This window comes from Neopelma chrysocephalum, unplaced genomic scaffold (genome assembly GCF_003984885.1).
Source record: "Neopelma chrysocephalum unplaced genomic scaffold, ASM398488v2 Primary Assembly neopelma1_94, whole genome shotgun sequence".
Classification (NCBI taxonomy): domain Eukaryota; kingdom Metazoa; phylum Chordata; class Aves; order Passeriformes; family Pipridae; genus Neopelma; species Neopelma chrysocephalum.
Window position 1 is genome coordinate 3797614 of NW_020897756.1, and position 121454 is coordinate 3919067.

At 49.4% G+C, this 121454-nt stretch overlaps 3 protein-coding genes across 6 annotated transcripts; 1 reads left to right on the forward strand and 2 right to left on the reverse strand.

Moving 5' to 3' along the window:
- The first annotated feature begins 8658 nt into the window (after positions 1-8658).
- On the forward strand, positions 8659-36959 carry MYH7B (myosin heavy chain 7B). Of its 4 annotated transcripts, XM_027693943.1 has the most exons (42): positions 8659-9028; positions 9741-9844; positions 11523-11666; positions 11765-11921; positions 12023-12050; positions 13118-13214; positions 15546-15560; positions 16107-16199; positions 16951-17014; positions 17136-17234; positions 18221-18324; positions 19185-19323; positions 20427-20545; positions 21324-21473; positions 21770-21940; positions 22623-22802; positions 22889-23021; positions 23490-23566; positions 25170-25257; positions 25705-25822; positions 26431-26554; positions 26809-26945; positions 27361-27616; positions 28129-28371; positions 28728-28904; positions 29253-29398; positions 29932-30022; positions 30631-31020; positions 31892-32018; positions 32290-32408; positions 32661-32857; positions 33016-33365; positions 33843-33967; positions 34235-34350; positions 34479-34671; positions 34746-34949; positions 35059-35184; positions 35320-35490; positions 35763-35867; positions 36260-36355; positions 36496-36633; positions 36841-36959. In XM_027693943.1, the coding sequence occupies exons 1-42, from the start codon at positions 8932-8934 to the stop codon at positions 36844-36846; spliced, it is 5814 nt and encodes a 1937-aa protein (XP_027549744.1). In that variant the 5' UTR covers positions 8659-8931; the 3' UTR covers positions 36847-36959. The 4 variants fall into 4 exon arrangements, with proteins under 4 accessions (XP_027549744.1, XP_027549742.1, XP_027549741.1 ...); XM_027693941.1 differs by lacking the exons at positions 8659-9028; positions 9741-9844; positions 11523-11666; positions 13118-13214; positions 15546-15560 and having other exon boundaries at positions 11862-11921; XM_027693940.1 differs by lacking the exons at positions 8659-9028; positions 9741-9844; positions 11523-11666; ... (1 more) ...; positions 13118-13214; positions 15546-15560 and having other exon boundaries at positions 11938-12050.
- A 372-nt stretch (positions 36960-37331) lies between these two features.
- On the reverse strand, positions 37332-73454 carry TRPC4AP (transient receptor potential cation channel subfamily C member 4 associated protein). Its single transcript, XM_027693944.1, has 19 exons — positions 73320-73454; positions 63350-63478; positions 62981-63097; positions 60008-60065; positions 58756-58811; positions 57088-57216; positions 55778-55979; positions 53869-54057; positions 52757-52899; positions 48372-48503; positions 47666-47724; positions 45548-45649; positions 44097-44180; positions 43711-43801; positions 43246-43386; positions 41949-42057; positions 41620-41732; positions 41195-41401; positions 37332-39949 (listed from the first exon to the last, which is right to left on the reverse strand). Exons 1-19 carry the CDS (start codon positions 73437-73439, stop codon positions 39812-39814), a joined length of 2319 nt encoding a protein of 772 aa, XP_027549745.1. The 5' UTR covers positions 73440-73454; the 3' UTR covers positions 37332-39811.
- Positions 73455-77258: 3804 nt separating this feature from the next.
- Positions 77259-86105, reverse strand: LOC113972647 (ER degradation-enhancing alpha-mannosidase-like protein 2). Its single transcript, XM_027693945.1, has 11 exons — positions 85956-86105; positions 85776-85886; positions 85646-85685; positions 85027-85132; positions 83601-83726; positions 82476-82687; positions 81320-81461; positions 80948-81072; positions 80126-80270; positions 78861-78982; positions 77259-77901 (listed from the first exon to the last, which is right to left on the reverse strand). Exons 1-11 carry the CDS (start codon positions 86072-86074, stop codon positions 77416-77418), a joined length of 1734 nt encoding a protein of 577 aa, XP_027549746.1. The 5' UTR covers positions 86075-86105; the 3' UTR covers positions 77259-77415.
- Positions 86106-121454: the final 35349 nt, after the last annotated feature.

Genomic DNA, 121454 nt, shown 5'->3' on the forward strand with positions numbered 1-121454 from the left:
GAGGGTGCCAGGCTCACCCATCCATGCTGTGCTCACATGTGGGCTGCTCATGCCCTCACCCACACCAACACCCTGGGGCAGCAAGGGAAAGCCCCAGGAGGGCACCTTGCAGTGGGACACACACAGAGGAGGCTGCAAAGGCAGCTCTGCCCCTGGAATGTGCCTGTTCACGGTGGAGAAGTTTCTCCAGCAAGTTGGGCAATACCTGTTGTCACACTTGGTCACACTCCTTAGAGAGTTCATCAGTAGTGGCTTGGACAGGCTGGGACATGACTGGTTCTTTATCCTGTTACCAGTGCCAGGAGTTGTCCAGGTCTTTGCGAGGCTCTTAGCTCTGCTCTTAGGGATCTATCACCAAAATGAAGCTCTGAAGTTACAGCTCTCATGGACCTGTTGGAGCGAGGCAAAACCCCTCTGCTCTGGAGCCGGGCTGGGAGAGCTGGGGGTGTTCACCTGGAGAAAAGAAGGCTCCAGCGAGACCTTCCAGTGCCTAAAGGGACTCCGAGAGAGTTGGAGAGGGACTTGGGACAAGGGCCTGGAGTGACAGGACAGGGGGGAATAGCTTCACACTGGCAGAGGATAGGATTAGATGGGATATTGGGAAGGAATTCTTCCTTGTGAGGGTAGTGAGGCCCTGGCACTTCCCCAGAGAAGCTGTGGCTGCCCCATTCCTGGAAGTGTTCCAGGTTGAATGGGGCTTGGAGCAACCCAGGATAGTGGAAGGTGACTCTGCCCATGGCAGAGGGTGGAACTGGATGAGCTTCCAACCCAAACCATCCTGTGATTCTGTAATATACCCATCTTGTTTCTTTTCTGGACTCAGGAGTCCTGCTCTTTCTTTTTCTTCTCTGCCACTGCTTTGGTCAGTAACTGTGGATTCACACCTTAATACATATCCAGGCTGTGAATTTGGAAGTGGACTGGTGATCCAGTCTTATGTTACTGGAAAAATGCCCTGTGCCAGGAGCCAGCTCAGACTCCACCATGGGGCAAGGGCTGTTTGCCCACGTGCTGGTCAAGGGATGGAAAGGAGCAACAAAGTCTTAGAGTTTTAACAGTGATGCAGAAGGACAGAGTTTACTCAAGCAGAAGCATCTCCCTTCACAACCCTCAATCCTGGCAGGGTCCTGAGTCCCCTCTCCTTGCTGTCTGCTCTCTTAGTCTGAGAAAAGGCATAAGAAACTTCAGTTTCTAAGCAAAACATTGCAAAAATGGTCCAGGTTCGTTGCAAAAAGCTGGAAAAAAAACTGCCCTGTCCTTGTGAGTTCCTAGAAGGAATGTACCTTGCTCAGACTGAGAGAAGGCTGTGACTTGCCTTTTCTATCTTTCACAAATTCAGTCTGGAGAATGAGGTTTCTTCAAAGTAATCCAGTAGCCTGGGGAGGATTTGTACATGCACATAGCCCATAATCTCTGGTACAGGGTAAGAGAGCTGCAGTGAAGCTCAGAGGAGGTTAAATCACAAAAAAATATGGCAGACATGGTAAGTATTTGGCATGTTACATGCAACAAAAGATGAACAACAGCAACTGGGCCATTATCTTTATTTGCTAAAAATAGAGTCCCACAAAGTTTAAAGAAAAGCGCTTCATATTTGTAAACCTCTCCCCTGGCTGCTAAAGAGCCTTCAAAGATGGGCTTTGTGGCTTTGGGCTGTCGCATCCCCTTTCAAAGGCTGCCCAGCGCTCAGACAATTGAAACTCAATACAACATCAGCCACAGTGGGGTGGAGGAATAAATAGTTCTGACATGACCCTGCTCTCCTCACTCGTCAGAGAAGACACGTGAATGGGAGCTGTGCAGCGGGTACGGCCCCCACGCAGCCCCATCCACTCACGGCACAGCCCACGGCACAGCCCAGGTGCCCCAGCCCTGCAGGCACCGAGGGCACTGCAGAGCCACCGACAGGCAGCAGCTCGGTTTGCCCACAGCGCTGCTGAGCTTCGCACAGTCATCCGATACCCTGCAGCTGATGGGTGGGTGCAGAGCTGGGTGCTGCCTGCCCCTCCTCACCTCCAAAGAGCTGCTCATCACTCGTGCTCGCTGCCCTGGCACCCTAAAGTGGGGCTAAAACCCCCAAATCTCCAGTTCTCCTTTGCTTCTCCATCTGCAAAGAAACCAGCTTAGCCCAGTCTGAGGTTTTGGCCAGCTCTGTTGTAGCTCAGGATATTTGGGCACTAATGAAGAAACTGGTGTTTGCAATAGGGCAGGACCAAAGCCATACTTGACCACAAGAGGAGGGGATGATGTGATGTGCAGCACCAGCCAAACACAGAGAGAACAATAGGGCTATTTGCATGGAAGAGAGTTCAGAGGGCTCCTTGGGGGAGTCAAACCTCTTGCTGGCCCATCATCCACAAGAAAAACAAGACAGGGCTCTGGAACCCTGGCTTTCCTATAGTTTAAACATCAGCTTCAGCCAGAGCGTGAAAGAAATCTATTGTCTCTAAAGCTGTACTTCGATGTAAAATGCTCTGGTAAGGCCAGAAACCCTCCCCCCCTAACGTGTGCCTATTGTTTGAAGTGCAGAACAATTGAAGGGTGCTCTCATGGGCTAAAGATAGCACGGCAGCTGGTGCTGTCCTTTTCCCTGTAACTGAGAATAAAACAATGCCCGAGTATTGTCTGCATTGCTGGAGCGATGACATTGGACTCTCTGCCAAGAGAGCATCTAAAAGATCAATGAAACCCGGGGTTATTTATAAACGGGTAGTGTCATTTCTTCCCCAAAGTAATTTCACTTCCTTAGCTTTTCCACCAGACCTTTCTGCACCGTGAAGTGGCCGTGGAGTGAGGTATAAATAGCACTGAGCCTGGATGTGAGAGGGGCAGCAGGACCTGCTGGTGGAAAACGGAGCTGCTGCACTGAACCTGAGCTGGGCTGCACCTCTGTGTCCCTGAGCTGTGCCCGAACCTCTGCAGCACCAGCCACAGATGCTGATCCCCTTCTGCTGGCAGGGAGCAGATCCCTGCAGGCACAGCCCCTGCACTGGATGTGCAGGAACACAGCAGCTGCTCCTCCAGGGCCAGAGCCCACCAGCACCAGGACCTGCTTCCTGGGGGAGCTTTTAGAATCCCAGAATCACAGAATATCCCAAGTTGGAAGGGACACACAAGGATCATCAAACTCCTGGCCCTGCACAGGCACCCCGACAATCCCACCCTGTCCCTGAGAGCGTTGCCCACATGCTCCTTGAGCTCTGGCAGCCTTGGGGCTGTGCCCACTGCCCTGGGGAGCCTGGTCAGTGCCAACCACCCTCTGGGGGAAGAACCTTTTCCTGAGATCCGGCTTAAAACTTCCTCTGACACCGCTCCAGCCATTCCCTTGAATCCTGTCACTGGTCACAGAGAGCAGAGATTGGTGCTGCTCCTCCACTGCCCCTTCTTTGGAAGTTACAGACTTTTATAGGTTTATTTTACCTACCAGCCAACAAGCAGGTGGGAGCATGGGCTGTGTGTGTGTGTCCAGCTCACCTGCTGTGCTGGGATGCTCAGGAAACCCTTGAGCCCAAACACCATGGGACAGAGCCTTGTTTAGGGACAGGGGACAGCTGCTCTCTGCAAGACGTCATCCCACCAGGGCATATCCAGACTAGAGACCAGATACCTGGAGTCAGGCATTCGCTGCAGTTTTGAGACAGAAAAGCCCATCTTGTCTGCTGGGAGGTGAGGTCTCATGTCCTGATGTGAGGACATGCAGGAATGTTGCTCCCTCAAGCTGACAGCCAGTATTGAGAAAGGTCCAAGCCTATTGCACCCCATGGAGAGCTCCCATGTCTGTTGCCTCTCCATCTTGAACAGTTGTCCTCTGCCATAAGATGGGCTGAGCTCGATCCCTTGATGACCCAGAGCAGTGAGAGGACAAGCCCAGCAGTGTCTGAGCCCGTGGTGAGCAGAATGCTGGGTCAGTGGGCCAGGAGAGCAGAGCCATGGCCTTCATCAGGCCAAGGAAACAGTTAAAGCCAAGCAGGTCCCAGCCTAGTGCAGCCACTTCCATTGGGTTATGACCTCAATACCACCTTAATCTAGTTTCCCATGGAGCAAAGGAGAAGGTGCATGAGGGCTGGAGAGAGCAGGGGGCTGTGATGAGATCATCCCAGGGACTGATGCTCTCTGGGCAGCTGATTGTGTGGGCTTGGTGCACATGTGCAGGACAACACCCACCCAACCTCCTGCTCCCAAATCTCACAGTAGATGAAAACTGATGTGAAAGCAGAGCAGCTGGGGCGCTGCAGGGCAGATCCTGCTCACAGAGTGTCAGAACCACAGCCCAGCTCTGGTTCTGCTCAGGCTCTGCACCTCCCTTGCAGCCTCCAAGGCAGCTCCTGGTCATGACTTCATACAGCTGCAATGTTCCAAGGTCTGTCCTGGCAGGCAAGGTGTAATTAAGGTGCTATTAAGTATATGAATGAACAGGGCAAAATTCTGTTTTCTCTCATTGTTTTGAAATGCATTGCCAAAACCTCAAGCATCTTCAGCAAAGGCTTACACATTCCTGCAATTTTTGCAGTGTTCAGTGCAACCTTCATTCCCAAACAGATGCTTTATGATTGTAATACCCAGAAGAAAACTCCTTGAAGCTCACAGCTGGTAAATTCAAAGCAAACAATTAAAAGCTCTCTGATTTTCCCAGTCTCCAGGTGACCTCGCTGTCTCCAACCTGCATGTGACCTTGCTTGCTGACTCTGGACACTAATTTCTCATGCCATGTCTCTTCCAGGCACTTTCTCATTCCTGATACTGACTTTGGAGGCTTCCTACGTGGAGGGTCATCCACCAGTGTCCTCGTGCTCCCCAAGCAAGGTGTGAACCACTGCACGAAGGTGCTCGTGGCAGAAGCAGCTTTGTGTGTGTTCATGAAGGGTTTTAGAGGCAGCACTTCACCCCCAGCCAAAGGACAGCGAGCTCTGGACAGGGGTCCAGCACTGTCCCCAGGGTGGGACATGCTGGGAAGTGCCCAGGGAGATATGAGATGAGGGCATCCAGTGCTAACCCCATCCTGAATCCCACAGGAGCACCTTCCCTTTGGGGTCCCTGCAGCAGCATCTTCTGCTCACATGGAAGGGGCATGGAAAGCTGTGCTGGGGTGCTGTCCCTGTCACCCTGGTGGGACAGGGCTGGGGGGGCTTGGGGCTTTGCTTTGAAGGGGGCCTTGCATGGCCAGGCTGAGCCAGAGGGACGTGGCCAGGCTGGCAGTGCTGGCCTGTCACCTCCTGTCCCGCTGCAAGCAGACATTCCCACTGGATGGAAATATGCCTGAAATAGCCCCTCTGCAGATTGTCTTTATCTAATCAGCCTCCTTTGCACCCCCCTCCAGTGCATTTCAGGGAGCTGATAGCAGTGATATGTTAAGTGTGGAAACCTCTAGCAAACTGCCCAACACGTAGAGTAATTCTCCTTCCTGCCACTTATCAGAGCCTGCTAATGGGAAACATTCCTCCTGGGGGTCGGGGAGCAGCCGGAGGATTTCTCTGGAGAGGATGGCTGAGCCTCTGGCACCCTCCTGGCTCTCCAGGGCTGGGTAGTAGCTGATCTGACCACCAAAAACTCACTGGAGGGGCAGCTCTGCAGCCTGGTGCTGGTGGTGTCCTGTCCCATGGGGAGAGGCTTGTCCAGCCCTTGGGGCTCAGCTGAGGAGCCCCATCCTTTTCCATTGTATCGTGGGACACCAACACAAGCACAGAGCTATGGAGGGAAGAATAGGAGTCTCAATGGTCAGGGGACATGGTCCCACTGCTGAGGATGGTTGTGCAGGGCTGGTGGGACATTCAGGAAGGCTGCTTTGGGTAAGACACACCGAAAGCAAAGTCCCCTCTGCTCAGGCCAAAGCCATGGGCTTCTCACTGTGCCTATGGCATTTTGTGGGAGGTCCACAGGAGGCCTCTGTGACCATTACCCCACTGGGAATGCCCTGCCAGCTCAGGCCTTGCCAGCAATACAAGGATGAGCTTCCCACCACCCTGAAAACCACATCACAAACACCAAAAAAGCCCAAACCCATCGGAAGTGCCCTTCAGCAGCTGCTGGAGCCACCGCTCCACATCCCCCCTTCTACAGATCTGCTCGGCCTTTGATGGACCCTGCTGGAACCTCTTCAAAGAGGGAGAGAAACCAGGGTGAACAGAAGGAACTGCAGGAAGAATCTCCGAAAATAAAATCCCTTTAAAGATAAGGCAGGGGAGGGGGTGAGCAGAGAGCGGGGCGGGTACATGCCCTGAGAAGAATGTGTGAGGCTGGACCAGCTGGTGGGTCTGGGCCAACACCTCGTCCCACTGCTGGGGCTCTTGTGGCAAAGGTACTTGGCACCAGACCCACCAAAGGCCTCGGGTCCTTCCAGGGAGTGGGTGGAAACCTGACTCTGAGCCCAGGACAGAGAGGCAGAAGACCACCAGAGTAACCTCAGAGGGACCTGTGGTCCACCAGAGCCCGTGGCTTTTTAGGATGTTGGAACTCTGCCATCTTGGCAAGATGGAGCACCTCTCATGCCATGGTCAAGAGGGACCTCAGGAATGGTATCCCCATGGTCCCCCCAGGGGATTTGCAGCAGGCACATCAGTGGAGTCCAGCGCTGCACCAGCTGCTGCCAAATCCTGATCTGTGCTTCTGAACACCAGCCTGGTGAGGAGAGCCTACATGGGAAATGGGGACCTGCAGCCCACTTCATCCTGATGTGCTCAAAGTCCTTGTTCATGCTACAGACTCTGCTCCATGGGAGTATTTGAATTAATGGGGAAGTCTGGCACCGTGCAAGGCCCTGACATTGCACTGTGCAGCCAGTGAAGGCAACATCAACCTGCCCCTCAGCCCAGCATCCTCCCTGCTGGGGCTCAAGCCACAGGGGACATGTCTGGAATCCTCCTCCATCCCATGAATCCCCCAGAGTTCACTCCAAAGCAGGGTGGGAGGGCAGGGACCCATCTGTCAGGGGGGTGCAGAGGAGATGGCATTGGGCACCCAGATAGTGCAGCAGCAAACCATGTGTGTGTGCTGGAAGGACTGACCACGCCTGGGCCTTCAGCAGAAAGCCCCTCCAGTGCCTGGCTGGGATTCAGGGCAGGTGCTGGGGCTGCAAAAATCTCTGCAACCTGGGCTGTGTGCCCAGGCTGAAGCCACATGCCCAAAGCAGCCTCCGGTGCTGCTATTCTGGCCGTGGCAGAGGCCACACCACATCCAGCCTGGGCACAGCACTGCACAGATAATCCTTAACCACTCCCTGCCTCAGTTTCCCCCCCTCTCAGGAGAATACAACAACGCCAAGTTACTTTGGGGTGTGAGGGGTACTGAGTGGGGAATATCAAACCCATGCCCTGGTTCTCTGGGGTAGAAACCTCACTGCACTTTGGATGCCAGCAGATAAGTGGCTTTTCCTTGAGCCCGGCACAGAAATCCCTGTGGCACAGCTGTGGGTCTGGCTGGCCCCCACTGTGTCCTGTTCCCATCTTGGGCAGCCCATGGTGGTTGTGCCAGGATGGAGATGTGCTCCAGGCTGCAATCACTGTGTTCTTCACAGAGCCTTTGGGTGCTGCCTGGTAAAATGGTGTGCAGGAAACCCAGAAACTTATCTGATGAGAGATTATGAACCTGGCCTAGTCACAAACCAAGCTCCCATGCCAAGGTGAGGAGCTCTGGGAGCACAACCTGGCGTTCCAAGCCCCAAAGTCCTTCCCCTTCTGAGCAGACTGTCCAGGAGAGGCTTAACCAGAGCTCAGTGATTGTTTGGGATGCTCCAGCTGGGAAAGCAGGGACCACACAGATCCCACCAAGCAGCAGCTCTCCTGGCAGGGTGCAGGGAAGGAGCAGGAGGACCGAGAGCTCAGGTGCAGAAGGAACCAGCTGAGCTCTCATTCCTCAGCTCCCCACTGGAACCAGCAGTGCAGGCAGGCTGGGAGAGCTGCTCTGCCTTCCCAGGCTGGAGTCTCTCACCCTGCCTTTGTAGTCGCCTGACAATACAGGAATAAAAATAACCAGGCTGCATTTGCAGAGAGATAAAAGTGAAGTTTGCCTTTTGTGTCTGTCCGGGCAGTGGGACAGCAGCACCAATGGAGCTGTGTGGACATGACACATGGGAATTTCTGACATATCTTTTCCCACTCTGACCTTGAGAGACACAATAAAAAGGGGCTTTGCAGCACTCACACAGCCACTCAGTCCTAGCACCAAGGTTAGTAATACAGAGCATGTCTGTGTGCACGTGTGTCCCTGCTACTAACCCGCTTCACCTCTACAGGGTGGATGTTCCCAGAGGACAGGGGAGGGTGGGACAGACCTGGACCAAGAGCATTTTTGCTGAGGACTGTGTGTTTTGCCACGCTGTGGCTCCATTCGTGGTGGCTGTGGCATTGCAGAGCTCTGCCGTGTGCTACCACATTAGATGGATATTAGAAAGCACAATCATACAAGTGCTTTTTCCAAGCAGCTGCCACAGTGGCCTTCTAGAAGGGTCTTCCCAGGGATAATACATCCAGCCTTGCTTTTATCCTTCTGCAATATCACTCTGCAGAACAGACATGGGTCGTTGCAGAGGGTTTGTGCAGGACACCAGGGCTCCAACAGGAGCTGGGATGGATTTTAGCTGAGTTTATCAAGAAAATGGGTGTCGTTGACAATCTCACCTAAAGTGCAAATGTGGATTTTGACACCAAAGCAATGCCAGCTCACCCAGCTGGGGCTTCCAGTGCAGGGTTGATAGCAGCAGAAGGGAAAGTGTTCTGGAATTGCCTGGTTGTTATAATTTTTATTAGCTAGTATTGTGGTTGCTGTCTTCTCTCACTCTCTAAAATTAAAAGCATGTTTGGCTGTGTTGCTCTTGGTTCTCAACCCATCAGTGGGTGCTTGACCATGCACTGACTCTTTGTCCCTTCCCTCCTTTCAGTATTCAGGTGTCTTTCACTCTTCCTTCAGTGCTGCCAAGTGTTTCTCCAGCCGGACAAGATGTCTATGCTGGACATGAGTGAGTTTGGGGAGGCTGCTCCGTACCTCCGGAAAAGCTACACGGAGCAGCTGAAGCTCCAGACAATCCCCTTCGATGGTAAGAGCCCAAAGCAGCTCAGCACAGCCTATGTGAGTGCCCCGAGGCAGCACCTTGGAGCTCTCCTGGGAGTCCATCCCTGTCCCTTTCCCAGTGCTGCTCTTCAAGCAGGGACTCCAGGCTTCCCCCCAGCACCTGGGAAGGAGAATTCCCTCAAAAGTGGGAAAAGCGGGTTTTTGACTTTCCCCTTGTTTGCTGAGGTGTGGGTGGAGGTGGCCCTTCATCTCCGCTGACACTGAGGGGCAGGAGGGCTGAGGGATTTGTGTCAAAGCCTTCTCCAGCTCCATTTCATTTGGGAGGTGTCCTCTCTGTCCCAGCCACTCTGCTTTTCCTTGGTTTGCCGTGCTTGGGTTCCAGGGCCCAACTTTGCTCCTCTCAGCTGGGCAAACCAGGAGTGTGTTGCTTGCTCACATTGTCCTTTCTTATGATGGTTCAAGTGCAGGCACACATGAAGGAGAAGATTTCAGGATAGAATTCAACCCCAGCTGAGTAAACAGCTTCCAAATACAAAGAAGGTGAAATAATCCTGGCTCCTATGACCAAAAACATAGAAAGGAATAATCACTCTCCTTCCATGTTATCAGACTGCATTTATGTGGCTTTCAGTTGACAATTTTGAATGGTTTCCTACATTTCAACCTGTATTATGTCTCCTTTTCTTTCCTTTTTCCTTTCCTTTTCCCTTTCCTTTCCTTTCCTTCCCCTCCTCCAGGAAAGAAGCGAGCTTGGATCCCAGATGAGAAAGAAGCCTACATAGAAGTGGAAATCAAAGAAAGCTCTGGTGGCAAAGTCACTGTGGAAACCAAAGATAAGGAAGTAAGCAAAATACCTTTCCTTTTCCAAGGGAGAGCAAGTGTGTGCGGAGGGGGGATACGTGTGACAAGATCACGTCTGAAATGAGGAGCTCTGGCTGATAACCCTGCCCCGCTCGCTGATCGGTCATGCCCCGGGGGGACACACACAGCACTGTCAGGACACGTAGGCCACTTAGTTGCCAAGAGTGGCCGCGGTTCAGCATCCCCCCATCGAGTGTTTGCTGTCAAACGCGGGTTATCGTGACAGGCAGAGCGAGGGGACAGTCGGGCTGGCCCCGCGCAGCCTCTGGATGCCCAGAGGCAGCGCCGGCTCCATCACAGCCCCGTGTGATGCTGAACCGCTGCCCGGCTCATCCCGAAGGCTGAAACAAGAGGTAAGGGGCCGATTGGCCAATTCCTGCTCGTTTTAGCCTGGATTTGCAGCAGGAGAACAGGCGCTGGGCACAGGGGTTGGACAGGCTGTCTGGTGGTGAGGCTTCAGCTTTCCAGCAGCGGTAGGGAGGCAAAGCAAACAAGGACCAGCTGGTATTTGTCAAGATAATATCCAGCACAATTAGCTGCAAAAGAGCTTAATTAATATTCCTTTCTTGGCTGTGGGAGTGTCATGGCCTCGCAACTTCATTGCAGAGCAGAGACTCACCCTGGTGTGAAACTGGGAAAAAGAACAAGGACCTGACCAGGCAGCAAATAGATTTTAGTATTTCTATCTCTCTGCTAGACAGAATGGCACTGAGAAGTGCTCATGTCTGCCAAATTTAAAAGAAATATATACAATCATCTTTGAAAAGTGTTAAGGCTTGGAAATATTTTTGTCTGACACTGGGAAAACAAGTAAAGAGATTTGTCCCAAATTATTGAGGAGGGGGTATAAATTTTAAAAGTTTATTCTGCTGTCGAGAACGCCTTCAGCTTCTGAGAGCAAAGTAATTTCCAAATCTTTTTAGCTGTTCCGTCTTGAAACTGCCTTTTTAAACAATTTGTCATGGATTTACAAAATCAGAAACTATATCAGCTTTCCCTGGGTCAGGGTTTCCAGCAGAAACAGATTCAAGAAAGGCATAAGCCCACCCTTATCCTTCTGTCTACCCTCCTGCTTTTAACACCAAACACCTTTTAACACCACACACTTCATCTTCACCCATAAAAAAAACCTCTGAAAGGTTTCATTTCATCTTTATTAACAAGACCAATTGCTAAATCCAGCTTGTCCCATCCAGGCCAGATACGTAACGCGATAGTTTCCCCGTGCTTGGCTTCATGGGATTAAATAAATCCAGTTTTAAGTGAAGGGGTACAGGCTTCAGCTGTTTGCACAGGGATTGTGCTGCCACAGGCTTTTAGGCTGTGAAGAAGAGCACAGGATGGGGGTGTCAAACACATTGTGGGGGGACATACTGGTACTCCCTGGCTTGGACCCCTTCTGTCAGGCTCCGCCACAGCCCATCTACCTGAGCAGGCAGCAAGTCTGGGGCTCGCTTATCCCAGCTGGGCTTTGTGTCTGGGTGCTGGTGGGGCTCCCCTAGCCCTGTCACCCCAAAATGAGGGTGACAGCAGACATAGGGCCAGGGCTGTACCCAACATGGGACTATCGGGATGTCCACCAACTCGTCAGACTTTGGGGTAGGGGGTGTTTGGGGGGGGTCTGGAGTCCATCTGATGTGTCCCCCCTCCTCTGGCAGACGCGGGTGGTGAAGGAGGACGACGTGCAGCCCATGAACCCCCCCAAGTTCGACATGATTGAGGACATGGCCATGCTGACACACCTCAACGAGGCTTCCGTCCTCCACAACCTGAAGCGCCGCTACTCCCACTGGATGATCTACGTAAGGCCACAGCACCCGGGGGGTCACCCCGTGGGCTGGGGAGGTGAAAGGGTGCTGGGACACCCCCATCCCTCACCCGCCCCTTTTCCCCCCTGCAGACCTACTCGGGGCTCTTCTGTGTCACCATCAACCCCTACAAGTGGCTGCCCGTCTACACAGCGCCCGTGGTGGCCGCCTACAAGGGCAAGCGGCGCACGGAGGCCCCCCCGCACATCTACTCCATCGCTGACAACGCCTACAACGACATGCTGCGCAGTAAGCCCTGCCCTGGGGACCCCCATCCCAGGGGATGCTGTGCCCCCCGGGGCAGGGGTGAGGCGGGCAGCGCTGCCCTAACGCCGGCTCCTCTCTTCCAGACCGCGAGAACCAGTCCATGCTCATCACGTAAGTGCCCAGTGTGAGCAGTGAGACCCCCTGTGCTGCGCTGCGCTGCCAGGGGAGCCCTGCATGGGCACCCTGTGCCCGGTAGGGCCCCCCCAGGCCATGTCCCCCCCACCCACCCTGGCAGCTGTCACCCTTCCCGCCCAGGCTGCCGCCGTGCCAGGTGACAAAGCCGGGCGGGAAGGCTCCCCCGCACCCCGACAGCTGCGGGAGCTGCCGTGGGGCTGCCAACATCCTCCCGGGAGCCACGGGAAAGGAGAGATGGAGGCCAAGGCCGCAGGGAGATGGCGGCCAGAGGGGCAGCAGCGGGGGAGGAGGGTGACGTGGGAGGGTGTAGGCCAGGTTGATTTCAAGTGACATATAGATAAGGGCTATATAAAGGACTCTAAAGGACCCTTCGCCGCTGCCAGGAGCCACGGACATTTTTAGCCTCGGCCATGGCCTAATTAGGAAAGGCAGGGGCTGTGGAGAGATGCTTGGCGCGTGTCCGGTGGCGGCTCCGCTGCCCGCTCCCCCCGGCTCTTTGTGATCTGGGATTACAATGGGAGAGCAGCTAACTATAGGGATGAGCTCAGCAGGGCCTGCTGGCCACCCACACCCCACACCGGGCACGGCGGCGCCCACGCTCGCCCGGGCAGGAGCCACCCGGCACCATGGCCCTGCCATCTCCAAGACACCCCAACAAAGCAGGGCGTGCTGAAACCACCAGCGAGGCCGGTTCCCGGCTGATCCCAGACAGCTGAAGCCCCGGGGCCAGGGCTGTCCAGCCTTGGTGGGCGCCGGCACCTCCTGCCATGTCTGCGGAGGGCAGCTGAGCCCCCGCGGCACCTCCGAGGAGTCGGACACAGCCAAGAGGACACGGGGAGGATGGAGCTGAGTTCCTCTCCAAAGGCAATTCCCAAAGACAAGCACACTCCCAGGCTGGAGGGATCCACAGCTCCAGCCTCCCCATCCCTCCGACCCTTGGCTTGTCCCTCCTCGGTGCGTGGGTGCAGGTGGCAGGGTCTCTGTGTGAGTTGTGCCTGTTCTTTGCCTCATGCCCTTGATCTGTGTATTTCTGTTGCTCTAAGCGGAGAATCTGGTGCTGGTAAGACTGTAAACACCAAGCGGGTCATTCAGTACTTTGCCATTGTCGCAGCCTTGGGCGACACACCGGGCAAGAAATTAGTAAGACCCTCTTTTGAAACAAGTTCTTGCTGTTTTCTTCCTTGTTTTTTATTTTTTTTCTTTATTTTTTTTTTCCCTTCCCTCCTCCTTTCTTCTTTTTACTGTTTCTTCCCTTGACTTTTTGCAGTTGGAAGTGTGTTTTGGTCTGACCCACCCAGGGCTTGGCTTTTCCCTGACTTTTGAACAAGCAAGGCTTGAAATTATTCTGCTCAAGGGGAAATGGATTTTTTTTTTTTTATGTGGCTGCTCAATCTGTGCAGTCTGGAAGAGGGACTTTAGACATTCTTTTCTCTTCCTCCTTCAACAACCCACCAATCTTCTTAAGGAGAATTAACAGGATGGAATAAACCTTCCATTTCCCACCTTGCCTCTTTTAAGCCTTGCTTTTCAGCCTTTTCTCCTTTTTTTTCCCTCCTCTTGTTCATTTTGACCCTTTTCTACCTTGTGCTTTTCTTGCTCTTGTTTTGATTCTTGCATTTCTTTGGTGCTGGTTATTTTTGAGCTGCCCTTGCAATTGCTTATTTCTTCTGGATACATTGAGGCTCCAGCCTGCTTTTCCCTCTTGGAAGCAAACTGGCTGCTTTAGGTATCAAACAAGCAATACTTCAGCATTGTTTTATTTCCTCTTCTTTGGGTTTGGATTTAACTGTTCTTGCTTTTTGACGCATTTCTTTATTTTCTTGAGCTAATCTATTTAACAACTTTTTGGCATTTCTTACAAAGTTTAATCCTCCTGTTTTTTGGGTTTTTTTCTTGGACTTCTTTTGGCACTAAATGGTCATGCCCTGCTTTTCTGACCATGCTTCTTGTGGCTCTTGCCTGGCTTTCTTGGATTTCTAAAGACAATTTTCTTTCCTTTCTCTAGGCAGCTCTTGCCACTAAAACTGGGGTAAGTGTTGTGGACTCTTTAATGCTGAGGACAGAGTTCTGCTGCACCACAGATCTATCATGGGGTGATGTGTGGGGCCTCTGCCTTAGGTCTGGGTCCAAGGGCTGCCCCAGCAGCAGGGCAGTGTTTAGTTCTCCACTTGGCTTTGTATCACCCACCTTCCCACAGCTGGAAGCTTTGGTGTTTCATCTCTCAGTGACTTTCTGTCTTCCTGACTCCAGCCTCTCCTCCAAGGCACCGTTACTCTTGGAACAGTGGTTTCTAACCAGCACAGTGTTTGTCTGGGGGTGAATGACGTGGGCTCCTCTAAAAATGAGATGAAGCCTCCACTCTCTGCAGACATTAGTGTGTCTCCCAGCCTCGAAGTCCAGCTGAGGTTGGTGGTGCTGAGGGGCAGGGGAAGACCCACTTTGCTCTGGCTGCAGAGCAGTGCCCTGCTGATGCCTGGACATGCCACCTCCTGCAAAGCCCTGAACTGGCCCAGCCCACCACACTGCAGCTGATGTCCTTCTCTGGGGTACATTGTTGAGGTGCTTGCTGAGCTCCAAGGAAACCCAGCAAAGGCTCAGTCCCTGGTGCTCCCAGCACCCCAAGGGCTCAGCCCTTCCAGCAGCTCAGTCAAACATCCTCAGGCCTTGTTTTCTCTGAGCCTTTAGCTGATACACACCCTGTGTTGGGGGATGTTCGTTACCACATGGGTCTCAGAGCACTTGGGCAAACTTAGGGTGAGACATCTGAATGGGGGGCTGAATCTGTGGGTCCCAGGGTGCCCCCATTGAATCTCACAGTCCAGGCAATTTTAGGTCAGGCTGAATTTAAAGATAGCAGATCCCAGGATATCCAGGTAACAAGATACAGTTTGTTAATAAAAGTGATTCAGAGCTACTCCCTCTGCCTTTTGCCCCTCCCATGCCTGGAGCTGCAGAGGTGGAGCAGTGCTGGGTCCAGCATTGGAAAGAGAGGGTGAACAGAGCCCAGAGCTGGTGCTCCTCTCCTAAGGAAAGCCCTGTGAACTGTAATTTGTCAGAGAATGGGCAAAAGCTCTCATGAAAAATCCTGCAGGTCCCTGTGCCACCAAGCTCTTGCTGTTGTCAAACCCCACTGTCCTTCCTGTGGATTGGCACCAGCCTCTTGCTTCTCTCCTCAAATTCCTGCTTTACCTGCATTAGGCATTTGCTGCCTCTTTACCTTTGAACTGGGCACGTGAAACACGAATGGAAAAACAAGGTTAGGGGAAGATTAATCTCTGGGTTTGCTCAGGAAAGCTCCAGTGTGTCCAGCAGGTCACGCCAGCTGGGACCTGTGGTGTGTTCCCACCACACCAGGACCCTGCTGTGCAAGTTGTAGATATAAAGAGTTGTTGATTCAGCCTGTTTTATAGATCTCTTCTTTTGCAATGTGCTGTGATGTGAATTGTCCAAAACTTTGCTTTGCTGGAAGAGGAATTGCCTGGCAGAGTCAGAGTCCCTGAAATGACTCAGACTGTTTTGGTGACATCGTGTGCTTGCTCCTGGTTTGCATAATGAAGCTCCAAAGAAAGGGGCTGAGGGCTGCTGTGTGCAGAGGGCACAGAAGCCTGGGTCTCCAGGGGGACCAGTTCAGGCAAGGAGAAGCCCACAGAGAGCACTGCTGCAAACCCCAGCTCTGCTGACCCCTAAACTCAGCATGTGCAGGCTGGAGATTTACTCACTTTGGGGTAGGGGAAGTGTCCTGCAGCCTGCTCTGAGCTCCTTCAGCCTCCCTGGTGAGATGACCTGTTTCAGGTGAGCATGGAAACAGCTGCAACAGCTCACTGAGGGCCCTGGTGTAGACCTATCCTGGATGTGATCCCCAGAACAGCCCCATTGCCTCCTGAGACAAGGAGGTGCCTCAGGAGCAGCAAGTTCTCAAAAACGCCTAATGAGGGTAGCAAGGAGCCACTCCCTCTGCTCTGTGTTGTTGGTTACTGATCCGCTCTGGCTCGGTGGAGCTGACACACCTTTTGTTTTTGTTTTTTTTTACAGGGCACCCTCGAGGATCAAATCATCGAGGCTAACCCAGCTATGGAAGCTTTTGGCAACGCCAAAACCATAAGGAATGACAACTCCTCGCGTTTTGTGAGTGCCTTAGCAGGACAGGGAGCTGGGAATGTCTCTGCAGGCTGGATGCATGGTATTGTGGGTTTGTACAGTGTGAGCTCAAGGCACTCAGCAGGGAGCTGGACCTGCTTCCTGGTGGGATTGGACTGCCAGGGCCAAGTTTTCCTGGTTACATCAGCGCAGCAAATAGCGGCCAGCACGAATGGCCCTGGTGCCACAGCCTGTGGGAGTGGTAGTCAGTGGTAGATCCTGGAGAGATGTCCCTTCCAGGATCAGAGTTGAGGGACACTAAGCACAGCCTGGAGTGCTGGGGCTGGGACAGACAAGTGTGTCCCTTCCAGGAAGCACCCCTGTTCTTGCTAAGCCCAGCCTGGCTCTGCTCTGGGCTGCAGAGCTGCCGTGCCCTGCAGGGGAAGGAGGCACTGCTGGGGGAGACCCTCAGCACAGCACAGAGCAGGGGGCTGTGGGCAGGCTCAGTATCACACCACCCCACAGGAGTGCTTAGAGTTAAGAACAGGCCTAAGCACAGGGATTTATCTGCTCTCAGTGAAATTTCTGCCAGCCTGGTATTTAAAGCCCTGGGCAATGCTGTCTGAGCCTCTGCACGTTACAAACCAGGGAACTTCACCCCTCTACGGCTCACAGAGCCCAGAAACTTGCCTGGTCAGCGGAAGCCCAAGAAGTGGGATGTTAATTCAGTTTCTAGGGGGTGTTCAGAATCATATCTGTGCAGCCAAGCCCAGAACTTACCTCCTGCACGTGTTTTCAGGGCAAGTTCATCCGGATCCACTTTGGTCCCTCCGGGAAGTTGGCCTCGGCAGACATTGACATCTGTGAGTAGACATGTGCCAGCTGCAGGGGGGAGGGAATCCATCCCACTCTTTGTGCTGATGCTGGGACAGCTCTGGGAAAGAAGCAGCCTTCCTCTAACCCCTCTGCCCTATTTCATTGTAGATCTTCTGGAAAAATCCAGAGTGATTTTCCAGCAGCCCAAAGAGCGAAGCTACCACATCTACTACCAGATCCTCTCTGGGAAGAAACCAGAGCTGCAAGGTAAGGCAGCCAAAGATGCAGCACAGCCCTTACAGCATGATGGCCTGAAAATAGCCACAGACAGCTCTGCTGTCAGCTTTGAGGTTCACAGGAATGAGCAAATCCAGCTCACCATGCAGGTACTGCCCTCCAATGCTTTGTAGCTGTGCAGGATCATAGGATTGGTGGATAATTCAGGGTGGAAGGGATTTCAAGAGGTCATCCAGTCCAGTTTCCTTTATCCCCACAGGCTGAGGAGCCAGACTAAAGCCCTTTCTGCCACTGTCTAGGAGCAGAGGTCACTCAGGGTCTATCTGCAGGGTGGGAGTGCACTTGGCAAAGCTGCCTTGCACAAAGGCCTTGTTGTGTGGTGGGTACAGCACTGACCTCAACCAGCATGTGCAGGTTGGAGATTTACTCATTTTGGGGTGGGGGAAGTGTTCTGCAGCCTACTCTGAGCTCCTTCAGCCTCCCTGGTGAGATGACCTGTTTCAGGTGAGTGTGGAAACAGCTGCAACAGCTCACTGAGGGCCCTGGTGAAAACCCATCCTGGATGTGTCCTCCAAGCAGCTCTGCCCTCCAGGGGCCACATCCCACAGAGTGCTCAGGAAACCTTTCCCCACGCAGAAGGAAGGCTGGCACAGGCCCCTGGGGTGGTCAGCTTTTAGCTGTGGGTTCCTGAGCTTGGTGCTGAGCAGCACCTTATTAGGCAGCTCTGGAGAGTGGCACAGAGCAGTAATCTTATCTGGTGTCACAAGGGCATGGTGGCCACTTCTAAATCAGTCTGCAGCCAAGCCATATCCCAAGATAGCAAGCTGGAGGCGATCAGAGGAGAGGTGGACCCGTGTGTGGACCTGCCTGGGCTGGAAGAGGCTGTTCCTCCACCAGCTGGTGCCCTCTAGTTGAGGCTGGTGAAGTCTTCCCTCTGCATCCACGGCCAATGCTGCCTCTCTGCCCAGCTCTCTCTGTCAGATTGACCTCACCCTCTGCATGTCTTCCCCCAACAGATATGCTGCTGCTCTCCCTCAACCCCTATGACTACCACTTCTGCTCCCAGGGTGTCACAACTGTGGACAACCTGGATGACGGCGAGGAGCTCATGGCGACAGATGTACGTGTACAACCCGAGCCAGGGAGGGCACAGCCTCCTTCTGGGCAGCTCTGGGGTCCTGTCCTGCCTTCTCGTGTGTCCCCCCCCCTCTAAATTAGCTGGGAGTTCCCTCTGGTTTATTGGCAGTTTCTCTGCACTTGCTGTGAGCCTACAAGGGAGACCAGAGTGACTGATCTCCATCAACTGCCTCATCCAGACAGGGAAGGGAGAGTAATTCCCTGCATTAGGAAGGGCTTGTAGCACTTTCCATAATGCCCATGAGAAGGAAGGTTGTAAAATCATAGAATCATTGAATCATTGAGGTTGGAAAAGACCTCAAAGGTCACTGAGTCCAACCTGTGCCCAATCCCCACCTTGTCCCCCAGCCCAGAGCACTGAGTGCCACATCCAGTCCTTCCTTGGACACCTCCAGGGATGGGGACTCCAGCATCTCCCTAGGCAGCTCCTTCCAGTGCCTGACCACCCTTTCCAGGAAGAAATTCTTCCTTATGTCCAACCTAAACCTCCCCTGGCACAGCTTGAGGCCATTTCCTCTTGTCCTATCCCTTGTTCCCTGGAAGCAGAGCTCCCACCTGCCTCCCCCCTCCTGTCAGGGAGTTGTAGAGAGTGAGAAGGTCTCCTGAGACTTCAGCTTGGAAAACCTCCTTCTTGTGGATGCTAAGCTAATCCTTTTGGTTTTGAATGGGTCTTGTGGGAGCTGGGCTCACTTTCAAAGTCCCATGGACAGGTTTCCTTGGTTAGGTGCCCACTCTGCCCAGAGCCCCAGGACAGGGAGAGCACCTTAGGAGATGGTGGGAGGATGGACCAACCCTCACCTCAGAGTGATTTTGTTCTCTCTGTGCTGCTTTGTCTCTCCTCAGCATGCCATGGACATCCTGGGCTTCAGCAACGATGAGAAATACGGCTCCTATAAAATAGTGGGGGCCATCATGCACTTTGGCAACATGAAGTTCAAGCAGAAGCAGCGAGAAGAGCAGGCAGAGGCTGATGGCACTGAAAGTGAGTTGGGCTCTGTGCTCCAGACCTGTCCAGCCTGGTCTGGGCAAAGTTCCCCCAAGGGCAGGCTGGGATAACTCCCCATGCCTGGCCTGTGAAGGTCAGAAACTGTGATCCCAAGCACCCACACCAGGCCCTGCTATAGATGCACAAAGGGGCAGGAGTATTGAGGGCAGTCTTTCTGCAAGCTCTAGGTGGTCTCATCTGCATCAGACTTGCCTCAGCAGCACCACAGGGTGTCACACCCCAGCTGTGCTTCATCTCGTTCAGTCTTCCCCTGCTTCTCATCTCTTGCACTTCATTAGACAGCATTCCAGAGCAGGGCATCCAGAGGGTGAGCCGGGCCAGGATCAGCACTGCAAGGACCTGCTCAGGTCACAGCCTCCCAGAGAGCAGTTAGAGCAGGGTACAGTCACTGTCTGTCACTTTTCCTGGTTTATGGCTTAGGAAAATCCAATGCAAATCATAGATCTAGGAATAGTCAGGCTGCAGAGCAAACCTGGAGGGAGAGGGTGACTTTCCAGCGTGTGGAAGGATGGGAAGGGGGAGCCCCAGCACTTCCCTAGAAGGTTTAATCAGGGATCCAGCAGAAATGACTACCTGGATCAGACTTTGTCATGCTATCATTCATGAGGGAAGAGTTCTCCTTGCCTGAGGAATGTCAACACAGGCTTTAGCTGGTAATTAATGAAGATTTTGATCTGGCAGCAATTTCCCTACAGAGGTGATTTTCTGGCTACAATCTGCTACTAGGAGTCTTTGAATGATAAACAAGAAAATCACCTCTCTTCTGGTCACTTCGAATTCTCTGCATGGAAATCTAAACTTCCACTGGAAAATGCATAGAAGTTCCCAGATAAAATGTGATAAGCACCTGATAAGATGCTATAGCTATTGTATCCAAACACCAACTCCTCAGGAAGGAGGGCCAGATTTTAAAAGCATCACACAATATCCGAGATGGGAAATCACATGAGACACTGGAGGACACTCTGGAGCAGATAGTTAGCACTGATCATCATAAGAGCTGGTCATTTTTTTTGCTTCCTTTTTTCCCTTCCCAGAGCTTCCTTGCTGGCTCCTCATGCCTTTGTCCTGCTTTCCAGGTGCTGACAAGGCTGCCTACCTGATGGGAATCAGCTCAGCTGACCTCATCAAGGGGCTGCTCCATCCTCGTGTCAAAGTGGGCAATGAGTACGTGACCAAAGGTCAGAATGTGGAGCAGGTGAGTGGGACAGGACAGGGGCTCCCTGCTCATGCTGCTGAGTGACTCCTCTTGCAGCCAGGCCTGATGTGCTCTGCACAGGGGGAGTGGGGCTTCAGTTCACTCCCTCGGGTTTAGGAGGAGACTCCAGAGAAGAAGGAGAAGATGTATCCACAGTTAGTGGCTTTTAGCAGCTGGGAAAGTTGGTGGCAGAGCTGGCAGAGAGCTTTGCACATGAACCATGGCTGGAGGTTCAATGCACTGTCTTTGAAATGTGGGTTGGATCACAGCCAGAGGAGGTCCAGGTTCTATGGATCTGCTTCAGAGACAGTCACACTCCTGTGGAGAGTCCAGCCCTGAAAAGTAGAAAACTCATCTAAACACTCATCCAAACTGATCTTGTGGGAGATTCAAATGCAGCAAAAATGTGTCTTGTCAGATTCTGGCCACATCTCAGTTCAGAACCCAAACCTGGCCTGAATAGTGCAAGCCACTCCTTAAATACACTTTGAGAGGATCTTAGGAGCTGGTGTCTTATCCAAAGTGAGCTGCAGGCTCTTGACAGGGCACAAGGCTTCTGAAAATATCACTTTAGACCTTGGGAGCAAGACTAGACCAGGGACATGAGAACACACCTGTGAGCAAAGTGAAACCTAATTTTGGAGCATATACTGTACCCACAAACTCCCTGGATCAGCCTGTCCATCCTCTGTGGGCTGAGAGGAGCTCTCTTCATCCCCCTCTGGCTCCTGCAAAAGCAGGGAGCAGCTCATGGCCTGCCCTGTGCCTTGCCTTGCAGGTGCTCTATGCTGTGGGAGCTCTGGCCAAAGCCACCTACGACCGCATGTTCAAGTGGCTGGTGACAAGGATCAACAAGACCCTGGACACCAAGCTGGCCAGGCAGTTCTTCATCGGAGTGCTGGACATTGCAGGCTTCGAGATCTTTGATGTGAGTTCTGCAGGCCCCTGCAAAGGATTTGGGGGGAAGTTGTGAGGGTGGCTCTGTCTCCTCCAGGGAACTCCTGGCCTTGATGGGGAACAGCTCTGGAGCAAACAGGCAGCTCACAAGGGCTGATTTAACACTGCTGTGGGCACATCTCCAAGGATTCCTGGCTACCTACTCTTGAAACAATGCAGCTGGGCGTGCCAGAGATCACCCCCCCCCCCACCCAGACAGAGCAGAAGGGTGAAGCCCTTCACTGCCGGAGCTCCTCCTTCTGACTCAAATCTGTTTTGTTCTTGCAGTTCAACAGCTTTGAGCAGCTGTGCATCAACTTCACCAATGAGAAACTGCAACAGTTCTTCAACCACCACATGTTTGTCCTGGAGCAGGAAGAATACAAGAAGGAGGGCATCGAATGGGTCTTCATTGACTTTGGCCTGGACCTGCAGGCCTGCATCGACCTGATTGAGAAGGTAAAACATGACTCAGGGCACAGGAATTGTACTGCTGGTAGATGTTTTGTTTGCAAACACTGGAACAGTGAGAGGTTCTCTGCTACCAAAATTAAATTATTCCTTCCCCAGTCAGTGGCAAGTGCCCAATTTTATTTTCCCCACACTTACAGCTCAGAGTCTCCAGCCCACAGAGACCTTTTTGGCAGAAATTCTGACTTTATGAACCCGTGGAAATTATGTTCCTATGCACTGGTGAGCCACAAAACCTGGTGCAGCCTTTTCCTCCAGAGAACTGCCCTTTTTTCCTCCCCATTTGCTGCCTCTTGGTGCCTCTTACTTGATTCAGAGCATCTTGTAGAAAAGATCTCCATGCATGGAGGAAACTCAGATTTTTGACTGGGAAAGGAGAAAATCTGTCAGGATACTAGGGAGGATCTCCCCTTCCCAACAATCTAAAGGAACTGGACAAGCTCCCATGTCTTGCAGGCCTGGCCAGTCCCACTCAGACTGGCTGGAGGTCAGATGCAGCCTGGAATATGCCAGTGATAACTTGGCCCCTGGCCAATGTCTTTCACCTGAACCCTTGTTCAGGTCTCCCAACTCCAGCCTTGCCTCACCTTGCTCAGTGGCACATCCCTGTTCTGGGATGGGACTTGGCAGCGCTGGGCTCAGTCTTGTTCATACCCCCTTCTCCCTGCAGCCAATGGGAATCCTGTCCATCCTCGAAGAGGAGTGCATGTTCCCAAAAGCTTCTGACATGACCTTCAAATCTAAGCTCTACGACAACCACATTGGGAAGTCTCCCAACTTCCAGAAGCCCCGTCCGGATAAGAAGCGGAAATACGAGGCCCACTTTGAGGTGGTGCACTATGCGGGTGTGGTACGTCCCTGTCAGCTCTTCCACAGCATTCCCACCTTCCCCTGGCAGGGACAGGGATGTCCTCACCTGTGCCTCTCCTGTGACAGGTGCCCTACAACATCATTGGGTGGCTGGACAAGAACAAGGACCCCCTGAATGAGACAGTGGTGTCCATCTTCCAGAAATCCCAAAACAAGCTCCTGGCTTGTCTCTATGAGAACTACGTGGGCTCTGCTTCAGGTGAGGAGCACCCCCACCCCTTTTTTGACCTTGGTCTCTCCCTCCCTTTGCAGCAAAACCTTCTCACCCCCATGCCCTGCTGTTGGTGCAGCCTGGGCAAAGGGAAGACCCACATTGGTCCCTAAAATCCTCCCTGGCCTGGATAGGTGGGTGCTGGCCTAAGGGCTGTAGGTGTGTGGTCAGGACCAGGCTGAGCTGGTGTGGGGCTGTAGGGCTGTCCTGGTGGCCCTGTGACTTTGGGGTGTGTGAAGGGGTCTCTTGTTAGCAGGAGCTGAGGAGCAACACCCAGAATTGGGCTCTGTGGAAGATGTTTTTGGTGTCTTTGGCTTTGTTCTGCAGCAGGGCACAACCACCTCTGCTTTACAGAGAGTGGGGGCTGTGGGCATTTCAGGGGTGTTTGGGGGTGCTCCTGAGTCCTCCAAGCTGAGGAGATGTTTTGCTGATGTAATCAATGTTTCAACCCAACAGAGGAGCCTCACAAGCCGGGGACCAAGGAGAAACGTAAAAAGGCAGCTTCTTTCCAGACAGTGTCACAGCTGCACAAGGTAAGAGCCAGCCCCTCATCCAAGGCGTTGAGGGAAACGTGCTCAGAGGGTCCCATGGCAGTCCCACTTCCCTGCCAAGACTCTTGACATCTTGCACATGAGCTTCTGTGGCCTGAAGGACCCCCAGAGCTCCTCAAGGACCCCCAGAACTCCTCAAGGACCACCTCTAGGCAAAAACTCCCAACACCCTCTCATCCCTGAGCAAAGGGTCTGTGCCTGGCAGAGTCCCAGCCCTGTCCCCGTGCTCCTAGGGCAGGACATGAGGTGGTGGCTCCCTTGGAGCTGGGGCTTGTGCTGCCTCTGCCCACGTGATGCTTGTGCTGCTCGGCAGCTCCTTCGCCTTTGAGAGAGCGGCAGTTAAGACTTGTAGTGATGTTTAGATAATGTATTACATGAACATCACTTTAAGTCTGTGCTACTTCTCTCCTCACTCTTACCAGCGGGAAGGACAACCTCTGGGCAGAAGAAAATGGAGGAGGATCTTGCAGGTCTCTGTCCTGGGAGGTGGCCTGGGCTATTTTACAGCTCAGGATAACACACATCCCCATTCCATGCTCACCATAGGAGTTACTAGTCCAAGCCAGAGCTTAACAAACTGGAAAACAGACCAGAGGGGTTTGTGGACCCATGTCCTGCCATGACAGCCTCGTGGTGACAGGGCAGTGGTCACAGCACCAAGGCTGACAGAGCTCAAGGAGTGTTTGAACAACACTCTCAGGCACATCATGGGATTGTTGGGTGTCCTGTGCAGGACCAAGAGTTGGACTTGGATGATCCTTGTGGGTCCCTTCCAACTAGAAATATTCCATGATTCTGTGACAGGGTGCTCAAAGAGGCAGAGCCCCTGTTCAGGGAGAAGTGTCACTTTTTTTCTCCTGGACAAGTCACAGACCTTGGGGAAAGGTGTCTGTGGTGAGAAGTTGCCCCATGGTGACGTGGAGCTGTGGGAAGGTGTTCCCTTCCCTGAGCTGGTCCTGAACAGGCTGAGCCTCTATGAGCAGGGGAAGGAAAGATTAAGGGTGCAGATGCTTTTCCCACAAGCAAAGTCAGGGCTATGTCTTGCCTTGAGCCCTGCCTGGGAGAGAAAGGAGGTGCAGTCTGGATTGGCAGGACCCTCTGTCACAGCTGTAGGGGGTGAAGCACTGTGGAGGTGCAGGGAACTCCTGATGAGCAAAGGATTACAACCATTGTGGACCCCAGCACTGGAACTGCAGAGTGCTGAGCTCAGGGCTGATGGGCACCAGCAGAGATCTGTACCAGGAATATGCTCAGTCCTGTCTTCCTGGCTCTCCCCCGCAGCAAAACTTTACCTACAAATACTTGGGAAGCATCTGGTTCCTCTCTGGCACAGCAAAACCTGCAGGTGCCACTTGGCTTGTCTGCCAGCCCAGTCCCCTCTGCCTGGCTCCCATCCTGGCAGGAAGCAGTGGTTCTGCCCCGGCGTGGGATGTCCCACTGACAGGATAGCAGGAGGGAATTCCCCATTTCTCATGGCAAAAGGGGCTCTCAGGGTCTGCTCTCTTCCTGCCTGTGAGGGGAAGGGGCTGGAGAGAAGTGTTGTAGGGGAGCAGAGCTGTCACCTCACCCCGTGTTTGCCCTGCAGGAGAATCTGAACAAGCTGATGACCAACCTGCGCTCCACCCAGCCCCACTTCGTCCGCTGCATCATCCCCAACGAGACAAAGACCCCAGGTATGGGTGGGCTGAGGGAGCAGCCTGGCAGTGCCCCTGGGGACACCCACATGTGGGAGCTGGCAGGGATTCTTGCACCCACCTTCTCCCCAACCCTTTTAATGCTGCCACTGAGCCCTGATCTCATCTCAGTGTTGACTCTCTGTGACCCAAGTCAGTCTCCTCTGCTGGGGAGAAGGAACTTTGACAGGCTCCTGTTTTGGCTGTGCCTTGATGGTTGGGCTGCTTTGCACTTGTATATAACAGCAGGCACAGATGAGTCTGTGAGAGTGATTCCCTCCATGTGAGGCCCAGGCTGCAGCCCTGGTGCTCAGCATGGACCTGCAGGATGGGTCAACACCCATGTTGAAACCATGGGATGTTTCCAGAGTTCAGGCCCAGGCTGCAGCTCTGTTTGCTTTGTCTTCTTGGGCTGAGCACCTGCTCCAGCTCTGTTCTCACCCACAGGAGCCATGGATTCCTTCCTGGTGCTGCACCAGCTGCGGTGTAACGGTGTCCTCGAGGGCATCCGCATCTGCCGGAAGGGATTCCCCAACAGGATCCTCTACGCAGACTTCAAGCAGCGGTAACTCCCTCTTCTTCCTCACCCAGCAACCCACACATGTTCTGGGGGGAGACAAGACTTGTCCTGGCTCTGATCTGCTCCCCAGCTTGTGCAGGGCTGGTCTGAACCCCCACATACCCCCAGTGTGTGTACAGTTTGGGATAGCTCTGCTGCTGGCTCTGGGGTGCCAGACCTGGATAGGCTGGTGCCAAACGGGATGAGATCTGGTGAATGTCTGAGATGCTGAGTGCAGGGCTGGTGCAGGGGGATGGTGGCAAGGCTTAGGTCCTCTGATCCTGGCTCAGGTTTCTCTCTGCCCTTGGGATGGATCCTTACCATTCTCCAGCTGGCCCCATCCACGCTGCTTGGCCTGGGCCTGACCAGGCGTGGTAAGGCCAGTGACTCCTCCATGCACAGTCTCCCCGATGTTGAGGGACTGGGATCTGTCAAGGTTCCCTGGTGCCTGTTCTGTAGAAGAGCCAGGATTGGAGCAGCTGGTTCATATATTGCTCCAGCCTGTGCTGCAGCAACATGACTCTGGTGGGAACTGGCATGACCGGGATTCAGGGATGATGATGGAGCTGTGCTGCAGTTCTCCTACATGTCCTCCCTCTGCTCTGTCCCTGCAGTTACCGTATCCTGAATCCAACAGCCATTCCAGAAGACAAGTTTGTGGACAGCAGGAAGGCCACGGAGAAGCTGCTGAGCTCCCTGGAACTGGACCATGCACAGTACAAGTTTGGTCACACCAAGGTGAGACCTGGCAGCTGGTCCTTGGGAGGGAGACATCGCCCCTCCTGTCTCTCTCTGTTCCCATTGCCCACATACTCCAGGCAGGAGATCAGGTGCCTGTGCCACATGTGGGTGCACCTCCAGCCAGGGCAGGATATGGTGTGTGTGCCCATGCAGGCACTCAGTCCCTGCTCCATGTGTCTGCACACAGCCCAGGTCGTGTTCCCCCTGAGCCCTCTCTGCTGGGGACTCCATTCCCACTCTCTTCCCCACAGGTGTTTTTCAAGGCTGGTTTGCTGGGCTTGCTGGAGGAGATGCGAGATGAGCGTCTGGCCAAGATCCTGACCATGCTGCAGGCCAGGATCCGCGGGTTCCTCATGCGCCTGGAGTACCAGAAGATCATCAGCAGGAGGTAGAGTTGGAGGGGGGAAGAGACAGAGCTTTGTGTGTCTCCTTGTTCCTTCTGCACGTGTCAGTGGGTTTGCCCTGTGGGGCTTCCCTGTGTCTGGCAGTGGTTGGTGAAGCTCCTGTCCTGAGGGATGGAGGCAGACCTGGGAGAGGTCTGGCATGGCTCTGGTAGGGAGGATCTGGGGTGGGGGGCCTCTGGTTTCCACTGGAAGATTCAGAGGGAGGCACAGTGAAGGGACCTGAAAGCCAGGCCACACCACCCATCCCACCAGGGCCAGTCCAGTGTGCAGACAATGATTCATCCACCATTCTGCCATTTATCCAGCTGGTGGAGAATGGAGCCGTGTCTGGGCCTGCAGAGGCCAGGATGGGACATGGGAAATCTACACCCCGATGATGCTGTACTTGTATTCCCCCAGGGAAGCCCTCTATACCATCCAGTGGAACATCCGGGCCTTCAACGCTGTCAAGAACTGGTCCTGGATGAAGCTGTTCTTCAAAATCAAGCCTTTACTCAAGTCTGCTCAGACTGAGAAGGAAATGTCCAACCTGAAGGAGGAGTTCCAGAAGCTGAAGGAGGCTCTGGAAAAGTCTGAGGCTAAGAGGAAGGAGCTGGAAGAGAAGCAGGTCTCCATGATCCAGGAGAAGAACGACCTGACTCTCCAGCTTCAGGCAGTGAGTGCCTCGCCCTCTCTCTGGAAGTGCAAAGACAGTGCAGGGTCCACAGGTAGAGGAAGGAGCAGAGTGTGGTAGATCCCTCCTCCAGCCTCTTGCAGTTCTGAGGCTCCCTCGTGGCCACAATCTGTTGGGAATGAAATGTAAGAGTGTGCAGACTGGAAGCAACCTCTCACCTCAGGGATGTCCCCTGGCTCTGGAAAGGGAGGAATGGCAAGGTTTGCCCACCAAACTGTGGCTCATCTGTGCCATTTCTGTGCCAAGAATTGTCAATCCAGTGTTTCCTTCCTCTGGAAAGATTTAGTTGCTTTTTGGCCCAGGGTTTAATGTTAGTGGTTGTCCCTTGAACCTTGAAAATGGGCAGTGGCTGTATTTTTTGTACACCTGAGCACCTTGGGCTTGCTCTGCCCATTGCACACGGAGAACTTCAGCTCCGGGCCAGGACACCAGGACTCAGAGCTGGTGTGCTCTGGGACAGTGGATGAGCTCTGGCTCTCCTGTTCCTCTCCCAGGAGCAAGACAACCTGGCAGATGCCGAGGAACGCTGTGACCTGCTGATCAAGTCCAAGATCCAGCTGGAGGCCAAGGTGAAGGAGCTGATGGAGCGTGTGGAGGACGAGGAGGAGATGAACTCGGAGCTCACCGCCAAGAAACGCAAGCTGGAGGATGAGTGTGCAGAGCTGAAGAAGGACATCGATGACCTAGAGATCACTCTGGCCAAGGTGGAGAAGGAGAAACATGCCACAGAGAACAAGGTAAGAGACCTCCCTGGAGCCTCAGTGCTTGTGGGGACACCAGAGGCACATTGTGTGGGGGAGCTGGGGTAGGGCAGAGTGAAAAGGGATGTGGGAGAGGGAACCCCTCCCAGGGTCCTGTCTCCTTGCCCAGGGGGGTGTGGGCAAATGGTTCTGTGCTGTGGGCAAGTGATTTGGGGCACTGACAAACCCCCTGGTGGGACCAGCATGGCCAAGGGAGAAGGGCTGGCTGCTGTTGGTGTGCTGAGCTGCTGTTGGCCATGGACCTTCTGCCTTTCAAGGGTCAGGCTGCTGAAGCAGCTCTGCACCCCCTCTCTCTGAGAACATGGACTCAGTTTTTGACTGCACTTGTTTAGGTTAAAAACCTGATTGAGGAGATGGCTTCTCTGGATGAGATCATTGCCAAGCTGACAAAGGAGAAGAAAGCCCTGCAGGAGGCCCATCAGCAGGCCCTGGATGACCTGCAGGCTGAGGAAGACAAGGTCAACACGCTGACTAAAGCCAAGGTCAAACTGGAGCAGCAAGTGGATGATGTGAGTATAGACCAGTGGCAGTGAAGCGAGAGAGGTTTGAGTCACACCTCCAGGAGAGCCCAAAGATTGTCCCTCAGTGGGATCTGGAGAGTGGGGACATGAGCAGATTCCCATTTAATATGGCCAGTTGAGTAATAACCCCATTAGCAAACTGCCCCTGAACCAAGAGGTGTTCTAGAGCACTTCAGGGAAAGCAGTCCTGGCCTGAGGGAATGGGACTGGAGACCAGCTGGGAAACACCTCTGCTGTCTCTTGGGGATGGGTGAACTTCCCACAACAATGGACACAGGAAGGGTGGGGCTGCAGAGGGTCCTTTCCCTCCCTATCCCATCTCCCTTCATTCTCCAGCTGGAAAGCTCTCTTGAACAAGAAAAGAAGATCCGCATGGACCTGGAAAGAGCTAAGAGGAAGCTTGAGGGAGACCTGAAGCTGACACAGGAGTCTATAATGGATCTGGAGAATGACAAACAGCAGCTGGAGGAGAGGCTCAAGAAGTGAGTGTGTGACATGTGCCTGGGCTCTGGGTTTGCTGTGCTCCTCTAAATGGAGCCTCTGTGTGGCCTCTGCAGGGATGTGGCTTCTGGGCACTGCTGGTGTGACCAGTCCAGACAAAATGAGGGCCGAGTTATCCTGGGCACTTTGCAGGGTTGCCGAGGAGCTTGTGAGCTACACAGACTCATAGATGGGCACTACAGACCTTGGGGTACATTGGGTTGGAGAGGAGGGACCTGCCTGGCAGGACCCAAACAGAGCTGGGACCTCAGCTACAAGTACAGACTTCATCAGTCATGTCCCATTTATGCTGGGGAGATGAAGAATACCTTGGAACCTCAGAGGGAAACCTTCAGAGCCAGTTGTCTGCAAGTTTGGCCACTCCAGCCCTCCCTGAGAGCCTTCCATGAGCTGCTTCTTACCCCTGCAGTCCCTTTCCTGTGTGGGTTTGTTTGTCCTCTAAGCCTGGGTGTTACAGGGAACTTCAGGAGCCAGAAGGATGTGTCAGGACAGTGTTTGTCTTCTTTCTGTGCAGGAAAGACTTTGAACTCAGTCAGCTGAATTCAAGGATTGAAGATGGGCAAGTGACTGAGGGCCAGCTGCAGAAGAAGATCAAGGAGGTCCAGGTACGGTGGGAAGAGCTGTTCTTGCAGCCCAGGAGTCGGAAATTCCCATCAGATGTAATGTTCTGGGGAATCTGCATGGGCCAGTCCCTCTCTGAGCACAGAGCCATCTCCTTGGAAAAGCAGTGATGGACAAAGCTGGCCTGGTTAGCAGAAGCAAAGCCCTCTGCCAAAACGTGGTGGGCTGAAAATTAAAGAATGAACTGTTGAGGTGAGCTCTAGCACCAGCCTGAGGGACAGCTTCTAGAATGTAGCTCTCTGTCCAAAATAAAGGCTTTGATCCAGCGTCCAAACTCTGAAAATCCAAGCCTGGTGTGCTGGGCTTCTTCCTATTGGAGACAGGTCCCCGCATTCATGGAAGTTCCCATGACAAGCAGCTAATACCAGCCTGGATCCTGATGGCAGGGCACAGAGGAGAACAGGAGGTGCACAAAACACACTTCCAAGGAGCACCAGGAATGCCTGTCTCCCAAAACAGCCCGAGCATCTGCTCCAGACTTGTGTCTTGTTGCTCCCCGTCATCTCTGGAGACACCTTGCTCCATTGATGAGAGCAAAGATGCCAGAGCTCCACCCAGAGCTTGGAGCATCTGCCTCGTTCTGTCCCTGCAGGCCCGTGTGGAGGAGCTGGAGGAGGAGCTGGAGGCCGAGCGTGCGGCCAGAGCCAAGGTGGAGAAGCAGCGGGCGGAGGTGTCCCGGGAGCTGGAGGAGCTCAGCGAGAGGCTGGAGGAGGCCGGCGGGACCACGGCCACGCAGCTGGAGCTGAACAAGAAGCGGGAGGCGGAATTCCTGAAGCTGAGGCGGGACCTGGAGGAGGCCACGCTGCAGCACGAGGCCACGGCGGCCGCACTGCGCAAGAAGCACGCGGACAGCGTGGCCGAGCTGAGCGAACAGATCGACAACCTGCAGCGCGTCAAGCAGAAGCTGGAGAAGGAGAAGAGCGAGATGAAGATGGAGGTGGATGACCTGTCCTCCAACGTTGAGTACATCACCAAGAACAAGGTGGGTGCTGGTCCTGCAGGGGGCTGGTTTGTCTTGCCTGCGAACATGAGGGCAACTGGCGGCGGCGTGTCCGTGGGGGGGTGTCCCAGGGAGCTCTTTCACTAAATCACAGAATCAACCAGGTTGGAAAAGACCTGTGAGATCATCAAGTCCAACTTTTGACCCATTACCACCTTGACTACTAAACCATGGCACTGATGCCACATCCAGTCTCTTCTTAAACATCTCCAGGGACAGTGGATCCACCCCCTCCCTGGGCAGCCCATTCCAATGTCTGATCATTCTCTCTGTAAAGAATTTCTTCCTAATGTCCAACCTAAACCTCCCCTGGCACAGCTTCAGACCGTGCCCTCTTGTCCTACTGCTGGTTACCAGCAGTAGAAGAGCCCGACCCCCACCTGGCTACACCCTCCTGTCAGGGAGTCACAGAGAGTGAGGAGGTCTCCCCTGAGCCTCCTCTTCTCCAGGCTGAACAACTCCAGCTCCCTCAGCCTCTCCTCATAGGAATTGTGCTCCAGTCTGTTCAGCAGCCTCGTTGCCCTTCTTTGGACATGCTCCAGCCCCTCAATGTTCTTCCTGAACTGAGGGGCCCAGAACTGGACACAGTTTGCCATGGCTGAGTGCCTGTTTTTCCCCCCTTGTCACTATGGCAGTCCTAGCTGAGTCCGGAGGCTCTGGGAAGGCATTTCCTGAGAGCCAGAGTTCAGAGAGCCACTGTCACCTTAGCAGAGACAGGAGATCCCTGGCAGGCTCCTGCTCCCTGCCCCGTGTGCCCGTGGGATCCACTGAGCAGGGCAGCGAGCCCCAGGCTGGGAGGACGGTGCTGCCAAGCCTGAGCTGGGCTCACAGGGGCTGTGCTTGGTGCCCGCAGGCCAACGCTGAGAAGCTGTGCCGCACCTACGAGGACCAGCTGAACGAGGCCAAGTCCAAAGTGGATGAGCTGCAGCGGCAGCTGACGGACGTGAGCGCGCAGCGGGGCAGGCTGCAGACCGAGAACGGTGTGTGGGGCAGAGTGAGGGGCACACGGCTGCCTCGGGGCTGCTCAGGGCACAGCCAGACAGGCTGTCCTCCCTCCCCCAAAAACCCTCGTTGTGCATCATTAGGAGGAGTTCCTTTGCCTTTAGCTGCTTGCACCTCTGCCCGTGGCCCAGCTTGCCCATGCTGGATACAGCTGGGCCTGCTGAAGGCAGAGACCCTGGGGAGTGCAGGGGAGTGCAGATTGCAGCCCTTCAGCCCCAAAGTAGCTGATTTTGCTCTGTTTGAACCCAGGGGAGCTTAGTCGGCTGCTGGAGGAGAAGGAATCCTTCATCAACCAGCTGAGCCGTGGCAAGATCTCATTCACACAGAGCATCGAGGAGCTCAAGAGGCAGCTGGAGGAAGAGACCAAGGTGAGGCTTCTAGGGCATGGCTGATCTCGGAGTGACAAGGATCACAGGGAATGGGGCATGTGTCATGTTGTGGCAGTGGCTCAGGCTCTCGGACTGGGGAGGTGCGACACACCCTGCACATGGGGCAGCTCTGAACCTGGGAAGAACCTGGGAAGAACAGAAGTTGCCTCCTGCTGCTCCCAGTGCCACAGCCAATGTCCTGGAGCTTGGGGCCAGCTGCTGCTCTCACAAGGGCTGCTCTCCCTCCCTCAGAGCAAGAACGCCCTGGCCCATGCCCTGCAAGCCTCCCGGCACGACTGTGACCTGCTGCGGGAGCAGTACGAGGAGGAGGTGGAGGCCAAGAGCGAGCTCCAGAGGAACCTGTCCAAGGCCAACGCCGAGGTGGCCCAGTGGAGAACCAAGTACGAGACTGATGCCATCCAGAGGACTGAGGAGCTGGAGGAAGCCAAGTAAGTCCCATGGCATGAGTCGGGTGGCAAGTTTCCGTTCACCAGCGGGGCTGTCCTAAACCCCAGGGCGACCCTTCCACAGGGATTTAAGGCTGCTCAGAGCAGTGGGGTGGGGTGACACTCGGGCAGGGGACGCTCACCCTGGCTGCCATGGGCAGGAAGAAGCTGGCCACCCGGCTGCAGGAGGCGGAGGAGGCCGTGGAGGCCGCCCATGCCAAGTGCTCCTCGCTGGAGAAGACCAAGCACCGGCTGCAGACGGAGATCGAGGACCTCTCGGTGGACCTGGAACGCGCCAACTCCGCCTGTGCCGCCCTGGACAAGAAGCAGCGCAACTTCGACAGGATCCTGGCCGAGTGGAAGCAGAAGTACGAGGAGACCCAGGTGGAGCTGGAGGCGTCGCAGAAGGAGTCGCGCAGCCTGAGCACGGAGCTCTTCAAGCTCAAGAACGCCTACGAGGAGTCCCTGGACCACCTGGAGACCCTCAAGAGGGAGAACAAGAACCTGCAGGGTAGGACTGGGCTCAAGCTCTCCCCTCGGGCTCTGCCCAGGCTCCTGCTCCCTGTCCTCAGGCCAGGGGGGGATTGGGTCCCTTCTTGGCAGAGAGAAGACCTTGCTGCTCAGCCCATCCCTTGGAGGGATACAGCAGGATGCTAAAATGTGTCCTGCCCTCTTGCTGGGACCCTCTGGGAGGTCAGGCAGAGCCACTTGGCTCCTCTTTCGACATGGTGCCAAGTGCCACGGCTGTGGCATGACACTGCCCTGGGGGTGTTGCTCTTGGACAAACAGGTCTCCCCAGGTACTTAATGCCTCTCCCATTCCCTCTCCTTCACCCAGACTTCAGAAATGTCCCCAAGCACAACCTCAGCTGCCCTCCAAGGGGCTGGGGGGACATCAGCTGAGCCTGGGGCAGTGGGATGGGGACATCACCTTTGCAGGACTGGTCCCATAAACTCCTTCCTGACAAAATGCCTTCTGTCCCTGCCAGAGGAAATTGCTGATCTGACTGACCAGATCAGTCTGGGTGGCAAAACCATCCATGAGCTGGAGAAGGTGAAGAAAGCCCTGGAGAGTGAGAAGAGCGATATCCAGGCAGCTCTGGAGGAGGCTGAGGTGGGTCCTTGTTTTCCACATGTTCCTGCTGCCCCCAGAAGCCCCTGGCCCACGCTGCAGCTCTGGTCAGGTGCTGCTGGAGGGTGACAGTCCTGAGCCAGGCTCTAACCCCTGGGAGGTTATTCATGGAAATCCTGCAACCACTGCAGGCACTGGGGTGGTTCCACCTGCCTTGTTCCCCATAATGCTGGGCCAGGGGGCAAGGCCAGACTGGAGTGGGTGACATTCCCCTCAGGAACCACTTTCCCATGGCTGAGGTGTTTCTAGGGAGCCCTGGAGCATGAGGAGAGCAAGACTCTGCGCATCCAGCTGGAGCTGAACCAGATCAAGGCTGACATGGACAGGAAGCTGGCGGAGAAGGACGAGGAGTTTGAGAACCTGAGGTGTGTGGGGTGAGGGGACAAGGCTGGGCAGTGGCTGTGGGGGCAGAGCTGGCACCGTGGCCCTGGCAGGGCTGCTCCAGGCTGGGTGTCCCCAGGGGGCCGTGGCTGACTCACCGTCTCCCCCGCAGGCGCAACCACCAGCGGGCCATGGAGTCCATGCAGGCCTCGCTGGACGCGGAGGCCCGGGCCAAGAACGAGGCCGTCCGGCTGAGGAAGAAGATGGAGGGAGACCTGAACGAGATGGAGATCCAGCTGAACCACGCCAACCGCCAGGCTGCCGAGTTCCAGAAGCTGGGCCGCCAGCTCCAGGCCCAGATCAAGGTCGGGCGGTCGCGGTGGGACAGGTTGGGTGCTGTCCCTGCCCGGCCCCCTCCTGACCCCGCGCTGCCCCACAGGACCTGCAGATCGAGCTGGATGACACCCAGCGCCAGAACGACGACCTGAAGGAGCAGGTGGGGGCCCTGGAGCGCCGCAACAACCTGCTGCTGGCAGAGGTGGAGGAGCTGCGCGCCATGCTGGAGCAGGCAGAGAGGAGCAGGAAGCTGGCGGAGCAGGAGCTGCTGGAGGCCTCTGAGAGGGTCACCCTGCTCCACTCCCAGGTGAGGCACTGCCACGTCCCACATCTCTGCCGGGAGGAGAGTCAGGAGCCTCTCCACTGGCCACGGTGAAGGGCCAGCCCTGGTCACACTGAACCTGCTCTGTGTGCAGAACACGGGCCTGATCAACCAGAAGAAGAAGCTGGAGGCAGACGTCTCCCAGCTGAGCGGTGAGGTGGAGGACGCGGTGCAGGAGTGTCGCAACGCCGAGGAGAAGGCGAAGAAGGCCATCACTGATGTAAGAGCGTGGTGGGCACTGTACTGGGTGCTTTCAGGGGGGGTGGGAGGAGAAGGGAGGGTCTCAGAACTTCCCCCTGTGTCTGGCAGGGCTGCCTGGCCTTGTGGTGATGCCCCCTTGCTCTTGGCCTGGCAGGCTGCCATGATGGCAGAGGAGCTGAAGAAGGAGCAGGACACGAGCGCGCACCTGGAGCGGATGAAGAAGAACATGGAGCAGACTGTCAAGGACCTGCAGATGCGCCTGGATGAGGCGGAGCAGATCGCTCTCAAGGGGGGCAAGAAGCAGATCCAGAAGCTGGAGGCCAGGGTGAGAAGGCAGGGGCAGATCCCTGTTTTTGTCCCCCAGAAGCCAGCTCCTGGTGCTGCCCTGGCCCCTGTCCCACCCCATCCCTGGGGGGCCAGGTGGTGCCTTGGGGGGACCAGGGGACAGTCCCCAAGGACCTGCGAGCCTGGGCCCGGCTCCCAGCCTGTGCTCAGGGTGGTTTAGGCTTCTCTGAGCTGGGAAGGTGACTTGGCCTCAGCTGGGCTGGCGCTGGTGCCCAGGAGCAGGGTGCTGAGCCGGGCTGTGCCCACCTGCAGGTGCGGGAGCTGGAGGGAGAGCTGGACACGGAGCAGAAGAAGATGGCTGAAGCCCAGAAGGGCATCCGCAAGTACGAGAGGAGGATCAAGGAGATGAGCTACCAGGTACAGCAGCACCAGGCACAGCCCCAGCACAGCAGGGCTTGGCACAACTCCCTCTGCCCATCCTCTTGTGTTTAACAATAACCCACCCACCGAGCCCAGCCCAGCCTGGGCTCGTTCTGGGCTCTGTGCAGGGTGGGACAGGTTTGTCTCTGCCACAACATGCACATCCTGCTCTGTGTCCTTCTGCCCATTTCCCAGCAGCTCCTGAGCTGGGTGATGGGACACAGGGAGGGAACCAGGGGGCAGATGCTGTGACAGGGGGCTGGGTTGGCCTTTGTGTGTGTGTGTGTAGGGCCCTGGCACCACTGGGACTCTCTGAGAAAGGTGGGGGGCAGGTGGACCCCAAGTGGGGAGGCTGCTGGGGTCCTGCTAACAGAGCTGGGGCATTGCAGGCTGAGGAAGATCGGAAGAACCTGGCTCGGATGCAGGACCTGATTGACAAGCTGCAGAGCAAGGTCAAGAGCTACAAGCGCCAGTTCGAGGAGGCCGTAAGTGCCCAGCACTGCTCTCCTGGGATGGGGGACGGGGCTGTCCCTCCCTGGTACCGCCTGGCAGGGCTGCAAGGGGGCTTGAGGGCGATGTGGGGAGCTGTGCCCCGCACACCCACCCTTCCCCTCACCCCCTCCAGGAGCAGCAGGCCAACTCCAACCTGGTGAAGTACCGCAAGGTGCAGCACGAGCTGGACGACGCCGAGGAACGCGCCGACATCGCCGAGACGCAGGTGAACAAGCTGCGCGCCCGCACCAGGGACGTCGTCCTCTCCAAGGTGAGCACACCTGGACTGGGGCAGTGGGGAGGAGGGCAGGGGCTCCTGCCAGCCCTGGAGCCAGGACAGTGACCACACAGCCCACGGCCACATCCTGCCCTGGCACTGCTGCCCTCACCTCCCACTGTTGCCGGGACCTGAAGGGTGGCACAGTGCTCTGTCCCCCAGGTCCCAGCTCTCACCAAAGCCCTTTTGGGTTTTTTCCAGCATTAGGAGCCTGGGTGCCCACCCTGCCCTGTCCCAGCTGCTGCTGTAGGTTGGAGGCAAGTGGCTGCAACAGCCACCGCCAGCTTTGCACCGTGTGAATAAATGTAGCTCTGCCAGGACTTGCTCTGTTGTGTCTGTCACAGGGTAACCTTGGCCTCTGCTGCTGGGATGTGGTGCCAGCTGGGGTCTTTGGGGACATCTTTTCACAGCCAGGTAGGGGCAGAGGAGAGGTCCAGGCCTCGTTCTTCCAGCTCTACAGCCCTGGCTTGGGATGGGTTTTGGGAAAAGAGCCCTATCCTCATCCCTCCCCACCAAAACACGTCTCTCAGCTTCAGGGGACCAGAGCTGAGGGGTGAGGCAGGACAGGGGGGCAGAACAGACCTCACCCACTACTCCTGAGAACATAAAACCCCCAACTACAGCCCTGCAGGGCACATGGAGGGTTGTTACAGCTTTGGCAAAGTCACTGCAAAGAAAGACACCTCCGCTCATTTCTTTAAAATAGATTTCTTTAATAGTTTCCATTTAATATGTTTATTTGCAGTTAGTAAATTGGCATTAATCAGGGCAGCACGAACCTCAGCAAACCACGGGGACAGTGCAGACTTCCCGAGGTATTTGTTAAGTGACAGGGGTCCCACTTCCTCCCTGTCCCAGCTCCCAACCTGCTGCCACCTCTGTGGAGCCAGTGGGCTGTCCCAGCACCACCTGCCCCTGCTCTCCATAAATAACACACAAGGATGAAGGACAGAGGGGGTCTGGTCCCTCTCAAAATGAGATTCTTGAAGCATCTGGCACAGACAGACGAGCCCACAGGAATGTAGCCCCAGTCAGGATGTATCTGTGACCCTCTGCACTGGGGCAGAGCCTCTCCCTGGAGCCCAGCTCCGTCCTTGGAGGAGCTGCCATGGGTTTCTCCCCTCTGCCTTTCTCTGCCCCTCCTGCCTCAGCCCCAAAGCAAAGCCAAGACACCTCAAACAGGTGAAGACCCAAACATGCCTGTGCTCCCAGGCCTGGGAGCAGATGGGGTGGTGTGGGCTCAGCTCAGCCTCCCAGGGGCTGCTCAGCCCCAAACGGACCTTAAAACACAGAGAGGGGGTGAGAGGGGGCAGGGTCAGAGCAGCATTCAGTGGATGCACCAATCAACTACACTATGGAAAAGGCATCCCTTAACTTAAAAGCCTTTTAATTTGAAGCATTTATTTGAAGTGTACATCTATTACAGTTAAGAAGAAGCAAAGATACACCAAAAACACAAATACCCAAGAACAAAAAAGTACAGATGAGAAAGAAATTAGCTGAGGGGAGGGAGGGGCAGGGCAGGGGTGACCTGGTGAAGAACAGAGTTGCAGCTGCTGTAGGGAGGAGCTCCCCAGGGTGATCCCACTGGAGCAGCCCCAAGGGAGGGCCACCAGGATCCCCAGGAGCTCCTGCAAGGCTCCAGGTTTATGCACAAGCTCAGCAGCTCTGACCACCCTGCACGTCCATAGCAGGACACCGAGGGGTGAGAGAAGCAAGAGGAGAAGGGAGATGTTCAGAGACAGGTCCTGCCCTCGGGACTGCAGCCTTGTTCACTCCTCCACCCCCAGCACTGGGAGCCTCAGAGTGGGATTCATTCTGCTGGAAACAATGAGACACAAAATGCTGCAGGCTCTGGGACATCCTCACCCCTCTGGAGCCTGGACAGAGCTGAAGTCAAGTCCTCTCATAAAATAAATTAGAAAATGTAAAAAAAAAATAATCAGATGCATGTTTCAAAACTGGTTTCTTTTAGTTGGAACTGTAAGACACTTTTTTGACTTAAATGTAGTGGCTGTATCTCATTCCTGGGAATCTGACTGTCTTGGATAACACAGTGTTGGTGAGCAGGCAGGGCACGTGCAGGTTTGGCAATGAAGACTGCCAAAACCCAATTCCCCCTTTCCCAACATATCCTACAAAGTTACTTTCAGGAACAGGAGTGTTTATTCCCAGCATTTAACACATTCTGATTAAAACAGATGCAGGAAATACGGACATCTCCAGTAAATATTGCACTTCAAGATTAATGTGTGTGTTGATATTAAGGACTGAAAGCAAGAGACTGACATAAGACTTCCAGGCATAGCAGGTTAACATCAAGAGCAATGGTCCTGAAAAGGATTTTAAAACCAGATTAGTTACCCAAGAGAAGGGACAAGCCGCAAGTTTAAAAAATTAGTACATTTTAATGCTAGTGCTCCGTGAAAAAGCCAACCCCTGTTGCAATTCCACCACTGCTCAAATGTCTCTGTTCTCTGCAGCTTTGTAAAACGCCTCCAGGTGGAAAGGATCTGCAGGAAAGACAGCAGGAGCAGAGGTTCTCTCCTAATGCACAGATTTAGTACCAAATGATCCAAAAGGAGATGGTGAAGAGGTGACTGGAGCTAGGGCTCTCAGGAATTAAAAGCACACACACACACATACACTCATGCTCTACCCAACCCTAAACCCCTGATTCCAAACCCCAGCAGAAGGGTTACACCTGAAGGGGGTCCCCATGGGGGCTCTGCACGTGGCTGGTGTTGGGTCCTGGTCAGACTGGCTCCTTGGACCTCACATTTGGAGGGCAATTGCTGTGCTTTTGACTTGCCATGAGAGAGCCACAACTCAACTGGCACATACAGAGTATCCTCACTGTCAGCAAAACCATCTCTGACCAACCCCACTGGACCGGGAGAGAGAGAGAGAGAAAAAATTAACAGAGGCTGGTTTTTGCAGGTGGTTATTTTTATCCCAGAACAACTGGAAGATACATCCCTGAATGTGTTGCCCAGAGAGCTGCCCAAAGTCTCATCGGTCAGAGATCAGAGCTGGGGACCGGGAGGGGCTGGGGTTTGACAGTGCTCCTCACACTCACACTCACACACACACACTACGCAGCGTATCCCTGAAAATCCACGGGCTGCAAGGGACCCTCCAAGCGCTGTCCATCGGAAGCTGGAGCCCAGGGTTACTCCTCCACAAAGTCTCTGTCAATGTCCATGTACGCCTCGTCGATGTAGCTCACTATGGCACAGGGGGACGTCCGGTCCGGACTGAGCAGTATAGATACAGTCTCTTTCCAGTAGGTAAAACTAATACAGGAGCTCTGTGGGGAGAGAGAAAAGGATGCTTGGAGTGGCCCACAGAACCAACATGCAGCACGAGACTCATCCCAAAGGCACTCAGCAGAGGGAACTGGAAACTGCTTCCTGCTCATCCCGAGCTCTCCCCAGCCCGACCGTGTAACCAACGCTCTGGATTCACCACCCAGCCCTCCCTCCCTGGGGCCTGGAGCAGAAGGGCTGGATGAACCAACCACACCCTCCACCACCAGCCTCCCACTACCCAGTACATATAGAGATACAGATATGGACACGTGTGCCTCCATACAGGGACTGCCAGCACCTCTGCCTGGGCCAATACACCCACACCACCCCAAACTTCCCCTCTGCTGTCCAGTCTGAGCACACTCTGGGTCCCTGCAATGCTGCAGGTACTGGCAATACCTCCCAGCCCTGGGAAGACACAAAGGCAACACCCCCTCCCTGCTCACATCCCTCCTGCACCATTCCCTGGCAGCCCAACACACATGATGTGTTACCCACACCCTTTACACACTGGACTAGTTATTCCCATCCATCATCCTCCTCCATCACACTCCTCCTGTCTGGGAACTCCTTATTTTCTCTACTTCCAAAGCCCTAATACTGCTCCACCTCAGGTACCTCATCCATAGGAGCTTTCTGAACTGAAGGGGTTTTTCCTTGAACTCATTAAAAATCTGTTAAAGCTGCCACCCAATCACTGAAAAAATCACTGAAGAAACCTGTACAACCTCACTTCACCTTGCAGAGTGCATACAAGGAAGTTGCCTTCTCATCACAGGTCATTTCTACCCCAGTGCCCAACACAGAACAGCTCTGGAGCAGAAGCCTGCAGGCTGCTTTCCACAGGGCAGCTCCTTGTCTTCCAGCAGCTGCACCAGAGAATTTCCTGCACTGTTTGCCACTCCAGGAAGAGGGAACAGCCTGGTTAAGGCGCTAACTAGTCTGGGAGCTGGATTTTGTCCTGCCTCCACATCCCTGCCCGTCCTGCCAGCCCTGTCTCTCACCCCACTCAGCAACTCTGTGTGCCAGAGCCAAGAGCTCAGGTTTTGTTTGCAGGGAAACCCAGCAGCTGCCTTGTGGCAGCCTGACTGTGTGAGATGGTGTTAAAAACACTGCAGGAGTTACACTGGGGGCAGAACTTCCTCCCTTCTTTCCCTTCACAACCTCCCACTTCCCATTCCTGTGGTGACTGGCAGGCAGGTATTGCTGTGGTCGAGCCCTGCTGTGGTCAGAGGGTCACATACATTTTCTAAGCAGGTGCTGTCTTTATCCTTGTTGAGGTAATGCTGCTGCCAGAATCGCAGGAGGCTGTGGAAGTTGTTCAGGATGAATCCAGGGTACTTTTCCGTGTATTCCATCTGTTGCAAGGTGCGCAGGTAAAAGGGGAGCTTTTCTTTCCTTCGGGCCAGCATTAGGATAACTAAACTTGTGTTCAAACAACTGACGTTTTCCTGAGTGTAAAAATGACACAGCAAACAAAAAAATATCAAGATGTTGGTTGTAAACACATCCTTACAAAATATGCTTGTGGAAAGCAGGCACGGGAGGTTCTCCTGCACACAGCAAGGAGGAAGGGTCGTGGATCTCCACAAGAGGCTCCTCCCTGCTCCCAGCTCTGCTCATCACTCCAGTACCAGCAAGGTAACTAAAGTTACTGTCAGCTCTTTACCTGTGTGAGTGTCTGTACATGGATAATATTGATGAGACGGAAAAGGAAGGACATTCTCATGGACATCTGGGACATGTAGGACAAGAGGCGGCACTCGGACAGGACCTCTGCCACTGCAGCGAGAGGAGAAACACAGTCAGCAGGTGCTGCAGGGTCAGACACGCTGGTCCAAGCACCAGGGCAGCAAGAACTGGTGCTCAGACTGCAGAAACAAACTTTCAGGGTGGCATTTCCCTCTGTCTGCACCCCGAATTTTCAGAAGCCCAGACTTCAGGTATTCCCAACGTTATCACCACCAAACAGAGCCCACCCCACTCCTCCCTGTTCACCTTTAGCATCAGACTGGTTCTCAAACCGGTCCAGGGACAGCGTGATGCAGCGAACCAGCATGTTTGAGTCAACCAAGGAACTGTTGATCTGGTTTAAAAATATCTGGAACTGAAGAGAAACCCTTTTTAGTGTCAAATTAAAATAATTAAATATATTAACACTCAGGGCCATGACCTTTTTGTTATCTCTAACAAAATATATCTGCCTCATCCAGCCCAACACTGGCTGACCAAAGGATCCCTATAGCAAGTGCCTTAAAATCACTGTGGAACAGAAAAATGCCAGAGTCCTGGCAACCCTAAAATATTTTGTGAAGTCCTACTCCAACGAGAGCAAGATTTCATACACTCTTTGTTTTGAAAGAGGGAGACTGGACAGCATTGGTTGCTGGCCTCTAATTCCTCCAGCTCCATGTTTTCCTACACTTACTTTACACAGGCAGTCCTAGGGAGGAATAAATACAATGAGGGAGTCACACAGAATGAGAACTAAACCCAGTTATAGATCAATAAATAGGAAGCACATATGAAGTCTAAAGACATTCTGTAGAATGTGGGAGTTCATTTACTAGACAAAAAACCCAAATTAAATATAACTTTCTTTTAAATACATTTATACTTCCCATTCTCCAAGGTCTGCCAGACCTAAGAGCAATGAGGGAAAAATTACAGTAACAAAAGCAAGAGTATGAGGCCATTCAGAACCTACCCAACAGCTAATGTTATATGTACAAAGTGCACAAGAGCATGAAACCACTTTGCACAGAGCTGCCCATCCTTGATTTACATGTGCAACTCAGTTTTATAGGTAATTACATCAGCCACGACTTCTTAAAATGGCTGTAAGTTCAAATAACATCAAAGATATGACATCTCTTTGCAGCATCAAATATTAATATTTGAATCCACGTCCATAAGAGCTGCAAGCTCCAGTAAAAGACTTTTTGGAGCTGTCTCAATGTCCAGAACTATCAGCTTAACTCAAAATTCAGCGGCTTCCCAGGAAATGCTCTGCCATCCTTGAGCCCTGACCTTAGACCTGCCTGATCATGTAACAGGGCAGCGTTTTCTGAACAGCTCAGCACTTGCTGACTCAGGACAGCAGGAGCACTGCTGAGAACTGTCTGCAGCAACTCATCTGCCTGTGGAGAGACTTTGGCAGCTCACCCCTAAATGTTTATTGTGCCCCAAGCTCATCAATCACACCAAAACCAAATGAATCTGAGTTTTAGTGCTACCTCTGGCTATACAAGTTTGTAATTTGACCCTCGGGGGGACAGCTTTTACAAATATTTACCTTCTCATCTGTGTTGATGTACTTGTTGAACCTCTTGAATGCATCAATATTGAATTTCATCAGTTCTCCCAGAAGGTCAAAGTAACTCTGGAGCACATCCCGTGATTTGCACTCACTGTCAACGATGCAGTACAGAATATGCTGGCAGAGGAGGAAAACATGTTACTGCCACAGCTCAGGCCAAGCCAGCAGCACAACACAGATCTGGTTTAACCACTATTTAGAGCACTCATCTGCAGGTTCAGTTCTTGGATGACTGAACTAAAGACAACAATCCAGATGAGTCTCCTGTTAAAATAACTTCCCATTGATGCAGGTTATACAACTGGCCACCACAAGTACAATTCACAGGTGCTTTCCAAAAGTATTCCCAGTGAATGTTTAATATTTTAACTCACTTATGAATTCACTGCAGATAAATCCCTGTTGATCACTATGGAGGATGCTTGACATAGAGTTCCTTACCTCCAGGAGTCCTCTCTTGAGCAGGAACATCTGGTCTGCATAGGAAGTGGTGCCTCGAAGGAAACTTTCAACCGCCCTTGCCTGCCAAAACCTGAGAAGTAGAAGAAATGAGGTGTGAATTTTGGAGCAAGGGGAGTACTTTATGACATCTGTAATTTCAACCCAGTTTCCTGATCTGTCTCATGACAGTGGAGTGAGACCTGTCCCTGGCCACACTGGTAGGAGTGCAGGGCAAGCTCTGGTGTTCTCCCTCACCTGCAATGCCACCACACACAGCAAAGCCAGGCTTTTGATTCTCAAGCATTCCCAGCTGAAATAAGCTGCATGAAACCAAAGCTACATCCCAGGGATCTCAAACAGCACATCAGAGTGCAGAGTGAACCCACCTGAAGGAGGACTCAGCCGGTTCCTTCTTCATGACCTGAAGCAGTCTGGTCAACAAACCTCTCTTCCCATCACAGACAAGACTCCTGGAGCAGGTGAAGGAATGACAACATGAGTGGAAGGGCTGGCAAATGCTGTACCTTACAAAATACTGAATCCAGCCTCTGCTCCAGAGCTTCTGGTGATCAAAATCTCAGTATTAAGTATATGGTACAACTACTGTGCCAGTTCTACCAGAAGGGTTCTCCTCACTGCCTTTGGTAAATGTCTGCAACACAACTTCCAAATAAATCCTAAAGAAAAATTATTCATTTTCTCTCAAATTGTTAATATTTTTCAGAAATAGCAATTCACAGCTTGCAGAAATGAAAATATTAGGAAAAAAAATACCACATTTGATCTTAGGAATGAAAAACACACACCTTGCTCAACGAGGAAGCTCTAAATTCCACTTAGGAGGCAGAGCAGAGTATGGAAACCTGGATGCTACACAAGATAACCTTGTTCTGTATGGTGTAGTAAAAGTATAGAGGCTGTACAACTGCAATACTAATTGTATTAAACATCTTCAGTGGAGATTCCACCTTGTGCAGAAGCAATGCCTTGACCTCACATTTCAAGAAAAGCAACATGGAAACTAAATGCTAAAGCTGTAAAAACCCTCAAGTTCTTCCCAATTAGACACAGTATTATGATAATAAATATAATCTGGAAATCCTCTTAGAGGATTCCCTTTCGGAGCGAGGTAAATCTGCTCTGTGCAGCCCAAGCCCCTGCTGAAACTCTGGGAATATTCTGACAACTCAATTCTGCAAACTGTGTTCCACCTGGTGAGGTTTGTACACCAGAACTGTCTGTTAAAGAGCTTATTGAATCAAAACAGTCAATCTAACAGATACTCCAATGTAACACCAGAGATTCTGTAAGTGGTTTAACGTGTTAATCTAATTTAGCTTATTCTGTTTATTAGGTGCTCTTAAAATACTCTGAGCAGACACCTGGATCTGTTCAAACAGCCTGGAAATGGACATTATGTGTGCACAGACTGCTCCTGAATCTCAAACCTAAGATTTATTAGCAGGAGCAATTAATGGATTTGAGGGATCAGGGTTTACTTTCCAGTTCTGTCTGCAATGCCTGCTGTACAAGGCCAGACAAACAGTCTAGAATAACATAATAAAATCTGGGCCATAAACTCAACCACCTCCCATTTTGGGCTTTCCTTAAGGTTGCTTTTGTTTTTAAAACACCTTACTCTGAGCATGAGCACACTTTAGATTTGCTAATAACCATCAATATCACACAAACCTGGACACTTCCTGCTGAAATGCATCACTGAAATTAAACTGTGGTAGACAGATGGACCTCAAACAGAACAGGTGACACCAAACCTCCAACAGAGATGCTTCAAAAACTCCTAAATTGCTGCCCAAAGCCCTCTATCCCCTCTCACCTGTCAGTGTTGACAACTGCATCAACCTCAGGGATGTTGGCTTTGTGGGAGATTGCACTCAGCTCATTCAGTTCTTGGCTGTTTAGGAGGAGATACTTGTTCCTAAAGCAAGACAGCGGGGGAGAAAACCAGGATGAATTCCAGAGGCAAACATGCAATTCCATGAGAAGTAAAGCCACAGGGCTGCAGGGCTGGGTAATCCTCTCTCACCTGGCTGCTCTTCACAGCATTCCCACCCTGCTCCCTCCCCCAGGCCAGACAGCTGCTGTTTGCTGAACCTCCTCCAAAATTCACCAAATTCCAGTTTTAGCACTGACCAGCTTTAAGATGATGGTTCTCTGCTGACTTGTTCAAAATCTTATGGTTTGTAATTATTTTCTTCACGTTTTTTAAAATCTCAACAACATTCTGCTGAATTTCAGAAGACTTAAATAGCAAACTTTTTCACACCTTCCCCCAGTTTTTCTCTGCTTTATCATACTGCTCTTTATCAGTAATCAGTCTCAGAAAGCAGAAGCTGCAAAAAAGTACTCAATCATCCTTGTATTTTATTGCTCTCAGCAAACTTCACTCTGGCAATATTTAAAAACATCACGAAATGTAAAGATCAGAACAGTAATGGATATAAACCCCAGGAATTTGCAGGAAATTCTTTATCAAATACTGAATTTTGCATAACGAAAATGAATTATTTCATCTGTAAAGTAAATTAAATGCAGAACAAGTCTGACAAGAGTAGAAATGTAGTCCAGGGGCTCCCTTTGCCACACTCCCTGCCCAATGCCAGCATCTTCCTACTTCAAAGTGCTCAGAATCAGACTGCACAGATTTATTTTCAGGAAACCTCAGGGAGCACAGGATGCAGTGATGAGTGAGCAAAAAGAAACTACTCATCAAACCAGCAACTACATGGAAGAAAAATTATTAGACCCAAGGGGACTGAGTGTCTCCTTGTTTCAAACACCATCAGCCAGATTAGTGCCCACTGAGGTTCTCATGTAAAGCTTCCTTTGATGTGGATTAACAGGTTTCTGCAAGGAGAACACAGCCCTTCTCTCCCTGCAACAAACAGTTCTGCAAGTCTGGTTTAGACACAATTTTACTGAAATTAATATTAGTGTACAAGTACTTGCTCTCATCTTGTCCTCAGCTAATCTGTGATTTCATAGAAAGTTCATTTGTTTAAAACCCTTAACCAGATTCCACACATTCCACCTGCTCTAATGTTACAGCTGGGAGCTCTTTTCTGTTTAAACAAGCCTGAGATCTTTCTAGCAGCCACTTAAGTAGGAATATCATCTAAAGAGATTTTATTGGAAAACCTGGAGTGATTCCTGGGCAAACAATGTCTTGCCTGGAGGATTTACAATAGGTCAGCCTTCCCCTTATGTCTGTCCAGCAGCTTCCCATTCTCAAAGCTAAAACTCCACAATCAAAAAGGCTGATCCTTCCAATATATCCAACAGTATTAGATAAAACCTGCACAAAAATATCATCCTGGTTGTGGATATGACCAGCACCTCAAGTACAACATGCCTCAAACACAGAGGTTTGTAAGCAGTGGACACCATCTCACAGGACTGAATTAGAGCAACGGGACACTGATGGAATGAAAGATGTAATTCCATGAGTCAGAATAGAGCAAGAATTACATCTGTACCAGCAGCACAGCATTAAAAAAACCCCAAGCAAACCCCTCAAAATACTCCAGAAGCCTCAAGTTTCCTAAGGATGCCTTTGGAAGGCAGACAGAAGCTTTCTCCCTATTCCCACTGGCTCACTACCAGCACTTGGGGAGAAGGCAGATAAACAACATCATGAAAGCTGCCTCCTTATTTCCTCAGCCAGAAAGTGTTAACTCATCACAGACATGTCCCAGCACATTTCAACATGAAGCAAAATGGGCTGGTTTCAAGTATCAACAGGCACATTAAGACATGCCCACTGGAGAGCAGAGCCTTAGGCTGCTCACAGCAGGAGCCGAAAAGCACCTGAAATCTGAATTAAGGACAGGACAACATTCCCTTCACATGGAGCCTGCCCTGTGCTCAGGACACCTGGAATTGCAACCAGGCAAACACCACTGAGCCATAACCCACCACAGCTTCTCATACTCACTCATGGTGATCACTGAAGCTCTGAAGAAGCCTCAAGAATTGTATCTTTAAAGTAATGTCCTAAAAAGAGACAAGAAAAGTAAAAAAAAAAATAAATGCTTTAGGGTTTCTGGATATCATTAGTTATCAAGCTGAATAAAAAAACCTTTCCAAATCAAAGCCCTCTGGTCAGCAGAGCAAGTGACTTGCATAAAGGGGAAGGCTGCACTTTGCAGGCTTCCCAAAATAGAATTGAAGTGGAGACTGCTCCAAGCCTATAAAATTACTAATTTCTTCTCACTGCTAAGGCAGAAAAGCTCATCACTGTATTGATCAATTCAGAACATCTACAACTGGAGGGAAAAAAAAAAAGTAAAAGAATCCAATAAAAAACTCAACCCCCCTAAACCTGACTGTGCCCCAATTTATTCTGTGCCCCTCCTAGTTATCATTTCCTTTAAGTTTTGGTTATCTTCTGCCTCTGGCTTCCAGGGTCCACCAATTTACCCCCTTTCCCAGTTCCCAAACTAGGAGAGAGGAGAGGCTAAATTGTCCCTGCTAAATTGATGGCACAAGCCAAAGACTTCAGTGAAAACAATAATTGCCAAGAAACCGAATGCTGCCACATCTCAAGTTGTGGATTATACAAGCACCCAGTTCCTCAGCACAACTCCTGAGGATTGTATGACAGGATAACCACCCAACACAGAATTTCAGGAGTTACTCACCGGGCTGCAATCACAATTTTGGTTGTGTCCATGCAGAACCAGGGCTGATGCTGAATGCTTTCTCCAGATCAGTTTGTCAAACAAGTTATTGAGGCCAGGAATGAGCCTGAACTCTGCAATCATTTTATGAACCTGGGAAAAAAGAGAGGTACAAAGTCATTTGCTGCAGCCTCAAACACAGATGTAACGTGGTCTGGAAACAGATGGGCACAATTCTGTCATTCTCTACCAACAGAAGGAGAATTCTTGTATCAAACAGCAAGAGTGTGAGTTAACACTCACACTCACCATGGTGTATTGTTACAGTACCTTCCATTTGGTGGACAGGCAGAGAGAACAGACATTTTGGGAGCTGTTTGCCAGTGCTTGTTAACCAGTGTTCCTCTGGAAGCAGCTTTGGGCAGGGGGAGATCACTTACAGCACACTGAAAATGCATCTGTGCCTAACAATGATGTATTACACAGCTGAGCTGTCCATGTTCTGCTGCAAGTCACCCATGGAGTGTCCTTGTCTTTCCCTTTCCACTCACACAGCTGAAGCTCAGGAAGGCCTCTGAAGACAACACAAACTATCAACATGGGTGTTGCTCAACTGACCTGGGCAGGAGCTCTGAGCAAAGCTGGATCCAGCAGTAACACAACCACATTGCACTGCTCCTTCAGGTTAAGGAGAAGTTGAATTCTTTAGAGAATGATCAGGAGAGAAGAAAATGCTAAAATACTTGGGTTTATTTATCAGTCTGCCTGCCAAGCTGGGTCACAGCACATCCTGACGTGTTTGAAACAGAGTTACTCATGTAAAAAAAGCACCTAATGTTGGTGTGAGCAGCTGTTAAAACACCTTCAGTCCAAGCTGTGAGACTTTTGATGTAAGCAATTTGGAAGATGAGGAATAAGGGAAATACAAAGTGGGACTCTCATCAACTGTAGGCCTAGGATAAGCAGTATTCCTTGAGATGTGGTTGCAAATGAAAACCACATGACTGGGAAGCCCAACATGCTGCAAAAATTAAGTGCCCAAAGTAGTAATGGACCTATTCCTTAAAATCAACAAACAAAATCACTGAACAATAACCCAGGTTGTCCCCAGGATGCAGCATTATAACCAGCAGCATTTCCAGCAGGTCACTCAAATTTGTTCTATCTACTCAAATATCTGAATGAATCCAAAAGAGTTAAACCTGATGCTGTTTTACAGGTTTTCATTTTCTCAGTCTTACTTGCATCATAGCTGATGGCCTTTCTGCATTCCTCCTGGCTGTAGCCACCAGCTGCCCCGTCTCCATGGAAATCACATTCCTGCTGCTGGACATCCCAAGTATCACACCTGAGGAAGCATCCAGCTCCTTCCCACCTCACCCATCCTACCTGAGAGATTGCAAAGCTTGGAGTCCTCTAGTGCTCCAGTATTTTAAAATGCTATTGGACACAAGCCTCCAACAAAACCAGCTCTGAGGAATCTCTCCAAACAAAGAGCTCCCTGTATTCTCCCTGTCCCTCCAAGGCCAGCGTGGCACAGGCACAACAGGAGGAAGCCAAGTGGGTGAGCTGCCTGCAGCTGCCTCAGCCCTCACCACAGGAAAAGCTCTCCATGTTCCTAGTTTTAATTCCTGAGTCTGCTCCCTCTAAATGACTCATCCCTAATTTCAAATGTGTCTCGTTCACTTTTAGTTTGCTCAGCTCTAAAGCTCTCACCTTACAGGAGCTGCATGACAGTCACTGCCTTTGTATCACACTCTCTCCCAGACCTCAAACTCATTACAACTACCTGGGGATGCCAAGGCAATCCCTGCTCTGTATTTATCCTTCAAACTCCTTGGATTTTTTCCTGCTGCTGCCCACCTTCACATGAATTGGCCTGGTGCTTTCTCACCACTAAAACACGAGTTTCTGCTGTGTGCATTGTGGCTCCTTACAACAGGAGCAAGCAAATCACCTGATGGCTTTTCACCCCAACACAGACATGCAGGACAGCCCAGAAATACATAAAAGGAGAGTAATTTAGGGTGTGACCATAATGAGAAGGAAGCAAAGGCACAGATCTGAGAGAAACACCACTTATCCCCGAGGGTGAGCTCACCCCTGAGGTGGCAGCAGGCAGAGCCAAGTCACTGCTACCACAGTTATCAATTTATGCAAATTAGCCGGCAATCAAGTTCACACCAAGGATTTAGAGTAAACTGGTTGAGTTTGGGAAGCTGCACAATGCTTCAAGCAAATGCCAGACCATTTTGTTGCTTGTCATGGTGGACTGAAGCAGGTTTGTGACGCCCTTTAGAAATTCCATGCAAAATGAATCCAACCTAAAACCAGTAAGTCCTTTGGCTGCTCAGACTGGAATCACAGATCCTGTGCTTTTATTCCCTCACAGAAAAGGGACACCACCAAGCAGCTGCAAGGCTTGCCAGGGAGTGTGCTACTGCAGACACTGCTGTCCCTCACACTGGAGCTTTCCATGGAGAACAGCTCAGCTCCAGTTTTCATCTGCCTGGCTCAGGAAGGGAAAATCGGATTCACATCTGCCACACAAGTTTTATGCAGATGAAGGAATGAAGGATACATTATGCGTTTCAAAGGCAAAGGATTGCACAAGAAGTACTTGGGAATGAAGTAACTCAAATCTTTCAAGAGTTCAATTCCAGTCCCCCTGTATCAGTCCTGGGGAGGAGGTGAACTGCATGCCAGCTTTATCCTTAGTTTTCCCATCTGCATGGGGGCAGAGAGAGCAGATGAAGGATAAAGAGTTGTTTTCTCAGGAAATTAAAAAATAAATTCAGCTTCAAAGCTGGCTGTTTCAGCAGCATATTTTCTGCCTTGTCATATCTGACAGGAACACACTGGAGCTGACCCAGGGAGGGAAGGAATCCAGCTCCCTGAAGCAGTGGCAGCAGGATGAGTGCAAGCTGCAAGCTGTTTCTGCAGTATCTACAAAACTGCATTCCTGTGGTGAAATCAGGCAGCAATGAATTATCTGGCTTGATACAATGGAAAAAAAAGTCCTCCTAACGGATCCACGTTCTGGTAGTTCCAGTTACGTCTGGGCTTTGTTTAAATTTTATTTTATGCCCAACGGAAACAGTATTTCTAAAAGGAATGACAACAGTTGCTTATGGTAGTGATTGTGGTTTCTGCAACAATTGCTAGTCCCCTCTTATAGAGAATCTATTTATTTTTAATGCCAAGTATCCACTTAGAATCCTTGAATGGTTTGGGTTGGAAGGGACCTTGAAGGGCAGGGACACCTCCCACTAGACCAGGTTGCTCTAAGTCCCATCCAAGCTGGCCTTGGACACTCCCAGGGATGGAGAGTCCACCACCACTTTTGCAGGTTCAGAGTGAACAGGTTAGTTCTGTTTGGGACTGCACTACAACTGCACTTCTATTTTAAATTCAGATCAAGAGATTTAAGAGACTGGCAAGTGTTTGTGACTTTTGATGCAGTGGGAGGTCACCAGCAAAGGCCAAAATACTCAAGATAAATGTGCTCAAGCAAATGCCCCCCAACACAGCCACTCTTGCCCAATACAACAGCCCTTCAACAACTCACACCAATTTGGCCCACCCAGTCCCTTCCATTCACACCAATTTGGCCTCCCAGTCTCCAGGGCATGTGAATGTCCCTGCTGTCCCGAGCTGCTCTGCTGAGCTGAGCAGACTGACAAAGTTGGAAACCTGTCAAAACTGCACCAAGGACTGCTTTTCTTTTCCCTGCACAACGTGCTTGTGACCCATTTAAATCAAACCACAGCCAGGCTGCAGGGACTGCTTCTCCATAAGCCTGTGTGAGGCAGGGAATAATTTTTTTTTTTATTTCAAAAGGAAGAAAGGCAAAAGGAACAGATGAGTGGGGTTACCAGGCAGTGACCAGTGCAGACAGCACTGAAGTGCATTCTCTCAGCTCAAGAGTTTAAAATTTGCTCACACTCAGCCAAGACATGAGAATCTGCTGCAAAAATCACCCACTCACACCACCCCAGAGAGTTTCCAAAAGTGAAAGCAGCCAAGGAGGGGGAAGGTACCAAGGGGCTCCATCCAAACAGGTCACCGGGAGGGTAAGAAGGCCTGGCTGCAGCTCCTGCAGCATCCAGGTACACCCACACACTTCCTCACACAGAGGGACAGGATCCTCATGCAGGAGACACCCTCCTGCATCCATCCTGCACCAGAGCAGCAGCTCTGTGGGGACTGGACCCCCAACCCTTGTGCCCAGCCCTGTTTCCCAGTGGAACCCTTCCTGTGTGTCTGGGCACGGCTGCCACGATGGGCTCTGCCCAGCTTTGTGCCTCCAGCTCTGCCCTTCGTGTTTCTGTGCCCATGACCTGACTAATGAGCACTCAGGTCTAAAGGGACATCAGCTGCCTGTGTGACCATGTCCCAGGGCTCACCTGATTCCTCTGCCTTCCCATGAGCAGCACACAGAGAACGTACAACACCTCCAGCTTGTACATGATCTCGTGCATGATCTTCATGGACTGTGGGAGCTGTGTCCGTGTTGAGCTGTTGGCCAACCCACTCTCATCTGAAGACTCTGAACAAGATGGCAAAAATGTGAGCCTGAGGCAGCTTCAACAGCAAGGATTTGTTACAGTTATTACTTTTACACCCAACACTGCAGGTGTAGGACCAGCCCGTCTGCTTGAATCTTCCTCTCAGCTAAAAATAGCGATGTACAGCAAATAACCAATTTAAATCACAGAAGACAAAAAAAAATATAGCTGGAAATTTAGAGATAAGTTTTTAATAATTGTTTGTCCGTCATAAGCTCAATGACCTAAAATAAGTAGGGTCACCTAAATGAATTAATAGACTGCTGCACCAGGACATGGCAGAAAAGGTAATGAAAGCAGGGGTAAGAGATCAGAAGCATTTACTATTAATATACTTTCATTTCATACCTCAGGACCGGTATTCTTGGGCCGCAGTTAAATAATTTTCATAACCCTATGCAGAATTACCCTGCTAAGGGCAGAAACAGGAGTACTAAGTACTTTTGAGTTTTACAAGACATACCCTGCATTTTTGTAATACCAAACAAACCACACATGTGCTTCAAAGCATTTTCCTACGGTTCTATTAACTGGAATAATTATTTTTCCTCAATTACTTACTCAATTTTGCTGAAACTAGATTGCCTTTTTAAAGAAGGGGCCACTTACTTGGTATGAAGCATTTGGACCCAAAGCCATCAGCCAAAGTTTTAGAGGAAAATGCTGGTGAAGTCACCTCAGAAGGGTTGTTTTGCCTCTGCAGGGAGATTAGTGCTGAGGATGTACAGCATTACAGGGTTATCTAGGCATGCAAAGGGCACAGACTGCTCAAGGACATTTCCTACCTATTCTGCTAACTTTAATCAGGAAAAAAAAAATCACTGCTACATGAGAACAAACTGGGAATAAGACCTAACTGCTGATATTTCTGGTTGAAAGGAGAAGCAACACATGGCAAACCCTGAAGAAGGTTAGGATATACATCAGCTGCAGGAATGCAAGCCAGGTACCTGTACTGCTTTGCTCTGCCTCTTCATTTGCCACTCTCATCAGTGCATCCAGAACCAGTGCATTGTCCAGCCAGGTGTACCACTCCTCCAGCTCCTGCAGGAAGCTGGAAGTACCTGTGGTTTCAGACACTTTCCGTGTTGCCAGTTTGCACAATCGCTCTATGAAGCCTGGAATATTCAGAAGTGTAGCTGAAAAAAAAAAAGAAAAACAACTTTATTCCTATTTAAGATCGACACAGCAGTCATCAAATCCTCCACGCCACAAGGTACCAAAACATCTACATCAGGGATACAGAAGAGTATGGTTAAAAAGATCTGATCAAAAAGATCCAAAGATGGAAGAAGTCAGTGCAGCCTCCTATTAAGGACTGGAAGAGAGTTTCATATTCCAGGAATAATTCAGTGCTGTTTTCCAGTCCACAGTGACTCAATATCGAGGAACTGATCTGGCTGAAAATTAAGCTGGCAGAAATAAGGCAGCAGCCCTTGGAATGGGCAGCTCCACACCCCCTTTCCTCTGTGTGATGCTCCTCCTTCGTTTTCCCTCCTGTGGTGTTTGTCTCGTAGCAAACTGAACTGGTTCACTGGAATAGCTGGGAGGAAAGCCCTCAGCTTTTTAAGTAATGGTTTCCTGAATTAGACCATCAAGGAGCAAAACAAATGGGGAATACACCAGAGCAGCCCCAGGTTTGAGGCTTTTAATGGGGAAACTGCACCCTTCGAAGGAGCAGTGCAAGGACAGAAGACACTGCTTTGCAAAATGCCTGGAGAGCTGCATTTTGCCCTCAAGTTTTCACAGAATAACTTAATTACAGGACCTGTTTATTAAAGGTACATAGCTAAGGCTTCACTTCACTACACACTTGCAGATGCAAGTGGAAAAAGACAAAGAATTTGGCCATTAACATTATAAGAAAGAGTTTAATCTCTGAAAGGATAAATTCCCTGATAGAATTTTTAAAGTAGAATACATTTTATAATCTCAGATTAATTAAACATTTGCTTGGCTAAGTTCAGCTCTGGGGGATCCAAGCTTATTAAGTTCAACTGATTTAAATTAAACTTAGTACCCACACCTACCCATACTTGTCCACTGCTCTTCACAAGAGAATTCTGGCCATCCCAGGGTAGAAAATACACCCCTCCCTTTAAAGTTTCTCAGCTGCTGTATTATGCTACTCACCTCCCACTGGATGCAGTTCTCACATCTGCTTCAGAAGCTCAAATGCTTTTCAGCACAGTAAGAACTGAAAACAGCAGGTTCTACATTTGAGGGTACTTCAATTTAACTTTTCCAATTCCTACTCATCCTTCTAGGCAAGGCTTTTGCACTTGAGAAGTACTCAGCAAAATAAGGAAACTTACACTGTGCCCTAAGTTAAAGCTGAGATGAGACCCACAGATTTCCAAGGCTGCTTTGGTATCAGTGGGCAACATAACTAACATTAAACACAATTTCCTTGTTGACAAAGAGACATTCTGCTCAACACAACATCAGATAAAACCAGAGAGGAACTGCTCCAACAGCAACCACGCTGCACACAGTTTTAGTTCAGAAATCAGTTTTTTAAGGAGGACACAGAATTACCAAGAGTTGCCATGGACATGACTGAGCCATAGAAAGCAAATCCAATTATTTTAAGCCACTCAGTTCATCAGAGAGTGCTGAAATGACAGAAATTAACCCACCTAATTAGCAAGACCATATCAACCCAAAACCTACAAAGTAAAGTTCATTAACAGGAAAGACTGTTTCCAGGAAACTGCCTGAGGGATAAAGAAAATAAAGAAAAATGCTCTGCAAGACACAACACTTTCAGTATCCTCCAGAAACATAAGTGACATTGAAAAGGGGAAAAATGAGATTACTATGGAGATTAGTGTGATTTGTTCACAGTGTAACAATTACCTTGATTAATCTCAGCTCGAGAGGGACCCAGGTTTTTTTTCTGCTGGGCATTTTTGGCAAGAAGTGTGTGCTTGTCATCACTGCCCGTGTCGAGCTCAGAAATGGTGACAGCCAGGATCCTGCAGAAGTTTGCCAGCTGCTGCTGGTCAAAGCTGGACACTAGGCTGGCCAGGTTGGGAATATCATCCAGCTGGATCATTTCCTGGAGAAGGCAACACCAACTGAGTCACATGTGACGTTCAATAAGTGAACACAGACACAAGATCCTCCCTGGGGAGCTCTGTGGGTTATTCTGATGTTAGGAAAGGAGAAGCAAGTGAAGAGTGTGAAAGCAGTTGGGATTTACAACTGCTGTACAGATATCCATACTTTAAAGACTGGATATTTGCATAAAATTTGGGGGCCTTTTTTGACTAAAAATCCCACAAACCAATTTAATACATAAATTATGTTTGGGTATTAAAAGTTTCAATTTTGTTTTCCACTTCTGTATTTTCTTTGAAACTCACAGATAAGAATCACCTTTCAGATTACTTTTCAGTTTTTTCATTAAAAGACCTTTTTAATAAAAAGAGGCTGAAAATGTTTGTCAGAAAAACACCGTTTTTGTTCAGATAAACTAAGCTTGTTTTCTACTTATTTCAGGAATTACATCTACCTCAACCTAAGTAAAAAAGTATCAAGTTACAGACTCCTGACTTTCTCCACAAAATGTACATAGACATTGTTCATTCAGGATTTTCCCAGGGTTACACCTTTAATATTTTATGTCCATCACATCAGAGAACTCAGCTGTAATGATGATGGTAAATAATTAAAAAAACAACCCCAGTCTGTGCAGAAGACTGAAGTGTCCTGTTTCCCCAGCCTACAACTTGTTTGAGAGGTGACAAACCCCAAGGTAAGAGAGAAGGATGGGAGGCCCTTCCAGATGTCATGAGGACAAGTATAATGTGTGAAGTGTAATCAGAAGGCAAGGATGAAAAATTAACTTATATGAGGTTCATTTCCTTTATTTGAAACATTGGCTGTACTTTGATGTCAGTGAGGTACTCAGATGGTGGGTGCTCACCTCCCATCATCCTCTGAGCTATGGAAAAGCATTGCAAGGATGACTCCACATGAACAGTGTGGCTTCTCTATAGATGTGATTGAAGTTAATGATCACTGTGAACAGTCAGGTTTCAAATAAACTACAACTGGGACTGGCAGCTTAAGAGGACTATCCTCAGCAACTCTTCAAAGCAACAGCTCTTTCCTCTACTGGCCTGAAAAGCCATACAAATAAATCAAAGAAACCAGTAACTAACCTTTTTAACTCCCAGGATATCTTCAATGAGCGTTGCAGTTTGTAGGAATGTCTTTTTGTTTGTCATCAATGTAAACAGGAACAACACAAAGTCGTTTCTTTCTGCCAGTCGCCTCGTGACTCCTTCCGTCTGCAAACCAGCACAGACCCGGTCAGAGCCCACCCTCAGAAGCCACAAGTCACAGCACATGCAGGACACAGCCCTGCAGATGGTGTGTTACTGACCCAGCTACTCCTGACACCAGGAAAAGGTGGGTTTATGGCCACCAAAACTAACCCCAGTCCTTGTCTGAAGGTAACACGAGCCTGCAAAACCGACAGGCTCCGTGATGAGAGGCTTCACCTCAGAGCTGTTTATTTGCCTGAATCCAAACTAAACACTGCCTGCCTGCCTGGCAACACTCCAGACAGGCTTGTCTCTGCTTCCCCATACAAATTGTCACCAGCTCCATGCCATGATATGCAAATGCAGCCACTCCTCAATCCTCAGCACTGCTCTCAGTTCGAGCCACCCAAATGCAGCACTGGCCTAAATGAACCTGGTGATGAACCCAAGTCACACTGAGGTCTGAACTTGAGTTCAGCACTGAATTTAAGACTGGCTTTCATGCTCTAACCATTACAGACAACTTTCATGCTCTGAGCTCTGCTGAGAGCACAGCCAGGCTTTCCTGGAACCTAAAACTGCATCCTCAGTGCCTGCAAAGCTGTCTGCTTTATGTGACTGGCATATCACCACTGCTCACAGATCTACACTGGCTTAGATAGTTCCTCAATATCTACACATTAATATTGCTCACACACCATTTCTGTGATCCTGCACACTTCTCATTCAAGAGACAGCAGCAATACCAAAGTGAATTAAAACAGTAGCTACTCTAAAAATTGCAAACTTGCTTCTTTCACAGTTTGGAGTAGTAGCATTACCTGTAGTTAAAAAAATAAATCATCTAAGCCAAGAAAAAAGCATCCCTTCTCTTCCCCCTCCCATGTGTGCAGATCCTCAGCAGTGAGATACGATTGTGTAAGACTCACACTCTGGAGATCAGGCTGATGTCTTCACAAGAGCTTAAAGCCACCAACCGCCTCTCTTTTTTTTAAATTTTTGTTAAACAATGTTCCCTGGGTTATGAAGTGTGTGATGAAGTAAACAATCCTGAGGATGTTCCCTGCATGCATAATTGGAGGCCTGTGCTTTCAGCTTCAGAATTTTAATGACAAAGTATTTCCACAGGCCTTTAACCCAGCACCTTCCTCAGCACTGCTCTGCCATCCACAGAGCTGAACTAAACTGATACCCAGAGCACGAAGGAGTTGCAGGATCAAACTTAAAACACTTGGTCAGCACCAGTTCTGAACAAGACTAGCTGCAGCTGGGGTTAACAGGGATCTATTTCCAGATTCAAATTCTAAGATGGAACTCAACAAAGGCTGGCATGGCTTTCCTACTGAAACAGAGAGACAGAAAGATCCAAACCAGAGGATTTAAACTTGACTAAGAAACTGTGTAACACACCAAAATGTAGGGCAGTCCTGTATTTAACTGAAGGAATTTTCACATAAAGCTTCAGAGTAAGTTTAAATTACACTTAAGAGTCTGTATATTGTCTTAACAAGTGGCACCTGTAAAAAGAGACCAGCAGAAGACTTTTGCAGCGGTTGTACTTACACACAGACACGTGTTGTACAGTATGCTGAGACAGTCCTTGATGAGGTCATCACTTACTGCAAAGGAGAGAACAGTCAGTCACCAGCCATAGGCTGCCAAGGGACACCAATGCCAAGGAATGCCATGGAAAGCCATAAAATGGAGGGAAATTTCAGGCTGCTACCTCAGATCACATGTGCAAATGCCTTGGAGGATAGAAACTGGAAGAAGCACTCAAATTGCCAGGGTTAGATGGGATATTGGGGAGAAATCCTTCCCTGGGAGGGTGAGGAGGCCCTGGCACAGGTTGCCCAGAGAAGCTGTGGCTGCCCCATCCCTGCAAGTGTCCAAGGCCAGGTTGGATGGGGCTTGGAGCAACCTGGGCTAGTGGAAGGTGTCCCTGCTCATGGCAGGGGGTGGAACTGGATGATCTTTAAGGTCCCTTCCAACCCAAATCATTCTGTGATTCTCTAAGTCTTTACCTGACCTGTTCACATGTGAAATTATTTAGTATGGGGGAAAAAAAAATAAGGACAGTTATGTAGTTTTCTCCACACAGCACCTGGACTTCATAAGAACAGCTTTCCATCTGATTCACTGCACATTTTAATATTTAAAATATGTTTTCAGTACAGCCCTACAACAGTTGCCTCTAGCTCAAGTTCAAGCCACGTCACCTTTGAAGTTCCCTGGCTGACGGGCACAGGGTGCACCAGGACATTCCCTCTCCTCACAAGGGCTCAGGGAACCAGCAGAGTCACAAACAGGGGAAATGAAAACACTGAAGCAAAGCTGCTCCAGCAGGAAAGTTGTGCTGAAGCCACTGCACCCCCTTGGCAAAGTTCTCCTCACAGCAATGTGGAAGTGAGTCAGGAGAACAGCACATTTTTTATCTCACAATCTCTGTAGCTCCTATTACATAAACAATGTTTTGTGGCTTATTATTAAAAATTGCTCACTGTAGCTGTAGCCACAGTAGCAATAAGAGTTTCCACTGATTGCAGATTTAGTTCTTTGAGGGAGGGATGTTGTGCTGAGTGTATGAACCCTCTGGAGCCGTGTGACTATCCCAACAGGTGACTATCCCAAATCCCAACACAAATCAGTACCACGGAGAACAAAGAGACCAATGATTCATTCCTAAATGAATCAACAGGAAATTGCTGGTATGGAAAGAGAATAACAGAAAAACAGAACAATTTCTGCCTGAATAAGAACACAAGGCAAAACTGGGAGGGAAAAAAAAAAAGAGATAAAACATGCATTTACTTACTTTTCTGCTTCTTTTTCTGTGTAATAAGAGTTGGTCTCATGAGAATTTCTACTAAAAGCTGTAACGATAAGATAAAGAATTAAAGGAATGATCATTTAGATACAAATACCAATTAATTTGCCAGTGACAAAGTCAAACCCAGACTTGTCCCTGCTGAAGTCACAGAGGTGAATAATGGAGGCTCTACAATCAACAACTCCACTGGTGTCAAAATCACATTGATAGAAAATAGTTGCATTTACCCTGAAGAAACAGTAATGGTTGTACAAAATAATCTCCCACTGGCAAGTTTTAAAGAATTTGAGCCTGCAAAGAATGTGCTTTCACATGCCTCCAGATAAAATCAGGAATGGCTATCACACATCTCCCAAAATAGGGAATCTTTAGCAATAATCTGCAGAGAAATGCATATTTTGCAAAGGCTTTCCCTAAATCTTTCTGGCCTTCAAACGTATTTCAGGTCTAGACATAACAGAATTTAGTTGCTCCAGATTTTAATCTCACGAACAAAAAGCCACTGCTTGTGTACATCACCTTGATCTATACTTATTATATATTTACAGATGTTGTCTCATTTCTATTTAAGGAATGTAACAATCAGTTTTCCAAGACTAACACTGTGGTTCTGTTAAATGTAGAACTGATCTTTAGTTGCTTCAGTCTATACCACTGGTTTATCTTAAAACATTTTGAAAAATAAGCAGTTTATTTAAAAATGAGAGTTAACCACTAGAAGCAACTGACAACTCCTCCAAGTACTGCAAAATGCCCCTAGTTTTAAAATTCAGTTTAAAATTGTCAACAGCAATGTAGGCACCACCCAGTTGATCAATAAACTTACAATTTACTACTTGCTCTCTTAGTCTTAGCTTAACTTTGCCCTTCTTTTAATGAACTACCCACCCAGACACAGAGGAAGCCACCTGGAGGCCACATTTTAAGCACTGACAAATGAATAAATAGGCAACTTTAAAGAGGAATATACATTTTCCAGCAATATTTGTAACAGTAATTGTAGCATCAATAGAGTAGAGAAAAATGACTGCAGCAGTAATGCAGAGCTCATATTAATGGCTCCTGTTTTAAGGAGCAGAATTCACACCTCAGGGTTTGGGGTTTATGTTTTTTATGCTTTAAAGTTCGTGTTTTAATGTTGTGTGGCAGAAGGCACAGAAAGGGAATTAGGAGATCTTATTTCTTGGAATGGGGTTGCATTCAGGCATAAAATCCATGAGGCTTCATCAGTTCATGTGTTTGCACTCTCACGTTGTATTTTACATGGATTCATATAAAGGGAGGACAATGTGGTTTTGTTCTTCCTTCATGTAAAGGCTGTCAGAATCCAAAAATATTATAAAGAATATACTATCACACATTATAGCATAGAGAATACACTGCAAATTTAGGGTCCTTCAGAGTTACTCACTGCAAAACAATCAGTACCAGCAGGTCAGACTGATTCCCTTTCAAGCCCCAGAGCAGGATTTTTGAAAAAAAAAAAAAAAAAAAAAAAAAAAAAAAAAAAAAAAAAAAAAAAACAAAACAAAACAAAACCAAAAAAACACAGCATTGGATTCTACCACTGCCTTTAACCACATTAAACCCACCTGTATCAGCCAAATCTCTGGCCACAGTACCAGGTAGTTACAGCATATCTGATATTTGCCATCTCCAGCCCAAGAGGAAAAAAAACCAACCAAACCCCAACCAGCAAAAAAACAACTCACCCCCAACACACACAGATTCTGTGCATTATGTTAAAATCATTCCTACAGGAAGCATCACTATTTTCCTTTAAAACCAAAGGAAATTTAGAATATTTTTAGAAAGTGTTTTAAATTGCTTGGGTAGCTGAAGACTTTTGTCCTCAACTGACAGCACACAGGCAACTAAACCACTGCTCATTTCAAACCAACATAAATACCAGTTTTACTTAAGTAAAGGCATGCTAAGTGTAACAAGAAAGAAGCAGCAAAAACTGCTTCATTAGACAATAAAAAATAGGGGAAAAAAAAGGAAGAGAGTGTCAATTAGTTCATCAGAAAATACAAATCATGCGTTTCTGATGAAAGCCAAGATCCCAGAGTCAGTCACCATAAAACTGAACAAATGGGTATTTCTGTAACGTAGAATTAAAACAAATAATAATAATGGCCCATCTTCGCGAACGAAGATTTGGGGAAAGGTCTTTTACCTTTCCAGCCTGCGCAATGGATTTTTTTAGGTGAGACACAGCCTGCGCTGAACTGAGCCCACCCTTTAATCCTAAGGTTCATCTGCCGGGGCCAAGCAAGCTTGGACAATGGCAGTGAGGTCCTCAGGACGTAGGTTTGTTTAGAGTGTCCTTCTCATAGATGGATGGCCTCACAGGGCTAACGGGTTCCATCTGCCCGGGAGGGACTGGGAATCGAACCCGTGGTCGCAGCAGTGACAGTCCTGCACGCTAACCACTAGGCCAATAAACAAAAGGATAAATTGCCAGAATGTCAAGAAAAAACTTACAGTTTTTTAAAATAAACTTTTCCATAGATGAAGAATAAACACAGACAAGGTGGCTAAGAGTATCCTGGTGTGCTTAAAAAACTGCCACACATCCCTCAGTGGTAAATGAAATTCTCCCTGCTCTGGTTCCAGCTGTAGCATTTCATCTCACAATCAGGAATCATTTGCAACTGTTTTCATTGAGAACTAAAGGTCTCACCTTTTTAAGTTAAAAAGACTGACTGAGTAAGAAATATCCAGGTTTTCTGGCTATTTATCATATAAGAAAAAGCACACTTTTATGTGATACCTTGAAAAACACACCCCCTTCGTATTTTGATTAACAGAAACAGGCACAACTCCAATGCTTAATATCAAATTGGTGAAGTCATTCTGTAGCTTGCATTTAGGAGCTTCAAAGGTCTAAGAGATTTCTCAGGGGTATGATTATCATGCAGAAATGTTCTGATATTGTTGAAAAAACGCACTCACATCGACTCCTCCAAATAAGTCAAACGTGTATGTATTTGGGAAAGTGGACTCTTGAGCAGCTTTTCTATCTTCTGTAACATATGCCATGGCTTCCATCGAAAGAAGGGGAGAAATTTCCTGCATGGAGAAAAAAAAGAAAGAAAAAAAATCAAGAGATGGTTCGAGAAGAAAACTGCTCATCAGTATAAACACAATTATCTCCCACGATCTGTGTGATCTACTGACTAATCATTACCTGCGTTCCCAGCTCGTATCTACCAGCCCATTTTCAGACATATTATCATGCAAACAGCTTCAAAAATTAGTTAGAATTATAATCACAGTAGACAAAATGCTGCCTGGCTGTAGGAAGGACAGTGCAGGCAGTACCTTTAGGATGCTTTGGCACTGGGAGAAGTCGCTGTTTGGGTGGCTGTGCTCATACAGCTTCTGCAACAGCAAGGGAATCCCATTCCATTTTGCTTGCTTATCTCTCTCCTTCAACAAGGCCTCTGTGATCTGCAAGGAAGAAACAACATAATTCCCATGTGTCCAATGCTTCATAAGCAGGAAAATATAACCTTATCACCTCCCCCATGTCAGCAATGGAATATCATGGCAAAATAGCTTGCTGTAGGGAGTAACACTCCAAAATCCAGCACCTCTTTCCATGCAGCTGTTTATCCAGGACTGGGAGCTGCAGAATTTCACAGTATCTGAAGCAGGGCAGGGCTTCAAGCAGATTTTGTCATTTAGAGCACTTCATCTCATCCTGTATTTTTATATTGATCATGTATGTTAAAACGGGAGCACATTAGTCTCTAAATAATTCCATTAGCAGCACTCCAATTGACAGGTCAGTGAGGGAGGAACTGGGTGCCCTTGCCACTATCCCAAATTAAACTAGTCTAAGGTGTAGAACACAGAAGATGAAAAGGCTTCATTACTTGAAATGAGTATTACCTCAGCCAAGTCCCTGAAGCCATTATTGGTCACAGCACTGACCCAAACCACGAAGATTGACAAGCAGGATCCAGAAGAACATATCAAACATACAGAGGAAATTCCCCTCTGTTATAAATGGAGACCACCACCTAAATCAGTAGAACAGCAACGCTGGCTGAGAAAGAGGCTGCAGCCACAAAAAAAGAACACCTTGGCATTTGCTACTACACTTGTCCAAACTTTCTTCAGGTTTGTCCTTCTCACCAAAAGATTAAAAAAAAATTCTCAATAATCACCACTGTATTTTACACCTGAAAAGAGAAATGAAGTAGCAGCACAAGACTAAAATATTCTGCTTAGAATCCACAAAAGATGTTTTGAAGCCTGAACACTTCCAGGTTAACGCCAGCAGAAGCTGCAAAGGAGGAGCTCTTTGGTAAAGTCAATGCTGACCAAAATTTAACTCCCTTCTTTTATGATATTTCAGAAGTACCTACGCCAAGCCCCAAACAGGGAATTATTCATGTACAGAAAGGTAAAGCAGACAATAATTACAGCCAGCAGGATTTCAAGGCAACATTTAGAACACAGATTATCTTGACTTGGAAGGGACCCCCAAGGACCTTCCAGTCCAGCTCCTGGCCCTGCACAGACACCCCAACAATCCCACCCTGTCCCTCAGAGCATTGTCCAAACCCTCCTGGAGCTCTGGCAGCCTTGGGGTCGTGCCCACTGCCCTGGGGAGCCTGGTCAGTGCCAACCACCCTCTGGGGGAAGAACCTTTTCCTGAGATCCAACCTGACCCTGCCCTGGCACATCTGTGGATTTGCTCTTACTCCTAGGCCTAAACCTCTAAGCTGGCTCTCATTCTGACCCTTCCTGTGGTTAACTGAGTTTCCCTCCCTCCTGTTTAAGTGTTCCTTGTTAATAATTAACAGCCAGGAAATCTCACTCATTGTTTCAGCCAAGACATCCTTCTCAGATACACCTCAGTGTGCAATTCCAAAGGGCCACTCAAGTCCTGATTAGACAATTATATGCAAATATACCCCAATTTCTGCTGACAATTTAACCCTTTTCTCTGCTTATTAAACAGGAAGACCAGAAAACTGATGCAAGCCCTTGAAAACTCAGCCTGGCAATGCAGCTGCAGTGGGTCCTCATCCTTCCAAGCTTCCCAGATACTTAGGGGTCTTTTCCTGATGAAATATCTAAATTTGTAGCTAACTAAGAACTTCAAGGCTCTTGAAGTATCAGTTCAGGTATGAAGTATCAAGATTTCTTGCTACAAGGGGGGAATGAAGCAGCACGAGCAGATCTGGAACATAAAGTTGAAAACTGGGGAGACTTTTTTACCTTTTCCCTGCTTTCTGACTTCTGGATCAGAGTAATCAACCAGCACTGCTGGAGAATGACACAGAGTTTCCTTCTGAGGAGGAGAAACAACAAAGGGCAAAACCAGAATGTCAAAATGGCTTCTTATTGTTTGGACTCCAGGTCAGCTCCTCTGAAGTCACAGATTCCCATTTCTCCTTGTGATTCCTGGCACAGAGGGAGCCAAAGGAGTTTCTCCACCACCCCGTCCCAGGTGTGGGAGGAGCACACAACCCCAGGGGCGATGGAGGAACTGGATTAATGACTGGGTAAAGTGCAAAGAACACACAGCAAAATGCCAGGGAAAGAGTCCAACTCTGGCTCCAGCTGATGGGAAGATACCCCAGGCAGAGATGACGTGCTTGGGCTGCAGCTCAGGTTCCAGCAGCAGAATTCAGTATCCAAGTGCTCTCTGGAAAGGCCAAAAGCCCTTAACTGACATTAAAATCTTGTCCTGGGCTTAGCACCACTTTGTTAATCTCACATACACTCTTGGTTTGGGGCAGGATCCATCCCCACTCCCATTTTTGTACTCCCTGTCCTGGGCTCCCAGAGGCAGCCACAGGAAAAACTTTCAGAGCTGAAATTCTGAAGGAGTGAAGCAAATGTTTCCTTGTTCTCATCATCTTTTAACCGCTTTCAAAAGAAAAAAAAAAACAAAAAAGGCAATTTTTCTTTCTCTTGATTTAACATGTCTTTGGTTTCATGGCAAGCTCTGGCTTGTGGTCCCTGTTCTGTGTTTCTGAGGCTGCCCTGGCTCTGGATGTTTCCATTGTGGCCGGGCGGGATTTGCCAACGCAAAGATTTGGGATTCTCTGAAGGGATTAAAATTCAACCCGACTGTATGGAGCTGTCTTTCTTTACAGCCATTTTGGTTAAAAACTGCATCTTTCCATTTCTGAACCAGCAGTCAGTCAATGGTTTTCATTTATAAACAAAGGTGGTTTTCTTCTTGGCTCTTTCTGGGCAAATTTTACTGAATAGTCATCAGTAAAATGGGTTCCTTTCCTCTGTAGAAATTTTTGGTCTCATCCAAGCAGGGTAAGTGCAACCCAACACTGATTTCTCAGAGATTTTGTTCATTCACTGAAAAATTCTGGATAAAATACCTGAAATCTTGCTCAAAAAGCTTGAGAAGTTGGGTATTATTCAGCAAAGGGGAGGCTGCAGCAGCCCAGCTGGAAATGGCATCCACAGCCGTGGTTTCCTGGATCCTGTTCCCCAGCCAGGTATCACCACCCCCCCAGGATCATCCATCCATCTCCCCCTACTCCAGCTATGTCATGGCAGTGTGGATTTGCTGGAAGGGCAGTCAAAGGCTTTCCAGAGGATTTAAGTACAGAGTTAAAAATGTGTCCTCAAGCCAATCCATGACTGCAAGGTAGAGCAGACCAAGGGATTTTCTTTTTAAAGTCTCCTAAGGAACTGGGTCCAGGACTTCCCAGGAGATTACTCCAAAGACTGATAACTACCATAGGAATATATTCCTACTGCACAGTTTAAAATCACTTTTATGCATAATTTTTCTTGGAAGTATAAAAAGGGCTGAACAAAGACTGCACTCAAGTCTAAATATTTCTTTAAATTTCTTTCTAATCCTCCTGTCTTTTAAATCCTTTTAAAAATCACAGAATCATAGAATAGATTCACAGAATATCCTGAGCTGGAAGGGACCCCCAAGGACCACCCAGTCCAGCTCCTGGCCCTGCACAGACACCCCAGCAATCCCACCCTGTCCCTCAGAGCATTGTCCAAACCCTCCTGGAGCTCTGGCAGCCTTGGGGCTGTGCCCACTGCCCTGGGGAGCCTGGTCAGTGCCAACAACCCTCTGGGGGAAGAACCTTTTCCTGAGATCCCACCTAACACTCCCCTGACAGCATCCATTTGCAAGATGGTCAGTAAATAATTATTAATAATACCGAAATCTCCATGAAGTTCCATGTTTTTACCTAAATCCACCCCTTGATCAGTTCAGTGTCCCTCTCATTTCTCTCCTCCACTCCTCCTCCAGGCACAGCCTCTCCAGCAGCGGCAGCAGCACATCCTCCCTGCTCTGTGCCCCTTCCCCTGCCCAAACATTTGTTCCTGCCCTGAGACCTCTTGTAGCTACAGCTGCTTCCAAGTCCCTTCCCCTTCCAGTGAGGATTTTCCTTCCCATCTGTGTTCCTGCATTTTCATCTCCCTACAAAGTAAACCCCTGATTTTCCAAACCTTTCCCCCCCTTTGCCGAGCTGTGGTCAGTGACACATCTCTGTGTCTTCCCAGACCACGTGACAGCAGCAGAAAAACCAGGAGCTCGTCCTCCCCTTCACTCTCCAGAGTAGGCAGAACAGTTCCCTGATAAAATTCTGCCTCTATTTCACATTTTACCCTTCAAACATTCCACTGCCTAGCTAAACACTCGCTCCAGGAGGGCTTTTGCTGTCATCTTCCAAAAAAGCAAAAAAGCAGTGACTCAGGTGTCCAGGCATCTTTACAGCTCTAAAGGATTCATGCTGTGACAGACTTCACAGCTATGACACATCACTTATGAGTTTCTTTTAATTCCATTTTGCATTGCAACCATACATTAAGGTTGGAAGTGCTTTTAAAAAAGCAGAATTTTCACTCTTGGTATTTTCCATGACCACTTCTAAAGCACATATTTAAATGTGCTCAAAGTTTAAAAGCAAAGAGGTACAAGATTATGGATCGTGACAAACAGATGCATGCATATTGTCTCTATGTATTTTTAATAAAATCGAAGCTTTTCCAGATCCTTTCCTTCAAGTCTATCAGGCTGTACCTTTAAAAACAGGAAACTAATATTTGTGCAATTAAATATTAAATTTTCCCTGGAACATTAATAACTTAGGAAGTCATCTCTGACAGGCTGCCAGGAGAATGATTATTCAGGATTTTGGGGAGTGCCCCATCATCCCAGCTCTTTATTATTTTTCCTTTCCAGTTGCTAACAACCATCCAGCAGCCTGGCTAAGCTGTCTCCTTCCTCACACAACTTTTCACACAAAAGGCTGTAACCAAAGTAAATGACCTCCTCCCAAGTTTTCCTTTACTGCAGGAACACAATTGCTGGCCTATGGAGTGATTCTGGAAAGAATTCCAAGGGAGAAGCTGTGGGCCTGCAGCTCTGGGGCAGAAAACCATGATCAGTCACCAGCTGGGGCTTTTGCACAGAGCTCTGATCAAAAACATGTCAGAGCCCCCCAGACATTATTCATAAAAAGGAACTCCATTGCTGATATTAAGCCAGGAGAAGTCCATTTAAGAGCACTTATGTCCAGCCTCTCTCCAGCTCCTTGATACTGCAAGGGCAGCTCAAGTTTCCTATACCTACTGTTCCTCCATCCTCCCCAGCCCCTTCCCTTCTCCTGCCATCCCAAAAGCCAGGTATGAACCCAGGGACACACTGTCCTAGGATAAAACCTGACACAGCTTCCAGGCAGGCCTAACCCTCCCAGTGACTCCCAAACTACAGCTCTACTCACCAGGACTGGAAGAAGAGCTGGTCTACCAAGACAAGGAACAGGTCTTGTGAATCCCAAATCCCCGCAACATTTCCAAGAGCAGGACAACTCCAACATGGACCTCTGACACCAACAGCTCTCCAAAACCACTACAGGATCTACCAGAGCAACTAATGTTTGCTTTGATGATTTTACTCTCAGAGAGAAACAGATCAACTAATAAGTGAAATTATATTAACTTCTCAGTGAACAGTTTTCCCTGGAATTGCCTAAGTTTCTTCTTAAATTCATTTTGAAAGAAAACAAAACCTGCAGGGATATCTAAGGAAAAGCGGAGGGACACAGAATATCACAGCTACAACACTTCTCTTCCCACTCATCTTCAGCCACACAAAAAAATAAAGACTATTCAAGTCCAACACAACCACTTTTTGAGCATTTCTACTGCATGACAGAGCTCTGGGCCCTGTTACATAATAAAAGCATTTCTAGGCTTTCTAACACTCCCTCGCTGTCCTCTCCTGAAGAGGCCTAAGCTTGCTAAGACCCACACAATTAGAGCTACTCAAGTGGATTATATTCACGTGAATGTTGTTTTGGCTGTGCTGTTTTAAGGAGGAAACAAAAAACTGATTAGAAAACAAAATATTTTTCTCAGAGTTAGGAAGCTACTTCAGCCTGTTGATAACCTGCAAGGGCAGGAGCTGGAAACCTGGGTGTCTGAGGCAGAAAATGTTGTCCTTCCACAGAGATTTTTTTCCTGAGTGGATAGGGACTGCCCTGCAAAGGGAAGTGTCTATTCCTAGGGATAGCAGAGCATGAATTACAGCTGGAAAAAGAGGCTCTTTTTTTCCATTCTGATTGTTTCAGCTAAGCCTTGGCAATCTTGGGAGGGTGAGAGCAGTGCTGACGATCAGCTCTTGGGACTGCACCAGGAGCATGTTGGTTTGCCAACAAATCCCTGGTTAGTCCATTATTACACTGCTCTGTCTACAGGGATTCCCATAGCTGCACCTAAATATCTTCTGGTTTCCTGCTGTATCCATGTTTTTCACAGCTGGCTTGCAGCAGATGAAGTGTGTGCCCTCTTGCTAAGGGGATTTGAGCTTGATCAGCTGACCCAAAGTGTTATTTTGCCTTCAAGGAACAGCAGCACAAGCCCCATTAGAGCTTGTTCCCTGTGCCTGTGACACACAGCACAGCTGTGTCCAGAGAGGGACAACACACCAGCCCCCTCACAACCAGTGTTCCTCCTTAGCAGAAAATGTGTGTCACTTCTGGGAAGTTGCTTCACCAGCTCCTGCAAAGCCCCTTCCACTGGCTGTGTGGTCAGTGCAGGGCAAACCCCGGCCCAAGGTTATGCAATCTGATACCAACCTGTGTCCTGGGCAGCAGCTGATGCCAGAAATATGGATAAAATGGATACAGGAAGAGATAATGGCAATATACACTGAAATCTGATTTATCCATCGACCTTATTATCACAGAATCATTTAGGTGGGAAAAGACCTCCAAGTCCCCCCTGTGCCCGACCCCCACCCTGTCCCCCAGCCCAGAGCACTGAGTGCCACATCCAGTCCTTCCTTGGACACCTCCAGGGATGGGGACTCCACCACCTCCCTGGGCAGCTCCATCCAATGCCTGACCACCCTTTCCAGGAAGAAATTCTTCCTGACATTCAACCTGAACCTCCTCTGGCACAACTTGAGACCATTTCCTCTTGTCCTGTCCCTTGTTCCCTGGGAGCAGAGCCCGATCCCCCCCCAGCTCTCCTGTCCTGTCAGGGAGTTGCAGAGAGTGAGAAGGTCCCCCCTGAGCCTCCTTTTCTCCAGGTTGAGCCCCCCCAGCTCCCTCAGCCCCCCCTCATATGACTCTCTAGACCCTTCCCCAACTTTGTTGCCCCTCTCTTAATAATTTATTATTAATAGTAAAGTAAGAGACCAACTGGCAGGAGAGCTGTGACTCCTGGTAGGTGAACACAGCAAGAACACCCAGAGATCCAGATTTCAGAGCCTCAGCTGACCTCAAAACCGCCACATATTCAGGGGGCTGCTGCTGTCAAAAATGTTTTTATGTCCCTGTAAGATCAGAGGGATGAACTTTCAGATGTAGGCCTGTCAACAGTGATCCTTCCCAGTTCACAGATAAGCCCCTACTTTCCCTATACAAAAATGGATCTTGAGATCACCTAAAAATAGTACACAAAGCTTTGTTTAAGGATAAATGCCACTGCTGCCCATGGCAGGCACCACAGCAAGGAAGAGTATTCTACAATCTCCCTGATTTATAACTCTCTCAAGTTAGTATCTTGAGAAGGGTTTACCTTCCTCACAGGATACCAACAGAGCAGTCCAGGCAGCACATGACCCAAAACTTCCTTCCAGAGGACAGGAAGAAAGAGCTCCAAGGACATTCCCCTGACTTGCTCTAGACCCCAACAGAGCAGCTTGGAAACTTGATCTGCTCTCAGGCTTTTCAGGAGAAAAGGAGGTGAGAAACATAAGCAAGGGCTCCCACACTGCCACTGAAGAGTGAACTGCAGGAAAACTGGGAACATTCTGTTAAAAAATAGAACTTTAAAAAAATAAAAAAAGGAAAGCACCCAAAACTGCCTCGTGCTTCTTTAAAAGCTACATCAAAGTGTTTTATATTTAGATCATCTACAAACAAAAAACTGCTTCAAGGTAAAAGTACAGAGACACGTAATTTATAAAGTCCACAATCATTCAGGGAGTTGTTAATTCTCCCTCCCTTAGTCTAAGTGAATCATAAAATGGTTTGGGTTGGAAGGGACATTAAAGACCATCTCATTCCACCCTCTGCCATGAGCAGGGACACCTTCCACTAGCCCAGGTTGCTCCAAGCCCTGTCCAACCTGGCCTTGGACCCAGGGATGGGGCAGCCACAGCTTCTCTGGGCAACCTGTGCCAGGGCCTCCCCACTCTCACAGGGAGGAGTTTTTTTCCTAATATCTAATCTAAACCTACTCTCAGTGTGAATCCAATCCCCTTAGTCCTGTCACCCCATGAATTCATAAAAAGTGATTTAAAAGTGTCTTCCTACAGCATTTATGAAGTGCTGAGAGCTCTGTGTATCCAAGCCTTAAGTCTTTGAGGGCAGTACAGGGATGCCAAAATTTTTCAAGTAAAACAAAACAAAACCCCAACAACAAAAAACTCACCCCAAACTTGGGCATTTCGAGGAGGAGGAGGATGCAAATAGCAGAAGTTTCCTTGATTACTGCAAAAGCTTAGTTATTTGCTTCAGCAAATTCATAAAAGCCCCAAATTAAAACAGCAGCACTGAATTTCTCAGGCAAACCAAAGCCCAGATTGGAGGCACTATGCTACAGATAAACAAGTGCACAGGATTGGTACAGGTTTATCTGACTGAAACTGCAGAACATGAAATAAAAGAGCACAGAAGTGGACAGGTAAGTCAGGGAGACAATATTTGTCCAAGTGCTGTACGAGATCCACTCCTAAAACAGTCCCACAGAAATAACTTCCTTCAAAAGAGTCAATACAGGTTTATATTTGTGCAAATTATTTACTTTTTCTCAAGGATTAACCAAACTCGTAGCTGAGAAAGCAACACAATAAGGACAAAAGAGCTGTGAGAAATCATCTGCTCTTTTATCCATCTCTGCTACAGAACGAGGCACATTCAGGATGAACAAACCTTCCCTCAGTAATTCCTCAGAATCCTTGTTAATCAAAGAAAATACTGTTGTCTACACTAGTAAATAAATGTAAAGGTGTCCCAATTTTTATTCCATTTGAATTCTTTTAAGCTAGTAAGCTATACAATGCAGGTTTTATGGCTACAATAGTTTAGCTCAACAAATCACCACCCAAATGCAAGTTCTTTATCCCACATTTCAGCTTCCAAGCCTTTGCACCATTTCGCATTTAATCTGCAAAAATAAACGACGATTATTCTCCATTAAAAAAAAAAAAAGAAAATAAATAGTCCATTATCCGTGAGCAGCTTCTCAAAAAGAAAAAAAAGAAAAAAAAAGACCCAGCATCAGCACGGGGCAGGCACAGGCCTGGGGTGAGGAGCCGATCCCATTTCCCAGCATTATCAGCTGGGAAAGGCGACAAATACGGAACCCAGACCCGGAGCAGGAAAAGCTACCAGAGCACTACGGGCCCAAAAATTTTTTCTTGAAACCCCAACACCACGAGGTCGCCTTTGTGCAGGAAATACACCTTAATTTCCACGCCGCATTGTTCCGGCCGAGGAGCAAGAGGGGGGCCGGGAACGGCTCTTTAACAGCCCGGAAAACGCCTGTCCTGCGAGGATGGGAGGACGGCGGAGGAAGGCAGCGACACATCCGTGTGGCGGGGACGCCCCTCCAGCGCGGCGGCGAGGCCGGGAGGGCTCCGGGGAGCCCCGGCAGCGCCGAGCGGGCCCCGCCAGGCCAGGCGGGCTCTTGGCGGCCCCTCAGAGCCCCGAGAGCGCCGTGCTCGGCCGGGAGCTGCCGCATCCCCAGCCCCGCACCCCGCCCCCCCCCACCCCCCCCCGCGCCCCCCCCCCCCCCCCCCCCCCCCGCCCCGGGCCGCCCTTACCTGCGCCCCGCAGGTGAGCCCGCGGCCGCTGAGCTGCCCGCGCCGCAGCTGCGACACGATGTTGGTGGTCGCGGCTCGGGCCCCGCGGGCGCCGGGGCCGCCCCTCGCGATGGCCGCCATGGCCCGGCTGGGACCCGATCCGAGACAAACAACAAGCGCCGCCTCGGCCCCCGGGGGGGTGTGTGTGTGTTAAACGAGCGGCCGCGGCGGGGGATGCCGGGAAATGGAGTCCCGGCCGTGTGAGGGGACATGGCGGGGCCCTGTGGGACGGCACGGCCTGGGCCTGAACCTGCGCCGCCGTCACTCGTGCTGCTCCTCACGGGAGCTGCTCCCTCCACGCCACGCTGCACTGCCATTAAAATACCTCTATTCCCACTGAAACGCCTTTTATTTCTGCTAAAACGCCTTTATTCCCGCTAAGATACCTTTTTTCCCACTAAGATAACTTTATTCCCACTAAAATATCTTTATTCGCGCTAAGATACCTTTGTTCCTGCTAAAATATCTTTATTCCCCTGAAAATGCATTTATTCCAACTAAAATGCCTTTATTTCCATTAAGATACTTTATTCCCACTAAAACGCCTTTATTTCCACTAAGATACCTTTTTTCCCCCTAAGATAACTTTATTCACACTAAAATAGCTTTATTCCCACTGAAATATCTTTATTCACACTAAGATACCTTTGTTCCCCCTAAAATATCTTTATTCCCACTAAAACGCCTTTCTTTGCACTAAGATACCTTTATTGACACTAAAATATTTTTATTCCCACTAAAATGCCTTTATTCCCATGAAGATACCTTTATTCTCACTAAAATGCCTTTTCCCACTAAAACATCTTTACTCCCACTAAAATGCCTTTATTCCCAGTAAAATACCTTTATTTCCACCAATATGCCTTTATTTCCACCCCAACAAGTCAAAGGAGAGGGAGCACCTTGGGAAGATGGACTCTTGGGAGCTAGTTCTGGACTAACCCACAGGCAGCAGCTCCAAGGGACTCAAGGAGCTGTGTCAGGGCAGGGTCAGGTTGGATCTCAGGGAAAGATTCTTCCCCCAGAGGGTGGTTGGCACTGACCAGGCTCCCCAGGGCAGTGGGCACAGCACCAAGGCTGCCAGAGCTCCAAGAGTGTTTGGACAACGCTTTGAGGGACAGGGTGGGATTGTTGGGGTGTCTGTGCAGGGCCAGGAGCTGGACTTTGTGGATTCTCCCTCACTTGTCATTTGTCCCCTTTCCTAGTGCTCCCCCTGCACCCTCTCCTTCGCTTTTTGGTAAGTTTTGGGGGTTTTTTTGCCATTTGCCAGCAATTCATGTGCAACTCTGACTCTTTTTCCTCTTCCTTCTCCTTTGAAACAGTCTTTCACAAGGAGACTGTTTGTCTGACCTTCCATCAATCCACTGCCTCTCCAAATCCGACAACTACTTCTGAAACACCTCTGAAAATCTGGCCTTCAGTTTTGGGCTTTGCAGGCTGCTTGGAGTGGAGAAAAAACTCGACACAATTACAATGATATCATCAACAGCAAATGCTAAATTTGGTTTCTGCACTTTCACCACTGAAGCAAAATCCAGTTCCCTTCCAGCCTTTTGACAGGTGCCACAAGTTTATTCCGTAGGCGGAACCTTTGGAGGGCTGACCTGCCTCGTTTGGAAGCCACCCAAAATTGCCACACACATCCTATTTTAGATTCCAGACAATTCCGTTCACAGGACCAAGCACTCACCACATTGCTCAACTGGAGCTCTCCCTCCAGCTGGAAAATGCCAAAACAGACCTGCCATCTCTTCCCTCTTCCTCCCCTGGGAGGAGGCAGCAGGAGACCACAAGTTTTAGCTTTATTTTCTGTTCCCAGCTTGGGATAGTGATTTTGAGCCCATGAACTTCTCACTGACAGCATGGTGTACATAAAGGGAACTGAATCTGTTCTCCAGTGGGACAGCAGCCATTTCATCCCATCATCCCTTAGAGATTCCCAGACTTCTGCCCTTCCTCACACTGCCTGTGAAACAGCACAATTTGTACACGTGCCCCTGAGACTCCAGCGTGCTCTGCCCTCCAGCAGCAAGGCCAAGCCAGTTTTCAATTTAAAAAAGGCTTACTAAGGATCCTAAGAGCTCCTGTCAGTTCTTCCAGTTAAAAGAAAGTCTTGGTGAGATGGAACAAACCAAAATTAAGGCTGTCCTGTGTTATTCTGACTCACCCATCCCATAGCACTAATCAAGATCCATTTGATTACCCTCACAGTCGCTGTGGGCAGATGAGTTCTCTCAGCTCCAACTGTGCTGAGGAAAAATGTTATCTCTTAAGGCTCCTGCCCCTTAGTTCTGCTACTGGAGTCTCAAGGGTGAGGGTACCAAAATGCCCTGGTTAGCAGAGATTTACTGAGCTGGAGATCTGCAGCCTGGCCTCTTAAGTCCTTCCTTTTCCTCTGCTTCATGGATGGGACAACTCCGAGAGAAAATGAGGACCCAGCACTTAGCAAAGCCTGTGTTTTGTTTTCAACAGATCAGACAATGAATAGTGTGTGAGATGTGAACAGCTGGAAAAGAAAAAGATAACCTAGGGTTACAACACAGAGGCACTAACAAGAGCTCCATCTTTGCCCAACAATGCCTCAGTTCTAGGGTGTTCCTCTCTCAGTATCTCCCCTGCAATTGCTGCATCCATGCAGAATTCCTGAACAGCAGCTGTGCCACTTGCTATGGGAAAGAAGGACAGAAGCAGAATCTTTACAGGTTAACAATCCTACCAAAATGCCTGTCCAACATTTTAAGTGTCTCTCACAATGAGTTTACTCACAACTGCAACAGGATTTCCACCCTGAAGGGTAAAATGCAGATTTTATGTAATTTTACAGTACTAGTACTGATCAAAACAAAAAGTGGTTTCTCAAAGCAACCCAACGCAAGCACAGACTGGGCATTGGCCCAGTTGTATTTATGTATCTCACTGGCCACAGGGATTTATTTATCCTGTATCTCTGACCCACTCTAGTGACTCTAGATTGTGTGCTTGCTCCAGACTCGTCAACTTCCAGCAGGTTTGAAGAAAGTCTATCACTTTTCTGCCCCCCTCTTTTTGTTTTTCCTTCAGAAAGAAAATCTTTTGGTAACACTCCTGATTTCTCCCTTTCTGACCATTGCACACACCTGCTGCAAAGACACTAATAACACATTTAAAGGTTTGGATTTGCCAAGTCAGCTGAACACCAAGAACAGCCTCGTGTACAGCTCAGCTGGGCCCCACTGACTGGGGGCCTGATGTGCAGTGAGGTGAAGCCCAAAGGAAAGTTGAAAAGAGGAAGGAAATGAGGAAACTTCATCAGAAAAGCATGTCAGGTTCTGTAAAAAGAAAGCAAGCTCCACTGCAGAGTCAAACAAACCTTTGCTAGTCCATCCTCCTGTCCAGACATTACCTGGACACTCACTCAGGTTTTTTTTAGGCAGGTGGTACTGACCAAACTGATTCTAAAAAGAGCACTTTTCCCAGTTCCAAGTGCTCTGCTTCCCCCACGCCACCCTTCAGGCTCAATAGACCTGCCAGAGCTTCAAATCTGAGCCTCCACCTCAAAATCAACAGGTTTTCTAGACTGGCCAGTGATCTTTCAGGTGAATCACATGTTTACAAAGAGACTGAAGATAAAAGAAGGAGCACACAGGGAGTTGCAGGCTCAGAAGGGAAGCTACAGCCAGTAATCCCTGCTTTCCCCTTATGACAGGGAGCCACTCAGGCTCATTTTTAGAGACCAGAGTAAGCTGGGGACTCTGTGTAAGGCTGTAAAACTTCAAACTAAATTTCCAAAATGCACTAAACAAGGCACCTTTAACCTGCAGACCTTTCTTTCTCTTTCTGAAAACCTCTTTGCTATTCAGGCAACGAATTCCTTTGAGATCAGCCCCTGGACAGCATTAACAGGTGGTATCTGAGCCCTGGTTTATGAAGGAGCAGTAGCAGAATTTAATGGGAAGCTGTTTCACTTCATAATACAATTCACACTGTGAAGTACAACACTTTCCATTATGAAAATATAAAAATATATTCCCAGAGTCTGAAACAAGTTCAATAATTTACACTGAAGATGCAAAAGGGATCAGGTGTTATCCAGGAAGACCTGTCCCAGTACTGCAAGCTTGGAGTTAAAAGATTGACTGGGGCAACTCAGGAGGGAGTGTGAGCTCTTCTTAGATCTTCTCTTCTCTCCAGCTTTCTCTGCATCTTCAGGGTCTTTTGCACTCTCCCCTTCACCAGGGTCAGAGGGTCTTTTTAAAGTGAATTTCTTGGTTTTCTTCAGTGAGTAGAATTCCCGCATCAAGTCTTCTACTTCCCACTGCTCTTCCTTGCGTTTCCTGCAGCAGTGCAGGGCAGCAGGATCGATGGGATGAGCCTCTGTGTTGAAGATGTATCCTCCAGCATCCAGGACACACTCCCCATATGGTGTAACCACCACGTCAAAGTCTGACCCATCGTTGTGGATGAAGTTGTCTGGGTCGAACAGCAGGTACAAGTATTTGATTGTTTCAGCCAAAAAGAAGGATTCCATGCGATTATCCAGCCTGTGATCCCTCAAGTCTTTGATCTACAAGGGAAGAAACAGAGTGGGTTACAGTTATATCAAATTCAGTGAAGTTATGAACACAGGGGGGAGGAAATAAAACCAGCTTGCAATTCATTTCAGTTAAAAGCCCAGTATGACATCAATTCACCCTATTTCTTATCACAGAATACTTTGGGTTGTAAGGGACATTAAAGACCATCTTATTCCACCCCCTGCCATGAGCAGGGACACCTTCCACTAGCCCAGGTTGCTCCAAGCCCCATCCAACCTTGGACACTTCCAGGGATCCAGGGGCAGCCACAGCTTCTCTGGGCAACCTGTGCCAGGGCCTCCCCACCCTCACAGGGAAGAATTTCTTCCTAACATCTAAACTTGCCCTCTGTCAACTCAGTTTGGGCAAGGAGAAGAGCTTCCCATCATTTCCCCTACTAAAGAAAAAAAAATCATAAGGCTTTTACCTACTTTCCAAATCACAAGACCTAATTTCCAATATATATTAAGGGTTTTTTGTAAAAGTATGTGGTGGTAGTTGATAGTATGTTTGAAATCCTCATTAAACCATGTTAGAGAAATCACTCCCTGCAGTTCTTGTGTGTTTGATCACATTTTCAAGGCATAGTGGGAAAGCAGAATCACACATGAACGTGGCAGGCAGGTTCCTACCCGTGAACCTTCCTGCTCAGGTGCTACACCTGGTAGGGATGCAGGAGAAGCTTCTGATGCTTTCCAGTGTTTTGGGCTCTGGTGCAACAGCCCATCACAGAATTTGGCCCACTATTCACACTGTGAGGGAAGTTACTACCAGAAACACGACCAGATCAGCTTCCCAGAGAAATATAAGGGGCTTTTCTGAAAAAGAAGTCATGTTTCCATCAAAGTGACCACTTAACTCAATGGGAAAACACAATTAATGAGAACACCTTCTAAAAGCTGATTTTCAGCAGCCATGTAGCTGATTTAGCAGATGATTTAGCACTCACAGTTGCAAATCCACAGTCCACCTTGCTGATTTTCTCTATTGACTCCACTGCATCTCTTCCCAGTTCCAGGAGCGTGGGATCTCTTGTGGCACGGTACAGATACATGGCACTCTCAATCAGCTCTGCAAAGACACCCCAGACATTTGCAAGCACCAAAGATTACCAAACCACACACTCAGGGATGATGACATACTCCTTAGCTAACTTAAAAATCCTTTAGGATGATCAGATAAATAACCTGGGTACTGAATTTCCTCTGGCTCCAAGCACTGATTTGCTTTTCCTGAGGATGTGCTACTAAGAAATTCCCTCTAACCAGCCTGGATCAGCTCAGGTAAGAGTGACTAATCCTCCCTCCCACATTCAGTGAGTGGGAGGGAGAGCAAGAAAGAAGATTAAAACTCAGTTGTCAAAGGAAGAAAAAAAATTGCTTCTAGAAAGGATTACAAATAAGAAATTCAATGCCCAAAATAAAATTTTAAACAATACTGTAAGTCTCTTGAAACAGGGGTATCCAAAATATCATGAAAACAGGCACCATGCAAATACTCTAAACAGGCAACACATGCACTGTGCTGTGTTTGCTTACTAAGATCTTTTTGGATGCTATAATTCATTTGAAAGTTAATGCTGATGAGTATTTTTGGTGGATTTGTCCAGTGTGGATGTCACCTGAACACTCAGACCAAAAGGAAATTCATTATTCTCAGGTACAAAGCTTTATGGACCTAATAATCAGATTTTTTTTTTTTGGGGTCAGAGTTGTAAAAAATCAGAAAAAAAGATCATTTCATTGCAGTATCACAGACACCACAGAATCTCTCTTAGATCTTGAGCTTTACTAGTGCAACCAGAATGAGTTTATTTCAGGAACTCAGCACAACTGCAGTGGTCTATTCAAACTCACTTTCACTTCCTAAATTTAAAGGAGACAAACAGTCCCTATAACATGACTGAAACATCTCATGCCAGACAATCTAACATTTAAATATGTCAAATCCTACACTGTGAACCCAATTCATTAACAGGCCTCCTTTTTATGGTAACATTGTCTTCCTTCCTTTAAAGGCAGCCCTGTCTTTGTGAAGGGTGGAAAACAAAATGTGCAGTTTTGACTGTGCAAACTCCTGGTGAAATCCATGCAGGAACTGAGTCAGAGCAAAACTGGGGGAGGAATTTGTGGAAAGTAAGTATTGCTAACATTTCATCTCACCACCACAGCAAAAGCAGGAGTCCATGGCCCTTTTAATTTCATTTCTGCTTACCAGGCCTGAGTGGATATCCCTCTCTCTTGTCCACTGTGTAGCCCTGGGGAATGTTGTAGAACTCAGGCAGCCCCCCAAACTGCTTCCAGACAGTGTAATAGTTGAGGAAGGTCCTCATGGCATTATCCACATCCCCAATTAGGCTCTGGGAGAGAACAATTAACAAAGCAACGTGTGAGTGAAGAACAAACAGCAAAGGAATTGATGCAGTAACGCTCCTACAGGCAAAGCAGTGACAGAAATGGATATTTCAGCAGGTCTGAATGGTGGAAATAATACTTGGATATGATGCCTTAGGAATAGGTAAGACTGGAGAGTTACATGCTTCTTTTCTGCTGGATCACATTCCCACACCTGAAATAATATGAAGTCTCTTTGATTTCTTTTTAAAGAAGACTGTGTTTCTTCAGTCAAATGTTTAATCAATCACAGCATTGAGTGGGGATAACAAAATCTCAGTCCAAACACAAGGACTGATGAGAAAGCAAAGCACTCAGTGGGAAAGCATTCACACAAACAAAGCATTTATGAGGCGATGGAAAAGAGGTGGGAATTTCTTTTTCCTTAAATTTACATCTGGATTATGAGACCACTGTCAGTGGAGTTTGCTACAACAAAACTGCCTTCCCATGATGCTGGATGGGAGACTTTTTTGTAAACTGTAGATAAAATCAACATCTGCTCTTCCACAGGCACAGATTTCACCAGAGGTCCGACCAAACTTTTACACCTGCACAGATGAGGGTTATATTTCTAACTTTTATATTAAAGATTGACCCACGACAGATGAACAAAATCACCTTGTGCTCTGACAGCTCTTACCTGCAGGCCTGGCCAATAGGCCTCCAGGGACTGGAACACAGGCATGGACACTGTTCCTTTGTACATCTGAACCCACAGGTACCAGTCATCAAACTTGGTGTAATTTTTGATAGCTTTGTTATATTCTATAAAGAAACACAGATAGGTAGGTAAGCCAACAACAAAAAAAAAATCTTTTTTTTTTAAGAGTGAGAATCACTTTGGTGATTCTGTAATCACAGACTGCTCAAAAGTATCACAGCAAAGGCTTCAGGAACATTCTTGAATGTACCCTGTGAGATCCTTCACCCCCTCCTTCCACAGTGCCCAGTGCTTTTTACAGGTGCAGCCAAGCACTGCTGGGCCCCTTCACACAGGAAACCAAACACTCACCCAGAAACATGGACATCAGCTCCTTGTCCTGCAGCAGAATGGCCCCTTTCACCAGGTACTCAAAGTAGGAGTCCACTCCTGCCCCAATGCCAGCATCCTGGGCCACCCACTTGGCAGTGATCACATCAATGTGGTTCCCCACCTGCAAGAGGTGAAGGTTAAAGTGAAAATAAAGCATTTCTACTAATTTAGAATTAACAAATCCCCACAACACCCCCACACAAGAAACCCTTGACCTTTTTCCAGACCATTGGTTCCAACAAGCATTTTCTTTATTCAACATGGGTGTGTCTGGTCCCAATTCTGATCTTACAAAAGATTAAAGGATAAAGAGGTTCAAATACAGAGATGGAGGCCAAGAATATCAAAGGCACAAGAGCTGCCATGCTACTATTTAAATAGACCCTTCAGACCTGGGACTCTTCAGCCTATGAACAAACACAGCTGATGAATAAAATACACAGTCATGCCTTGCTTAACAAACATGAAAAAAAATAGCTATTCAGCTTCTTTCTTGAATAAGGATTAGGGGTATAAACCAAAAAGAAACAAATCCCAAAGCAAACAAAAGGACAAACAAAACTCTTCATCCAGGCTATGAATAAATCTGTCTCAATAAACACAGGGTATGAATAAATCTGTTTCACTTCACATCTGCAGCACCAAGTTTTCCACACAGGCTAAAAAAGCAGCAACAGGAAAGACCAGGAGAGAGTGAACACCGAGGTAACACTCCCAGCTCTGGATATTCCTAAAACACCAAAGCTAAATAGGCTGGGAATATCTTGGTGCACTTGCCATGCTCTTATTCTCTTCCCTAGACCATTGTCTCACCAGGCATCAGACAGACCTTTTATTTAATCTGCTACAGCTGCTGTTACAAAAGCTGCACTGCCCAGCAGGAGGGATTTGTGTCCCAGCCACATCTGTTAGGGGACAGAACAATGGGATAATGTTGGGCTGCACTAGCAAAGCAGAGATGTGGATGCTGCAGGTGTTCAGGAACAATGTCAAACATGAGACTTCAGCCCAGTTATGGGCACTGTGGTTATTTATCCAACTCTATCTCCTCTCTGTTTATGCTTTTTTCACACTCAGCATTGCATCCACAAAACCATACAGAAAGCAGCACATTCCAAGTCCATTCCTCACTCACCAGCCCAATATCTGAGCGATTTTTCCACAGGGCCTTCAAAGCCTTCCTGGCCACATCCTCGAACACTGGGTCACCAGTGAGGTGGCTTAAAGTGGCAAATTCCACTATAAATGTACCAATTCCAGCAGTACAGGTAACTGGGGTCTCCCCAGGGTTGACTCCATGCAGGAGGTTCACTGTGCCATAGGGCATCCCAGTTGGGGTCTGGAAAGCTGAAACACAGGATTTTTGGGTCACATGAGTGTTCAAATGTCATGTTTAACAGACTCTCAAGCCAACATGTGCTTCACAGCCCTCTGCACACAGGCAAGGAGTGGGACTGGAGCGACTGCAGTGACTTTAAAGAACACAGTGAGGAGCAGTGTGACCCTGGGAGGGGCAGTCCCAAGGTACACACAGTCCTGGGAAGGTACTGAGGTTCTCTTCCACCTTGCCAGAGCAGCATCCCTACTTTTTTTCCAGCCAAGTGCCAACACTGAGGTTGTGATCCCTCTGTGGCAGCCCTGGGTGGACAGTGCCATGCCATCAGGGAACACATCCCAGCTGCAGCTGAGAGGAGATAAGGCTGCATCTCCTTGTCTTTACAAGCTGCTGTTTCACAGCCTTTATTTATTATTTATATTAATAAATATAATTTATTATATTTATTAATATAATAAAATATATTAATAATATATTAATAATATTGTAATAATTATTATATTAACACATTAATTATATTAAAATATATATCAATATATTAATTATATTAATATTAATTATTATAATATAATATTAATGAATTATATTAATATACTAATTATACTAGTAATTATTATATTAATATATCATTATATAATATATATTTTATATATTATATATGATATATATAATTATATATTATATATATAATTTATTATATTCATATATTATATTAATAATAAAGCCACAAACTGATGTGTTAAGCCTACACAACACTTGATATGCACACATAGAACCGCATTTTCCCTGCAAACTAAACTTGCTTTGAGCTCAGGGAACACAGGGCTGGTTTATGAGCTGACACATCAAGTTGTACATGTTCAACAAAGCCAGCAGCCACCTCCTAACCCACAGCACAGTGACACAAAGCAGACAAGGGCTCACCTGGCAGCAGTTTACGAGCTGCTTCCTCTGCCATCCTCAGGAGAGGCCCCGAGCATGGCCAGCCCGCCTCGACCTCCACACCAGCCTTCCTGGAGAGCAGGTGGGCAGAGAGGAGCCCCCCCACCACTGCAAGGGCACAGGAAAACCCATTGAACAACGTGGAAGGAATGAAATCCAACACCAGTTATATTCCTCTTTATCAGAGGCATGGTTTTACAGGGAAGAGAAATGAGGTGGCTCATCCTTCCCAGCCTCATTCAAACACCACGGAAGAGCGGTTTGATTGTTCCTGCAAGTTTGTGTGTGGAGTGACAGCACAAGGGGTGATTGATGGCTTCAAAGTGACAGAGGGCAGGGTTAGATGGGATATTGGGAAGGAATTCTTTCCCACAAGGGTGGTGAGGCTCTGGCACAGGCTGCCCAGAGAGCTGTGGCTGCCTCATCCCTGGAAGTGTCCAAGGCCAGGTTGGAACAACCTGGGGTAGTGGAAGGTGTCCCTGCCCCTTGGAAACAAGATGGTCTTTAAGGTCCCTTCTAACCCAAAACACTCTCAGATTCTATGATATATTTCTTTAGAAGCATGAGATCCTACTTGCCCTGCTACAGCTGCACTGCCCTGAGGACTATCAGGGTATATATGACATTATACAACAGTGTAATGAACACGAACCTCTGTGAGAGGAATTCTGAATCATTTCTTCTAGAAAGCTGAATACTATGTTTGTGTAAAGTTCTTAAACTCCTGGGAGAAAACTGCCCAGGCCAGAGACACAACTTTCTGTGTGACTGACAGAGGCAGCTATATTTAGCTATTAGTTTTATATAGCTAATATAGCTATACTAGTTATTATATTAGTTATTTCACAGGTTTGTCTACGGTAACAATAACAACGACAAACACAGAGAAATGACACTGCTGTAAAATTGGCTCAGCAATATCTGACAGGAGAAGCAACAAAAGCATAACTAAAAGTTTTGTACCCTGACAGTGTTTTTAGTTGGATGGCACTGAAGCAGTCAGGAATTCAGTCAGGTACAAGACTCCAAAGGCCTCTGTGATTTTCAAGGGGAAAAGGCTAAAACTAGAAATTAATAATCCCTATTCCAAAAGAGTGTGTGAAGGAAGACAGGGTATAATCCATCCTGTTTCAGTGGAAAAGATGCTTATTCCAAGGCTCAAAACCTCACACCAGAATATTGAAACTGCCACATCTACTTCTGTTTCTGCCGGGGCAGGAAGCTGAGAGGAACGTGCAAAGACAAAAAGGAAGTGAATTTCTTTAGGATTTTTCTGCCTGTTTACGTGTCCTGTTACTCTGCAGCAATAATTCCCTGTGACCACCACCTCATATTACCCTTGTGTGCAGCTCAGAGGCTCGAATAGGAAGGAAACCCACAACAAACCCCCCAGGAAAACCCACCTCACCTCGAATGTTGGTTTCAAAGACAGATGCATTGACATCAATATCGAAGTCCAGCCCTTCCTGCAGCACATTGACAACTCTCTGGAACTCAGAAACATTCCCCAAGATCTGCAGGGGAGTAGGAGAACAGGGAACAAAGCTTAAAGTTCATGGGAAAACAAGTGGCAGTTCAGTGCTTGGAGCTGATTCTAGTTTTGTTTTGCTATTTTGTGAAATCATTAATTACAGATAGTACTAAAAAGGGGACTGATGGTTTCATTGTGTTTAAAATGCTTTCTTGACACATTTTAGGCCCTTATTCCAGAGTTAGGAGGTGTGAGGGATGGTGAGCTCTGGCCACCTGCTCCCCAGGGGTGATGCCAAGTGAAACGTGAAGCTCCAAGGTCAATGAATAGCTGAGTTTCTGTCACTGCCACGTAAAAACCAGGTGTGCAGGCAGCTCTCAATGGCCTTGAGGGCACAGTGTGGGCGCTGCAGGTGTTCAGGAACAACGCCAAACACGAGACTCCAGCGCAGTTATGAGCACTGTGGTTATTTCTCTAACTCTACCTCCTCTCTGCTTATGCCTTTTTACACTTAGCGCTGCATCCACAAAACCATAAAGGGCCGGCTCGTACTCACTAGCAGCGTGTCCAGGGCGTCGATGAGCGTGAGGGAGAAGCTGTGGAGGAGGAGAGAAGCCAGGTGAGACCCGGCGGGGGGGTGGGGGAAGGACGCTCATCCCCCTGCCCATCGCGGGGACACCTCTCACCTGCCCCAGGTGTCCTGCCCGTCGCAAGTCAGCGGCCGCAGCTCGTCGTAGGGGAAGGCGCTCTCCAGGTAGTGCTCGTAGGCGTGGTAGAACATGGCCCGCACCCTCTCCCTGCAGCACAGGCACATCGCGCTCAGTCCCGGCCCGGCCCGGCCCCCGCCCTTCCCGCCCCGCACTCACCGGTACGAACCGATGTCCAGCCCGCGGGCGGCCGCGCCGGGGCCCGTCGGGAGCCGCAGCGCCCAGAGGCACAGCAGGGAGCCGAGGCAGCGCAGCACGGCCGCGCCGGGCCCCCGCATCGCCGGGGGGCCCCTCCTCTGGATCCTCCTCTGGATCCTCTTCTGGATCTCACCTGGATCTCACCAGGAGCCCTCCCCGCTCCCTCATCCCGCACCCGCCCCGCCCCCGGCCCCGCCCTGCCCGCCAGCCAATGGGAGCACGCTCCGTCTGTTCTGGCCCCGCCCCACCTGTGCCGACAACCAATGGGTGCGAGGTACGGCTCTTCTGGCCCCGCCCCCGCCGCGCCCGCCAGCCAATGGGAGCGCCGAGCGCTTGGCGCACGCGCTGGCGGAAGCGCTCGGCTCGGCGCGGCTGCATCCGGGGCGGTGCGGGAGGAGCGGGGATGGAGCGGGGGCACTGGGGCTACCGGGGTGGTGTTGTTGGGGCTGTGGGGCTCCGGCTGCGGGAACTATCGCCGGGATGGCCCGCAGAGAACGGGACGGTTCCGGCGGTGCCTTCTCGCAAGCCGTAGCGCGCCTGCAGTAGGGATGAGCCTCCCCGGGCGGGTGGGAGGGCACGGGGGGAGCGGGCAGCGGTGAAGTGATGCTCTCACACCCAGAAATAAAGATAACGAGTGCTGTTAGGTTCGCACAGTAATGAGGTGTTGCCAGCGGAGGGCCCAGCTGCTCGGGAAGGGATTGCCCCGTGTGGGATGAGGAGGTGGTGTGAACTACACAGAGATGCACCAGAGCACCTCTAGAGGAATCACTTCTCCAGCATTCATCTCCTTTTTAGTTTTGCTTTCAACCTAAGATCACTTCCAGAAGCACTGGCACAGGTTGCCCAGAGATGCTGTGGCTGCCCCATCCCTGGAAGTGTCCAAGGCCAGGTTGGACGGGGCTTGGAGCAACCTGGGCTAGTGGAAGGTGTCCCTGCCTGTGCCAGGGAGTGGAATAAGATGGGCTCTAAGGTCCCTCCCAACCTAAACCACTCAGTGATTCTGCCATCAGTGCTGTGGCTCACACCAGGAAAGATTCCCAAGCCTGTATTCCCAGTGTGATCACACTGATTTTGGCACCCTGCTGTTCAACCAGGTTGAATTTTAACATCAGGATTGGCAGAGCTCTCCCTACACCTGCACCTTTAGACTTGCACTGATCCACGCTAAATCCTTCCTGTTCTCCCCATCCATGCTAATGGGTGAGGAGGGGGGTGACCTGGGCAGGAAGAGCAGGAACAAGAGGAAAAGTGATAAACCAGCCCTTTGCCTGGCAAAGGTGTAACATTTAGAAATCAAAACTAACCCACTTTGTTTGCAGGAGAGGAAGGGGCACAAATAACCCAACACTTTGGCTTCACATGGCATTTATAGACTCATGGAATGGTTTGGATCGGGAAAGACCCCAAAGATATCTAATTCCAACCACTCCCCCATGGGAAAGGATGTTTAGCATCAGGGAGGGCTGGCTGTTGATGTTCTGTAACAAAATAAACCCAGTTTCCCCTCGGCTCCCAGCCCGGGGCCATCCCACTAGGTGTCAGTGCACACCCGGGTACCAGAGGCCCAAGCAAAAAGCCACCAAGTAATTTAAACATATTGTTCATTTGCTGCAACTGTAATTTGGGTTTCTGGGACCATTTATCATAAAACTGTCTGCTTGCTTATTCCATGACTCGAGGCTGCTGGAGTATATCTCTGTGTTCCTGGGAAAATCAAACTGCTGGAGCTGATTTCACTAAAAGCTGCCACAGTCCATTACTGGAATGCTTTTTGTTAAAGTTCATTTTCCAGACTTAAATTTAACAGTGTTCTAGAGCACTGCCTTTTGCCTCCTACTGGAGCAGTAATTTCCCTATCAGAGTCAGTTATTCAATTCTAAAAGTTGACTGAAGCCCTTTTGAAACACGTACAGGGTGTGAGTTGCAAGAAAGGCAGGACAAGGCAGAGGCAGAGCTGTGTCCCTCCTGGCATCAGAGGGAGAGCTGGGAAGGTGGGATTGCTCTGCCATCGAGGCCGGGGAGGAGAAGGATCCCAGGGGGGCTAACTGCACTAATTAAAAGACCAAAACAAGGAGTGAGCACGGGGTGGTGTAAGTGGGACTGAATCCAGGGATTGATGTGGAAGAGAGCAGTGGCTGGGAGAGTTGGCTGGGTCCAACTAAGCTGGTTGGGAAAAACTTGGAAAAACTGCTTTTGGTGCAGTGCTCATCACCCTCCTCACCCTTTCTGAGAGCACTTTATTCATCCTGGGATGGGTTTGGAGGGCACACGGTGCTGTCTCCTCCCAAGCAACTCCTGACACAGGTGGATTACAAGCCGTGCTGGAGCAAAGTGACTGTTGTGGCCACCACAAACCCCACCACAGAGGGGCTGAGAAAACTCTGGAGAGCTGAGTGGGAGCCAGAGGGGAGAGCACCGTGATCAGGGTGTCAGACAGATGCTGCACAGCCCCTGAGTGTTGGAGAGACAGCAGCTTCCACATGGTGGTGTGGAAATCACCCGTGTGCCTGTTAATAAATAGAGCTGGTGGGATGGAAATTGTCTGGGGGAAAGGGTGGTTTTCACTGTGGCTTATACTAGAGGATATTAATGTGGTGTGCACAGAATATCATACAAGTTACACAGGCTTTGCTGCAATAAATCAAAGGAGATGCAGGGGAGTGGTGCTTCCAAATGGACAGAGCACACAGTTGCTAGAATATTTAGGCCACAGCAGAGTTAAGTGCTTCTTCAGATGCCTCACTCCAGCTTGTCGGGCTCTCTGTCTTCATGAAAAGGCCGCTGGCAAAATAGTAGGAAGTTTGGGTTGGATGTGGGAGAGGCTGTAATTATAGGGGCGTTTAACACTTTGGTTTATGGCATCTTTAGGCTCAGGACATCTTTACTACCTGCTATTACAGTAAGTGGTGCTGTTGCCCTGCTTGCAATTTTGATGTCCATTAAGATGGAAACTGTATGTAAATCAGGATTGCTCATTAATATTCATAATTCATGGTGGGATGTAGATGTTTGTTTAAATGGGAGGTTTATGACCACTGAAAACTGTTGCTAAGGTGGTTCTCTTGAAATAATTTTCCTTTGCAGCCGAACATCAATTCTTAATTTTAGTAGCACACGTAGCAGGATGGAAATGATGATTGATTTTTCTCCAAGTGCTGTGGGCTGCTTCAGTTGAGATTTCACTATAAAGGACTAGACATTTCCAATTGCTTTTTATAAGTTCAGAATTGATTTTATTTGTTTAGCACCTGACTAACATAATAAAAGAGAAAAATACTACTGGGTAGAAGGCATAGAAAAGTGATGAGCTGCCTGGTTTCTGACCTTTTTACAGGTGATGTGTTTTTAAGCCACGCAGCAATTTATAAAAGCAAGAGCTGGACTCTCAGGTGGGACTGGTGAGGTGTCCCAGTGCTGCACAGCCCTGCTCTGCCAGGCACAGAGAAGGGACAGAGCAGGGAGAAGGAACACTGAGGCTGCACTCAGGGAGCAGAAACAACAGCAAAAGATGAGGAGAGGAGAGCCGGTGTGGCATCACTTCACCACACAGTTTTCCCAGCTTCAACTGGTTCTCTTTAAACCTCTTTGTGATTTTTCTGTCATTAACTAAATTAATTAAATGACATAGTTACAACAGCTGTAGGAAGGCAACAACCAGAGGCTCCTGTTCCAAACAAGTTTCTTCCAACGAGGGCCGTACACAAACTATTGCACTGTGTTCACAAAGAACTGTGGCTCTGTGTAGAGTTTGAATATTTTATGCAAGTTTGCTTTGCTGTGCGATTTTGACAAGTGAGAAAACAAAAGTAAAACCTGGTTACCATCCCTGTGCCTTGGTTTTCACTGTGGGGATTTTTGGCACCCATGTTACATGACATTGTTCAGGTCCAAGACTGCCACGCCTGTGTGAATGAGGTTTACTGTTCTTTATCCAAGCTGGGATACAGGATTTCCCATGAGGATTGTGGCTTTGATATTTTTTTACCAGGCAGATTTGGAGGTGTTCAGTGGAGTGGTGTCTGTAGAACACAGACAGGCAAACAGGGGACAGGCAGCATTTCCCTGTGACATAAATCCACACAGCCAAGGAGCAGGAGAGAGGTGTGGGTCTGTCTGCTGGAGAGTCAGGGGTGTCTGCACATGGACTGACTTCTCCATTGTTTATTTTTCTTGGTGGGCTTGCAAAGAAAAAAAAAAAGGACTAGAAGAGTTCTTCAGCTTTACACAGGATGAGAAAGGGGTGAGAAGTTTGGTTAGAAGCTCCAGCTCAGCCAGGATTTAAACTCCAAAGTTCAAAATACTTCTGTATCTGGGAGAATCCCTCACCTTCCACATGCACATGGTGAATGAGAAGCAGTGAGAAAACCCTGCTGTGGCTCTCTGGAAATACAGAGAAGTGGCAGAGGTGTTTTATGCCCTAGTTTATGACTGTGTAAAACAAATTCACTGAAACTTGCCAGTGAACAAGGATCTCCTGCTGTTGGGTAAAGGTCAGGACACAGGTGAGGTTGTTTCCCAAAGCAGGAGACAAGGACTGTGTGACTCCACACTGCCAAATGGATGTGGGTCTGGGGGGAAGTGGGTTTGGAGCTGCTGAGGAGATTTCTTTGGTATTTGGGAAAGGGAAATTTTGTCCTGAGGTTTTGAAGAGGGACAGTGGAGGAAAGGGGACACCACCAACAGCCATTCTGGGACAGTCTGGGCTCAGGTACATGAACCTGAGTGGCAGAGGCTGACACTGTTCTTGGATGTGGTGTGAACTATGCAGAGATGCACCAGGGCACGTCTGGAGGAGTCACTTCTCCAGCATTCATCTCCTTTTTGCCTTTTTAGTTTTGCTTTCAACCTAAGATCACTTTCAGAAGCACTGGCACAGGTTGCCCAGAGAAGCTGTGGCTGCCCCATCCCTGGAAGTGTCCAAGGCCAGGTTGGACAGGGCTTGGAGCAACCTGGGCTAGTGGGAGGCATCCCTGCCCATGGCAGGGGGTGGAATGAGATGGTCTTTAAGATCCCTTCCAACCCAAACCATTCTAGGGTTGTATGATTATTGCTGCCACACAAAGTGTGTCATATATATGCCAACATTAAAGCATCTGGGTGACAACTCTGATGGCTGCCTCTGTCCCCAGACTTCCTTTGTGACAGGGGTAAAGATTAAGCTCCTCCCTGGTGGTGCTGTTTCAACCTGCTTGGGGCAATAATCTGACAAAACCCGAAAGACATTGTTCTCTGTGAAAATTACTTTGATACTTGACAATTGCCAATTTAGTGGTGTAGAAATGACCAGGAAAACAGCACAATTGACCTCTGCAAACGGTCATCAATGGAAGTGAGTGTTGGTGCTTGGGAAGGGGATGGTTTGGAGTGGGAAGGCAGAGCAGAGGGAACCCCCAGCCCAGGTTTCAGTGACATCTCCCATGCAGTTGCCTGCTGGCTCACAGGAGCTCTGCACAGGAGCCAGAGCCAACCAAAGAGCACTGGTGCCTTGTCCTGGCAAGGCTTGGGTGAGAACCATGTGCTGGTGTGATGATCCGGGCAATGAAATCCAAACACAGCTCAGGCTCTGTGACCTTGCTGTCTGTCCTTCAGGGATCCATGACCTGGCTGTGAGAGAATTCCCAGCTGGGGTTTCTGGAATAAATACCTGGCTTTTTTTATCCGTGCTGTTGGCACTCGATGCCTTCAAAACTTATGTCCTCCGTTCTGCACTCCCACACTGAGTGGTGAGGTCTTGGCCTCCCTTCCTGGGGATCTACATAACGGCATTTTCAGTGTCTCATCCATGTTTGATGAGGAGGATAACAGCAGCAAGCTGATTTCCTTAAAAGCTCCACTCTGCAGGTGAGGAGGTGGCTCCTGACCCTGTCCTTCCTGACGCTCATTCCCACAGAACCATTTTCCCCTCCCTCAGTGTGGAGGGAGGTGGGGGTGACCTCCTCCCTCTCCTCTCCACATCCCACTTATGAGGCTCCTGCTGGGACTGTGATGGTTATGGGTCTTGCAGTGGGACCCCCACCTTGACTCCAAGCTGATGAACCAGCACATTGAGGTCTCCCTCCACAGATTCACCCACCAAGCCATGTCCACTCCACTGTCCCTGCCCCAGGCAGGGATGAGAGAGGGATATGGACAGGGTGGGTTTCTGTAGTGCTTCTGATCCTGCTCACATTGCATCTCTTGGCTTTTCTGTGCAGCCCCATAAGTTCAGGAGTTGCAATGTGCTTATAAACAAGCTGAGATCCTTGGAGACACACAGATTCAAGGATTGGGCTTTTCAGGAAGAAAGAAACCCAGTGCCCAAAACTTGCTCAAAGCTCTGCAGTAAGGCAGGGCTGTGGCTGCCTGCTCTCCTAGGCTTGGTGTGAAACATCCGCTTTCCCAGCACCCTGTGCCATCTGTGTCCTTCTTCCACATCCGTGGGCTGTCACCTGAAGGACTCCTCTAAGACCTCAGCTATGCAGCCACCAGCAGGACCACAGGGACATTTTGATGTCCCCTTTTTCTTCCTGATGAAACTGTGGACAAGGACAACCAACCCCAAAGTGGCCACTTCTGGGGCAGCCTGGACAGAGATTCCAGACACAGAACAAGGTGGTGGCCAAGATGTTGATGTTGAAACCTCCCTGGCAAACATTTGGTGGTTTGCAGAGAACTGAAAGAATGGAAACTTCGCATTAGAAACAAAACTTTCAGTTTTCAGTTGTTAGTTTGGGATTATTGATAAAAATCAAGCATATTGTCTCACTGGCAGTGACTTTTCAGAGCAGGATTTGGTGGCTAACCACCTGCTCCCTCTGCGGTCAACCAGAACTCTTTCGAAAGCAGTTTTGCACCCTTGAGTCCCTGGTCTGTGTCCCCAGAGAGCTCCTGCCCCTCTGGTCAGTGCTGTGAGACACAACCCCACCACTGGGACAGCATCACAGATGTCCATCCGTGTCCAGCGTGGGAAGGGAGGTCATGGCTTTCTGTTTGCTGCTGCTCTGGGCCTCTTCAGTGATGGGGCTTCCAGCTGGGTCCCCAGAAACCCACTTTGGGTTTCCAAAACCTCACCTGTTTCATTCCTCAGTTCTCATCTGTTCTGCTGCCCCTTTTTATCAAGACAGAGCATGGAGCTTTTCCCTGGAGTCCCTATGGCAGCACTAAGGAAAAGACCTTTCTGTCCAAACCGGGCTTAGACCCCCACCCCAGTGCTCCCTGTGTCCCTCTGTGCTGGGCCTCTGGGAAAGCTCCTGGGACAATGGGAACCTTTGGGAGGGCCAATGATTTTGCTGTCCCCTTTAGGGAGGTGGTTGTGCCCCCCTGCTCAGCCCTGGGAGGCACATCTGGGGGGCTGTGTCCAGTTCTGGGCTCCTCAGCACAGGACACACACGGAGCTCCTGGAGTGGGTCCAGCACAGGCTGCAGAGATGCCCAAGGGATGGAGCATCTCTGGGAGCAGGGAAGGCTGAGGGAGCTGGGGCTGTTCAGCCTCCAGAGCAGACACTGAGAGGGGCCCTCCCCAGGGTGTGTCAGGGGCTGCAGGGAGGGGGCAGAGGCTGGACCAGGCTCTGCTTGGGGGGGCCCAGCAATGGCACAAGAGGAATGGGCAGGAACTGATGCCCAGGAAGCTCCGCCTGGACATGAGGAAGAACCTCTTTGCTGAGCAGTGACCGAGCTCTGAACAGAGACCAGAGGGGGTGTGGAGTCTCCTCACTGGAGATATTCCAGAACCACCTGGACACAATCCTGTGCCATGTGCTCTGGGATGACCCTGCTGGAGCAGGGAGGTGGGACCAGATGCCCCAGTGTGATCCCTTCCAACCTGAACTATTCTGGGATTCTGGGATTCTCTGATGCTCTGGATTCCTCTTCTCTCGGTTCTTCTGGTGGCTGTGGGCAGAGGAGTGACCACTGTGCTGCAGAGAAGTCTGGCCACTGACAAAGCTGCCAACAGGGAAATTATTTTTGAAGAAATCCATATGTCTTTTTTACTAAAAATTACTGTGAGTGGTCCAATAGCTTCTGTGTCATGAGAGGACAGTTTTCCTGACAGTTCTCCTTCTCAAATGTCAGTGGCCTGGAGGGCTCCTTCCTCTTTTATTTGAAGATGATATTTATTTCTCCTCTGTTAATATTTAGAGCCTTCTAGAGAGCCTCGAAGGCAAGTGCTGGCTCTGCTTTCACATCAGACAAAATGCAGATATTGAAGCATTTTTCATTGCCTGTGTCACACCTGCTTTTCCCTGTCAAGCATTTCAGTGCTGTGGCTTCTGCATTTCAAGTTTCCAGTTGTGATTTCTCTAAAGTTGGCTGAGCACCAACAAGCAAATAACGACAACAAGGTACCACCCTGCCACAACAATGCACTGCAATTTTGGGACCAGGTCTGATAGGATTCCTGCCAACGAATCTGAGTTGAATTTTGCTCATTTTGAGACCTGGTTGTTGGGGCTTGTTTCCTGTCTTTTTCCCCCTTATTGTTTTTTTGTTGTGTAACAAAACTCCGTGAAGGTTAACAATAGAAATGGGGTAGGACTCTGCTGAACTTGGATGCTTAAAAGCATTTTGGAGAATATCATCTTGTATCATTCACTCAAAACGGGAATGAACCAAGTGAAAAGTAGTTAAAATTCAGATGATTATGCTTATCTAGGTATTAATCTAACAACTCTTTGTGGGTAATACCTTATACCAACACATACTTTCTGAATTTGTGTACATGTATACAGGTAGAAGAGCTGTTTTCGTAGCTGGAAGGGGAAAATATGACCTTTCTGAAATTGTGGAACTTCCCCCTGCTCTCTGAAAATAAATAAATAAATAAAAAAACCCCAAAAAACCCAACAAAAAAACTCTGAGAGATTTCTTTTGCAGATCAGGGAGAGGTCTTTTATCAATGATCCCTGTGTTAGGTTTGAGGGCTCAGCAGGACATGATGATCAGGGTATGGGGTGCAAAATTATGAGGTTTTAAAGCCTGTGAGCTTCACCTGTTTGCCTTCTTGTTTCAGAGACTTAAAAGGTCCAAGATCTCAAATTTCCATCCTACTACCCTCGGTGTTAGAAACATAACATTTTTCTTGCTGACAGCTGAGATCTTTAACTGAACTGCAAGGCTTGGGCTGAGATAGAATCATAGAATCATGAAATATCCTGATTGGAAGGGACTCACCAGCATCATCCAGTCCAACTCCTGGCCCTGCACAGACACCCCAACAATCCCACCCTGTCCCTCAGAGCGTTGTCCAAACCCTCCTGGAGCTCTGGCAGCCTTGGGGCCATGCCCACTGCCCTGGGGAGCCTGTTCAGTGCCAACCACCCTCTGGGGGAAGAACCTTTTCCTGAAATCCCACCCAACCCCCCCATGACACAGCTCCAGCCATTCCCTCAGGTCCTGTCACTGGGTTTAGGAAACAAAACAACTCCTGGGAGCCGCTGGTGCTTGGCCAAAGCAGTGGAAGTTCAGGGTATGCCAGTGCCTCCCCCAGGCACTGCCACACGTGGCACTTGGCTCGTGTGGAGATTTTGGCCAAGCCTGGCTGTGTCTGGGTTGGCCCCTGAGCACCACTGACAGGGGTTCCTATGCTGCCTGTGCTGCCTGGGGTGGGGCTTGCTGAGGTGCATGTGGAGCATCAGCTGAGGGCTGCAGCAGCCCAACCTTTGTAGGTTTGCTGTGTCCCATGGGACCGACCACCTCGCTGGGGCTGAAGTCGTGACTTTTTGGGCTCTGCTGGTGTGACCTGACCCACCCTGTGGCTCTCCAGCTGCGCTTCCAGCAGCGGTGCTGCGGGTGCTGTGGAGCTGAAGTGGCCAGCTCATCTCACAACTGCTGTCATCACCCTGCTGCTGGAAACGATAGAGATCAGAGGAGCCTGTGCTCCGGGTGAGAGGCGGGTGAGGAGCAGCCGCTGGGCTCTGCAGCGCCGGCTGAGCACAAACACGGCCCCGCTCGGGCTGCGGTGGAAACGGGACTTTCTGACGTTTCTCATGAGAAGAAAGGCTCGTCCCTTCCAGCCCTCAGCTGCTATAGCCAGGCTGGCTCTTGCCTTCTCATGTCTCCTGCCTCCAGACCCACATGGGAGCAGGTGCTCCTTGTGTGGTCCTTCCCCACATCCACTGGGAGACCCACTCCCATCCAGCCCATGCTGTGGTGAGAGTCTCCCAGTCTCTCCACTCACTGTTCCCATTTGAATAACTAGAAAGGGTGAATGCTCATTTACTGGTTCCTGCCTGCATTTTTCCCCACCTCAGGGGCAGGAATAACGTGCAGCCATGGGAACACTGCATCCACATATCTCCTGGTGAAGGCTGGCTGGTGCAGGCCCTGTGGAAAGGCCTTTCTCCATAGGAAGGGGCATGCAGTCCCTCTGCCTGAGTAATGTGGAGACTGTTAACCAACCCAACCAGGTGTCCAGGTGGGAAACCCCTACTGCTCACTGAGGACAAGGACTTTTGCCCTTCCAGTCCTTGTCTTAGACTCACAGAATGGTTTGGGTTGGAAGGGACCTTAAAGATCATCTCATTCCACCTCCCTGCCATGGGCAGGGACACCTCCAACTAGCCCAGGTTGCTCCAAGCCCCGTCCAACTTGGCCTTGGACACTTCCAGAGATCCAGGGGCAGCCACAGCTTCTCTGGGCAACCTGGGCCAGGGCCTCCCCACCCTCACAGGGAAGAATTCTTCCTAATATCCCATCTAACCCTGCCCTCTGGCACTTTGAAGCCATCACCCCTTGTCATATTTAGCAACCAGCACAGCAAGACATTTTCCTTCACTGCCATGGCCTGACACTGGGAAATGCAGTCATATATCAAAGCCAGAAAATATGAAATTAAAAATGGGTTTTTAAAAAGGCTCCTGAGGAAAAACCACCTTCCAAATCTTGTATAACCTCTCTTGTCCAGTAGCATGTGAGCTGTGGATCCTTTGTCCATCAGTTTTAAGGCCCAGGAGAAAAAGATGCATTACAAAATCATCATGAACTGGTGGGCCTTTCTTTGGGGGGGTTTAGGGAGGCTTTGAAGCCTGGGAAGGGATGGCTATTTTGCTGTGGGCATGTTTTGCTTTTCCTCTGCACATGTGCCCCAGTGGCTGTACCACAAACCTTTGGAGAAATCTCATCTACCAAACACTCCATATGGGGGTCAGGGATTATTTTGCATCTCCCATCTACAGCAGCCAAGGCTGGGAGGTTGAGTTCTCCTGGGTATTCCATAGCCTTTGCCAAGTACTGAGCAGGAGAACTGAGCTGCAGTGAAGAAGAGGGACTAGGAAGGGTTCTAAGACAAAGATCCCAAACCACTTCCCATCCCTGGAAGTGTTCAAGGCCGGGTTGGACGGGGCTTGGAGCAACCTGGTCTAGTGGAAGGTGTCCCTGCCCATGGCAGGGAGTGGAATGAGATGATCTGGAAGGTCCTTTCCAACCCAAACCACACCATGATTGTTGTGAGGAGCTGGGGCTGGGAAGCTGGGAAATCCCTGGCTGAGGGAGCTGTGGCTGGGATGAGAGTAGTGCTGGCATGGTTTGGTGAGAAGGGCAGCATCTTTGGCAGAGGTCTGTGAAGTTTCCTAATAATTCACGTGCGTGTGATCATGATGACAAAGGAAATAATTACTTCATTGTGTTTTCTTCTTAAGAAACTCATCCCATCACACCCCAGGGCCTGTGAGTGGAGCAGTGAGGGTTTGCAGGTCCAGAGCGTGGGAGGGAGTTCAGGCTGCCAGAACTCATCTGTGCCAGGGGTGAGTGCAGGAGACCTGCAGCAGCCAGGGGTGGAGTCCCCAGGTTCAACAAAGTCGTTCAGAAGTCACCACAGGGCAAAAAACCTAGGGGCCAAACTCTATAAGGTGCTAAGGCACCTCTTTGTTATGTAGCTAATCCCAAATCACCCTCAAGTGAGCCAGCTGCCTGTTTGAGCACCCACACTCAGCAGGTTTTGGCCATGAACACCGTTGCTAAGCCTTAAGTGGGACAGCAGCTTCAGAGAGCTTTTGGATCCTTTGACCATCATTTTTAAGGCATAGGAGAAAAAGATGCATTACAAAATCATCATGAGCCAGGGGGTCTTTCTTTGGGGAGGCTTGGGGAGGCTTTGGAGCCTGGAAGGGATGGCTATTTTGCTATCCAAAGCGTATCCCCATTTTGGGGATGTTTTGCAGTGCCTGGCCACTGTATAAGCAATGCCTTTATTTCCTACATGTCTATCTCAGCCCACCTCTAGAATTGAAAGTCATTCCTTGCTGACGAGTGTTAAACACATCTTTGAAAAAAACCTGTCCTGGTGGTGGGCTTTGTTTTGCATTTCTTTGTGACAAAAGTGATTAAACTGCTAAATCACAGCTGCTTTTCTCATAAAAAAGACAAAGCATCTTTCAATCCCTACATCATTTCAAGAGTTGCAGAAAGCTCTAGGTAAATGGGAGTGATTTGATCTATCTTGGCTTTATCACTGTATCTCCTACACCCACAGGCTCCTGAACAGGGTGTATTTGCTGTCTCATGGCCCAAAAGCTTCCCGTGTTACTCATAACTTAAACACCGAGAGAGCGATAAGGGATTGGGTTTGGTTTGTTTCCTTTCAGAAGAAATGAACATTAATAAATATCTCATTACCAGAAAGTGTCATAGTGAAAGTACAGCGCTTTCTCCTGCTCCACAGTTGGCTCTTTTAATTTTCACTGTGGTTAAAGAGCAACACAAAAACCCTGAAAAATGATCCCGGTCACACTCAGCTGAGTTTTCAATAACTGCTGGATCAGATAGAGCCGGGCACCTATCGGGGGAGATGATCAGATATGGGGCAGCAAGTGCTGCAGGCTTTGCTCTGCACAAATTATTCCCCACTAATGTCCACTGGAAGGTGAAAATCTGCTGTTGCAGCACCTGTGATCTCCAGCACTTCAGAAAACTGAGCCTTCAGGCCCTAAGGCTCCCTGAGGAGCCCTGGTCCTGCTGTGAAACACTTCCCACAACCCTTCCTGTCACAACTGTTGCTTCAGCTTGTCTTGCTCCAGAGAAAGCCCCTGGAGAGGGTCTCCACCAACCTCATTTCAAGGAGAGATGGATGCTGATGCCCCAAAAACACAGGCTGGCCACAGAGGTGGTCAAAGGCACCTGTGGTCACTGTCAACCTGATCCTGGCCATCAGGTTCATGGTTGTCTCTCAGGTGGGAGTGAAAATGCTTCTGCTGCGAAGGGCTGCTGGGCAGAGCACCAAGGGCTGCCCAGAAATCATGGAATCATAGAATATCCTGAGTTGGAAAGGACCCACAAAGATCATCAAGCCCAACTCGATGAATGTCCAACTCTGAATGAAACTGTGGGAGGCAGAAAGAGAGGAGAACATCACGCTGGGGTGAGAGGGAGCAGTGGGAAAGGAGCACTGAGCCAGGGTTGGGATATCCCCAGGTAGGGGATGGACAAAACCCCCTGCAAGGAAACTGTCTGCTGTCCTGACTTCAGCCACGCTTGCAATGTGAGTCTCTCTGCATCCATTCCCTGGAGAGGAGGATGGAGAATGGAAGTCATTGGCAAAATCACCCCACAGAGCCTCAAAAAATGACTTAAGCCAAAGAGACAACACAGCCTGTCCTGGATAACCCCCAAAAAATCCACTGCTGATTGGAAAAAGCCAGTGACAGAGAGATGCCATAGAACATGTATATCTGAACACAGTTCCCCAATCAGGGAAAATCCCCAAATCCCAAATCCCACAAGCAGCTCCTTGCTGGGCACTGGTGGCAAGGGTGATTAGATGCCTGGGTTTGGATGGCAAATGCTTTTGGGCAAATTGTGTCCTCCAGCACCATGAGAACAGGAGAAGTGAATATATAACCCACAACCAGGAGTGGGAAGTGGAGAGGGAAGCTTGAAAAATGGGTGAGTGAGCAAAAAAAGATCAGAAATTCAAAAAAGATCCACCTCCTGAAACTGCTGAAGGGGAAGATCTCATGAGTTTTAGGCCAATCTCTGGCCACATGACTCCAGATTTTAGAACATGTGGGCTTGGCAATACTGTGGATTATTTGTTGCAAATGATTTACAAGGCCCTTCAGAGGGAAATAAATTTCTCAGGACAATGCCTCCAGGGAAAATAATATGTGTTTGGATGGGTGATTCATCATTCTGCATTAAGCCCATAAGCTCAGCTGACATCAAAATATACCTGATAATCTCTTATCTAAATAATTTCCCTTCAAAATCCACCATCTGTGCAGCTGATGTGAGGATAAACTGTTGGGCCAGAACTTCTGCTGGGGAAACTGGTTGTGTAGAAGCACAGTCAAGAGCTGCTGAGTCCTCCCCAGAAGACCCCACAACATGTTGGGTTCTGTGGAAGGCACTGATGGTGCCAGGTAGATCCAGAGAGGTGGTGGAGGGCAGGGATGGGGGCCTGGTATGCTTTTTTTTTTTTTAAATATAGGTCCCTTTAAAGCTTCTGAGGATGTCCCAACTGGTTGTGTCTTTGCTTCTGATCAGTACCAGAGGAAGGCTGAGAGCAGGGCCCTCATTCAGCTTGGCCAGCTTGGAGTTTTTCCCATGTTCCAAGAGATAGGAATTGTCCTTATCCTGAGACATTTCACCAGAATTTTCCAAATCTCTTCTTTGCTGCTCTTCTTTGCTTTGGTCATCTTCATTAGCCATCCTGGGGTGAGGTCAGGCCCACATGCTGGGCTTCCAAACCATCTTCCACTGGTGATGCTGAAAACATCAAACCAACCCCACCTCTCAGTGTCAGCCCCAAGCTCCCGTTTTTTTGCCTTCCTCTCAACATCCTCTTTTTTCTGCTGCTGCAGACACAAGAGTTTCTCCATCACGAGACTCTGGGGGCTGTTTTCTGGGAGGGATGCTGGCCATGTGTAGGTCATCATGTGTGTTGGGGCAGGACCACTCCATATGATGGGGTTAGAGCTTGGAATGGCTGTTGTGGGATTGCACATGGATCCTTCAGGGGTCCTGCAGCACCCTCCCATCATGTGTCTTTGCAAAACCAGGGACACACGTGGGGAATGTGGAAGGTGCCTCTTTTCCTGCAGCCAACGTGCTGCTGGGACCTGCTCGGGGCTGGCTGGCACCCGCTTTGCCAGGGTGACGAGATGCTCGTGCTACCAAACTCTAGAAATTAGTCACTAATTATAGCAGCCTCCCACAAGCATCCCCAGCAGTGGAGTATCTGAGAAGGTCGTGAACCCCATGATTCACCTTTGAATCCGTGTGTAACTCCGGTAAAACAACAGGAAATACGGGCACAACGAGCCATCACCCATGGCTGATCCTGCCGATAGTGTGCACCATGCTCCTTCCTTTGCCATGGAAACAGCTTTGGATGTGACCCAGAAGGGTGAATGCTCTGCAGCTGCCTCTCTCCTGAATCCAGGCAGCAGGTTTGCCTCCCTTCTGGGCTTGCAGGGATAGCTGAGCTCACAGGAGCTCCGCTGGCCCTGAGTGGAGAGGACGTCTGCAGGAAACATCCATCCAGCCCCAGTGACACCCCCAGAGCCATGGTCACCCCAGAGAGCAGGAGCTGGGCTCTGCATGCTGGCCAGTGCATGATGCTCATCCCTGTACCTCCCATTCCAGGACCCCATCCCACCCTGGCCCAGCTCCAGGATGGGAGAGTTGGGAGCAGCTCCAGCAGAGCTGGCGACCGGGTCCCTTCCCAGCACAGCTTTGCTGCTGCTGACACAGTTTCTGTGCAGCATCAGGGCAGGGCTGCCAGTAAACAGCACCACCAGAGCCTCTCAGATGTGGTTATTTTGTTTTTCTCCCGTTTCTCCACAAGGGAAAGCTGTGAGCAGAGCTCACCGCCAGGTTTGGGGTGTCAGGAGAAAGGTGCTCACAGCCCAGGGTGCACGTCCAAGGGTCTGCACGGCCTGGCAGCCAGCAGGGATGGGTCTTCCTCTTCCACCCAGCAGCTGGACCACAGGTGGTGGGCATAGAAATCAAGTCTGGCCACATTTTAATCAGGATCCTCTGCCCATAACCTCTGTGCCACCTTGTAAGCCCCATCACCCTCACCCATGAAGCTGCTCAGCTCCCTGCCTCTACTCCAGCCCTGCTGAGAGCCCCTCATGCTCTCCCAGTTTCTTCCCATCTCCTCCTCACCATCCTCCTGGCACTGCACAAGCTGCTGCCCCCCTCATTTTTCCCTCTCTGACTCCTCAAACCCCCCCTCAGTTCCCCCCATCCTCCCTGCCCCTCGCTCAGCCCCCGTGGCTGCAGGAGCATCTCTCCGTTAACAATCTCTCTGTTGCAATTCAGCAAACCCGGGGCCTTTTGGAAAGGCTGGAGGGATCTGTGAATTTGCTTTGAACATAGCAACGTGTTTTGGCTAAAGGGAACAGGAGAACATTTTGAAAATGTCAAAATATTTTGTTTAGGCATTTTTTGAACAAAATGTTTCGCTCGGTAGTTGACGGAAAAAAAAAAAGAAGAAAAGAATAAGGAAAAAAATCAGTCCAAAATCTCCAAAGCAAAACCTTCCCACTTCTGTTTTGAAATGGCACCTGCCTGGGAGAATTCGAACTACAAAGGCACAGAAGCCATTTTCAATGGTAAATAACGTCCAGGCACCCAAGAGAGTTCCTTCAGTGGAAGTCAAAATGTTTCAGAGGGAGTCAAAACATTTTTTGATTTTATTTTTTGTCCTATTTCACTTGAGTGAGAAAAAAAACAACCTGTCCTTGCTGGGCCTGGATCAAGGGCTGCTGTTTGTTTTAGTGTTGGCTGCTAAGTAGAAATATTTATGACAACACATGTGACTTGACAGGGAGCTCAGGTCTACTTCTTGTGTTGGAGAGGGAATTAATGCTGGGATCAGTCCCTCTGTGGTGACCCTCTCTCTCTGTCCCTCTCTTTTGGCTTCTCAGCCTGTAGGATAAAGGAGCCAGAGAAAAATCTCTGTTCTCCATGTCTGTGTGCTGTGCCCTGGAGACCCTGGAGCTGTTTCCCAAGCGAGGCTTCAACTCCTTTGTGTTTTTCAGAGCCTTTCTTATTTCATAGAACCACAGAATGGATTGGGTTGGAAGGGACCTCATCTAGTCCAACCCCTCTGCAACGAGCAGGAGCACCTTCCACCTGACCAGGTTGCTCAGAGCCCCATCCAACCTGGCCTTGAATGTTCTTAAGGATGGGTCATCCACGGCTTCTCTGGGCAACCAGACACATTTCCTGATGGATCTGTTTGTCTTGTCCTTGTCCTCCAGTCCTCTCCTCTCCACAGGTGGGAGGGAAGCCCAGGGCCATGGTCCATCTCCTCCCACCCACTGCACTGAGCCCCTGCTGAAAAGCCTTCAGATGACACACATCCCAGTTCCTGCCTGGTTTGCCATTCCAGCTGCCTGTTTGTCTCTCTGCCATCTGCCTGTGAGTCTCCCCCACAGCTTTTACAGCTGATGACTAATCTCAAGTAAACTTGCCCAAAGACTTGAAGGTGGGAATTTCCTACAAGCACAGGGACAGCTGGGAATGGGGCTGTGGGGACCAAGTGGGAGTGGGTGATCTCATGGCCTCCTGGTGGCACCTCCAAAGCTCTGTGTGAGCTGTCAGATAAAACGTACAGATGGAACAAAACTATTCAAATTATTCATTTTTTGTTGAACAATCTTATGAGGAGCAGCTGAGGGAGCTGGGGGGGCTCAGCCTGGAGAAAAGGAGGCTCACGGGGGGCCTTCTCACTCTCCACCACTCTCTGACAGGAGGGGACAGAAAGATCTGTGGATGTGGCACTCAGGATCATGGTTTAGTGGTGGCCTTGGCAGTGCTAGGTTAATGGTTGGACTCGATGATCTTAGAGGCCTTTTCCAACCTAAATTATTCCATGAGTCCACGACAATCCAGCCCTTCCAGTAAATCCCATGGCCTTCCTTCCACAGCACCCTGGTGGGGTGGTTGGAAGGAGACCTTTGTGTTGAGGTCTGGGTTTTGCTGGAGCATATTTCCACTGTTAGAATTACAAACATTTTGATCAACGTTTATCAGTCACCAGATTATAGAGACCCAAAGATTTTTATCTGCTGTCTCTTGTGGGCTTTTAGGAGTTTTGAAGCAGTTTCACTGCAAAAAAACCCCAACCCATCCTATGTATCCCAGCTTGCCCTGGGACCACAGAGATGTGACTGTAGTTTTGAGGGTGGATTCCCAGGCAGGCAGCCCCATCTTTCCCATTTCTCTATACATTTGGTGCTTTGAATTCTTAAATTTTCAGGATTGTCCAGCAAGTCTTCATAATACTCAGGTTTTTTCTTAAAGCTGAAGCTCCTGGAGCTCCACTTGTAACATTTCATACACAGTTGGAAAAAGAAATACTCCATTCTCCTGTCCTGTCCTCTCCTCTTTTCTCCTCTGCTCTCCTTTCTGTTACCCTAAAGTCAGTAAATACCCTTCATTCCACTGTCTAGCAGACCAAATGGCTGTTTGATTAGCTCCTAAAATTGTGATTCCTTAGCTCATGAGTGGCTTATTTTCTCCCTGTGGGAGCCACCCTATGTAAAGCTGCCTGTGGATCACATGGCATAAATGCCCTTTTGCCTGGAGCAGAGGGGGAGAGCAGGGAGATGTGAGGACCGGTAGGGTTTGGGGGCTGCCTGTGACCATTTCCTTGCTCTCTCCAGGATGATGGGGCCAGTGTTTCTGCCCTGATGCTGCAGAGCTGCCCAGCAGCTCCAGGTGAGCTCTTCCAAGAGACCTGTCCCACCTGGAGACTTCTCAGTGCAGTAACTGAGGCTGGTCAGAGGGTTGCTGAAGGTGGCAGCTGCCCAAGTGAGAGAGAAGGGGTGGCAAAAAGCATATTTGAAAGTGTGGCCACATTTTTTATTCACCAGCATCAGGAAAGGAAGAGGAATGAAGGATCCAGACCCCTTGGGTGATCCCATAGGGCTGAGAGGGAGGGAAGAAGCTGGTGAAGGAGCTCAGCAGAGCAGAGGGCAGTGCTAGGGGGCTCTGCCCTGGTCCTGCCTCTCCAGGAGGCCCTGGGTCCTGGTCCTGGGGATGAAATCCCCTAAAGGATCATCTCCATAACAAATACAGTTAATATCAGTGCTGGATCCATGGGCAGAGGGAGGTCTTTGGAGGCTGGACTGGAAGACCTTCAGCAGTTCCTTCCTACCCAAATTATCCTCCCAGTCCATGAGCTGGGGCTCACTCAGCTGCTGGGCAATCAGGTTCCCAGGACTGTATCTCAGGAGTTTCTTCCCAGTGAGCCTGGCTTTTGGGATCTGCCAGGTCACAGCACTGCTCCTGTCACAGTCAGACACCTCTGATGGGCCAAGTGGCCCCACATGTTCCCTGTGCCCAAACCAACTTTCCTCTGTCCCAAATTTTCAGAGGAGAGACGTTTTTCACTTTGAAATCCCCAGCCAAATTTTTTTCTAGGTTTTGTTAGTCTTCCTTCTAGATTTCAGCCCATTTGTACCCGGTAGGAGCAATCAGTGAACGTGTAGGGGCTGTGGATTCCCCAAAGCATCACCAAGCCCCAGAGCTCTGCTGGTTTTTAATTCCACAACTCAACTTTGCAGGGAGTTGGTTTGGTTCTGCCAGAAAGGGGTAACATGGAAACTCATGGAGTTCAAGGGATGAGACAGAAATCATGTGGAGCACTGACATACATAGAATAACAGCTCATATATATGTGTATGTATAAGTACATGAAAAAACAGACATGTGAATATATAAATATATGAACAAACGGACATATCTATGAATATATATATAAACATTACCCTTATAATTTGTGCTGTCACCCATTCCTGTGACAGCCACAGAGTTAGCATCACACAGGATTCGTCTGTGCCCACTAGAGGCCAGTGTGCACCTTGAATTAAGATGTCAAGGCACTAATTAATCACCTCCTGTTGGGAGGACAGCGTTAAGTGTGGGATGAGGTCCTGTTGCACAGGGGACGGTGGCCAGGTCAAGGCAGGCAGATGCACCCCGAGGGATGGGTGAACCCTTTCATCTGGAGCTGGGACTGGAAACTGGAAAATCCTGCTGCATTGTGCTGGCTCCAGCGTGGTCCTGCCCGGGCCCTGCTGCCTTGCCCAGGGTGGACACAGACACAGATCCTCTTCCCCAGCCCTGCACAGCCGGGCAGACACACCCACCAGGAGCCAGCCCTGTCCTCAACGCTCCTTGGGGACCACGGGTGGTGGCAGAGCAGGTCCCACAGCCTCCCCTCTCTGTGCCACTGCCACCCGGACACCGGGCTGGTGCAGCAGCCGAGCTCCAGCTCCGAGCTGGGCAAACCACCCCTTCTCTGACTGAGCTACAAATGGCGAGTTCTGGATGGCCCTGAGAAGTAAAATCAATGCCTGAGGACAAATGAAAGGCCACTGCAAGGCTTCATTTCACTGAAGTTTTCACCTCCTCGTGGGCAGCAGCTGCAGCAAATTGAGACGCCTTTCTCCACGTGGGATGGTCTCAACACCACAACAGCAGAACCTTTGTTTACTGCACGTCAAAAAGAAACAGGCAGTTTTTAAACTCTGTTCTGAAATGGCTACATTTTAACCTGAATTATTTTCCAGCCCCAGATCCTCTTGAGCCATGGGGAGATGAAGGGAGAGATGGGGGAGAGCCAGGGAGGGTGGCAGTGGGATAAATGGGGCTGAAGGACAATGATGGGGGAGTGCTTTGCTGTGTGAGCTCCTCGATAAAGCAGCTGTATTTTGGGAACTCTTCATTGGCAGTTGATGTTTTTTAAAACCTTGTTTATTGCTTGGCTGCCTTTGTCTTTGGGAGATGGAAAATGAGACCAGAGTGTTGCTCTTGTGGGTAACAGCTTCAGTCTTTGGTGAGCCTGAGGGAAACAGGGATGTTCAGGAGTACAACTTCATGTTCTTTTAGAAGCCCAAAATCAAATACTCTATGCTAAGTAGTTTTTAATTTTTTTTTCTGTATGGAGCAGAAATAAAGACAAGAAACGAAAGCAAAGTGATATTTTTCCCCCAGAATCCTTCCAAAATCTATTCTTTCTGCCTCTAGGTATGTATTTGCACTCTCACTCACAACCTGGATGAGCTGAGATTTACTTCAGCATGATGTAACCCAGGTTAAGGTCCCAGGAATTACCCCAAGGGTTGAGAAAGAGGGTCATCCCAGTGATGAGATTCAGGCACCAAAAAAGCAAGAATGGTACAAGTGTACATCATACCTCATGTCTACATTCCTTCTGTTCTCACGAACAGGGGAATTCTCCTGCTTGCTTAAAAATGAGCATTTTCCCTTGTCCTGTGCCCCAGAGCATCTACTGGCAGAGAAAACCAGGGATTTGATCCAGCCCAGTGCCAACACCCCTTGGGACTGGGATCAGAGGAACTGCCAAACATCAGAAGAAAAGCCATCCATGAGGGCTGTGTCCTTGGGGTCCCTGGGAGAGAGACCCTGGAGCACTCACAGCTCTTGCCAGGGATGGCTGCCTCCGAGCTGGCTGAAACTCTGAATTAGTTAAAGTCTGGTTTTGGCTGGGATGGGATAAGCCCTGTGCTGGGCTAGGGGTCACTGCTGCCTGCAGGTTTGCTGGACAGAGACCTCATGGGAGCAGATGGTTTGTTTAACCTGGGACACCTCAGCTGGGGAGTGTCAGGCTGAATGAGCTGCTGTTTCCTGAGGGACTTCACTCCCCGTGGCTCTGCTCCAGTGCAGTGAGAGGAGAGGGGAGGAGGGAGAAAAGCCCTTTGCTCTGGGCAGCTCTCAGTGCCCAGCATGGCCATCCTGGCATCCCCATGGCTGGGATGCAGCATCTCCCATCACTTTCTGGAGCTACCCTCTGGGCTGCATCTCCCAGGGATGCTTTGTAGGGTTCCATGTGCTGACCAGCACAGCTTTGGTGGAGATCACTGGGTCCAGGGAGATGTGCAGATCTCTCTCTCTGCTGTACACTGCGTGAGGGTATCACTGGCACACTCTGCTGGGCTGGCCCTGCCATCCTGCTCTTCTCCAATGCAGAAAGGGCTGTTGGTATCTGGCAGTAGGGGAGGTGTACTTGTCCCACCTCCCTCAATGTCCATCCCCTTGCAGGACCTGCCATGGTGATGCTTCTGGGAGCAAGGAGCTCCTGATCACACCAGTGTGTCACATGGATGGAGCAGAGCTGCACCATCACAGGCAAGTGCCACTTCTTCCTCCTCTGGAGACCTGTCAGGGAAAAATGCCCCATGGCACTGTGTGGGATCTATGGACCACCACAATCCCAGCCTGGGAGCCTGGGACAAACACAGGAGCCCCATGGAGTTCTAACCCCCTTACTGCTTTTTACAGAAAATCCATGAGAAAGCGCCTCCCAGAGGGGGATTCAGGGTTGCTGTGTCAGGGCAGAACAAGTGGGGAGCAGCCCTGAGAATAAACAGCTTTATTAGACCCACCTTGCTCTGTCCCCTCAAATCCCAAAGCACCTCTTGTGGCTCAGGGGGGTCTGATGGATTCCCCAGCCCCAGGAGCTGGACCCAGCTGGGTGTCTCGAAGAAGCACAGCCACCCAGGGGTTAACCAGGATCCTCTCTCCACACACAGCTCTCTTCCCAGACTGCTAAAATCCACTAACAGAATTAGCACTGGAAATTTGTGCACTGTACTATGTAGGGGAAAAAAAAATAGAAAAAAAAAAAAGAAAAGCATGAAATGTATTTAATCTCTCATTTCAGAATTGCATTTGACATCTAAGTTAAATAAAATGTTCCTGAGGTCATTAAAAATCAGAAATAGTACAAGATTTGGGTTTACCATAGTTTCAGAATGAATCAGGTTTCCGAACTTGTTTTAATCTCTGTATAATTGCTTTTCTGTATATGGTAACCTTTAGAAAATGAGTTTAATAATTAGTCATCTCAAACTAGTTAAAGACAACATCCTGCCCTCAGTTCAGCTTTATTTTCAACAAAAAAACCAATGTCAAAGTAAATTCTTCACTATAGTTGGAAACATAGATTCAGGCTACATGTTCAGCAGGTGAAACAGCTTGTGTTAAGCCCCCTAAGAGTTTGAAAGTTCATCAGTGCTCATCTTGATGGCTTTTCACTCTCCCTCCCCAAGAAGAATGGGAAGAGAAGAGGAAAACGTGAAGAAGCAGCACCAACCATGGCCGGTCCCTCCCGGGCACAGAGCCCCAGAACAGTGCAAGGAGAGGGTTTAACTGGGTGGTGAGACAAGGGGCCTCATACCTGGACCCTGCATTTCCCAGGATGGCATGTCTAGGCAGAATCCAGGCAGTTTCCAGCTCCTTTGGGCCTGTGCCTGGTGCCTGCACTGCCAGCCTGTGGATTGCCATGGCTGGGACGTGCTCATGGCCCTGGTTCTGTTCATGCCACCATCACCCTTGCTCCCTCAGCACCTCGTGCACCTGTATTTAGAAATCATTTGCTTTCTCTCTCCCCATCCCACTTCATGCCATCAGGCCTGTCTGCATCTCTCCTGTGTTTATTAGTCTCCCTGGTGGGTCTGTATCCTCCAGGTCAGCAGCTCAGCCCTGGCAGTGGCCCCAGTTGCTGTGTCCCACACAGCTGCCCTTGCCCTTGGGAGACAGAGTTGCATCCCAACACTGCCATCCATCAGCTATTCCTCTCCTCTTCCCTCCTGACTTCTGGCAGTTTAGTGCAAATCAGAGCTACAGGTTTCCTTCACTGCTGCAGAAGGCATTTCAGGAGGAATGTCCTCCTCTAGGCACCCTTTATTCCTCACACTGGAAAAGACACTGCAAATACCTTCCTCTCCATTGTCTTGTGCTTTATTTAGTTTAAATTTCTGAAGGATTGGACTTGCCACCATTTCCCTGGGGAAAGATACTGGAAATATTCCAGTATCTGATAGATCTCACTCCGGGAAATCTTCTACCTTCCTGTTGCCCACCTCACATTCTCACTTTTCATCCTCAGACAAAGCCTCTGGTTGCAGTTGCAGGAGCTCCTGGTTTACTGACCAGGTCCTTCCCACTGGTTTCTGTGGTGCACAGGCTAATGGAAAGTGCTTCTGGCTTGGAGTGGCCTTGTTGACCATCCTGTTCTCCTTGGAGGGGTGGTCCTGGTGTCTCCAGAAAGAGCTTAACCCCACCTGGGAGCTCCAGGTTACTGATCCACTTCCCAGCCCTGGAGTGCCCGTTGAAATCAATGCAAAATCTCACCTCGGGGGTGGGATGAAGCTGTAATCCCACAAATGTGCTAATATTTGGATCAGGAGCACTCAGTGCTCAAATGTCTCTCGCAGACGGCTGAGAGTGTGTTTTGCTAAAGCAAACTGCAATTACATTTAGTATCTTCAATTTAGCTTGACATGTTGCCTCTAGAAAGAAGAGATGTCTCGCATTGCAGGCTCTGCAGCACAGACAGTATCTCTGACCCTCTCCTCTCTCCTCCTGAGCCCCCCCAGACCTTCTCCCAGAGCTGAGGGCAGCAGGAAGGAGCTGCTAATGCACAGCTATTTCTGTCACAGCAAGGACCTACAGCCCTGACCAAGGAAATGAAACCAGAGCCATCGTGGAGACCAGAGCAAATCCAGGAGGAAAGGCCAATAGGAACCAGCCACTTCACTCCAGAACCAGAGGAAGCAGCTCACCAGAGCACAGTGGTGGGTGAAGGGAATCACTGGCACAGCTCTTCTCTGGATTGGTGCAGCAGAGTGAGAGAGTTTTCCCCAAGCTGAGAGCCCACCTCGCAGCAATGGACTTGGATTTGCTTTTCACTGTCTTCATGGAGTAAAAGTCTTTATTGTCCCCATTCTGTGCAAAGATGAAGGTCTCTTCCCTCTTCTTAGGGAAGAGCAACAGACTGGAGACAAGGTGATGAACTAGATCCACTTTTGCTTCCTCCAGCAAGTTACTTTTGGCTTAAAAGTGTTAGATGAGCTGATAACTCCTGCTAAATGTAGCAGTCAAGTCCACTGCCCAGTCCCACACAGTGACACTCACAGTGGCCTTTTTCACCACCTTCCCCTTTCTCTTTCTTGTTGCAGTTTCAACTTTTACAGTATATGAGGCCATGAAGTTTCTCATTAGCCCACTGTTAAACTGGACTTTGGGAACAGCTGTGCCTGAAGCAAAGATCTCCCTGTGCTCATGGCAAAGAGCAGAGACACTTGTGGGTCAGCCAACAGCCTCCTAATACACTCTCATCATGTCAATCCAGGTTATTCACAGGAATATTTCTGTTGCTGAAGTTTTCTGTGATATTCATTCAAACCACTCATAGCTTAGGCCAGTTTTTGACCACACTCCCACACTATGGTCGTCTTACACAGCATCCACCACATGTGGGGTGCAGATGTGCAGCAGATCCTGTACCACCCATTACAACATTCTCACTGGAAGCTAAAGAGAAAACAGGGGTGTGTGAATAAAATGCTTTAAGACACATATCTAAGGTGCCTCAGAATGTTAAGAAGGTGTGGTTTTCCTGTAGGTCCCATGAGGAAGTTTCAGCTACCCCATGTCATTTCTGGGATGCAACATATCTATGTTTAGATATCCAGTCTCTCCCTCAGCTTCTGGAGCTCCAGGGCTCATCAGGAGCTGTAGTGATGTGTGTTTATACAACCCTCAAAGACAGAGTGGCTCTGAGTTTTACAGAGAATTTCAACGATGGGAATGCTGGTACCTGGAAAAGCTGGTGGCTGGCAGGAGGAATTTTCTGGGTTGCTTGGTATGAATCGTATTTTCAAGTCCAGAGTGAATGTTGAACATGAGGAAGATCAAAGCACTCCAGGAAAAGAGGCAAACACCTCCACAGCAGGGCAGCTCCGGAGCGTGGCTGGCTCTGGCTCACACATCCCCTGCTATTCCAGGGAACATTGTGCAGGGGAGACAAATGCAGTGATCACTGTCCAACAGCCAGTGGGCTGGGGTTTCCCATGAATTAGGGAAGAAAGCACTCACCAGTTGGTGCCCATGGAAGCTGAGCTCACACATGTGCTCTGGTACCTGCTGGTGCGTGTCTTAAGTGGTTTCAAGGGCTGCACATTCTGAACCTGCTCCTCCTCTTCAGATCTGGTGGCACAGGTACTTCCTGAAAGCACCACATCTCATTGGGGCTGCCAGAGATCCTGCTGGCAAAGCATCCTTCCATCTCTTTCCCAGTCTTTTCCACGGCTCTGCTCAGCAAGGCTCAGAGGCACCTGGATGTGGAGGGTCCATGTATTCCACAGGGGCTGCAGCAAAGCTGCTTGGTGGGGAAATCAGGGTGGGCTTGGATGGCCTGTGTGACTGGTGGGAAAGGATGTGTGTGAGGCAGGAGGGAGAGGGAGGAATGCCACTGTCCTTGGGCTGTCATCGCTCCGTCACAGTTGGTGTTTAAATAAACGCCGACAGGCTCCAAAGCTGTGGCTGGGGTACGCCCAGAGGAATTCACCCAAGTCAGCATCTAAAAAAGGAAACACTGGACTTGGAAAGCTGATCTGTAGTGTGTGTGTGTGTGTGTGTGTGGAAGCAACGTCAGCAGAAGAAGGTCCCTTCCCCCTCCCTTCGTTGCATTAGCGATTGCTTTCGCTTTACTCCCGAACAAATGAAGACAACAGCTGTGTTGTTTAACAGTGTGCGTTTTACTACCAACAAAGAATGGTCCTTTAAAACAGGCAAAATGCTGTGTGCCCTTCCAGGGAAATGTGGAATTGCAGGTTTGGCCAGGATGACCCAAACAATAAAAGTGCAGCTGGAGCATTAAAAACATAGTTGGTGACGAGGATGGTTGGGTTTGGCTGGAGTCACCGGAATGATGATCAAAAGGACAATTATGCTGCTTTTCAGGAGCGGAGCCATTTGCCACATATTACTGTAATGGCAAACCTTAAGGATTGCGGGATATTCAAAGTGATCCAAAGTAAAAAAAACCAAACATTTCTCTATTGCTACTATTTTTCTAAAGGTCATTCAGATACCGGAACAGTTGCTTCACAATGAAAACCCTGGATGCAATCCATGAGCAGAGGTTATCGTGCCCGTGCCGAGCGAAGGAGATGAAAGCAGTTCTTGGGGCCAAATTTGAGCTGACCTGGAAACAGCCACCGTGGCTACCAGAAGTGATGAAACCACATCAGCGCACAACTCCACGCGTGCTCAGTCAAAATATTTCCCCTGCTTTCAGCTCACTGCTTGTGTTTCCCTCTTTGAGCTGCCTTGACCCCAAAATTGTAGTACAGGCCAACGTTGAGTCTGGGGAAAAGAGTGAGTTGAATATTCATGCAAGGAAAGTTGTGCAGAGAATAACTGACATGAGTGACACAACACATCCAACATCTTGTCTGAAGCACTCAGAGAGGAAGCTGGAGTGTGCAAGGCATTCTGAAACCTAAATGGGAATGTTTGCGTAAGCTCAGGTGACAGTCAAAGGAGAGATGATGCATCCTTGGGGTTAGTTTGATGCAAATGGGCACTTGAAAAGAAATGTGATGGTTGGTTAGCCAAAGGCGAGCGGTAATGTGTGCTAAAAAGGCTATTGTATTGATTGAAAAGCATCTAGAAAACATCAGCCTGATGTAAAACATGAGTAATCAGCAGAAGCTAAAGGCTATTTCATGGAGCTCACCAGCATGTGTTTTTGAGCACCCTTCATTAATAAATCAATGAAATGTTCATGTTGGCAGAGGGTTCAAAGCAGCTCTCGGTGAGCTGCTGGAGGAGGGGGGTCTGTCTCAGGCTGTGGGAGGAGGTGGCTGTGCCTCCAAAGGGTGCTTCCTTTGAGTATCCAGTGTGCTCAAGGACACCAAGGTCTCCTCTGGTGAGTGACCAGCAGCCACAGAGGATGGTGGTCCTGGGATCTGTCAGGGACAAGATGCCTCAAAGCCCTAATTGCAGAGTGAGGGATCTGCCTGCAGCGCCAGGGCTCGCTCAGGACCAGCAGCCTGTCCTGCACCCCTACAGAGCAAAGGAAGTTTGATTTCAGAGAGTAAATCCCTCACTCTCATGCTGTATCCATTGCAAAGGAGATCCTCTTTCAGAGGTCTCCTGGCAGGTTTCAGATAGTCAGAGAGATGCTGTGGGTCATGTGAGAAAGAAATGTAGAAGGTTCTCGCAGAACTTGCATGCCAGGGAGACTTATGATGTGGCCCTTTGGACTTTCTCTGCCTCCTGTTGGTGCCTCTACCCACTGGCCCCTCAGCACTTCTGCTGCTGGTTACCTGATGGACCCAGACATTTCTGTCTATGGGTACCTTCTGTACATCCCAAGGACCAAGTGGGGTCATAGAATAACTGAGTGGTTTGGGTCGGAAGGGACCTTAACCATCATCTTGGTCCAATCTCTGTGCCATGGGCAGGGACTCCTTTCACTAGACAAGTCCTGGAGGACAGGCAGGGACACCCCTTCCTCTCTCCCATGCTGGGTGTGCACAAAACCCCTGCGAGGTTTCACCACATCACTGGCAAGCTGGGTCTGTCCCAAGTCATGTGTGGGATGCACACCCCACGTGAAATCTTTTGGATAGGGAGTGCTCCTGCTACAGCTATTCTGCATTTTCTTGTCCCTGGAGCTTGACTTTCATCCTTTCCCAGCCCTCTGAGCTGGCCTTCAGCTCTGGTTTCCCCACGTGGTCTCTTTCTCACTATGTGATTTGTATAAAATCCAGCATCTCTGTCCAGAGCTGGTTTTGCAGGGAGAGGCCGAGAACAAGTAAGGGGACCAACTTCTTCCCCAGAGGGCACAAATTCCTGGATCCTTTCATGCCAAAGCTGGAAGTAGGACCAACCAAGGTCAGAAATAAAGGTGTTTTCTGGCTGCCCTCCACCCCCAGCACCCACTGCTTGCAAAGCAAGGCACATTTTGAGTGCTTCTCTGAGCTGCTGAGGAACTCCTGTCCCGGCGGCATTTTTAGCTACTACATCCTTCCACTCCTGGGATTTTCAGCCTGTAAACGTGAGTTAAAATATGCATTGGTGTGAACTGCAGCTCCCTGTTCCTGTGCCTGCCTGGCTGCTCCAGGGCTGGGAACGGGCTGTGCTGGTGGCTCGGGAGAGGTTTTGGTGCAGCAGCAAGCTAAGTGGCTTTGGGATCTTGGGGAGTATTGCTGTCTCCACGCTGTTGGGTCGTGTGGCACGAGCTGCACCCAAGCTCTCCCCCTCCTGATGATAATGCAGGCTGATGGCCCTGTCACGGCGAGAGGCTGTGATGCCGCTGACTCTGACGTGGCCCTGGGGTGTAACCGTGCCGTGGGTGTGCAGGGGTGTCACTGCCTGGTGACACTGATGCTGCAGGACACGGGGTCGCTGTGGTGAGACAGGGATGGGCTGTGACGGCTCCTTGGCAGGGGCTGGCAGCAGAGAGCAGAGAGATCTGCGGCGTGACGCTGGCGCGGGAGGAGCGGGGTGGCACCGCGGTGCCAAGGGGTGTCTGTCACCCATGGTGGGTGAGGGAAGGGGTGTAATAGGTGTGTTGGGTTGTGAGATCAGCCTCCTCCAGCAGAGAATCACAGAGCCATGGAATGGTTTGGGTTGGAAGGGACCTTAAAGCTTGTCTTATTCTACCTTTCCACATCTTCCACTAGCCCGGGTTGCTCCAAGCCCCGTCCAACCTGGCCTTGGACACTTCCAGGGATGGGGCAGTCCCAGCTTCTCTGGGCAACCTGTGCCAGTGCCATCAATGACCATAGGCACGGCTCTAATGCTCAGTCATAGGACCACAGCCATGCTGAGCTTGCTTGAAGGAGCTTGAGCCACCCAGCAGCAGCTCTCCAGCACAGGGCAGAGGATGCAGGCCCTGCAGAGCCCTTGCAGCTGGGATCTCCCTGAGTTCGTAGCCAAAAGCCTGACTTTCCTAAGGATCCTAGAAATTAATGAACGAATTAAAATTCACTCTGGTGCTCATGGCTTCACACCTCTGTGGTGAGCAAACCACACACTAAGGGCTCGTGTCTGAGCAGCACAGAGAATCACAGGATGGTTTGGGTTGGAAGGGACCTTAAAGATCATCTCATTCCAAACTCTGTTTTTCTGACCTTTCAGACACAGAAAACTTTAGAAAGGAAGGAGGGAAAGAGTTGCTGTTCAGTTGCACACATAATGCCCCTTGTAGAAAACACCAAAAGCAAGATACTAAAAAATGAAGCAATCTGACTATTCTTGGCCCTCTCCCTCCTTCCACCACCAATTTGTATGGGAAAATTGAGGTTCTACTTCAAGAACTATACATTTTTAATGGATTTTATTTACATAATTTTTCTGTCTAATAAGATGGGGTTTAAATCCATTAACTGCAGCATAGTTCTCTCAGACCTTTGGAGAAAAGAAACTACAATAAAGATTCTTGTCTCTTAATATTCTGGGTTTCAGGCAAAAAAATTATACTATAAGATAGGAATGCTTAAAAAAAAGCCTCATAGTTTCACTGAACAAGAAAATCCAGTTAGGAAAAAAAAACAGTATTGCAAAACATCTATTTGCCCACAAAATAATGTAAAAATAATGAGTCCATATTCCTCTTTGATGTGTGTGGCACATGCTCCTTTAAGGAGAAATTCTGTATTTCAGAGATAGTGTGCATATCATGGAATGAAACGGTTGTTATGGCAACAACTCTCAAAAGCAAGTACTTAACTGAGAAATGTGTTCCACATAGCCATAGAAAAATGAAAACATGAAAACAGAGACAGGAAGAATGGACAAACAGAAGCAGTATGAGATGGCAAAGCCGTTTCTGATTTTCAGGCACGCAGAGAAGCAGCACTGAACTAGCTCTGGGGGTTTTTTATTTTAATTTAAAGCCGAAGTTTAAAGCTGCATCTGTTCCTGGAAGGTTTAATATGTCTTTTATTTGATGTCAGTGATCTAATAATTAAAAAGTGACATATATTAGCCCACCCTTGTTGCTGTGAACTAAAGGATGGGATGCAGGGCTGGTGTTTGTGTTTGTTGCTGCTCTGTCCAAACACACCCCCAGCCCAGGGCACGGGGATCTGGCACTCCAGGGAAGCTGCACCTCCAGGATCCCTGGGATGGCTGGATCCAGTCCCCTATGGCTCAGAATCCATGGGTCTGGAGCCCTACCTGGCAGGTCACTGGAGGGTGGTGGAACTCATGATGACAGTGGGTAATCACAGAATATTCTGAGTTGGAAGGGACCCACAAGGATCATCAAGTCCATCTGCTCGCAACCACCTCCAGTACCTGAAAGGAGCCTGCAAGAAAGGAGGAGAGAGTCTGTTTACAAGGGCTTGGAGTGACAGGACTGGCTTCAAACTGACAGAGATTAGGCTTAGATTGGATACTGGGAAGAAATTCTTCCCTGTGAGGGTGGGGAGGCCCTGGCACAGGTTGCCCAGAGAAGCTGTGGCTGCCCCATCCCTGGAAGTGTCCAAGGCCAGGTTGGACAGGGCTTGGAGCAACCTGGGCTAGTGGAAGGTGTCCCTGCCCATGGCAGGGGGTGGAACTGGATGATCTTTAAGGTCCCTTCCAACACAAATCATTCAAGGATTCTATGATTCTATGATTTTATGATCTCCACACAGTCTTGCTGTGAGGCTGAACACCAGCCCCACAGACCCAGTCCTGGCCACCTCCCAAATCAGTCCAAAGCACTGTGGGAGAGAGACAGAGGAATCCCAAGCACTGGCTGCTCTTGGCATGGCTGGTGTCTTCTCCCCTCACAGCCCCACAGTCCAGAGACCAGACCATTTCCCATCCTACAGAGAAAACCCCTCTGGTCAGTCTCTTCCTGGGAAAAATGTCATTCCTGAGCCCCAATCTACTCAAAGGTTTAGCCCAGGACAAGCAAACAAGGTGGAAGATGATGTAGCCAGACTCTGTTTTGTTTTGGGATCCATTTCAGCATTTCCAGTATGGAAATCCAGACTCCTTCAGCACTAACTTCATAATATCCCTCATTTCCTAAGCACAAACTTGATTTTGCTTGAAGACCCCAAAGCTGGTCGCCGAGCAGCTCTGTTTGGGTCTGCCCTCCTGGCTGATAACTTCATTCTGCACAGCCTTGCCTTCAACTGGGCCCACATCCCCTCTGTAATTCCTGTAACTCCTTCCACAGACATTCTGGGGAGAGTCTCTCTTGAAAGACTAATTTCCCACCAGGCTCTGTATGCAATATTTTGCTTAAACTTAGACAGATTAGCTCCTCTGCTCATCTCTATTTTCCTATTAAAATGATATTAAATTAGTCTTATGTGATCTACTTTTGATAAAACCTTCCTGATTTTTTTCCTCTCATTTTGTATTTGCCTCCATGTCCTCAGAGGTCCATGTCTCAGTCAAATTTTCTAAGATGAATGGAAGGGCCTGAAACCAGAAAGTGAAGCGGCAAAGAGAAAATAAATGATTAAAAAACCCTCTAGTATTTGAGGTAACCCAAAGTGATCTTCCTGATTTCTTTAACTACCCTGTTTCATACTGGTTATTGAAGCACCTGAGGAGATGACAGAGCCACGGGAACTGGCTCAGATGCAAAGTGAAATGTGCTGAAGGTCTCACTCTGCACTTGAGGTGGGCTCATGCTCGAGGCATCACCGGGTCCATGCTCAGCTCAGCTGCTTTCCCTGCACATCCACACCCATCCTTCTTTACCAGCACGGCCTCTTCCTGGGAAAAGACAAACTGTGCTGGCAGTTTGAGCTCCTGAGGGAAACCCTGAGTGTGTGGTGGGGTGACTGTGCCCAGCCTTGCCCTGGCTTTGCCCAGCCCCAGCTGGGTGTGAGCAGGGCCTGGAGTGGGATCTAGTGTTGGCTGTGGCTGGTTCCTGATGCCACAACTCCCCACGTTGAAGCACCCAGGATCATCTCTGGTGGGTGTCACCTTCTGTTTAGCAATGCCAGGGGTTCCCATGGCTGCTGGGACCCCACTGGACCCATCTCCATGAGGAAGAGCAGCAAAAAGTCTGGGACAACGGGGATGGCACCACCTGGCTTCAGCACTCCCACCCCTCCCTGACCTCCTCTGGGCAAATTCCTGAGGGAGTTGGTGACCCTCAGATTCACAACTAGGGCAGGTCCATCACACCCAAGCTCTCTCACTGTGAAGTCTTTCCTCTGAGCTGTGTGTCCCTCTCCCTCTGTGGTCAGTGGGGAGAGGAGGCGTCTCCAGAGCCCAGGAATCCTAAGGCTGTGTCTGAAGCAGGAGGCTGACACCCCTCCAGAGCATCCATTCCTCTCCACTGGCTTTTCTGGAGCTCACTGCTAACCCCAAACTTCATTTGGGAGACAGACACAGCCTGGCTGGATGAGGATTTATCCAGTGCTGTGTGTGTGACGAGTGAGGGGAAGGATTTCTCAATCTAACCCAGGTCTGCCGAATCCTCCTTGGCAAATGTCACTTTACACGTCCCAGAGGCAAAGCAAGAATTTGTAAATGAAAACTTTTTCAAATAAATCTTTTGTAGGATTTACAAACCTTCTGATCGGATTTGTAACTCCAGACGCAGATTTGTATACCTGCTGTGAGATGTGAAGGATTTAAAAACCCATCTCTTGACTTGTGAAACAATCCAATGTTTTAGAAACCAGGTAGCTAAAGCTAAGACTAAAAGCACACAGCACTTGGGCCTGAAGGTTTAGTGACAGGATTTATACATTAGAACAGGGAGATAATGTAACTCAGGTGTATTAAATCCTGATTTATTAACAAACTCAGAAGTAATAGCTTTACAAATAACTCCCAAGACATTTTAAAGCGCTTAACCCTTGGAGTACTAGCATTTGTCAGGCTGCCATCTCTGGGAATGTCAAGAAATATGTCTAAATACGTCAGGGAAAATTCAGCTGCATTGAAGGCAAGCCCTGCAGCCCCTCTCCCTGGCGTTTCCCTCTCACACAGGAGCTGGAAGTGACTCCTGAGGGTCTGGGAAGGGGCTTCTCCAGGTGCTGCAGACACCCCTGGCAGGTTTCTGGAGTGATTTTTGGTCCCATTGTGCTCAGACAGTTGTTGTGGCTGCACATCTCTGCTCAGTGGGATGGGGCCCTGTCACATCCCCCTCCTGACATGTCCCAGTGCCTCCATGGTCTCTCTGCCTTTAGGGGGGTGATGGTTGGGCCCAGAAACCCCTGTTGGGGAGGGGACTCTGTTGGGCTGAGATGTTGGGAAGAGGGTTGGGAGCTGTGGGGACCAGGACAAGCTGTTTCCATTACTGAGGGCTCTGGGAAAAAGGATTTTCTGGGGATGCTCTCCCTGCATCATCTCGTTCTCCTCTCCTGCAGTCCTTCAGGCTTTTCCCAGTTACCTCCTATCCAGGCCACATGGCTTTGAGCTCCTCAGTGGCTGGAGATGGGGAACCTCTGCTTTGGGATGATGAGGAAGGATTTCATCCGGCTGTTCCAGATCTCTGTGTGCTCTTGTATCTTTAAGTCCCTTGGGTTCAGCAATAACCAGAAGCTCATTTCTTCTTGGTCACAACCAATTCTTCAATAATTTTACCTTTGACAAACCTGTTGGAAGACAAAGGTTTCCACAGCAGAACCAGCTCTTCTCCATTCATACTTATACCAAACACCCCAGCATAACAAAATGGCATTTCCAGAGTGGTTGTAATTTTTAGGTAGAAAACCCATAATTACCTGAAGGAGTCTGCCAGAGCTGCCAGTTCCCCTTTCCTCTTCCCTCTGGTGCCCTATTAGCTTTTGTTTAGCATAATTGAGTTCTCAAGGCAGTGCCATGCCCCAGAGAGCAGGGTGTTGGGGTTGCCCTGGGCACTTGACAGGCTCCACGGGTGTCCAAACCCTCGTGCCAGGGGGGAGGAAGCCCTGAGTGTTTTCAGCTCGTGAAAGAGCTCGGTGCTGTTTGTGTCCAAACTTGCCTGGAAACAAAATGACCATTCACAACAGCTTGCTCTGTTAATAGTATAAAGTGCACTAGAAAATGATTGTGAAAATAATAGCTGCTTCTTGATGAGAGAGCCAAGAGCAGCAGCAAAGGCCGGAGCGCCGCGTGCAGCAGGAGCTGGAATGGAGAAGGCACTTGACATCTCTTGTGGGTTCAGCTTACACAAGCAATTAGATATGTTTAAAACTTAACTCTTATTCCCCTCGGTGAGCTCTTCTCTCTTCCTTCTCTTTGGCTTTTTCACGAATGGTTGCTCATTATTTTAGGAAGGTTTTTCTCTCCTGCTTTGATCAGGACTGGGAGCACCCAGAAACCAATCTCTGTGTGTGTGAGTGAAGCCTTCCTCCTGCTGAGGGACGTGTGCCACTGCTGTGCCTGCAGCCACTGCAGCAGCTCTGAGAGTCCCTCCTTGGTCTCCAAACCTCCACTTGGTTTGTTCCACCTGGAGGAGACTGAGGTCAGACCTCATCAGGGTCTGCAGCTTCCTCATGAGGGGCAGCTCCAATCTCTGCTCTCTGGGAGCAGTGACAGGACCCCAGGGAACAGCTGGAGCTGTGCCAGGAAAGGTTTAGGTTGGATCTCAGGGAATGGTTCTTCCCCCAGAGGCTGGTTGGGCACTGACCAGGCTCCCCAGGGCAGTGGGCACGGCCCCAAGGCTGCCAGAGCTCCAGGAGGGTTTGGACCACGCTCTGAGGGACAGGGTGGGATTGCTGGGGTGTCTGTGCAGGGCTGGGAATTGGACTGGATGATCCTGGTG

What these genes read in the sequence shown, in the direction of transcription:
- TRPC4AP (XM_027693944.1), bottom strand. Translation starts at nt 73,439, where the DNA reads ATGGCGGCCATCGCGAGGGGCGGCCCCGGCGCCCGCGGGGCCCGAGCC. An exon ending in ATATCCTGGGAGTTAAAAAG is followed by an intron (nt 55,980 to 57,087) that starts GTTAGTTACTGG and finishes TGCCTTCTCCAG; the next exon opens with GAAATGATCCAGCTGGATGA. An exon ending in ATGTACAGACACTCACACAG is followed by an intron (nt 41,402 to 41,619) that starts GTAAAGAGCTGA and finishes TTTTACACTCAG; the next exon opens with GAAAACGTCAGTTGTTTGAA.
- MYH7B (XM_027693943.1), top strand. Translation starts at nt 8,932, where the DNA reads ATGTCTATGCTGGACATGAGTGAGTTTGGGGAGGCTGCTCCGTACCTC. An exon ending in ATGACAACTCCTCGCGTTTT is followed by an intron (nt 16,200 to 16,950) that starts GTGAGTGCCTTA and finishes ACGTGTTTTCAG; the next exon opens with GGCAAGTTCATCCGGATCCA. An exon ending in GAGGAGCTGGAGGAAGCCAA is followed by an intron (nt 32,858 to 33,015) that starts GTAAGTCCCATG and finishes TGCCATGGGCAG; the next exon opens with GAAGAAGCTGGCCACCCGGC.
- LOC113972647 (XM_027693945.1), bottom strand. Translation starts at nt 86,074, where the DNA reads ATGCGGGGGCCCGGCGCGGCCGTGCTGCGCTGCCTCGGCTCCCTGCTG. An exon ending in CTGGACATCGGTTCGTACCG is followed by an intron (nt 85,887 to 85,955) that starts GTGAGTGCGGGG and finishes CCTGTGCTGCAG; the next exon opens with GGAGAGGGTGCGGGCCATGT. An exon ending in GGGATATCCACTCAGGCCTG is followed by an intron (nt 78,983 to 80,125) that starts GTAAGCAGAAAT and finishes GTGTCTTTGCAG; the next exon opens with AGCTGATTGAGAGTGCCATG.